This window comes from Xiphophorus maculatus, chromosome 15 (genome assembly GCF_002775205.1).
Source record: "Xiphophorus maculatus strain JP 163 A chromosome 15, X_maculatus-5.0-male, whole genome shotgun sequence".
Classification (NCBI taxonomy): Eukaryota; Metazoa; Chordata; class Actinopteri; order Cyprinodontiformes; family Poeciliidae; genus Xiphophorus; species Xiphophorus maculatus.
In genome coordinates, this window is record NC_036457.1 from 15220829 (window position 1) to 15365007 (window position 144179).

Sequence of the window (144179 nt, forward strand, 5' to 3'; positions counted from 1 at the left end):
TTGTAGCTTGTCATGGGACTGTAGATGCAAGTTAGCTTTGATTATGATCTGGTATAGAGCATCAAAAGGTGACAACTCATGTTTCAGTTGTTCATTATCTTTTTTAATAAAATTCATTATCATAAAAGATGCAGGAAACACTGTAATTTGAGAAAATTAAACTGTCATTAACATGACAGGTCTTCATGTTACAGAAAATGAACTTCATGTTTTCATACTTAGACCTACGCTTTTAAATACACTACTATGCATGACATAGAAAAAGCCAATGTGACAGTTTTTTCTGTTTGATAATTGTGTAGAAGATTTGACCTCAAATTACTTTTCATCTTTTAGTCCCAGTATGTGTTTCACAGAGGAAGGTCATTACCTACTTTTAGTAAGAGGAATTTGATTGTTGGTAAAAATAACTACCACATTTATGCTTATTGACCGTTTTAAAATGAACTAACTAGCATCCAGTTAAACTGCAGTGATGTTTTTGGCATTACGGCAGTAGAAGTCTGCTTTGGTCTCCGCTCATGTGGTTATAGCCATGAGCATTAGCCTCCGAGACCAACTCATCTTGGTTTCCTTTAAAGGAATTTGCTAAGATGGTTAAATACTGCAAAGACGACACATATCATCTATAAAAAAGAAAGTCACTCCATAGCTTGTGGTCTATCCTATTCTGTAAGGTTACTGCTGCATAAAGTTGCAATATTTCTCAGCTACAACGAGGAGTGAGGAGCTTCTAGCTCAGCAGTCTTACATTTCTTGCTCTAGGACATTTTTCCCGTGGGAGAGTATGTGTACAATGTGCTCCCATAATTTGTAAGTTTCTTTCTTTTAATAGACTTTGTCACTGTTTTCGGTGTTTCTGGGCTACTGCATACGTGTCTGTGTACGATAGGTGTGTGATGAATTGCTCGGCTCACCTTGTCCTAAAATGATGATGAAATAAGCCTCATTCATAAGCAAGCAGGAGCTTCTAAGTAAAGCGAATGAGTTTTTGCCACTTGAGAAAAAAACAGCATCAATGAAAAGGTCTGTAATCCGCCAGATATATAATTTGTCTTTTCATTTCTTGTCATTAAAACTGGAAGGAAAATATCTGAGAATGCATGAAGGAATTGTTTGATAGCTTTATCTCTATAGAAAGTTCTGCATTATCATGATAATGCTAACTGCCTCTAAAGTAAATGAAGCCATGCAATCCATTTAATAAATTTGTTCCAGTCTTTTGGTTTGTGTATGCGGCATTGCCAGCAATTTCTTCAAAGCATAGGCTTACAAACGCTGAGTGTTCTTTTTTTTTTTTTTTCCAATGATTTATTTACTTGAAATTCTACAAAAAGAATGAGTTGTTTTGTTGCCTCTTATATCAGATGAATTTGATGCAGGGAGGGGAATTCTCAGAGCAAGTTAGCAACTTATCTGTGTTGCATTTACATTTTGAGAAGCATTGCTTAGGACGAGAACGAGGAAGAAAATGAAATGAGACAGAGGAAAGAGCCGTGGGAGAACAGTCATTCATTAAAAATGATTTGTACGTTTAGATTTCTGCCCCTGCAGAACATAACTTAGTTAAAAAGCAGACACCCGTGGGAAGATTGTGTGGACGTCCTTTTTAATAGAAGCATAAATGGACAAACAGAAAGGCAGAGAATCATCAGCCATACATAATCACATTTAATATACAGACCGAGAAAATTAAAACGTATATTTGAGATTTTAACATGTTCACCCCTGGGAACTGCACAAGCATATACTTATCAAGAAAGACCATGTATTCCTTTATTGTTTTCCCAGACTCTCCTCATTTAGTGTCTGTTTTGTTTGTGTTATTATCTTAATGATCCTGGTAAGCACCTGCAGTTTTATAGTGCAGAAAATGATATTTGGTCACCTAGTCCAAGTGCTGTTATCACCCAGCAATGCTGCTGCCATCTTTATGCGAATATTAATTACACTGATTAGTTTCCTGCATTAAGTGCAAGTTGGCTGGTACAAAAAAATAACTCAGCATGTTGCTATAGAGACCAGCTGCTCATGCCCAATAAAATCAATGACTCATATAAACAAATTTTAAATTCGATTGATATTATTTTAATTTATGTGTCCAACCTGTATCAATAAAATATGATAGTGTATGGATTTATCCTTTGGTTTTTAAACATTTAAAGTTATATGGTCTTTGTATGGTCTCTGTAAGTTTCCTTGCATGAGTTTAAGCTACATTTTGAAAATAATTTTATTAGTCAGTCAAACTGTTTATGTCTGTACAACATTGCCATAAGAAAAACCTTGCATATTTTTGTGTTCTTTATTCCAAACCCTTTATAATGCTCTTCTGCTCTGGCCTCCCTGCTACAACATGTGTGCATGTCAAATCAAGCGCACAACAGAAGCTGACATTTTCCTTTGCTCGAAATTTATCTCTCTGCACAGAAATACTGGAACACCAGAGGCTCCCATCATATCTGCAGAAGTCTGTCATTTCTCACAACAGGCCCCTAGTGACTCAACTGAAATGCCACTGGCACTGGGTACTTCAGAAACACTTCCCTTATTCTAAGAATGCATTTGTTAGGTTAAAAGACTGGTAATGGCAAATAAAAAAGCACTGGGTTATGACTCCAAACATTCAAAGAATGTGGCCCAGTTTGTTGGGTTGCATGAGAAACTAGGAGGGGCCCTGACATCCTTCACACAATGCCATTTATAACTACATGATCAGACTTTTATGAGGTAAGCATTAGCATAAACTTAGAGATTTAAGTTGCAAGCCACTATTTTTTGGTTCTTTGCCTGTTTTAATGACAAAGTTGAAATGATGGGGGGGAAAAAGTCAAAAAGCATATCGATGTAAAAACGTTAAGGATAAAGTTGCTATGTTGGTTAAAGACCTGGTCAATAACCAAAACCAACACTAGCACAAAGTCCTATGACAGCCATGCCTTTTTTGAAAGCAAAGCTTTGTGCAAAAAGAGAATTAACTTTACACTTTATAGCAGGATTTATTGACAGGAAAAGTATTTATTTTTTAGAATATGAACATGCACAGCTCCAAAGAGACCCACATGTGCAGAAGAAGAACATAGACATCACACAACAGCTCTTTGTCAATATTATTCACTTTTGTGTTTTTAGACAGTTGTTGGATGGTTTTAATCATCATGCTGAAGTTTTAATCCAGAAAAAAATGTATTAAACCAAAGCAGTGTTGTTTTAAATTCAACAGGTTTTTAGAGTGCTACACGTAAATATGCCTAGCGAAGTTTAAGAGTAAATATGTACCGACATTATTTCTCCTCTTCTAATCTCCAGTATAAGGACTGAATTTCTGAAAAGTGCTGAGAGTAAACAGAACATCTGTTTAGTAGGAAATTAGAAGCTGTAATTAAAATGAATAGTGTTTCCTACGAGATGACAGATTATACACACTCCACAACAAATTCCAGTCTCTTGACGGCTGCAGTAAAGTCTGTGATACAACAGACGTGTTATTGTAGCAATTATCTTTGATTTATTGTTGAAATAAGACGGGTTTTTTTAATCATTCCTCAACTGTTTGGGATTCAGCTAAACACTGCTTGCATTCAAACACATATTTAGTGTTTCTTTATTCCTTTAAGCTAATATTATTTGAAATTATGGATCGTATCATTTGCCAACCAGCCTTGCAACAGAAGAATGAGCAGTGTAAACAGAGTAAAACAAGCTAATTATTGTGAACACATAAGCAGGAACAGAAAAGGTGTGCTATCAGGTGAAGGAGTATTCAAACAGCTTGCATCAGTAGTAATCCCTCAGAGAAATGTCTGCTGTGGAAAAGCTTTCTAGTATATAAAAAAAAGGCTGGCTCTGCCAGGACCCAAAGCCCCAAATGTCAAGAAGACACAAAACAAAACAAATCAAACTGTGAAGCAAAAAAAAAAGTGTCATTCAAGCAGATCCTGTCAGTCTCCACCTGTCACTCAGAAATCCCAACATTTATGTGCTCACTTAAACACATCATTTGAGCTGAAAGTAACATCTTCTCATATGCCTGTGGCACTCAAAGCCTACACAGGCGTTAGTGAAATACAGAGAAAAAGAGGAAAAACAAGACGATTTAAACAGTCAATTTGCTCCACAGTGTACTGCTGTTTTAAAAATAGCCAGTCCCGTAAAGCTTTTTAAATGGCTTGGCTTGTTCTGGGCTTGTTCATTTAGCCTGTTCAGCCTCCTGCTGCATAATGAGACGAAAATTGTCTTTTTCTCTCTCTCTCTGCTCAGTGATGAGGTTTTTTTTTTTTTTTTTTTTTGGAAAGCACAGTGGTGATGTGGTGGCGGCGGCATTGCTTAGTAGAAGCACTGCACTGGTTTTTGCAAAGCAATATTTGCTTCTCATGATGTTTAACAAATATGAAAAAATATGGCTTGAGATCCAGTATTACTAAAGACTGCAGTAATTTTATATTTTTTTTCAAAGCTTTAACAGAGAAAAATCAACTTAAAAGGACTCAAACAAAAAGGTCAACACTTTCTGTTTTTTTATTTATAAAACATTTTGAAAAACATATTTCCCTTTTGTCACATAAAATCCAAAGGTTATAGCCACACAAAATGTGAAAAAAGGAACAATAGCAGTTCTGCTGCAAGGCACAGTATCCGTTCATCTGTCCACTTTGGTCTTACAACAAATACTGCGTAACCAAAGTACAGATTAGATTAACATCGCGGTGAGCCACACGGCCTTATTAACAGTGACATGGATCTGGCATCTGGTGATTTTTATCTTCCTCGTGAAGGGATGGCATCATTATGCTGTTGGTGACTAATGTGCTGTCTCACATTTCCTGAAAGGAGAGGAAGAATTATTCTAACTAGTCAACTGAACAACTTAATAAACTGAACAAGTTTCTAATTGGCAATTGAATGACAGTTTTTATTTGAAAAACAAAAAAAAAAGTCAAAAATAATGAATATTTTTGACATTTTCATTATTGTTTCTGGGATGGTTGAGATTAAAAAAACGGGAAGGAAGATCAATCTTCAAAGACAGGAATGCTGCAAAGAGATTTTTCATTTGTAAGATATTTTGGGAAGTTATGCCTTCCTTTTAAAACTTTATGAAAATATGCTTCGCTATTCCACAGAAAGCTTCTGACTGCTGTTTTCCTTTTCCTGAGGCTATTTCCACCACCAGCGCTACTCCTTCCATGGCTTTTGGGGAGAGCAGGGAGTGTTGCAAGACAGGAAATGTGCTGCAGAGAAAGAGGGTGTCAGCTGTCTTGCCAAGGAAGGATGCTGAAGATAAGTCTTGTAAAATGAGACGTGTAGTTTCAAGGGCTTGCAGCAAATTGGGTGCTGGATTTCTGTTGATTCTGGAGGAGTCCGCAGCAGAGGTTCCGAAGCATTTTAAGCTTCCAGCATTTTAAGCTCTGTGACTTCTCTTCCGTGGAAGAGAAGTCACAGACACTAGATTACCATATTTCAAAGCCAGACCGGTTCAAAGAGAACAAACATTGATACGGAGCAAAGTGTACAATACCAACAAAAAACACTGTAATCATTATTAATTTAAAACCACTGACTGGTTCTTTATCATTTTTAACCAAAGCTACTAAGAACCATTCTGGAAGGTCCATAGAGCCATTTGCAGCTCCATCGTTGCAGCTCTGGTCTAAACTGATATTTTTATTTTTCTGGCACACGTGTCACTTACTTTGTAAAATGTGATGCTATAGAAACAGAATAACGTTTGACATATTTTATGTTCTGTTTTTCTAATACTTAATGGTCACCTGATCTTATTGGAGTGGCAGCTCTGAGGCAGCGAGGTCTAAGTCAGGTATCTAATGATCCATAAACCAATCATGTTGAAGGACTACTTACGTATAACTTCTCATATTTACAGAGTACTACAACACATAATTGTGTGATTGTGTCAGTAAGCCTCATTGGTGTTATATTTTTCTCCTTTTTTTCATGAGCAAATAAGGTAAATGAAGTAGCCACTCATCTCCACTGAGCGCTAAGGCACGGTCCGTGTGGTAATCTATTTTATAGTCTGGCTTATTCAGAAAAGAGAACCAGATAAATTCTCTCTGGGCAGGCAGGCTTAGACCCAAATGCCTAACATGCCATCATGCCACTGTAACAACAAAAGTGATGTACTAGCTGATAATGCTAGTTGCATGTAGCGACTTCTTTTGGCCCCCAGTCAATGGATTGTGTTGTGCTGTGTGACGCTAACTGTACGGCAAGGGCGTAGGTTTGGTCTAAGTTTTGGTGGGACCTTACAACTTACTGACCAACCCCCCCCCGCACCGACCATTTTTGACCAGTGGGGGGGGGCACCACATTGGCTTAATAACCCCCTGAAGCTCCAGCCACCTCTCCATCATTCTGCTCTGCCCCTTGCTCTGCTGTCTGAGCATCCTATGTGAAAAAGTATTACATAATTAACAGACCTATTCTACCTCACATTCAGTGCTGACCTTACTAAACACCGGACTTTACAACAAATGCGTTGCGTGATAGATATCTAACTTATGGGCCCACTCACTGTACTTACAGCCGAGGTAGCGAAATAACTTCTAATGTCTGTCGTCCTTTTCTTTTTTGGTGGCGACATGGTCTCGGAGACTCATAATAAATGTCAAACTCAGAAGGAGACACGTTCACTTTCAGCACCATGGACCAAGCTTCCGTTCCGCGTGTGGCCAGCTGGCCGCCGCCTGTTGCAGCTAATCAAAGAACGTAGATCCACGTTCTTTGAGCCAATAGCGGCATGGGTCGTCATAGTTCATAACAGCGAATTTTAAAATGAATGCTACCACCGCGTAGTACATTGAAATATTAACTAATCAATGTAGATTTTCGTTTATTTATTTTGTTTTTGTTAAAAAATACATATGTTCTTTTAATTAATGTGGCAAAAATTGGTCGGGACTATTTTATATCCCTTGAATATTGGTCGTGACATGTCACGACCGTCCATACCCAAACCTACGCCCATGCCGTACGGTATCCATGATCCTATAGACATACAACTGAAGGGTGTCCAGGAATGCCGTAGTACGTGTTGGAAGTAGTTGAGCAGTACAGCATGGTACACAACCATGCTGTACTGCTCAGTTGCAGTATGTGAGAAACAAGCAGCTTAAATGGTTGACTTCACAAATCATAAAGTTCAGAGTGAGGAAAAAGCACCATAAATTGTCCATTTTGTTGTTCATATACTGTGGGTCAGGATATATAACACTGTCAAAAACCTTTAGGCCTGTGGGGAAACAATATTTTTATATAATTTTGGTGATATACAAATAAATAATAACTGATTTGACTTTTTTTATTTTAAACTTGAATTGATGTGATTAAATGTCAAACAAATGTCACCCTATAGAAATATTTAAAACATGTGTGTAAGCAGGTAAAACAGAAGAAACCTACGAGGTTCCAAATACTTTTTATGGGATTGAATCTCAGGTGTGTTTCTAGGTTGAAATCTCTATTAGTGTTTTGTATGCATTGAACACTTGATGCCCATTTCAGATTATTTTAAAGCTCACCTCAACTCTCATCCTTGCTCATGTAAATTGTAGAATTATGTGTTAGCCACCTATTTTTTTTTTTAACGGTCTCCTAACAGGATTGCCAACATCTTTTTATTCTCGGACAAAACATACTGCTACATTAAGAAAAATAATCCACTAACTCTGAAAAGTAACATAGCTTCCAGCTTGTTGTTGTGTTTTCCTCTACATTCCATTCTCTCCAACTAAAAAAAGAAAAGGAAAATCAGCTCACTGTACGCCGTGTGAGACACAACATCAGCACCACTGAGCTCCACAACATTTCTGTGACTATCAACAACATACCAGGGGCGAAGTGTTGCTGAAATGCTGATAACCTCGGATTGTTATCGAATACAAATGGAGCGGCATAGATGAATAATCCTCCCTCATGACAGAAATAATAGGATTGGCTGCTGAATTAATCAATTTTCATCTGTAAAAAATGGCATACATTCAAAATATTCTCACTGCCTCTCAATGCCTTGCCTCTGCGATGCGCAAAAAAGTCAAAACTCTGGAAAAACTGATTTACTTTGCATGAATAATGTTTTATATTTTATATTTAGTTGTTATGGCCCTTGAAAATTTGATCTCATTAATAGTTCTGTTTCAGAAGAACAAACTAGAAATACCACTCTTATGAAGAAACATTACTCACAAGAATATTGTCTGTGTTAAAAGCAATGTTTAGACATCTTTGTCTTTTGACTGAATTCTCTCAAAGATAACTTTAATTCAGAAACAAATCTGGAATTTCACTTAAATCCTCCATGGCAAAGACACATCTTATCAACATTTTCAAATTTTATCTTCTTGCATAGAATAATATTCCACAATCCATTCATGTTTTATACCCTCTTATCCTTACAGGGACCTGGTGCCCACCTCCAGCAGTCACCAGGTAAGATATGGGGCATACTCTGGACAGATATGCTAAATTGTAAAAGGTAAGACCTTTGTGCCATATCCAGCCATGTGGCACACATTGTATTAACCTTTTTTTCCTCAATATTAGGCAGTCTACTTGACTACCTAATATTGTCAAACAGTTTTAGTGAGCTAAAACATTTTTAGCTCATTAAAGCTAAAATGTGAGATAAAGAAGCTAAATTCTAAATGTTGGTGAATTTAGAATGTTGGTTCTAAATTCACCAACATGAATTTAGAAACTCCAAATTCATGTTGGTGTTCTAAAAATTTTAAGTGACACATTTTATTGAGAAGTATCAAAAATAGTATTCACCATTGAGCTGACACTTTCTATCCTGCAGCATCATTATGGAACCACAGAAAAATATTCAAATGTTATACCGTGCTGAAAGGAAACAGATACTACATTCAAAAGATAAATGTGCAAAAGATGCTGTCTGAAGCCGGTGAGAGTGGGTGATGATCCACAATAAAATAAGTCCTACCAGGATGCACCAAAAGGCTAATTGGAAGGAAGAAACCAATACTCCAAAAGCAACATAAAAAAGACTGAATAAAGAGACTAGCGCACATTACAAAAGAAATGTTCCTTTCCTGGGGCAAAAAAGAGAAAACATTATGTGGAATTACTGAAGCATCATCTCAAATCATTAGCAAGGAAATTAAAGCTTGGGTGCAAATGGTTCTTAAAAATGGAAATGACTCTAATCATATCCTTAAATTAATTTTTATTAGTAGTAATGTGGCTTAAGGACAACAAAGTCAGTGTTTCAAAGTGACTGTCAAAAAACTCTCTTCAATTTTATTGAAAATTTGTGGGCAGAGCTGAAAATGTGTGTGAACAAGGCGGCCTGCAAACCTGACTCATTTTCAGCAGTTCTGTCAGGAGCAATGAGCAATAAGTCCTGCAGCTGTTATGAGTTGCTTGTTAAAGGCTACTCAAAAGATTTAAAGCAAGTAAAACACTTTAAAACGAAGTACTTATAGTCTTATAGTGTTTGGTTTGTGTCAAAATGCTTTTCATCACCTTTTTGCCAAGACTCTGATGTTTCTGTGGACACCATTACTGAACCAAGGGAAGGTTCAGTAATGAATGCAAGGGGGAAAAATTAGAATGTAAATTGAAGCCAGTACAGGTATTTCTTCACCACGAATCAAATATAAATGAACAAGAACAAGTTAAGCACATCAAAAATACTTTTAAAATAAAATTTTGACCTACATTCTTAACCATGTAGAAAATGGGATTGAAGCACGACAAAGTTTATGGGAATAGTGAAGAATGGTGTAATAATGTGGTCTCCTGGTGCCAACGGGAAACATCTACTTTCTGTAAGACCAGTTTTATCTTAAAGTTCCCGCCAAAAAATAAATTTCAGCAGCCATGATAAGGACACACTTGCAAATCTACACAGTTTGTCACGTTACCATCAAAACGAACATTAAGTACGAAGGAACGTTAGCAGTGTTGTGGTTCTACATGATAAAAAAAAGAAAGAAAATTACAAAAAATAAAATAACATACTAATATAGGTTGCCTGAAGAAAGCAGTTTGGCCTGCTGCTCAGTCAGCTCAATCCTCCTGGTTTTGTGGTACATAGATCCCCTCATGTTTTGAGGGAACAGGATTAACATCCTTGTAATCGCTCCTGTCTCTCTCTGAAAAAACCCCAATCCTTTCAGCATCCTGGCCGTCTTTAGTGCTTACTTTTTGGTAGAGAGCCTTTATTCTGCCATATTTACACCTGAGCTCTTGTCCTCCCACCCCTATTGGTGACCTTAGATGAGTGTTAAGATACTTCCATTTTCCTGTCAAATATACTGCATATATATATATATTTTTTTTTTAACCAGTCCAGTATGTGTCTAACTTGTATTAAAATCTTATTTTTAGGCCAGAAATGTGCATTGAATTGAACAATGTGTGTAGGGTTTGGATAAGGCCTGTGAGATAACAACGTGTTAATCCAAAAAAGAGGATAAACCAAAAAGGATTTGGGGAAGAGAAGCAGCAAAGAATGATCCTGACTCATCAGAGTTATTTTTCTTTTTTTCTTTTCCTGCTCTCTCCAGGTGTGTGTGCTTGCCTCTTTTAGAACTTATTTTTGGCTGGTGATTAGACTCCCTTGTTTCCTTTAGCACTCAGCTGTGAATATGCCTCCTGCAGCCCCTCATTGTAAATTCTGACTCATACACAATTTCCTCAGATGTCCGTCCACAATCAAGGTGACTTCAAGAACTGTCTGCAAAAGTCGCACAGACTTGTGTAAGGGAAAATCTTTCACTTATCAGGTAAAAAAAAAACACAAGGAATGTAGATTTTTGCTCAGGTTTGCTACTGAGTCATTAAAACCATTAAAAATAATACGTTTAGTTTCAATGTGTTTTTCTCCCTGCTTAATTAGAGGTTGATATTTTAAGCAACTGTTTGAAACTGAAATTTCACCCAATAGGAGCAACAAGTAATCCTTCTGCACTTTAAGATAAAAAACTAGAGAAGTGACTAGTGAGTGATAAATGCTGGATGTAACTGCATTGCCTTGCAAAAGAAATCATAAACATACATTTTTTAAATAGAATTTTATATAATACATAATACAATATAAAGTTGGTTAATACTTGATCCAGTGACTTCAAGAAAGGTCAATAAGAGATTGAATTGAACGATTGCTCAAGAGTCTTTGTAACTGATTGTTCAAAGAAAGACGGTTCATTAAATAAAAAACACAATACAATTTGTATTAGTAATACATAAATACAACATTAGAGTGTCTTCAGTCAGAAGATGTTCAGATCTCCTGGGATGCAGACAACTAAAGGAGGTCATTCAACCCCCAACCAACACCACATTAAAGCACTGGAGAAATATAATTAGCAAGAAATACTACAACATTAAGCTTTAATTTGGGATTAACTGAATCAAATTAAACTGAAATGAACTAAGTTGAAATTAACTGAATTGATCTGAATTGAACTGACTTGTTTTCATGTGAATAAATGCAGGATGAACCAACATTTAACATTATAAAAGTACTAGATAGAGTTGTTAGCTATTGACATTCAAACAAATAGATTTTTGCTGAAAAAAAAGAAATTAAAAATATTCTATCTCTTAACAGAGGTTACCAGTACTGCATGACTGCACTGTAGTTTTCCAAGAAGCATGCCCAGTGTATTAAATCGAGTCCTTTCATCACCTGCAGTCTCTTTGTTTTTCAGCCCCTGCTCATCATAGTTGTGTGTCACATCAGGAGAAGTGAAAACATGAGGTCAGCGAGGTCGCTGAAGCGTAATAAATATTGACAAGGCATCGGTCCGTGCAACCCGTGCCCTGACAGTGTGCATTCAAGTATGTTTAACTACTCACGTAGGGATGATGACATCACCCCAGAGGAAAGAAAATATATATATATCTGAAAACTGAATTGATTATGCATATTTTCCACAGGGAGCTGCATGAAATATGAAGTGTGCCCTTTGACTGGCATTTGGACATGCTGCTTGTACTGATTAGCCGGGGTAGTCAGGACAGTATTATCTGCTAACAGGGTACAACTGACACGCTGTTAATTAGACCTGGTAATCAAAGGTATGGAGGGCCTCATTAAACAGTTGCCAATCATTCATCCTATCCAGGATCTTCAAAACATACACAGACCCAGCAGGTTGGCTGGGCAATAAAGAACAGCAACATCCAGTTTGCCGTTATTAAAGATTCACGTCTAATGATCATGGCCAAACCACAAAATACACACATAAATGCAAAGAGAAGCAGGCTCCCCTGTTACAGAAAGTTTATATAATCATCATAGTTTATAATGAAAAAGGTAAAAAAATACCTTATACTAATAATTAGAGGTCAAAGTAAGGATGCCTTCCATTAAGCAATTTAATAACTGAATAAATTAGCAAGGAAGGGAAAATACTGTCTGAGCAGCTGGAGCAGGTTGTGTTTGTAATGCACCTGTTTCACTTGTTCAGTCAGGCATGGTGTGTCAAGTATGTTTTGTAAATAATTTCTCTAACATAAAATTAAATTTTTATTATAATTTTTTTTACATAAATAATATGTAAAAAACCCCAACATATTAGATATTATTTATGTAATATGTTTACATAAATAAACATATTATATATGTTTATTTATGTAAACTTATTTTGTTTTACATGTTAATGTTTTGGTTTGAGCACAAAATCAAAAGAAGTGTAGTGTGGTAAGAACAGATGAAAGTGCGTTTCCTCTATGTCACATTTATGTCACCTTTTCCTTGGCGTAAGTTTACCTTTCGGTTTCACACATGGGGAATTGTACAGAATTTATTAATTTAATATATTGCCACATATGTAGACACATGAAACCTTACACACCAACCAGACCCACTAGAGAAATCTTCAGGCTTTACGGCTTCGCCAGCCTTGACCTACTTTTTGTCTGCATTTATATCATTAAAGGTTTCTCTGTCATTCACATCCTAGATGGCACATTTATCCTCTAGGTATATAACAGCTACAGTTTTAAATCAGGACCTTTACAGCACAGTGATCCAGACATAAAGGAAGGCAATATGCTCTCAGACATTGAATAAGTCTCACTTATATCATCTTACATAGGATGGTTGAATACCACAAATCCTGATTGAAGCATCAAGATTATGATCTGCACAAAATAATGCTTTTTCTTCTCGTGCTTTAAATCTACACAGAATTAAAGTATATTTTGACATTTTAATAGAAGACAACAGTATATTAGTGTTTTAACAGTGCAAAAGTCTTGCCTCAAACTTTATGTCTTTATTTTTTGATTCCATGTTGCCAGGTTTACTGTTTTTGCAATCTTTTAAATACTCTTATGCCAGCTGGCCAGTCAAGGGTATCACATACAGATATAGCACACAAGATTCTGGCAACTTTAAGTTAGTTTTTGTCACAAAGATTCTCAGAATGAAATTCAGGCCAATAAAAGTTGATTCTGTGTTGCAGAGAATCAACAGAATCATCTTTCCCCCCCTTTTTCTAGGAGGAAAAAGAGAGGTATGGTTCCCAAATCTCTATCTCCAATGATGACAAACTCTTGAGAGGTGGTGTTTTTTTTTCTTCCTTTGGTTTTTGTGATCCTAGTGGGTTTTATTAATTAGTAACTTGACAGTAACAAGGGTTAAGAGATAAGGGGAAGACATGCAGCAAACAACCCAAGGTCAGGAATAAAACAAGGGACCACAGCCTCTGCATATGGTGCACCTGCTCTACCATGGACCCATCTGGCTCCAAGACATCACCTTTAATGTCCAGCAGCTTCATGATGTGTTAATTTACATTTCTTCTCCAATGTAAATTGCATAGTCTGCAACGTGGCAAAAAAAAAAAAGAAAAAATCTGGCCATATTTTGAGAACAATTCCAGGTTTACATGTAAATTGGCAATAAAACACAAAAGTCAGTTGCTCTTAAGAAGGACTAGGACTGACAGGACAAGCCAGATTTAATCTTCAAATTTGTTTAAACAAGACCTCTCAAACAACCACATCATCTGCCATGACTGCCAAGATTGATTGGCAAGTAGAGAGGCTGATGATGGGTCCAATCTAAATGGTTTTAGGGCAAACTGAACCAGCACACTCCAGTTCTCCAAACATCACAAAATTAAGCGCTCCTTTTTTTTGTTTGTGCACGTTGTACAGTGCTTAATGTATACGACAAAGAATTTGCACATCAGCTGCATGACTGATGTGCTGGCATGTCATGTAAGCAACAGCAGCAAAATTTGAGTGTCGAACGAGTGTGGAAATTGATCGAATGAAAAACATCAAACAGAATGTAGAATGATTCAAACCATTTTAAGTTTGTTTCAGCCTCTGCATTCATGTTACCATCCAACATGACCTTTGGATGATCAGAGCCAGTTTTTGGTTTACACATACGAGGTTGAAGTGCTTGCAGCTGCAACGTTTCCTCTGTCGGCGTTGTACTCCACAGGAGGAAAAAAGTCAGTTAGGCTGGATGAAAATATTTCAGAAATCATTTTGCAGTGTCCAAAATCACTCAATGGGCTTTACTTTACATTTACAAGCTTTTACTAAAGCCTTGACACAAACTTGAAATTTATTTTTTGTGTCAGACGTTGTTGTTAACAATTGTTTTTACTGACCACTGTCAGTTCTGCCAGGAGATCTAAATTTTCGTTTATGTTGTACTTTGAGTTTATTCTGCTATTTCTTTTTCAGATTTTTGTAAATTAAATTTAGATTTTTGCACCAGAAAAGCACCTTTATCTGGTTTGTAGCATCTAGTAATATTGTGTTTTTTCATTGCAACAAAAAATTGGTTTTGTTTCAAGAGAAACTGTGTAAAATACTTTTTTGAAAAAACAAAATTATTCTTCTCATGAATGAAAGTAAATTTGATTGATTCCCAGAGAAGGCTGTTGCTAAATGCTATAAACTTCAATGTCGCTGGTACTTACAGGTATTAAATATTAAATCGTTTCCTATGAATTGAGAAAGAAAGCCCATTTAAAAAATCCCCTCTACATCAAATTGTGGCCACAGATGCATTGAAAATAGCTGCATGGAGTGATGTGTTCGTAGACACCATCTGGTTTGACAACCTCAGCGCTTTTCTTCCATAATCTGCAATAACTGCCTTCTTCTTATTCAAACAAGAAGAAAATTGATGAAAGACCTTCAAAGTTCTTTCAGACGGATGCACGCTTAACGTAGAGCACGGTTCATCTTCTATAGCTTCATTATTTCCAGGTCTCTTTTTTTTTATTACTGTTTTGGTTCTGTGTTTTATGTAAGGGGAGGATCACAAAGGTTCATTTAAAAACTGTTGTGATCCACTCCACCGCTAATTGTGAAATCCCATTAAAAGCACGCAGAGAAAAAGTAACCCGAGAAACGAATTGGATTTTGTTTGAGCGGGAGAGAAAAGACAACAGGCTAAACAGCAGAGATGTCAAAGGATAAATTCAGTAATTAAAAATACAACATAGGACTTTCAGATGCTCTCTTCTGAGCGGGGAGTTCAGAGGAACAGCTCTTATGAGCAGTTGAACATGCATGCTCTGCTTACTGCATGGATTCTCTTAAAAGAACAGAATTTGATTTCTGCTACTCAAAGGAAACAACGACAGGACACTTGTCTTTCAATTACTGGATGTCTTCAACAAAGCTTCTAATTTTATTCATATTTTTATACTAATGATATAACCAAACGTTAAAATAACAATTTCCTTGTTGATTTGTATTGTAATGCATACAATATTATATTGTACAACATCATATTGTACCAACATTTGGTACAATATGCCTGGTGTACAGTCATGCAGTAATAAAATCAACTGAATTTAAACAGCCAGATTCGATAAACTAGAATATACTTTCTGATGAGTTTGTCAGATTAAAAGTAACTTTTAAAAATAACAGCCCTTGTATGCGTATTAAACATATATTTTTAATATATTTAATATATTTTAATAAGCCCACATTGAAAATGTTTTTTATAGGTCTGACATGAAACTCCAGTGTAAAATGCTGTTTTCATTAACTGTAAACATCATGAAAAACTTTAAAACATCAGTTTCTGTGTAATTATTCCATACATGTTTCACTTAGTGAATTGAGTTTTCAATATTACAATTTATTAAATATTAATACATCTTAGAAAAATCTGTGAAAAGGCTATTTTGTTTATGAATACTCAATAATATATGATACAATGAAATAAATACACATGATATGACTCTTCACATAACACACGTAAACTAAAATGCATCACAATATGATACAGTACAATATAATTTGATATATATTGTGATTTTGAATAACATGAAAGCATTTTCAATGTGACAGGTAAGTGTTTAATCCCAGCAGCCACTGGTAATAAGTTCACATATTTTTATCCAACACATAACACAATGTGATTCTTCGTCCTAAAAGAAAATAGAGTCTGCTTTTACAAAGACAGTTTTGGAGATAATATGTGATATTACTTATTGAAATTGTTTTTAGTTTTTACTGTGAAGAGAGAGAAACAAGCAGAGACTGCCAGACCTCCTTGTTCTAAACTATTTCAACTGACTTATCCGGCTCCTGGGGAGCAGCATCATTACTCTAAACCCCTATCAAATCTCTAAGCCTTCCCAAAGGTTGAGCCAAGCCACTTTTCACAAAATGATTGCATTTGCAGAATTTTTTTTATATTTATTTTGGCTTTTGGTCACTCCCAAGAGCTTATCACAGTAGTTCAGATCAGGTCTTACTTCATAGTGATAAACCCAGTTACATGGATCCAGATGTTTTTTTGTTTACATGTCGCTGATAATCACTGATCGGTGCAAGTCAAAGTTAGTCCAATCAGAACTAACATTATGGATGTTTTTTTAACATATATTATTTACATTCTCCCTATTTTCAAATTTCATCTAAGCATAAGCCAAAAATGAGAACAGATTATTTGCTTTTGCACTGAGATCTTTTGCCAGGAATCTTTTTAAAGAAAACAATACAGCAATTGTGGTAGGAATTGCGGTGCCGTCTTCCTACACCTCCTGGAGCTCCTCACTCTTGAGTCACGAATTCTCATCTGCATTAGAAAGAGTAACTTCTCTTGCAACGCTAGCGTGGAAAGAATCTTTTACTTGACATATTATAACAACTAGTTTGACTACTTTGCAAGGTAAGAGTTATGCAACGTACGTATGCTGCTGTGGAGGTTGAGAATATTCATAATAGACACCAATAATGCAATTTCAACATGTTTTAATGAAACTGAAAAGGAAGGTAATAGTAGAGAGTTGTACATAATCACTTATGTGAATGTACTGAAGCATTTGCAACTTGTTCAAAGCAATAAGAAACAACTTTTCTAAAGTGTCTAAGTGATAAAATGATTTAAAGATCCAACAGGTAGTTTTGAGAATTTCAATACTGATCTGAAGGCTATGCCAAAGCGACTGAGAAAGTCTGTATTATAAACAACTTGTCCATAAAGTTGTTTACATTAACTTTTTTTCACTTTTAGTGGTAAGCTCTTCAGGCTACAGGCTCTTACATGGGAACAGCAAGAGCAAAATTGGATCCGAAGACCACTCAAGGTAATTGATAGATTTTGATGGTTGGCACATGAGTTTTCGGTTTGCGTTATGTTTAAGATAAGGGGAGAAGATCTACAGCAGGTTTCAGGAGCTGTATGTTGTAAATTACAGTCTTAGCCATGACAGAGACCAAAGGCATGCACAAAAAGTCAAACCCACACGTGAACGAGATGTCATGTCCCGTGTTCTTTAAACGACTATGCAGCATTTCAACAATGTTTTATTTTGTGTTCCCTTTTATCCTCAAAGGGTTTATCAGATTACTCGAGGAGAGAGCAATTTCCAACTTGGGACAAAATCTTGATTGTTTTTTTGCTGCAAGTCACTGAAGTGAAACATGGAGCAGCTACAGTCTATTTTCCAGAGTGCATCATCAGTGAGGAAGCTTAATGTGTTGCAGAAACATCTACCAACATTTTTTTTAATTGGAAAACTAAGTGTGGCCATTTTTTTCAATTAACTAAGCCCTAGCAGCACTCTAGCTACAAATTTATCCACATTTCTATTATGACATTGAAAAGTTAATAGGTGTTGCATATACATGAGATTTAAATATGTATTATTGTGAGGCAGGCATTCAATAATTAGCACCAGATTCACTAACGTTTTGTTGGCCTTGCTTTGTCTCTTCAAACACTCCTGCTCATTTGTATTCTTTTCTGTTTCTCCCTGTGAGTGTCGACTGAGAGTGACAGAGAGGTAGAGGTTGGGATCGAGCTCGGTGCCGTCGATGAGCCCTCTGCCTTCTAGACTCATTTGTGAAAAGGTCTGTAAAGGTGACAAATGACACCGTAAGAGGAGAGCCAGAAAATGGTTGGAGGCGAGAGCGAGGTTTTTATACGCCCAGTGTAGCTCCGTTCTTAAGGAATTCTCTCCACGCTGTTGCCATTATGCCGGAATGCCATCCTCCTGCCTCCAAACAGACCTGTGAGCCACTGAGCTCAGGGATATTCATTTGCAGCCCTAATGTTCTGTGGCAAAAGGAATTGGAGTCATCTCAAAACAAACAAATTGGATCTTACAGCTCTGCTGCATCGCGAGACATGCCTGTAGCTGTGAGAGCGACAAGCACCCCTGAAAAGCAGGGAAGGATAGGGCAGAACTTCACAATATGACAGCCTTCTGCTGATCAAACTGTAAGTGTAAAAAGAGAGGAGTGAAGCTAAGGAAGAAAAGTTATCAATGATTGATGGGCTTCTGATGAGGCCAAGAGTGCAACCGACCAGTGGACCTGAATCTGTTTGTCAGGAATGATTGCTGTTCCACTGAGTTTGAACAAAAAAATACAGATAGGAAAAAAAAAATACTCCTGGGAGGCCTGTCTTAAGAACAGTAGGTGGTTTGAGGAAACGTTGAAATGGCGTTATGATCAATGTTTCAGAACGTTCAAGCTATTACACGGCCTGTCAGAGCCACCTCCCATTGTGCTTGCCCTCTTTTTTTCCATCCCTATTGTCCATCCCTTGGTCAAACTCTGTGATGATCCAAACTATTTTGATCCACACTCTCCTGGGGTATTTCTTGACCTTTTCCCCACTTTTTTCTTACGCTCTTCTTTACTCTAAAGTGGGCAGGTCTAAATGTCAAATGCATAAAAGAGGCTAGTATACATCAAAGAAAAGAAATGTCTATACAAAGAATCTTAGAGATTTTACACTTACGGGTCAAAAATAATTAAGAGTAAGAAGTCCGGATGTAGATTACGGTGCATATTTACTCTGAGGTGCATTTACTTTTATTAAGTTCTCATTTTCTTTTAGAATGTAAAAGAGACAAGCATTAAATGATTGATATGTTGTTGATGTAACAGTAACAAGAAAATTCCTACAAGAGGATGATTCATATATCTGTGACCCAGCTGCACATTTATAGAATGCTCTATTTTTTAGATTAGAATCCAGATTTAGTGCATACTAATTTGCCGCCTGGCATAATATAACATATGGGTGCAATTGCTCTTTGTGTTAATGTGTTAATTAGTTAAGGTGTTAAATCTTACACTGAGATTTTTTTTTCCTGCACAATTCTGTGATATAGCTTCATTTTTCCTAGCAACCCACATGATGTTTTAGAATACAAATACAAAGACACACAATGCTGTCTGATTAGGACAGTGCCAGTGTTACTGGCTGTGCCTGCAGCTTTAATGAAGTCCATGGATCCATCTTCTACACCTGCTTAATCCTTACAGGATTCCAAGGGGGTCAAAAGGTGAGAGATGGAATAAACCCATGGACCAGACGGCAGTCTATCACAGAGCAACAAAGACACCCACAGGACAAAAGACACCAAACAGCAAGTTAGAGAGACTAATCCACCTACAATAACAGGCATATTTTTATGCCTGAAACCCAAAGGTTTCTGGCTGCCCAAGAAACCGTTTGGCAGCCAGGATCTCCAAAATCTCTTGTATTTGCTCTTTGCTTGTTGTTTCATCCAGTTAACACTGTATGCGCTCTTCAGTCACAATAGATGAAAAGGTTTGGACCTCAAAGTTCGACCATGAGATTATTTATTTGCAGCTTGTAAAATCTGTGACAAAACTGTAGTTTTGTCACAGATTGAAAATCTTTTTGAGAAGTTGCTATTGACATAAATCAATGGGCCAAACAATGAATGCAGCCTGCTGCCATATAATTCACTACTGTAGTTGGCAATAGCAGGCTATATCCAGCTTGTACCACCCCTGATGTGGTACCAGAAAACAGGGAAAAACTGCACAGTATCTGGAAATGGAGATAAATCTACATGGGGCTGGCTGGGGGGACAAAAACAGGTAAAGCCACGTCCATGGAGAAGAAGCTTAAGGGAACGCACCTGAAAAGGCTCCAGCCAAGATTCACATCTATAACCTTTTTGCTGCAAGGAAAAACCTCAGACTTGACTTAACTTCAAGAGTATCCAAAGACATTCCCAGGATATAGAATCTATCTAGCAAGTTCTGGGTCGGCACTGGCTGGAGTATCCTCACAATGGGACACCTGGAAAACCTTTGAAGGGACGAGAGGTGGAAGCATTTTGACCAGATCTCAGAATCACCTCAGCTGATTACTTTCAACTCAAAGCAGCAGTGATGTGATGATACTATGAGCCAACCTTCAAGATGGCCGACCTTTGTGTTTATCTGGAGTTCAAACTGAGCATTAAACGGCATTGCTGACCATGTACACCGTTTTTTGACCACTAACAGGAAAAACCATGTCGCAATCCTAAAATCATCTTAAACTGGCAACTTGCACATGACAGAGTACAAGTAATCAAAATAATTTGACTTGCAGCAGATAAATCCGCATCAACTGTGTGAACCTGTCATGTCAATAATGGCGAAACTTTGGAAGAGATGTTTTTGACACCTTGTTGAACCTATGCGATAAAGAATTAGGGCTTTATGCTTCTGGCAAAAAAAAGGGGTCCAACCCAGCAAAGCGTTCCCAAGAAACAGAAATTAAACATATTTAATAAGAAATTATTTTCAGGGTCTTTCACCAAGTAGATTTATTGTCTAATTCTATAATAATAATAATAATAATAATAATAATAATAATAATAATGTGATTGAAGTCATTGGATTCACACATTTAAACTAATAAAATCACGGGTCACAGAAAAAACACAGAGCTGCCTCCTCACGTCCATCCATTCTCAATATAATTGCCTGTTTAAAAGGTGCCCGCTGTCTGCCCTGAAGCCCTTCCAAGGAGAGATGACAGTCCAGTCCAATCACGACTCTGATCACCTGTCACTTTAATGAACTTAGATTTGCTTGGACTTTTCTACCTTATTTCATCCCAGTCTGCTTCCTTTCCCGCAGCGAGCGGTGGATTGCCTTGATTTCGAGCAGTCAGGGTTTTAACAGATCTTCAGATTGCAGACGGCTTGCTGATGACCAATAGGTAATAGTAAATTCGGTTATAGTAATTTCTGGCTGTCTGGGGTGGACGTGTTGTGTTGCCTACTCGCCTTGCGCGCACTTCCACTCCTCATCTCTCTATCCGCGTCTCTAAACCTTTACGCACCATCAATCGTGTCTCCCTCTTTATGTTCCGAGGGTTGTTCTAAGTTTCAGAAGAGACAGATATCCAGTGAGAGGTCGGGTTTATTGTGGGGAGAGAACCTCATCTTTGGTGGAGGAGCTCTTTCTTCCTCCCCCCTTGAAGTCGGAAGAGCGGCTTCGCCCGGAGTGATGGGCTATTTCTTTAAATGAGAAAGTCTGAGAAATGTCTCTTTCTGTGGAGGACAACGCCAGCTCCGCTGCCATAATGCACGGGCAAAAACAAGCGAATGTTTCCATCCTCATGACATCTGGAGCCGCCAGGACCCAAAGGTAGGGATTTTATTCTCCCATCACAGTTTTCAATCTCTTTCGCAATAAACGCGTGTAGAGGCACGCTTTTATTTGATCGCGAGTGTCTTTATGTGAAGAAAGCGCGCTGCTTTTACGCACAGTTTTGCCTTCTCATGTTCATCCTCAAGTAATTAATTTCATTACGGGGCCATATCTGTCGCATTGCACTGGGTCCCTTGCGATGGAGGAGGATGTTGATAAAGAACTCACACAGTCCCCACTTGCGACTGCTGAAGCTAAAATCCTACTCTGTTGTTTTTTCAGCGACTCAACTTCCGTCCTGTATTATCGGGATGTGTCTTTATAAGATCGGGCAGGTATTGGAGTAAAAACACTTGCTTGGACAAACAGTTTTAAAGGATTTATTTTTTCCTTAATTATTGAAGAAATCAAAGGGTGAAAAAGAAACAAAGAACGCTGTGGGGGTTTTTTGCGTGAACGAGTACGTTATCTCCTTAAAGTATTTGCATTTTATATGTTTTATACTTATTTATACTTATTAATACATATATACTATTTTGTGGATCCATAAAGTGATATAATTCAAACGTTTATGTTTTAAGCTATTTTAATCATTAGTTTTTTCAGCTACTAAACACACAAAATTATGTTTCTGAGTTTATTAGAATATATAAAAAATATTTTGTTGGAAAGGCTTTATGTTCATATCTACAGTCTTTGATACTGTCCTCAAAGAGGGTACCTAAAATCAATGCTTGGAAAAGCTGGCTGTTCCCAGATTGCTGCGTCAAAGCATATTTGTGGAAAGCTTAGTGGAAGGAAAAAGTATGAAATGTGTGCAGAGGTGCTGTTTCAATAGCAACAGGTTTGAATTGGTCAATAATTGGCCAATACGTGCTGACGTGAAGCCAACAGATAAATTGAAGAGGGAGCTGAAGATTAGGGTTATTACAGAGAAAGGTGTCAATTATTTTTAAAAATGCAATTTTTTGCATAAAAAAAATAAAATAATAAATGCAGAAAAAATATGTCTTTTTTAAGACCGATTCCTCGTTTTACTGTATTATCTTTTGAGAGATGCCTGTTTCATTTTCTACAAGAAGCAAACTTTTTGTCTGAATGAAAGCAATTCTAAATCTACATCTAACAGATGGTGTGAATAATTTTGGTTTTATGTGAGCACATTAAATGAAAGTTGAGTGGAAGGGAAACATTGCACAAGTAAGAAGGATGACAACAGACTTGAGAGGATTCTAGTTAGTTCGAGAAACTGACACTGTTGGCATGCACTCTGCACTACACAGGACTAGTTCTCACTATTAATATTTAATGACTGACATTGATGAGATTTATCATTTTTGTCTCCAAATCAGAAACCTGTCCCCTGAGCACCTGCAGTGATTTCTGTCCCCCGAATCTGAGTTTCATGAGTAAACAAGACAATAAGCCCTCAATCTACACCCATTCGTCCATCCAACACTGAAAATAACCTGGTCTAAACGCTGCTCTCATGTCATCTGCCCCAAAAGACTGCGATCAATAGGCAATGAAGACAACTCAGACACATTCTGCCTCACCGACAGCAAACAACAGAGAACAAACTATGCAGAAGTGCGACACCTTTCTCGCTGAATTATTCAAGCACCCATGACAGAGACGGCGGATTTACACATCAAGGAACACCTTGTGTCCTCTCACAGGAGTGTGAACATCATAAAGCACGGTGGCAAGAGTGCAACCGGGCACAAGGACTCCAGAGAGGGCTCTGGCTGTTCTGTGAAATGTATGAATAGTTTTATGTTCATGAGCTCAGCACACAGTCATGACCTCATCTGTGGCTGTTCGTGCAGAAATAGACATCCGATTAATTTGAAGTGGATTATTTTGTACACAGTCTCCTTTGATGGTAATAGATCGTAAAAGGATCAGTCAGCACGAGTGAAGCCCATTACTCATATAATCATTTTTGTTTGTCCCCAGATCAATCTGTGGGTTTTCCTCTGCTGAGGGAGCACTGATAATGTGCTAATGCTGATGTTTCAGCATTTCAACCTTGTGCATCATTCCAATTTGTGGCCATAAACAAGTGTGTGTCATCTCCCTTCTTCAATGCCATGTACTGCTTCTAAAATGAAATTACATAGCGATGGAGCTGTTGTTGTGGTTCCCAGCAAGCGGCTCTCCACATGTGGCAGCGAAACTGTGGATGCGACGTACTAGTAAACACATTAGACAGATAAGGCGCATTGGTATTCTGCCGCCTCTCGCTGATGCTTGCCTCAAGGCCTTGTTGATAATACCCGCTTTCCGTTTCTCCAGGGTCAGAGGTTAGAGCTTGATTGGCAGCAGGCTGCGAAAGGGAAGCAGGCTATGCTGACTGCAGTCTAATTGTGCTGCGGCACTCAGATGTTGGCGCTGCCACGGTCTTAATCTTACCCTATTCACACCTTGTTGCTTACAGGCTGTTAGCTAATCTTTGGACCCCATTGCTGGACCCCTCTGGGTGCCTCTCTCTCATGCAGTTGCACTGCAGCACCCAGGCCCTGTGCTAAGGCCATCTTAGTCATACCGAATTGTTTTCCTTGCAACAACGGCTTCTCTGCCTCATTCGCTTTCAGCCGCGCCTCCCAGCTTTTTATTCCTCGCCGCCTCTGCTGTCTGCCAATATGCCCAAATGCACTGAACCAGAGAATCACATATAATTGTGATCTCCCTCTCGATTCCCCTCCACCCTCTCCCTGCATCTATTTGTTACTCTTTCTTTGCCCAAAAAAAAAAAAATGCACCCAGCCTCACATACAGATGTATAGTCACTTACAGCCACATGTCAAACAAAACATGGCTGCATATATACATTTGAATTCTTTAGCTCTATGACTTTCATGCTGTCTGATTCTAAGGTGTCCTACATTTTTCAGCCTGCACTAAAATAGCTTATTTACTCTTTAATTCCCATTTGGAGGAAAAGAAAACGCGCCCACCTTGAACCACCAACACAGCCTCAACAAATTAAGTAGCATGGCAAAACCATAAATATTCCTGTGTGTGTCCCAAAGTAATGACATGAAAGTAGTCTGCTGTCAGCTTAAAGCATTTATTTGGAGTATTAGTCTTACAGATATTATAGCAGCAAAGTATTAAGCAGAACACTTTTCCTGTTACTTACATGACAACCGCATCATCTTGCTCTCAAAACCAAGTCAGAGTGGCTTGGCTTATTTGCTTTTAAAGTTTAAGCAGACCCACTAAATCAGGATTGTTTGTTGTCCACTAAGCATGGACTGTTCTGATATTTTGCAGAGAACCCTGATGAAATACTAGGATTTAATGGGATCACATATAAATATTAAATCAAAAGCTTATATTACACAGTTCATTTGGACAATAACACAGATTCTTCATAGTGCTGCTGAAAGGGCACAGCATATTAATTATTGCAGTTGTAATTTTGTGTATGGCATTTATGCAATGTTTTGAGTTATATACATAGACTAATGCAAAAATCTAGCATATGTACACATTAAATTTACTAGTAATTTTAAAAGAACAGTGCTTATTGTGCATTGTGGGTGTCTGGGTATTTACTGGCTGGTTAATTATTTGGACAGTCTGCTCAGGTAGCCAACCTGCAGTTGGCTGCTTACCAGACTTGCTGCTTAAAGCTAGTGAAGTGTCTTAATACAGTAAATATGAGAACAATAGTAAATATGATGGTGAAGCTCCTTTGGTTCTCACATTATGATGAAATGGATTTTTCGAGACCGGATATTATGGCATGCAAGGCAAACGTCTTTTGCCAAGTTGCCTGGCAGTGGCAACTTGAAGCCTTGTTTACCAAAACTGAAGCTTTAAATACATTATATAATCACTGGAAACATTCTGATGATTTCTTCTGCAAGAGAATAAATTAACTGGGAATAGTCCAGGCAAACACTTTTGACAATCAATTTCACTGTCTATGTCAGAGTAAAGAAAAAAATGCAATGTTTTTTTTAAACACTGTTCTTAAGAGTATTATATTTACACCAAACCTTCCCGACCTGGCCGACCACTCACCAAATGCTTCTGAAACATTATGCCTATTTCAGTAACACTTTATTTGACGGGTTGTGAATATCAAAGTTGACATTATTCGTTATGACAACTTGACATTAATCAAGAAATCGTGATCTGACATAAATTTGTTATAAAAGTATTACTGATTAAACTTTAAAAATTATGTAGCTTTATGTTATTAAAGCTAAAGTTGCTCTATTCTAATAGGGATGTGATTTACAGCTGCTAAAATGCACTTTAACTGAAGTATCTAGCAAACACAAGGTAAAAATAATGCAATATTAACAAAAAAAACTAAATCTGTCAGCAGTGGCCTACAGTGTCAATAATTTATATGTCAGGATCCATACGCCACAACATGGTCTATGTCTAGGCCAAGAAGACCTGTTTACATACATAAATATAGCATCAAGAACAGAAAGTAATGTAAACACCTGCTCATCTGCTGCACAATGTGCTATTAATCTCATTCTTAAAATTTCAAATTCACTTGCACATATGAGCCCTGGGGCCATGCATGGTCTAATCAAAATCATATTCTCAGCACATTGAGGCACAGCAAGACCAGCAGGGAGGAACACTGAAAACATTGTTAGCTGTCCAGTGCTTCTAGAGTTTTAGGATGTCTGGGAGTCTGGGGATGTTGATTTATTAATGTGTTTTCAGAAAAGAGAAAAAGGGGGTAGGGGGAATCCACCTTGGAAGAAAAGTGGGGAAGCAAGGAGAGGAATTTGTAGCATATAACAAGTCATTAAAGCAAAGAATGCAAGGAGGTCACAAACCTCAATGTTTTTAATTGGAACTTAATGTGATAGATCGACACAATGCATTGTGTAATTGCTATAAAATGAATAGGATAGAAAGTTGTTTTATTCTACAAATGATTATCTAAAACATGGAGTGTGCATTTGTACTGAAACCCCATGAGTCAACACCTTTAGAACTGTATCTGCATGGCTGTCTGTCCAGGGTGTATTCTGTCTTCTGCCCAATGATCAGTGGAGATAAGAACGAGCCACCCTGTGACCCTGCATGGATAAGTGGGTGTAGACAATGGATGGATGTTACGGCTCAAGAAAAATAATAGATAGAGTAAATAATTTTGGTGAGATGTGAAGCATCCAGTGTGTGGCTGGCAGTGAAGAGGTATAGGACACACTCTTTATGTGCCAGAGGTCCAAACTATAAGTGTGGACCTCTGTGTAATGCTATAAGAACAACTTGGTGGTCCAATAACTACCAGTGTCTCTGTCCCAATATTTATAATATGTGTATGTTTTCTATTTAAGGCTTAGGATTATTGGGTGGGTATTTTTATGTGTGATGTGTTTAAGTATATTTTTTTTCTATGATGAATGACAGAGAAAGTGGTAATGTGCATGAATTGCAAAATGTATATACATATTGAACTTGAATGCAGCAGACATAATTAATTGATTAGAAAACTTCATCAAAGAACAGTTCATACGAACAGAGTTTCAATATCAGTTCGAAGTTGTGCAGAGATGGGACACATTTACATAATCGTTTTTGCAATTCATGTATGGAAAACATATTGAAATGCAGTGGCAGAGATGAAAGATTTGGTGCTGATTTAAAGAGACTATGAAAAATAGAAAAAAAATATGCGCATGTGAATCTGCTGCTTTTTTATTTACTATAAATAACCTACAAATCAACAATCATGCTTAAGATAATAAGTACACAAGGTGTTAATCACTGAGCCCTCCATTGTATTTATCCCATCAACTGAAGGCCATTTCCTGTTGTTCCTAATCTTGTTCTTTTCTGCATTACCTTAAAGCATTTGGTATATGACCATATATGACTGTGATCAGGAATCAAGGTAAATAATCTATGTCTGGAAATATCATGCAACCTAGAAATTATTCAGAGGAAGGTCAAGGGGTGAGAAGAAAACCTGGGATGGTGGGAAAACAAGTAGGGTGAGCAAAAATATACATTTGAGCCTGGATGCTTTTTGGATGCAGGTGCATAGTGCTACAGATGGAAGATGGCTAGTGAGCACTTCTGCACTAATCCAGCACATTCTTTTTTCTTTCCTGTGCTCTGAAAAACATGTTGACTGGCATAAGGCTTACACTTTCGCATGACATTAAAAGTTTATTTTTAGGGTTGTTCACATATACTGTATATTCAAGGGGAACCGCTGCAATATTTTCTCCAAATAGCTATCGCAATTATATTTTGATAACATTGTCACTGAGAAATATATTAAAAAGCTGTATTAAATTTTAAATTGAGTGCCAGATATTTAATGACAAAATTAATAAACAATGAAAATGAGTACTTTTGCCAATCTCTAACTTATTAAAGACCAATTATAAACTTCAGTTCTAAAGATGTCATACTTGTTTAAGCAGAACTATCAGACACTGATTAGTAGGAATGGGAACAATAGCTTCCCTGTGAGCAAAAGATATGTAGGAGGCATCCACTGACACATCAGACGGTGATACTGATTACACTTTTGACAATAATCTGATGTGCTCACAAAACCTACATACACAGTGGAAAATAGCGATATAAAAACCCTTTCTCAATTATTTGAGATTCTTCCCTTTTCTTTGATACACTTACATAAAATTGAGCTTGCCTTAAGAAGACACCTAGTGTGTTATTAGAGCACACCTTTGTGTATTTCAACCTCAGTATAAAAACAATTGTTCTAAGAACAAACATCATGAAGGCTAAGGAATAGCCAGCTATTTACCAGACAAGTCCGGTTAATAGTTGTGGAGAAGTTTAAAGCTCTCCAAAGCACACATTTCCCTGTGGCAACATCATGATGCCCTTCTTTGCATCATAGTTCATAGAAAGATAAGTAGAGATGAAATACAAAGCAGTCCTAAAAGAAAACTGTTAGTGGAGGTAAAGGCCTTGAGATCAACCTTCAAGCAGAATGGCAACCATAAACAGCCAGAGCCACAATAAAATGTGTTTTTTTTTTTTTTGTTTTTGTTTTTTTTTTTAGATCAAAGCATGGTCATGTGTTACACCGACCCAGGCAAAGCTAGAGCTAAATCCAATTTTGTCTTGTAGCAAGATCTGAAAATTGATGTTCTCAGACGTGTCATTCTGTCTGGCTGTGCCTGAGCCATTTCGGCAAAAGTGTTAGTTTCTTAATGTGCAAAGCTTGCAGAGAAACACCCCAAAAGACTAGTAGATGTACGAAGGCACTTGATGGCAGTGGATTATATTTATGCTCATTAAAGCAAAAGGAGGTAAGTACAACATATAGACCACATCTTTAGGCTTTCATTTGTAAAAGAAAACAAAACAGAAACAATCATTTTCACTTTCAACTACGCCTATCACATTAAATCCAAATGAAACACACCAACATTTGTGGCTGTAATGGAATAAAATATGGAAATGCTCACTGGATATGAAGACCTTTACAATTCGCCGCATATTACTGCAGTTTCTGCTCTTTTGTATGTGAATGTTTTCTAATGTGACTTGAGCGAGGATGCAAATTAGGCCTAATGGATTCATCTGCACCATCCAGTTCTCGACAAGCAGAAGGCTGTAAAAGTTGCTGCTGCTGAGAGAGCCCCGGCTCTTAACTTTGATCTGATGTGAGCATGTGTTGGAGTAAATGTTACCTGCCAGCAGATGTCAAATAAAATTCTGCTGAAGGTAAAAGCTCTCATCTCTGTCTGTGTTTGTTGCCTCTACAGATCTCAGAGTGCTTAATGCCATTAATGTCTATTGGCATTAACACCCACCACTAAGGAGCCTGTTCCTCTCACAACTCTTCCGTCTCTTCCGGCTGCTGAGAAGGTTCGTTGTCTCGCATTTTGATCCCAGTTCCAATGGAGAACCTCAGTGAACTACAGAACCCGTTGCTGGACAAAAACAGTAAGCACATGGTCAATGGTTACGGAGGAGAATTCCCCAATAACCAATACCAAGAAAACATTATTAACTACTTTGCTGGAGGAGGAGGAGGAGGTCCAGGTGGAGGTGAGGGCGGTGAAGGAGGAGGAAAGGTAAATAATGGGAATGTAGTCAGTGGAGGAAGTTACAGCACCAATGGGAAGGTGAAGTCGCAGCAGTTTCTGGACGCCACCTCTCTGCATCTGGCGGTGGAGGCTTTCTACAGGCCTAACTTCATCCTGTACAAGGAGGACAGCGGAAGCATCAAGGCTAAGGAATACAAAAGTGAGTGCTGTGAGACCACCTTTACTGAGAAGAAGGCAAAGGAGGTGTCCAACACAGCGGGAGGGGACACGCCCGGCGCAGAGGACCCTCAGTCCAAACTGCTTGAAGATGGTGAACATGTCAAGATTCAAACCGTTTCTTACGAGGTGGAGGAGGAGGAATATGTGGAGTATGAGGTAAGAGCAGATCGAAGATGGCATGATTTCATCAAATATAATCAAACGCACACCTAGAATTGCTGTAATGGGTCCGCTTATCCGCATCTAAAAGAAGCTATGCATGTAAAGCAATGAATTCATTTTGTTCCTTGCTCCTGTCCCATCATATCCAACGTTTCCATATATGCTGCTGATTTGAGAAATGCATTTTACTGGGGTCTAAATGTGAAGAACTGAAGGAAAGTTTGAGGAAAATCCTGCAAGTTGATATTTGGATCTGCTGAATCTGACCTACTCTGACGTACTTTTTGATTAATTCATCTAATCAATATTTTACCTCTTGGGGGCACATATAGGTTATGTTCACACTTAAACCAAAAGTGGCTCAAATCCAACTATTTTGCTCAAGTGATCTATTGCTTATCCTGAACCGTACAATCAGATTTATTTTTCAAATTAGACCACTGGCCACTATGATGAGTGGTTGTGAACTGCAGATGGTTCTGATGTGTTCTGAAGCTCACTCAGTCTAGATGTTCACATTTTACATCACTGAAATATGACGCTACATGAAATGCAGACAAGGATAGAATAAGAGTGGCAGACTAGGTGATAGTCATTGTTTTGTTGGTTCAGATCAGATTTATCTTATGTTTGATACACACACACCAGTTTATGTTGCATCCATATTTATTTCCGAATAATCCAACATGCTGTGTGTGATGAAACATATCCATAAACTGTTCATATCTAAGGAGCATTGACTTTGCTGAATTGCTTCAAAGTCATCCTCAGTGATATTTTTACAGAGCGTTGCGTTTAAAGTTGTTTTTTTTTTTTTATCGGTGAGTATCGTTTCTATCCATTTTTGGGTCCAATCATTTTCAGGTCAAGATCATTTTCAGTTAAATCTAATCTTATTTGTTAAGCCACTGAACTTTGACCCACGAATTCAAGCCACACACCCATAAACGGACTCCTAAGTGTCCTTAAACTTGTGTTGTTTTTGTATATAACAACTTAGCAAAACACCAGTTTTAAACAGGATCTATGGTCACTTTCTTTTGCCGAATCAAAGTTTGTTTCAGTCTCTTGTTGACTCCTTGAAAATATCGTAGACAATAAAGATACTCACTCACTGAAATGGCATTTTAGCTTTTTCTAATAAATTGTTAGCTAAAAGCTTGACATAAAGCAGATCAACAGAAGCGTGTTACATCTTTCAGACTTTGAGTGGCAGTCTTTTTATTTTGTCCTGCACTTACAGAGTCCTTTTTAAGCATTCACCACGCAGCATCCAGCCATGGTCAGGTACATGTCAGGACAGAAAATTAGAGAAAACGCTTGTATTTCTGTGGCACACATACTTTTATATTCAGGTCTTTTGTAAGACTGACATTTTACCGAGAATAAATCTCTTTTGATGCACTGACCTTGCAGTCAGTTCCCTATATTGGTAACTCAATCGCTAGATATTATGAAATCACAGGTCTTCCTAGAACAGAAATATTGGGTACTTGCCACAAAATTAGCTGCAGCATTTTCACTCTCAGCCAGCACAACCAATTGCAAAAAGTGCTCAAATGGATTTAACAAACCAGACAAGCAGAATAGGGAGCTAGAAGCTAATCGGTGTCCTGTACTGGGCTCTGCACACAGGTGGCTACTGGAATCCACCTGGATAATTGTGGCAAACATCAGACATATTTACCACAAAATAGCCACTGGGGAAAGAAAGTACTCTTCAACTGCTTTGATGTATAGACGCAAAAGAGGAAATAATTTCTTGATTTTGGAATTTCCTCCATTTCTCCATTTTCTTTGAAACTTGTGGATTTAGATGCAAACATTATCCCATAAGACATGTTTGATCTGTGGGATCTCATTGACATTTAGCTGCTAAAAACCAACATCGTTTTATTGCTGTTATTCTTTTCACACACATTGTCTTTGAGGCACATCAGCAAATCACTTTGAGATGTAAAGAGTAAAGTAAACATTGGGAGTCATTATGTAGAGGCCCAGTAGGAAACAAATGACACTTCCAAGGTGTTTCTAACTCTCCTACTCACAGTCTGACAACATCAAAGATCTGAGACTAGAAAGGCTGTCTGCGGAGGTGCATTGTGGTTGAGATTTAGCACTCGGGGACAAAAATACTTTCACTATGAATCTATATTCTCAACGTCATATTTGCAGACAGTTTGCTCCCAGGAATTCATTTGCCATTTCATTATTTCCCTTGATTATTATTATTTTTTTATTATTTAGTTCTTTGCTGATTTTTCTGAGGGCATTGTGCAAGAAACCTTGTTCTTCCTGGTGAATGGCCATGTTATCAGTTTGATTAAATCAGCATTGTAGACATTTTGTCTTCCCCTAATGGCAATTGGAGTAAATTTAATGTTTGTCCTTGTAGAGAAAGGCTTTTTTTTAGGGTATTAATATAGGTGAATGAACACCTTTCTCTTTTTGCCTGGTGTCTCAGGAAATGTTTTGTTGTAACGAAGAGCTCTATGTTTTAAATATTTTTGCTTTACTCATCATGTAAATGATGTGAGTGTGTCTGAGATACTTAATGGGCCTAACATTGAAATTATTGGCCTATCATTACACATAATTGTAATGATATGAACTACATGCAGTTGAAACCTGATATATACATACACTAAATAAAAAAAAATTTAGATATAGAAAGATTGTGCACACGGCTTTAAGGGTGCATGACTCTGTTGTTTAGCTATGCAGAGAGCCATGTGCATTATGGCTAAACTGAAAATGGGTCATCAACAGGTCAATGGTTTCAAACACAACAGCTATTACTGGAAAAACAAAAGGCATTCACACAAAGTCAAACTTCAGACTTCAACATTATTGAAATTCTGTGCAGTGACCTGTGCAGAATCAAATGCCTGCAAACTCAATTAATCATGAGCTATGCTTGGTCATTGACACACAGCTTTTTCATTTTGTCCATAAGCACAATACACAAAACCCTAGAACTGAAAGAGGGTGCTGTTAAGAGTTGCACTATAAACTAACATTGGGGACACACCACTTTAAAACTAGAAATCTGGCTTGAAGTGCTGCAGGGCTGTCTTGTTTTGTTTTATCTGTAACTAACAGCTGTTATTTTCAGTTTATCACGGAAAAATAAATAGCTAAAAGAATTAACGGGACAAAGGCTGTAATGGAATTAAGTCTTCTTCAGTTTTACTATCAAGAGACTAAAGTAAACGAAATCAAAGTGCCTAAGTAAATTATGTAAAGGCCCGAGGGAGAATCAGTAAAGGGGAAAATGAATATTGTTTTAATATTATATCATGATAAACTTCTGTTGATGTGTTGAAATTCACTATTTCCAAGCTTCACAATACATTTCTATTCAAACATTTCATCATGACCTCTTGCTGAGATAGTAAAAGAAGTCTGAACTGCAGGAAATAATGTACAAAAGTTTATAAATGATTAATAAATTAAAAATATATACAAATATGCTATGCATTTGTATTTGTACTGAAACTAGCATGTTAATGTTTAAGCCTTAAGATGTCAAACTTTTGTAAAAAATTTGAAAATCTTATTTTATTTATTGGCTTTTTGAAGAATATAACTCAGTTTTGTTTATAGGTGAATTTTCTGTCTCCAGATTTTGTTTGGATGTTTTTCTAATTTCAATTTTTTTCATTTAATGGGAATACTTGTCAACTAATCTTTACAGATTTATTTATTTTAATAGCCCTATGATTCGGTTGAATACTTGATAACAGGAATGCTTGGAGACATTTCTGAAATTCTTCAGAGCAAAACATTTTTAAGATGTATGGTCTCCTTGAAGAGCATTACCAGTACAATTTTTTTTTCTTCAGAATTCAGCAAACCTTAGGCTGCAAGGTCTCCATGCCAGACTACCAAGGTAATATTACCTGCTGCTTTTCATCAGCCTGTACTTTAACACATGTACAATAAGCACAGGAGGTCAGCCAAATGAACCACCATCTGTCTCCATCACGCTGTAGCCTCAGTGTGCATTGGCAGGTGAGAGCATGAGGACATTTGGCCAACTATGGATGAAAAACACACACAAAAAAACGCTTCTCTGAAGCAAGGAGGTGGCATTTACTTGGTTAGATTCCTTATAGGATTGTTATTTCTGTGGGTCAATGAAAGGAGATCACACACAGGATGTGTACTGCCAGAACATGCTGCAGTGAATTGTGAAATGTTGTCAATGTTGCAGTGCCATTGTTGCACAGTGGGTAAATAACTGCTTTAGTACATTAGCCATGTTAGAGCATGCTGAGAAATACGCTGGATGCAGCACCTTAAAAAGCATGCTGAAATACATAAAGCAGTAACTAACCTTTTAATAGCACAGGGATACTTTTTATATTTAGTATATGTATAAGTTCTTTAAATATACAGTTATGGATAAGCAACATGAACAACATTTGTCTTTTCATAGAAAAATCCCTCTACAATCAATTAATATACTGTAGTTATTTTTGTCTTTAGAGTGAATGAAACATCCCACAAGAATATTTTTGCCAAGTGCTCGCTTAAATAAAGATTTTGCTAAAAATATATAGTTGTTTTTAGGACTGTGTAATGTTTCTGCTTAATTGCAGACCAACAAAAATCAGCTGAAGAAACAAAAACCAATGGACCAAGAATAAGGTTCTGGGGACAAGTACCTATATTTATATATTTAGGGAACGCAGCTCGCACTGTGTCTCCCCATTCCATATAAAAACAACTGTTGTGCACATTGCTTTCCTGAAAAAATGCACTTTGCATCATGAATCTTATATTAGAAATGGATAACAGGCAGGTTAATGGATGCTGTTTACCTGGCAAGTACTTAGCACAACAATAGTGTGGGCAAGAAGGAGAGCATGCAGGTACGAGTTGTGTTGTGTATTCATTTGTGCAAAGTTCTAACAGGAATGAGCTGCTTTTTATGCGGATGATGTGCTGAAAAGTACTAAATATTGTACTTTGAGTAAATCACCTTCATGGAAACGGCATTCCCTTGCTCGCGGTGGAATATTATGAATGTGCAAAGAAGCCAAAATGGTTCAAGAACATGCAAACAGCCGGAGTTTGAGTTTTACAGTGATAAAAAGATATGTGTGTGTTCATGCGTGTTTGTGTGTATGTTTCCATTAAGTTGTGCCCGGTTGTGAAAGCTGCTAGATCTAGATTCGAAGTGTTTTGCATATTGCCGGCTCTACTATTCCCATGACTTGGGAAGCCATGTTAGTGGAAAAGCTGTGCACAGATCTGCAACAAAAGCTGTTTCTTCATTGAAACAGTTTTTGTTGTGCGATTGGGTGCATTTTTCCTTGAAAAGTCGGCGATAAACTTTGTTTTCAAGTCTCATCTGGTGAAATGCGCAGCCTTTTGTCCACAGTTGGGGAAAAAAAAATATAAGAGAGCAGCAGATGGTGTTGGTGTCCACACTAAGACATCTGCTGGCTATATAAAGAGCGCAGTCTAGCCATCATCCCATCATTCCTGTCCTTATTTGCCTCAGCTCAAGAAGCAAAGTGGTGTGAAAAAGGTCTCAGTTCCAGGTCAGTCAACCAGGTTCTGTCCCAAAGCCACTTTCACGTCACTAACTGACAATATATCATGAATACATCAGCCGGCCATTTCACTTAAGCATGTAATTGAAAAAAGTTTGATATTTTGCAAGTAATATTAATGTCAGATAAAAGGAAGAGTGAAAACATTATACTTGCTCATAGTTTATTGTTGTAACATGATTAAGCCATGATCATATTTGTTTTTGGTGTCTGCAGTTGTGAATAATGATAGATTCAAGTAATATCGGCTTCTATTAATGTAGTTTTCAAATTACATCATAAACAAGTTTAAACAAGTTTATACTGTTTTCTTTTTTTTACTGAGTGAGTTTTGTTGTTTCAGATCAGTTTGGTTGTATTTCAGTTTGTGAAATTCTTTTGGCTTCTGAAAATGCTGAGACAGTGTAAGAAAGGCAAGACAAATCTCCAGATGACAGTTTTATTGACCGCTATAGCTTAAGGGTGGGTACATGAAGGTCTAGTCTGTCAGAAATTTGAGTGAGAAAAGCGAATGAAAGGTGACTTGGGCAGTTTGTCTGAAGATTGCTTTAGTGGAAGAAATAGTCTTAGAAATGTGCATCTTTCCAGAAAAGTGGCCTAAAGCTCTTAAGTTTTGTATCTTATATTAGATAAGGACTGTTGTAGCAATACTGCATATGTACTAATACCAGTAAAAACCAAGCAAACAAAACACAATTTCATATTCAGGAAAGGTTTTAGCCTGAAAGTAAGAGGGAAGTAAGGTTCTCCTACGATATGAAATTTGTCTTTAAAAATCTTTCAGCAAAAATCCAGATTAATATTCCCAGAAGCTGAGGTTAGTAGCTAATCTGTTGGGTCTCTAAGACCAAATCAGACTTCTGCACAATGAAACAACTCAGTTCTCAAGTAAATTATGACTGTTTACGCAAACACCAATTAATGAACCATAATTAGTTCTCATGTCTTTTTTGGCTTTTACTTCTGCAAAAGTTGTTGGTTATGTACACAGAAAATTAAGGTAGTAGATGATTCATGTATAACTACAGGTCCTGAGAATATTTCATATCAGGTCAGACTAACTACCTGATATAATAGTGAACTGGTATAAAAACCAAAAGTACCGTATTTTCCGCACTATAAGTCGCACCACATTATAAGGTGCACCTTCAATGAATGGCCTGTTTTAAAACTTTTTTCATATATAAGGCGCACCGCATTATAATGCGCATAGAATAGACGCTACAGTAGAGGCTGGGGTTACGTTATGCATTTATTAGATGGAACTGCGCTAAAGGGAATGTCAACAAAATAGTCAGATAGGTCCGTCAAACTTTATTAATAGATTACAAGCCAGCGTTTTGAAAACTCCGTTCGTTCCCAAAATGAACAAACAGCTGTTTTATTATTTTCCCCGAGGTAAAGTAAGTGACGTGGTATTTTCGTGACACAGTTTATCTTTTAACAACAGCAAAGTATAACATATAGTGGAGGGGAACTTTTCCTCGATTCAATAAACACGTAAAAAACAGTCTGATACTGTTACGGTAAATCAACCGTTAGTGCAATCACAATATACAGTATATCCACTTCCGCACCATTGATTCGTTCATGTTAAATTCTCACCCTGCTGCTCTGTTCCCGTGTTCTACTGCGTGACTGATCGCCTTGAGCTTTAACTCTGCGTCGTAAGCGTGTCTCTTAATAGGAGTCATTTTGGGGTCTTTACACAAAACCCAGCGTGCACCGCGCGCTTCTTCTTCTATGGGGGAAATAGAAGTTGGTGGCTGCTTACCGTAGTTACGAGACCTGTTGTGGCTCAATATTGGTCCATATATTAGGCGCACCGGATTATAAGGCGCACTGTCGGCTTTTGAGAATTTTGAAGGTTTTTAGGTGTGCCTTATAGTGCGGAAAATACGGTAATAGCCCTTTTTATTGACAGAAACCCATTTTTGATTTTTGTGTAATTTTTTCATTATTTTCAATCTCAATCTGTTAGCTGAAATTGAGTCACACGTTGTTTGTGGTGCCAAACACGAATAGACGTAGTCTTGGCGGCTAACCACATCTCATCATATCTCCCATGTAAAACATGAACTAAGAATAGGAACAGACTGATATTATTGTGATATTAGTGAATACATATCAAGCTGTGTTCACACTGCAGCCTGAAGTGACTCAATTCTGATTTTTTTTTTTTTTTACGTAATTCGACCTGTTTTTGATCTTTTCATGACAGTCTGAACACTGAGCACTTCTTCTTTTTATGGCGGTTGAGATAACACTGAGACAGCTGACGCTACTGCGCCCTCTACTGCGCATGTGGGACACTTTTAGGTCGTTTGCCTGTTCAGACTGCAGAACACGATTTCAGGAGTCACAGAGGCTGAAAACTTCTGACGTCAGGAGTCACAGAGGCTGAAAACTTCTGACGTCAGGAGTCACAGAGGCTAAAAACATCCGAAGTCAGGAGTCACAGAGGCTGAAAACTTCCGACATCAGGAGTCACAGAGGCTGAAAACGTCTGAAACTCCTGATGTCACAGAGGCTGAAAACTTCTGTGACTCCTGACGTCACAGAGACTGAAAGCTTCTGTGACTCCTGAAGTCACAGAGGCTGAAAACTTCCGACGTCAGAAGTCACAGAGGCTGAAAACTTCTGACATCAGGAGTCAAAGAGGCTAAAAAATTCTGTAACTCCTGACGTCACAGAGACTGAAAACTTCTGTGACTCCTGAAGTCAGAGAGGCTGAAAGCTTCTGTGACGTCAGGAGTCACAGAGGCTGAAAACTTCCAACGTCAGGAGTCACAGAGGCTGAAAATTTCCAACGTCAGGAGTCACAGAGGCTGAAAACGTCCGACATCAGGAGTCACTGAGGCTGAAAACTTCTGTAACTCCTGACGTCACAGAGGCTGAAAACTTCTGTGACTCCTGAAGTCACAGAGGCTGAAAACTTCTGTAACTCCTGACGTCACAGAGGCTGAAAACTTCTGTGACTCCTGAAGTCACAGAGGCTGAAAACTTCTGACATCAGGAGTCACAGAGACTGAAAACTTCTGTAACTGCTGATGTCACAGAGGCTGAAAACTTCTATAACTCCTGACGTCACAGAGGCTGAAAACGTCTGTGACTCCTGACGTCACAGAGGCTGAAAACTTCCTACCTCAGGAGTCACAGAGGCTGAAAACTTCCGACATCAGGAGTCACAGAGGCTGAAAACTTCTGTGACTCCTGAAGTCACAGAGGCTGAAAACTTCTGTGACTCCTGATGTCACAGAGGCTGAAAACTTCTGTAACTCCTGACTTCACAGACGCTGAAAACTTCTGTGACTCCTGACGTCACAGAGGCTGGAAACGTCCGACGTCAGGAGTCACAGAGGCTGAAAACTTCTGTAACTCCTGATGTCACAGAGGTTGAAAACCTCTGTAACTCCTGACTTCACAGAGGCTGAAAACGTCTGTGACTCCTGACGTCACAGAGGCTGAAAACTTCCGACGTCAGGAGTCACAGAGGCTGAAAACTTCTGTGACTCCTGATGTCACAGAGGCTGAAAACTTCTGTAACTCCTGACTTCACAGACGCTGAAAACTTCTGTGACTCCTGACGTCACAGAGGCTGGAAACGTCCGACGTCAGGAGTCACAGAGGCTGAAAACTTCTGTAACTCCTGATGTCACAGAGGCTGAAAACTTCCGACGTCAGGAGTCACAGAGGCTGAAAACTTCTGCAACTCCTGACGTCACAGAGGCTGAAAACTTCCGACGTCAGGAGTCACAGAGGCTGAAAACTTCTGCAACTCCTGACGTCACAGAGACTGAAAACGTCTGTGACTCCTGATGTCACAGAGGCTGAAAACTTCTGTAACTCCTGACTTCACAGACGCTGAAAACTTCTGTGACTCCTGACGTCACAGAGGCTGGAAACGTCCGACGTCAGGAGTCACAGAGGCTGAAAACTTCTGTAACTCCTGATGTCACAGAGGTTGAAAACCTCTGTAACTCCTGACTTCACAGAGGCTGAAAACGTCTGTGACTCCTGACGTCACAGAGGCTGAAAACTTCCGACGTCAGGAGTCACAGAGGCTGAAAACTTCTGCAACTCCTGACGTCACAGAGACTGAAAACGTCTGTGACTCCTGACGTCACAGAGGCTGAAAACTTCCGACGTCAGGAGTCACAGAGGCTGAAAACTTCTGCAACTCCTGACGTCACAGAGACTGAAAACTTCTGTGACTCCTGAACTTAAACTTTCATGTTCAACTCAAGGTTATTTTAGTTATAATTGTAATTACTATCCTAAAAAATATGTTTTTTATTCAAGACTTTTTTATGCAATCAGAAATACACTGAAATATACAAATAAGGAATTAATTTAAATCCTTTTTAAATAAGAAAATATTAATCTTATTTCCTAAATAGCATGCTTGATCAGCGTTAGCAAAGGATGTATTTGCAGCTGAAAATGATCTCTAACATCAACATTTGGAAAGCTGTGTCCTTTGTGCTTGACTTAACGTTAATGTGCTGTAGAGTTGAAAATGTGTTTTAGTGTGAGATTATTTTTTGAACTGAATTTGAACCAGGTGAAGCTAAAACTGCCACTTGATGAGTTTTGGGCAGAATGTATTTACAGACAGTTTTTCTTATCTCAAATGCAAAATGTATATATTTTTGTACATTTTGCCTTGAGTACTGTTCTGAGGATGTTGTTCTTTTATCAAATAACTTTTGTGAGTTTGTATACTCCAGTTAATGATTAATCAGTTGCTAAATTAGTTGACAATCACTTCAATAATTGATTAATCACAATTAACCCCATTAAGTATTTCAGCTCCTAATATTTGCGACTGTTTATTGTTAGCATTTAATTTATAAAAAGTTTTAGTTTTGTCTTCTGATTTATAGCACGAAATCAGAAACTCAATCCGATTGTTAGCTTTTATTTATATTAACAGTACCGTATTTTCCGCACTATAAGTCGCACCACATTATAAGGTGCACCTTCAATGAATGGCTTATTTTAAAACTTTTTTTCATATATAAGGCGCACCGCATTATAAGGCGCATAGAATAGACGCTACAGTAGAGGCTGGGGTTACGTTATGCATTTATTAGATGGAACTGCGCTAAAGGGAATGTCAACAAAATAGTCAGATAGGTCAGTCAAACTTTATTAATAGATTACAAACCAGCGTTCTGAAAACTCCGTTCGTTCCCAAAATGAACAAACAGCTGTTTTATTATTTTCCCCGAGGTAAAGTAAGTGACGTGGTATTTTCGTGACACAGTTTATCCTTCAACAACAGCAAGGTATAACATATAGTGGAGGGAAACTTTTCCTCGATTCAATAAACACGTAAAACACAGTCTGATACTGTTACGGTAAATCAAACGTTAGTGCAATCACAATATATATCCACTTCTGCACCATTGATTCGTTCATGTTAAATTCTCTGGCTGCTGCTCTGTTCCCGTGTTCTACTGCGTGACTGATCGCCTTGAGCTTAAACTCTGCGTCGTAAGCTTGTCTCTTACTAGGAGCCATTTTGGGGTCTTTACACAAAACCCAGCGTGCACCGCGTGCTTCTTCTTCTACGGGGGAAAATGAAGTCGGCGGCTGCTTACCGTAGTTGCGAGACCTGTTGTGGCTCAATATTGGTCCATATATAAGGCGCACCGGATTATATGGCGCACTGTCGGCGTTTGAGAATTTTGAAGGTTTTTAGGTGCGCCTTATAGTGCGGAAAATACGGTAATTTTATCCTATCTTACTTTTCTGTGAGAATTCAGTTCTCAGTTTGTGTTTCCGCAGGAAGATGATTGGCTGCACACAGCCTCCAACATTCATTTCCTGTGCAAATCAAATCCTATTTCTCTTGAGCTAATTGTCCATTGCAAATGTGAAGATGGCTTAAAAGTGGCGTTCAGCTAAACTGCTTCAAAGTTTTTCAGGCTGGTGTGTTGTGGGACAGTATAAATTAGTGTTGGCACTTCTTGGAATTGATGCTACATTCAATCTGAATGTGAATTAGTAAAAAATGAAAATGCAAAGAGCGTTATCTACTCTATCTGCAGATGTGATATTAACTCCATCTAACCATTTCACAGAAACTCATTTTAAAACTTATCAGTTTAAGCAGAACTGTTTCCCAGTCAGAATTTGTCTTTTTAAAATTGTAACCAGCATGCGAAGAGAATACTTCAGCCAACCCCATTTGTTTGTCACCCATCTGTTGCATCAGTTCAATGCATAGCATTTGCTTTCATCAGTACTTTTTACATCCCAGACATCCCAGAGGCTTTTTACATCCTTCGAGGATGTCTCCAGCTGGCACTCACTGAGCGCGTCTGTAATCAGAACTGTGACTATAGTAATAATAATAATAATAATAATAATAATAATAATAATAATAATAATAATAATAATAATAATGGAGGAAGTGGGTTGCGGTCTACGAGAGAAATTTCAGCAGGTGATGCATTGGCGGAACATAAAAATCAACTTCCACTCAGCCTTACTGTTTTTTCACACTGCACCATGAGCACTAAAATGTTAAAATCATTGCCTTGTGTGTCGGATTAATAGAGGGTTTGGCTTTTTAATGCAGATATCAGTGACATCCTGCTACCCTCTGCAGAATGTTAGATAGAGGCCGAGTCGATTACAAGCATTAACCGTTTAATCTATATGTGAGAGAAAGTGGCTGCCTATGCTTACATTAAATTTAAAATGCTGTCATTCTCTAGTTCGCTGCACGCCAGTTGTTCACTCTTCAAAAGGCTCACACAGTGTGAGCTACTGCCTCACTTTCCGGCAAAATCTTTTAACAGTCTCAGATTTTTCTTATAGAGCTCGACAAAGTCAGGGGGGGTCACATGAGCTCTGAAATTGATTTTCAGACCTGAAAACTAAAGAGTTTTATGCCTTTTAGAGAAGTGTTTCAGTTAAACAAATGATAGAAATGTTTCAAAATATGTAAAAGCTCTGTAAATCCGAAGTTTTATGCATCTTGTAAAAACAAAACACCAAGGAGATTTTAAGTTACTGCTTAATGAATAATAATTTTCTACAAAGTGTAAAATACTGCACACAATCACAGATTTGAGATGTTCCACTGGCTTCTGAATGAAAGTCATTTTGGGCCATGAACGTACTTTCTATCTACAGTATATGCTTGCACATATATCCTGATTATCTCTTAATCTTTCATTTTCATCGAGTAATTCTATATGACAATTAATATTAATCAGCATCTCTATGTCATAATAAAATGCTCCCTTCCTGCCAATGTATCTCACCTATCTCACAGTTTTCATGAAGATGAAATGATTAAGACTTTTCACTTTATCTAGCAGTAGTCTTAATGTGGCTTCTGACTGGTTTGTATCAAATACAGGGCCACTTAATGTAGCTGGAAGTCGGTTCATAATTAACCACACTCAGACGTACACAGGTCTGTGTTAAATAAGAAGTAGCTTGTCTGTTGTATGATTTAGTTTATTGTTGTTGTATTGTTTTATTTATCTGTTTCTATAGACAAGCTAGCATTAGAAATGAAATATCAAAATAACATGTGGGGTGATTTTGTTCTTTTCTTTTTTCTGTTCCGGCCATTAGGCAGAAAATTACTGCAGTGAGTGTATCTTTGGTTTTGCTGAGTATGATATTATCGACTGATAGTAGCAACCATGATAAATGTTCCTTTTAACCTAAGGCAGAAGCATAGATCATTTGTATGACTTTGTTTGCAGCTATTGCCTTGAGAAATTCTTTGTATGCAATGTTGGACTGTTAGAGTTGTGTGTTCAACTTTGATAGAGGATGTCTGGAAGAGTTTGACAAAAGGACAAACTGTGACAGACCCCTGCAGTGAGCTTGGTTTTAACACAGATGTCTGTACTTTAATCTTGGACCACAGCTGGAAATGATTCTAACCAGAAAACATTTTGTTCCTTGAAAAATCAAAAATGCCTGCATAGCATACCATAGGTCTCATAGGAAATTTAATAATGACACCATCCTGTTATCATAAGCATTAATGAGACATCAAGAAATAAAATATCCTTCATAGTGCCACTTTGAAGTACCAAATGCCATATTTAATCCTCACCTGACTAGCAGTTCAGAGTATTAAAAAGTGAATAGAGTGAAAACTGTGTTTAACGTTGTGAGGATTTTTTTTTTCTATTATCGTCAGCCCTAGAAGGGATGATTGTACATAGAGAATACAAACAATGTGTTAAAAGGAGCTCTGTTGGATTTAGATGGATTTAGTTGTTTCCCCTTCTCCAGGAAATAAACAAAATAATTCAGGCTCACTCACATGTGCAAAACTGACAAGCACTAACAGTATAATGTGAATTTCCTTCTGATGTTCACTGAAAGAGGTACTTAAATCCCACTATGTGTTTGTATTTCACTTTTTAAATCAGCTGCGATTTTAATTAGCGTAACAGCACAGTTGTCACTTTAAATAAAAGTAACATCTTTACAGCAAACTTGGAATTGATTTTGTGCAGCCACTTTTACAGTCACACATAATTTGTTGTACCCTGTTGACGTGAAGTCATATAAGTTTAAAAGTTGGAGCAGTGAGTAATTGTACTCAAGCAAGATTTGTGTTATTTCAAAAATAATGGTACTCGAGTTGAAGAACACATGAAAAGACATTACTAAGTAAATGTAACTGAGTAAATGTAACTATTCACATCCCACCTCTGCTTACTTCCTCTACAAACCCAACATTTGCTTTTGCATTTTAAAACATTCAAGTAACGCAACATGAATGCTAACCATGTACCGGTTCCTGCTGATGTCTCATTACCCGATCCCAAATTGCACACCTGTCAAAGACAGGCCACAAGGTAGTGAAAAGAAGAAAAAAACAATCTTTTTTCATTAGTCATCGTGGGTAGCAGGTCTCCAATGACTGTTCTGCATGTTTGGGGAGACAGCAGCACTACGTCGCAGACAGAGATGCTATTATCGTGAGCCCACGCACTCTGTGCACTCTGAGAGAAACACCTGAGGATGGTGGACATTTTATCAGGTTTATGCTTGTGCACTTGTAGTGCATGATACATATACATGTCACATTTTTAATATAAAACATGATGTGTGTATCATGTTGTAACATGATAATGTAGCTTGGCCTTAAAGTGTGGATCTCAGCAGTGATTGCTCCTCTGCTGTGTCGTTCTGATGCGGTGGGTGTGGATTGATGTTGTTTTTCCAAGTGTGGCGTCGCTGTAGTTGCTGGGCTGGATGCGCCAATGATTGTTTTTATTCTGAGTGACCACGGGCCATCTATTGCAGAAATAAAGTAATAGAATAAGGAAGAGACTATTAAGAACAGACACTAATAGATGCTGTTTCTGTAAATAGCTTATTAATAGATGTAGGCATAGCAAGTGCCAGACACCATAGGGAAACACTGAATAATATGCATAATTTGTGTAATTTCGCATGATTCATCCCATGTTTTATGCCTGCAAATATGCCTAAAATGTGACTTTGCATCCAAATTTTTCTCATTAACTTTGCTTATGCATTCATCCAATTAATTGAATCGCTTTTGGCTATAGAGGTTTCTTTCTGCCTCCAGCCCCTCCTGCACTCTATATCTCAGTACTGCCGTACAGTATAACAATTAATAATTGTATAATCTCAAACATTGCATAATAACCTGCATAATAAGAAGGTTGAAAAGGCAATGCTGGTTTAAATAGCTTCTCTTTACTTTTCTATTATGTTAATGTTAATGTATGGGATTTTATGTGACGGACCAAAACAAAGTAATGTTTAGTAATGAACGAAAAGTGATGGAGGTCAGGTTTTCCCCCAGAAAACTTGCTAAGTTTGCTTGCGGTGAGCGGTGCTCAGGGCGCTGCAGCAGTCATCCAGACACCCACCGTGTTTTTGAGTTAAAGAAATGTTTAAACCTGACAGGAAATTTGAAAATATCATTGTATAGTTATGCATTTTTGGAAGACTGGAAGAAATCTTATCTTATTGATACCTAAACACCAACTATAATCAGTGTCTGGCAGAAAACCAGTACCATCCCCACCACAAAATATGCTGTGAGGAAGATTTTCTTCCAGCAAGGACAGGAGAGTAGACTTTATCGGAAGATGGAAAGAACTAAAAATATGACAACTTAGAAAGAAAATCTGAAAATGACTTGTAACTACAATTACAATGAAAGGAGTTCCTATAAAATATTGATGCAGGGCGACTAAATACTAATGCTTGCCACACTTTGCTTATTCTTGCAATTTTTGTTGATCAACCTCATAAAATCCACAAGAATTTATGTGGTTGAATCAGCAAAGTGAAACTGAAAACAATGATGATACAGCAGATTGATTCTTTTAACGGTGAACTTAGGTTATTGTAGACTTGCTGAATACAAAGGGCCACCGTATTTTAATTTTAAAGTTAAGCTCTCGTAAGATGAATCTACATTTGGCATAAAGTAGAGTCATTTTGCTTGTTTATATCTGGCCACATTTCGAAAACGTTGGGGTTATTAGTGCACATCTTTCCTGATATTTAAATTAATCAAACCCTTCAGTGGCTTATGCTAAGTGATGAAGCTATCAATTATCTATTTGCAACTTGTTGGCAACATTTCATATTTTTACCACGCAGTTTGGAAAAAATGTCTGAATTCATACTCATTAGGACACTCTGGTAGAGGTGACCGATTGGCAGCAGCACGCAGATGCTCATTAAAAGTTATACGGGAAATGTGTAAACAGCTCTGCTTTGCTGTAAACCCAGAGGAGGTTCATGACCCGTAACACTACAGTATGTTTGTAGAGACTGATTTGAAATCATGTGTCACATTCATTTGAGTGAAAATGAAAGATAATTGCTTTGTTCCCGGAAGATAATTGGTTCATAAAATTTCTCGTGAGCTGTCTGAAAAGTTTGAATTATAGTTATCTTGTAGCCAAATCTGGTTCTTCACTTACTTTACTAACTTCCTGTGCTAGTTGAACTTCTCTTCCTCGGCAAATATTTACTAATGGTATTCTTGAAGGCTGTTTGTTTTTTTCTCCAAACAGCCACAAGGCTGTGCATATAATGTTAGCAAAAATCTGAACACACATTATGCAAGCTGGTCTGGCTCTGCAGCGATTGCACCATGGCATCTGCTTTAGGCCGTTATTGCAGAGTGACATTATGCACAATGTGAGCTGCATTATGCTCATCCGACCTTCTTAGCCTCCGCATTTCCTTTTAAAAAAGAATTAAAATATATTGACTACCACAACAGGAGTCTGTTTTCACAGCTTTTAACATATTTGTGAGCACAGCTTGACAGCAGAGTCGGATATTGTCTGCGGGCAAAGGACAATATGAAGGCTTTTGCTGGCTCAATCATGTTTGCCGTCAAATATTGCTTGTTTTTGTTTTGCATTTGTGTTTGAAGCTTAATCCAAAATGTACCCCTACCATGAGAGAGCAGAGCCAGGGTAGGGTCTCAACCACCCACCGTCTAATCCTCCATCATCAGTCACGCAACATGGCCGTGGGTATGCGCTGCTAAATTAATTGAAACTAGTTTTACGGCTACAAGCAAATGTGTTCTCAATACAATCCTTCATTTGCAACCTTTTAACATTAATTGCAATGGAAATATTACAACTATGTGCTGCTACTAATATAAAGAGATTCAACTGAAAGAACATTAATTTGTCTGCAATGTGTCGTCGTCATCTATATAATGATAACTGTGATAATAATGATAATGATCAAATTCAGGGCATTCACAAGCTTTTTTCAGTCCCTTTCTGATCATTTCATTATTATTTCCAATTTCTGACCTTTTCCAGTTATGTGTCGGCTGTTCAAAAACGTGTCTGTTGATCAAAAAGATCAATTTGTTCAATTTCATGACTATATTTATAGTCACCATATATTTTCTGAAGTCTTAATCCCCTCCAAATAAACTCCCCACTCAAATGTTTAGCATCCATCCACGCAAAGGTTTTTTTAAATTTATTTTTTATTTTTTTGCAGACATGGTAAACATCTTTAATGGTGACTTTAACTCAGCCATTCTCTCTCCTCTCATTTTGTGGACTGGAGAGCGATTTTAGTTGGAAAGCCTTTGAATTTTGATTGGGCCTCGTGATGTCGTTCCAGGTTCCCATTTTATCAGCACAACAGCTTGGTAGCAAAGCAGGCAGACTGGTTTGTCTTTGACCTAAGTGCATAAAAACCCATTTCCACTCTGAATAAAAGTGGTAGATTTTCAGCTTCTTCTGAACACCATCTGCCAGCTTAAGCAGCCATGCGGTTGGCAGATTCCAGTTTTGGCTAAATGACGATCTCTGTAGCTGCGCTTGCAAGACAGTAACATGACCCAAACTGAACATCACAAGACCTTCAAGCATCATGAACAAATGTGGAAACAGTAGAGTGATTCAGTAAACTGATTGGCTGAATGAAAAAAGAAAATGTAATGACCTAATGTTTGCTGGACAGACTGGCGACCTGTCCAGGGTGTACCCCAGAACGTTAGCTGGAGATAAGCACCAGCACACCTCCCGACCCCACTAAGTACAAGGGTGTTAGAAAATGGATGGATGGATGGACCTAACGTTTGATAGCTTTGCAATCTTCTTCTATTGGCACAGAGATTGACTAGTCGATTGTGATCGACTGCATAAGGAACATTATTTTAAATGCCCAAGGGACATGGCCATCCCTCCTACTCTGACCAACTTGACAAAGAGAGCATTATTCAGTGAGGCAAACAGGAAGCCCCTAGTGATTCTGGAGGAGCTGCAGAGATCCACAGCTCAGGTGGGGGAATCTGTTAACAGGACAGATGGGACAAATAGAGCCAGTAATGGTTGTAGAAACTTTAGGTATGAATTTCTTTAGCAGCTACAGGAAAACTATTCAGAGATGATTACATAAATCCAATGAAGGATCTGTTTATAATTACTAACACTATTCAGTCTGACTGAGTTTGACACACTCTGAAAGACCTGCAGCTATAATTGCAATGAAATATGACAGAATTCAAATCACACCAGACCTTTTTTTTGTCTTTTACTGTACAAACATTTGAAAACTAAGTATGATATTCCTTCTACTTCTTAATTATGTGCTGGTTTGGGTTAGTCTGTCACATAAAATCCCAATATAACATATTTCAAAATGTGGAAGAATATGAAAAAAGTTACTAAGGACTGTATTACTAGAGAAAATTGGAACACAATCATGATGCAAGACATTTTTACATCATACATTCAGGTTGTACCCTAATAAAAATTTAATAAATAAATAAAAAGTCAAACTTCCTTGGCCAAACAACATTTCCACAATAAAAGGATCAATAAGATATAGACTCCATCACTTAGACTGTATATGCTGCTTGCTTTTATCCACCTTCCCCAACCTTTTCTCTTACGTATCCAACCTATCTGATTAAACTATCAAATGCTATTTTACACTACTTTGTCTCAATAGCCTTGATTGTTAGTTTTTTTTTGGTCATTTATTTTCAATCTTCCATCCTCCTGCTGCATCATCCTTCAAACAGGATCATGGGAAGAATGCAGCTCAAAGACTCTTATAGAAACGGTGACCTCAATCTGCAATTTCCTTTCAATAGCACAACCACCGAAAATAAATCTCTGGTTTTTGTTTCGTCTTTGTTGATATGCGAGTACATTAGAAGATGTCACGGTCAAAATATGTGGATCGGTAGATGGTGACACACACTGATAATTTTTGTTCTGGATAAGGACTCAGAATCTGCAACCTCCCAAAGAGAGTAATAATCTTTTTTTTTTTTTTTGCTGAAAGCGTTGCAGTTCCATGTGAGGAATATTGTGTGGAGCGTGAAATAGTTTCATAAAGCTTTAGGGTTGGAGGTGTGTTTGATTTATAAGTTTTTCACATCTGAAATGGAGGATACTTTCAAGCGTATCCTTTTTTGATACCATCTGTTGTTTAGAAGCCAAAATGTGGGCTTCTGCATATATCAGAACTAATGGAAACCTAATGGGCCATCACGAAAACGCCATGAATATGAGCTGTGACATTTGGTGGAAGCAAACAATCCCGCATTCAGTGACATGTTTTGTTTCTCATTACACAAATGACTTTTCTTTTCAAAGGATGGAGATTCTTCCCTCACTCAGATTGAAAATTACCTCTACCTATTCACACTTTATTGTAATGAGAGAGGCTACCATCTGCCATCTGTCACTTTTTTACAGTAAAATCTATTTTTTTCCCCTCTGTAGACCTAACAAGATATCAGCCATAAATATCCAAACTGCATTTATCTGTTGATGTGGTGTGCAACAATGTAGCAAAAATTGAAAGCAAGCAAATTTGAGATATGGGCCTGCATATCACTATGTGTTGCTTATTGTTCAGCAGTGAGGAGTGTGTGTCTGTTTTTTTCTAGTTAGTCACTTCAGTTAATAAAGTGTCTTGAATATATATTTTCGCATTTTTTACTACTACAATCTTCAGTATAGTGCATGGACAATTTAGAGATCTCATATAATTTGTGGTGTGAGGAGTGTGTAGATGAGCTTGATTGACAGCGCTAAGACCCTCCTCCTCACTCTGATTGGTGTATTTCTACAAATGACAGTAGAACCAGAGGGAGGAGGCTCATGCTATGCTGTCAGGACATAGTGACAGTTTCAAACAAATATGTTAAAAATATATTTTTTATAATATTAACTTTAAAGAGTAACACTGTAGGTATGACAATTTGACACAAGCTCACCATTAAATAGTCAAGAAGCTGCCTAACTTTAGTCTGGCAGCTTCTGGTAGAAGGTCAAACAAAGATTTGGGATGGGAAAGTGGATTACAGTGGAAAATTGAGTCATGTTGCACAGAAGAAAATCCATGAATCAGTAAATTCATGAATACTGAACCCTGAATAGGCTGTGGTCCACTGTGGCACCATGAATATAAAAAATTTTCATTTACAAATTATCATAGTGGTTATAAACTCAGAAACCTAGTATGCATTTTCCAAAAGGAACAAGTATTTCAATGGTATTTTCAGGATATTAAGTGTAAATAACAAGCTTCCACAAAAATAACTATGTAACAATGGTGGGTGAGTTTAAAGGTTTATATTTTTGTGTTTGTATACTGTTTCTATGTTCTTTTGATGTTCCTATTGAAATGCTCCAACTTGAGGGTTTTTTCTACATTTTTAGTACCAGAACAGAATGAATAATGCAAGATGTCTTTGTTAGCTTGACACACCTCTTTGTTTATTGCCATGCCACCATTTGTGAGCTGTAAAATATGTCTGTGGTTGATGCCTGTTATGGAAGTATGCTATGACCTTGTTCTCTATGCAGACGGACTGCTCCAGTGACAGTGAGAGCGAAGATAACTTCATAGTTGTCCCACCACGAGACCACCTTGGCCTGGCTATTTTCTCCATGCTCTGCTGTTTCTGGCCTTTGGGGATAGCAGCCTTTTACTTCTCACAGGGGGTGAGTCCACACACATACACACACGATTACACACACGCCTTCAAAGCTCCGGTCCGTTACACATGAATGATGCAGCATCTGTTTGTCAAGGTCTAACATTTTGTGCTTTCAAACACACAGAAATGCACATTTTCATAGATTCATCAGTGTGCACACACTCACATGCACGTTCCCGTTTTTTGGTGGTGTGCGAGTCATTACCACAAGATTAAGAACCATCACTACCAGTAAAAACCTTGCAACTGACAGTCCTAATGCAAGGCCAATTTTTATTAAGCAAGCCATCAATAACTCAAGGCCAATCTGTAAGCCTGATGCTCTGTAAACACGATGAGAGCCTCCTTTAGTGGGAGTTCATAAATCACTTTTAAGGCTCTATCTCTGAACGCCAAGAAAGGAGGCTTTCAAAATCCTTAGGTGAGAAGGACCCTTTGAACTATTGCCGTTTTCAAGAGGATTAAAGATGAACCCAATTAAAGGTGTGCCTCGGTGTTTAAAAATGATGAGCTCTCGGAAACACTAAACAGGCCTGTTTCAGCTGCTTTGCAGGAGGTTAGAGAACTAAATAGTTGGAAAAGGTCCATGAATACATGAACAATTGTCCACGTTTTATTTCTTTTATCCACATTTACGTTGCATTTTTAACTCTTTAACGTAGACATTATGATGGCCTCACTAGACATTCACCGTGAAAAAAATGAAATTAATTTTTTTAAATAAAGAGTTTTCACATTTTCACTTTGATAGACAACATGCATTTAGACTTTTAAGTCATTGACAAATAAATACATTATTCCTATTGGGTGAAAACTATATACTGTTATCAAAATAATGTTACAAACTATGTTACTTTCAGTATTTGTTTCTTCTGCAATCTCTACATGCTGCTTACGCTTTACACTCGATAAAACCCTCACTACCAACTACCCGCCCTACTTTACCCAGTTGACTTGTGTATGTTACCAATAAAAATTTCTATTTTCGTCCTTAAGCTCTCCCAGCTGGCAAATGCTTAGCCTCTTCAGCATTTTAAACTGCCTCACCATCCTCATCTAAAACTTTCCTACAACTAGTGTCACCATATTCTTTCTTTTCTGAGATACACTCTTTGGCTTCTATCTTTTTTTTGTTTGTGAGCAAACAAACAAAAAAAATCACTACATTTACAGATTTTTACATCTCTGTTAGTACTTTGTTAGTTGATGATACAATAACATAATTTTTACTTGTAAGGATCTTGAATGAAAAGGATTGACAATATACCAGAGGTGCTAACCATTTCTGGTTGCTTTCCAGTCATGTAAACACCTCTCCACTAGTCAGAATGTCAGAATTAGCTTAAACACTAGGTTATGTAAACAAAAGCTTTTTGCTAACACTAAAAGCTAATATTAACTGGCTGAAAATCAACTAGGCTATTGGCTTCGTTAGCTAGTTAAACTCTGCTAATCGAATATATTGCAGTAAACTTTAGACATCCCAACTTACCTTCAAAAAAGTGTTGCCTTAAGGATGGCATTGATCACTTTCTAGACCATGACGTTGTAGGGAAATGACTACATTTCTTATTAAAACAAGTGATAAGAGTGACTGCGATGCAAGATGCAAAGGAGTTGGAAAATCTTTGATCCAACCTTTGCTCACTCTAGAAGGGTCTCAGGAAATAAACCATAACATTAGCATGGTACTTAAAAAAATGTAAAGTTTCAAAGCCTTTGTAAAAATGGCACCAAACTTTGAGACCAACAACTAGCCCCAATTTCATCCAGTGATATGGCTAATTAAAGCAGCAACCACAGACATTCAGGAAAATGGCTTCTAAATATGAAATTACAATAAATTATTTAATTAGTTAATGTATATTTGACCCACATTCTTATATTGAAATTCACTGTTGAGCTATAAAAGCTCACATCTGCCGTATTACACATCCGTGACCCCGGTGCATTTGAGTTTTAACCAGTAACAAAAGCAAGACTCCTCTAATAGATGTCTCTGTCGGCTTCCATCCAGACTTCCTCCCTCTCCCCCGGTTTGCAGGAAACAGCTTGAAAGATGCCGTGTTGCATAAAGAAGACAAAGACCAGTCCTGTCTTGCCGCTAACCGATTCTTTCCCGTGCATCATCAGCAGGACAAAGAGATAACATATTTAAGGGATATCATTAGCACACCCACGTGCTCACAAAAGCTCATTTAAAACCAGGCACTGTACCCGTGCATTTGCTGTGGATCGACAGCCATTTCACTAAATTGCCTTAGATGATAAAGCTTGAACATTTAACCATCTTATCTTTGGAGGCAAGGAGTTCAAGTCAGTCAGTGAATTATCTTGTCAGGAGCTAATTTGATTCTTCCTAAGCAATTATGAGAACATTGTGGCAGTGTTTAGGTACAGGCGTTTTTTTCTGCCAGTCTCCCTGCTTTAGAAGTTGCATCAAGTAGAGCTGTCACGAAAAAACATAGAGGGAGTTTTAAATTACTTTATTTCATAGCTGAGTAACTCCCTGCTGTATCTTAATTTCATTTTTTTTTTCTTAGGAAGAACAGCCAATGAAAAAATTATTTAAGCATATTTGACTGTGTTGAATGTTTTTAACTGAATACAGACAAAAAGTCAGAGAAAAATTCCCTGGACCATTGCCTATGTTCCTTTTAAAATGTGGCCTAATGTTTAAATTATAAACATTAGTTTCAAATGATCAAATAAACATTCCATGTCGGTTTTGCGAATAAGCTGGAAAAATGTGAACATTTCATGTTTTTTTTGTGATGGTGAAATAATAAATTGAGTCACTATATCATCCTTCTGATCAGGATCAGTCTGAGATTATTGGCTAGTTTCTTATAAAAATAAAAAAAAATTACATTAAATTTTGTATGGGTATATGAACTGGAAAATAATAGAAATACACCTCTACATAACCCATCAAAAAGCACTGGGATCAGAACTCAAAAAACTAAAGTAACATTTCAGATGTTTCATGTAATATTTGGGAGACAACGAATCCTCCGAATGGTTAAGAACCACCTGCGAGCATTTGTTTCTTTCTCCAAACATTGTTTGAAGAAATGATTGCCTTTTTGTCGATGAATGACGAGAGCAGCAGAGAAAGCTGAGGAATTTCAAAGATTTCAATGGTTGCACATCAGCCTCACCATTTAGATGAGGACATCAACAAACAAACTTGTTATTGACTGTAAATGTCTGCATATGGTCGATCGATAGTCATGCTACAATACTTGAAGGTCGTGTTTAGTCAAATAGAGAGCTTCTGGGGAGAAGTTGAGTCAGGGCACCAGGATATATATACAAGCACAAACACCGACATTGTTTGTCTGTATCTGTTCCCTCAAACAGACCCCAAACAGCTAAATTGGTATTTGCTGAAGAAAACATTTTAAATCCCTTGTAATGCTTTTATGAATTCAGGATTTGTACTAATAAGCCTCAAACACTCACAACAGATAATGACTTAAGTACCCTGGTTACCTGAAGAAATTTTGTTTTGACTTTAGATTGTAAACTAGCAATGAGTCCTAATTAATCTGACAGTAATTGAGTGCGGGTTGTGTTTGGTGCAGATAGATTTCATTCTCATCTCTGACACAGCCGTGGACCAACGTGTGGAGCTGAGGGGGCAACAATGATTCCGCTCTTGATTATGCAAATATAACTCCACCGAAGGTAGATTATGGCATACAAGTCATCATAATGAATGAAAATGAATGAGTTAATTATTGTTGAGCAGTTAAATTGTCTGTATGTCTGTGTTAAGGGCAGTCAGGACAGTGAGCGTCAGAGATGGAGACTTTCCGCTTTGCACATCATTTGGTAACGAAAAAAAATCTGTTAACGCTCCTGAATTGACTTCTGACAGCGCAAAGCAGAGTGAGCCTCCATGCAGCCAAGACTGAGATGTTATCTTTTTTTTTTCCTATGACACCCCATTTCAGTAATTTTGTCAAGGTTGTGCAGATAAAGCCCAGAAGCTTTCTAACCGTTTTGCTCTCAAGGGTATCCTGACATTCACATTGACATGCACTATTAGTCTCTCACAGTTCTAATCTTATAAAGCCATATGAGAGCATTTCTTCATTTAGCTATAATCTTTGCATATGCAGAGTGCACCAACATGTCTGATCTTCTGTCAACACATAAACCTTTTAGATTTCATTAATTAGATAAAAAAGAGGAACGTCTGCTTCAACTCTACACTGATGGAGAGAACTATTTGCTGTTTTGGTAGTATTCAGGATTTATCTTTACCAGACAGCAACAAAAAAATCCTGAAAAAGATTTTTTAAAAATTGTTCTGTCTTTTTCAGTTGCATGTCTGTATTTCCTTAAAAAATTTGCTTTTCAGCCATGATCTGCATTGTATTGCATTATTAAGTCTTCCGTGAAAATATTCCTTGACCTTGACACTGAACCAGTTGGTGTACTGTGGAAGAACACACAGTCCACTACTAAATGTGGCAAAGTGCCTACTGAGTTCTTTATTTTTTTTATGACAATTTGTGCCAGCAGCAAAGTGTTCTTGTTTTAGTGTGAAAGCATTCTAAATTGGTTTGCTGTTTACTGAAAACATGGTTGTGCATAATAGAAAAGCTCTCAGTGGAAAACAGTGAGAGCTCATTTCACTTTTAATACATAAGTAGCTAATTTGAATATGCTGGGAGTGGAGACAACTATAATCATATTCTATTAAATGTTATTTTGTGTTCTTTTAACATTGCAAGCAGCTCATTCTGGGTTTGGGCTACAAACTTACCGCCTACAGGTTAAACTTTAAATACACCAAAACTGAAACGTGAGAAGGAGATCCAAGAATTTCCCACCTGCATTGTTATTTTTATTTACTTATTTTAATTATTTGTAGTCTTCACAATACATTTTACGGCTCACTGCTGAGATAGTAATATTCTAGTAGTCATATATTTTGCATTTTACTGGGATTTTATAATACAATACCACTTTCATTATTAAAAATTGCCATATATTGTATCAAATAGTATAAAAAAACAGATTTTATTAAGAACAAAACAGTGATTGGATCAAATTGTGGTTGTTGTTTTTAAAGTATCAGAAAGGTAGCAGCACATTAAGACATGCATGACTCTGTCGCTGTCATGATCCTGGTTTTTGTTCTGAGTTTTCTCCTTAATTCCCTCCACCTTTGGTGCTGACTGATGCAGCCGTTTTTGGTTTCTTGATTGTTCTCCCTGTGTGTATTTAGGTTCACCTGTGTTTCTTGGTGTTTTGTTGGCTCCTCTGTTTAGCTTGGTTTAGCTTAAGTCAGTACTGTTATGTACGATCGCACATGTGTGTGCAGAAGTGTTCCTGCTGAGAATAGAAGTAACAAGATTTGCTGCTTACCTGGTTCTGCTCGCTGTTCCTCATTAAACTTTGGCTAAACACGACAGTCGCATGTCTTACCAATTGAATGGATTGTGTGATAAAGTACCATATAACATTTTTTTCAGTTAATCAAAACAATAAGATGAAGAGAATTATAGTTGTCTTTAATGTATCAAATAATTAGCAGTGTATCAAGATACATTGTACTGTAGCATATTTTATGTTATTGTTTTGCTCTTTATTATATGTATCAAATAATATTGTATGGTATCGTAATCAAAACAATGATTACGAGTGAATTTTGTTTGTGGTCCTTAATATAGCACTATATCAAGATACATACATCAGCCACAAAGTGGAGGCGCCCAGCTTCTCGGCAGATTCAGCATAAAGTAGTTAGCAGACGCACTCCTTGTCCATCTTAAAATAAGGAAATACAAAAGATCAGACCTGATTATGACTCAGAGCGTCTGACCCTGAGGCTGATCTCATCATACGCGGGCACATCACACATTGTTGTTGAAATGAAGTCTGGAATAATGAAGGTCATTCCCCACGCTGACATCCTGGACTTGGAGGCTCTGCTTCCACACTGCAGTCTGACCCATGTGTTAATATACAGACACGTTGAATTACGGTTTCTTTAACGACAATCTGCACTCTTCACCCTGCTGCAGCTGAGGACAACAAATGCATAAATGTGTCAGCAGTACTGTAATTAAGCCAAACAGAATTAATGTAGCGAAGGACAGTGTCGTTGGAAAACACAAAAACAATTTGAATCGAGAATGAAAACACAATGGAATAATTCCTCCTTCCTACATTCTGTCAATTCCTCATAACACTCCAGTACTCTGACAATGAACCCATCATAACACATTAAGTGACTAAATTATGGACATTTGAGGACAATCTAACAAAAGTTTTGTTTAAATTGAAAGATTTCATCTAACCAGATTGGAACAGCTTCAAAAACAGGATCTATCCTGGAATAACAAAATTACCTGCTACCTTAACTGCTTCAAATAAAAGTAGTAGCAAAAAAAGAGAAAAATGAACATTGCACTTCGTTGCCAAAATCAGTTTTTTCCCTTAAGGGCAATAAAACGAACACTGACTGCACTTGATTGAAGTCACATTTGTGGAAAATCATCTTTTTTGTACCCTTAATTTTCCAATTTTTAAAAAAATCATCCGTTTCACATCAGATCTCAGAAAACACAAAGTTACTACTGAATTACCGTCAACAGTGTTGGGAAGAAGGTCCAACAAAGACTCTACTTCCGGGCTGATCTTTCCTCCATCCAGAACTTTTACAGGCCTAGGGTCAGGAAGACAGCAGTTGACATCTTTGCAGACCCCAAAGATTCTGGACACAAACTGTTTAGACTTTTATCTTCAGGTCAGCACTATAGGGCAATATTTTCAATAATCATACGTCATTGAGACATTTTCTTCCCCAGGGTGGCTCTCTGATAAAGATTGCATATTTACACTATTTCAACCTTGTCTTCCTCTTCTGCATACATATTTACAATAAAAACATTTATTTTAATTTCCCTTCATCTATATTTATATTTAAAATGTCTCCCTTGTGAGTCAAAGTCCTTGTTGGCGCGCACAGCTTTGGTGAATAAACCCGATTCTCAATCTGCTTTCCTTCATTTTCTCTTTTCCAGACCACCAAGGCGGTGAACAAAGGAGACTTCCCACTGGCCAACATCGCCTCCCGGAGGGCTTTGTTCCTCGCTGCCCTAGCCATCACTATAGGCACCGGTGTTTATGTAGGAGTGGTGGTAGCTCTCATTGCCTACCTCTCTAAACCAGGACACATATAGCAGAAGCACCCTGTTTTCCATCACCTCCTGGGAGCCTGGGAAAAGAACAAACCCCCTCTGGGGAGACAGAATTGCACCTGCAGACTTTGAGGAAACTTTTATGTGGATGTACAGTTTTTTTTTTCTGTCTTTTTTTTTCCATCCACCTTTCTCTCTTTTCTGCCTTCTCCTGCAAAAGACCCTCTGGTGTACAGGACAAGCCACAGTGACTAGAGACAGGTCAAGCTTCAGGGGAATGATGGGGGCACAGGGGAAAAAAGGGAACTTTGACTTATTTGGCTGTTTTTAACTCCACGGATGTGATGACAAAATTTCCCGTGAGCTTTGTTTGCATTCAGTTGACTTGATCCTTGTTTGCTTTGACTGGATTTTATCTTCCCAGTTACCTAAACTGAGCTCCAAAGGAGAAAATAGAGAATATCGTTCAGAAATCAAGTAACTGACTATCATCATTAAAGACGGTTAAGAAATAATGTGCTCATTTAAACCAACTCTGTATTTATTACAGCTAATGTTATATCTCAAGCTTCTTTGGGCAGACTTGTCTTGCAGGTATGCCAGCTATGAATGCACCCTTGTCTTTGACTCATCAACTTAAACTATTGGTATTTGTACTGAACTGACTTCCTCACAAACTAGGAATAAGATTAAGCATAAATGCATAATGTTGAGATAATGTTGAGAAAGATCCTTTAATTTTTTTCTCCTTTTGTCATGTCCCAACACAAACTTCATTGTAATTTGGTGTTGTTTTATGTGTAGACCAACACAAAGAAGTGTATTTTGTATCAACTGAACTGTTTTATGCAATAACCTTTTGAATTTAGGACTGACTGCATGGTTGGGGTAATTGTACTGCTGAAGGTGGACATCTACCCCAGTCTCAAGAGTTTTGGTGTATTTAGCTTTTCCCCAGAGTACAATGCTACCACCACTACTCAAGGTGGGGATGGCATGTCCAGAGTGTTTTGCAATGCTAGTTTTCTGCCAACATGATTAAATATGCTCTCCTCTGGCCAGAGGACCTTCTAATACATGTCTGCTGTTATCCCACGTAGATTTTGGCAAACTGCTAATGGGAAAATACATTACATTTTAGCAATGGTTTTCTTCTTGTCTCTTTTACAAAATGAATGGATTTCTAAAGTGGGGTGCACAATTAATATTTGTCTTCTTGACAGAAACCAACACCTGGCCTATGGACCTCTGTAGCTTCTGCATAGGGCTCTTGGAGGACAGCAATGGCTATTTAGTTGTGCTATACTCTACATTTTTGGATGAGTTTAAAAAAATATATCGTGTCCAATGTTGAAAACTTGGGACTTTGTCTGAAAAGCTACCCCTACTTTTGTCTCTAGATCCTGCTAATTTTCTAGAGTTCTAGATCAGTTGTAGGCAAAAGGTTGTACTACTTTTTATTTATGTATATCACAGGAAACGGTACTGACCGCAAAGATACTAGACCACTTACAGAATTTTATTTATAAGAAAAAAGCATGCATCATTTCCTTTTTACTTTATTCTTATGTGCTAATTTACGTTGGTCATACAAAATCCCAATGAAATACAATGATGTTTGTGTTTTGTGAAATGACAAAATGTAAAAAAGCTAGATGGTTACTCCTTCAAGAGGCTTTGCAGTAGAAGATGTTGATAGAGGCTTTCTTCTCTTTAAAGTGTTAAATTGATATATGTCACAAAAATACATATCGGTGCCTCAGTCCTGTATGTTTCCACAGAGAAAGTGTCCAAACACCACATACACACCTGATGGAAGACCAAATCTTGGTGTCTCCTGTGGTTATGAAGGAGTCCTTACTAATCTCACTTTAAAGAACGTAAGTAGCACAGATTTGAGTTATTTAGATGGTCTGAGATTTACTCCCAATAGTCTCTAGGGACCAAAATAAAATATTTAAAATTACCCATGCACAGCTGACAGGAAGGTTATAAATCATGTAGATAATCTCATTTAAAAGAATGCCTTACATATTTTTCATGAATAAATGGAAAAATGCCATCTGACAGCGTTGAATTTTGCTCTAATCTGTTATTCCGTGCATGAGTCCTGCTATACCGGCAGTATACTGCAATGCATGATTGGTTGGACAGTATAACTTGTTTTTCTATGTGAAATAAAAGTTTTAACGGCTGTAGAACAGACCACACTTGCACAACTCTTGAATCTAAATTCCACTCTTCAGCTAGTAACAAAAGAAAATCTGAAAACATAGTTTTAGGCCATTAATGAGTGAGATCTGATTGAGGCTTCATCATTTTTCTGTCAGTCCTTCAATAACTCTCATGGATACTCAAAAAAAAAAAAAAAAAAATCTGGAAACGCAAAGAAATCTTAGCTGACTTGAATTGTTATTCTCTGGCATTTCAACTGACTCTTGTGCATTGAAGCTTAGAAACCAGGCATACTGTTTGAGCGGTGAAGTCTCAGGAAGCTAGATGTTACATTTTCTGCACAGGTACTGCATTGTTTGCAGTACCTGTGCTGCTAACAAGGTACTGCAATTAGGCTATAAAACAAGCTTTGTGGTGTAGTCCCCAGAGAACAACCCTGAAATAACACAGCCACATTAATTTCACTAATAAGCTACTTTTGGTTTTGCTTGTTGCTACAAAAACCTTTTTTAAAGGTAAAGAGTCGTTTTCTTTAAATGAAAGCCAGTTTTGAGTTGCCTTTTTATGAAAGCCAGATACAGATTTACAGCGTAACGCAGACTGATTGTAACATTTTATTTGTCAAAGCTTGTCTGAGTTTTGCTGATCTGAATAGGCTGTCTTCATCGGCTCCAATTGGACCACAGGTCACCACAGAAACTCTGGATCTACAGGTTTCAGTGAACACATGTGTCATCCTCATCAGTGAAGTTATTGCTAAAGACATTTCCCTTCTTTCTGCAGATACCCATTTACATGCATTCACTCATCGAGAGTGTCTTTCAAACCTGCTTTGTTTTCTTACCTGGGACTGTATAGTATGTCAAGACGGTATGTGAACTTTTATGCTGCTGCTTTTATTTATTTCCTTTCTGGCGAAGACCTGAGTCCACGCATCAAAACAATCGTTCTCAATGCAGTTCTTAATGCCGGGGTGATAGTCGTATGTTTGTGTTGAGCTTATATGTCACATTTATGTTTTTGAGTTCTTCCTTTCTATTTTTGTGTGACTGCATCGTGTAAATAGTGTCAACAAGATGCAAAAGCATTCTCAAATGTATTGGAAAATAAACCTGAACAGAAGGGTGTCTTCGTAAAAGCACAAATGTTTATTCATTTATTTATTTATTTGCTTGTCTTTTATTTGTCTTTGGGAGTTGGAATAACTTGAAGATACATAATTATCTGAAACTATCCCCACAGCCTGAGAGAATTGAGTTCATGAAGCAAAAAGCAAAGCCAGACTGAGTCACAGAGTGTAGGCTGTATTGCTAGGAAGAGACAGAAACTTGGATCTGAACCAATATCGTTGATTTATGCAAGAAGTAAAGCTCCCTTTGTGTTCTTGGTGTTGCTGATGTGTAAATATAATACCAGCATCAAATCTAGGACAAAAGCAGAGTTTATTTTATTTATAGCAAACATGTTTAATCAGTTTTATACATTATTTACACTCTGAGTTCAATGCCCAGGTCCAAAGTGTTTATAACCAGTCATGTATGCTACATGTCAGTCTTATTTAACATTCTGTTAGTCTTAGAAAGCAAAAACCAGTTGATGTAGTTTTTGAATTTCAGACCCAACTGGTTGCAATCACCGCATTATCATGCTCAACATAACCTTTCTCTAAATGACTGTGTGTATTACTGCACGTTCAGTTTTAACATTGCTTGTTACTTTTATAGTTGTTGTACACAAATGCATCCACATATTTATTGGCTTTTAAAACTTAAGAGTTGCTTTTTCAGTTTCATTACGAGAGAATTGACTACATTCTGTTTTTATCACTGTTACAAAGCATATGTCCTTATTTGGGAATATTTTAACTGAATTTGTCCAAATGACCAAAAAAACACAGGCCATCAAAAATACTTATAGAAACATGCAAAAAGCTGCTCAGGAATTATAAGAAAGTGTTACAGGTCCCAAGTGTCAGAACCTCTGTAACAGCGATGACACAATCTGGAGAACAAATTGACAGGAGTCATCAATGGAACGTAGCACTGCCTTTAGCATCCAGATTGCTTTTTTATTTGTTATTATTTGTTAACACACAAAACCTTTATATTATACAAGAGTAATGCTTTACATTGCCACTAAGCTTTGCTGCAATTTTACTGTATTTAAAGAAACCAATTTAAAAGCTTGAAATTAAAAATTCAAATTTATTTTAAGTCATATTTGACATAAGAGCAGCAATTCTATAACTACTGAAGGTAGCATAATGGCTAGATTGTGCTATAAGATGTCACCATGTCTCTGGAAAAAAGCATAATTCTGCCCCTTTAATTATTTTCCTAAAGAATCATCTTTCTTCAGAAGATTACTCAGTTGTTTGTGCTTGAATGGATTTTGTAGAATCTGGATAAAATCTCCTTCTCTTGAGCAGTCTGAATACTTCTTATTGCTAGTCCTCCACCAGTGGCTCGCACCTAATTACACTCAGCTTGGTACAGATTGAAGGGGCCTTCTCAGAAAATCAATGAACATTGCTCTGCTCTTAGACACATTTATTAGGAGGACGGACTCCACTTAACACCACTTAACGAATGCATTTATGGCTGGGCCATGATCTTGCTCCACGCCCTGCAGATTCTTTAGCGCATTAAGGGGCAGGCAAGACGGTTTTTTGATGAATATGTAAAAAATGTAAAAAAGCTTGAAGCGCAAAGTCTTGAGAGGACATAATGGAAAATGGGATCCTCTGGGACAGGTTAATGATCAGCCACCTTGCAGTTTAATGTCCTTTCAGATAGAATCACTGATCTGCAGCTATGAATTGCAAATGACTAGGCATCTGATGCAAGAAATAAACCCGTGAAGACTTAATTATTCTTTGTGGGTCATGCTGTGTCACAGTACGTGCACACTGCAAGAAACTTGAGTTTGGTTCCAGCTGTGGAGAAGATTTCTTCGCAAGAGAGGAAAACATCTCGGGTTGCTGTCACTAAACAAGCTGCAGAAGAACAGAGATGCTTTCGAAGTCACCGGGAGTGAGCAATACTCATAAACAAACAACATAAAAGGGTGTTTTTTTGTTTGTACCAGCATAAACAACCAATGCTGAACAGCAGACACAAGTGGGCTGAATTAATAAGCACATATGGATCAAAGGAAACTGGTTATGTTTTACAGAGTTCAAGAAGCTCAGCTGAAAAAAAAATAAAGACGATGTGTTTTTAAAATAATGTGATCTTGTGTGTCCAATATGTGCATTTTGATGGACTATTTCATTTACATCTTTATGCTCGCACATACCATGAAAATTATTGCAAAAATGATTAAACATGGGCGGGATATTCCTGATTAAGACACAAAAACAGCCTCTTTGATCCAGATGTTGCTTGGTTTTCTCCTCTCTAAATGACTCAGGTGTCATGAAACCAATAAATGAAATTCATACATGTTAATATTAAAGTGCCACTGCTTATATGCTAAAAAATAACTTCCTAAAAAATAAATAATGTCAGATTAGCTTGTTTCTTATGTTCTGACAAGTTTATTTCTCAGGCATGGTATTCCACCCAAGGATGGAGCAGCACCCAGAAGCCCTATTTTACATGGGCTGATGATCACCCACCCACATGACATGGAAAATCATCACAACACAGCTCAAATAAATATTGCTGTAAACCGTTTTGTTCACAAGCGGATTAGGAAACAAAAAGACATGCAGAGCAGCTTCCAAAACAAGGCATTTGTGTTTTGATTTCAATGTGTCTGTGCAAAATGTCCCTCAGCAAATTTCATTTGGAAGCTGACTCCATTTTTTAGTTCTTACCATACAAAATCCAAATTATATCCAACTTCCCTCAAAGGATTTCTGAGGTTTGTTTTGGGAAAATAAATTGTGCTTCTCATAACAGACAAGCGAGAAACTTTCTACTCGTCACATCATCGAATCCCTACAGCTGTAAAAACTAAAAATTCAAATCACCATATTGGGCCTAAACATCACTTTAAGCTGATAGAACAGTGAGCAGGTGTTGGTTCTGTGTATTGCGTTGTGAATATGAAGTGGAATATCATTTCACCATGTTCTCAGATGAGGGGGAGATTCTTTTTCTACAGGGTTGAGTGAATCTTTCAAATAACTGAATCACATACAGCTGTGTCAGGTTTTGACCAAAACACAGCCATGAACTTAGAACTGGAGAGAAACTTACAGGGCTTGAATGGAGAAAACAGAATGTAGAGCACGAGCAGAGCAGCAAAGAGAAAGTCCGTGAGCCTATTTATTAGGTTGAAAGTAGAGAATGACATTGAATGCTGGTGAGTCAATTAAGGGATTAGGAACAGCTGTGAAAGAGAACAAACAGGCAAACTGAAGAAAGGTGAATAAATTACACAAAGGAAGTTGAACCAGCCCTCCTTTTATGTTCGTTTCTGAGGTACAGCAAAAATGTTCGTGGGTCAATTTGACCCAGGTAGTGTTTAATCATGCAGTAGTGTCAGAAACCAAAGAATTCCTCTAAAACATTTTTCTATCTGATTATTAACTCCAATACTAACCATTTCAATCAATATTTGTGCAATGATGTTTTATTATTTCTCAGAAATTAAGGATCGATGATGACAACCTACTCATTTACTCATTTGGACATTAAAAAAGGAATTTACATTTTTTATGGCCATTGAAAATATATATATATATATAGATTTTATTACAGACTCAGAGTCCAGATTACATACAAAAGAAAGCAAAGACAATAAATGAAAAATAAAAAAGTACAATAAAAATAAAAAACGACTCCTAGCTATTCAGAAGGGAGTCATACCAGTGACAAAAAAACCTAGACACAAAAAAATAATAATTTCCTTGAAATTGATCTTTGGTAAAAAAATTTATATTACTTTTTTTTTTCCAATGGGTGATCTTTATAATTGAACTTGAGACACATCAAGACAAATGAGTCATGCAGAGAATATTTATGTTTCCCCCACTTCTGCTGAGTGTCCTATTAAGCGTGTACCTATTAAGACAAATAGAAAAAGTTTTATGCAAAAAAATACTTCCAACTATTAAAAAAAAAATGTACATTTTAAAACGGGTCAATTTGACCCGCAACATAACATGAGGGCTAGATACAACAAAACTATCAAAAATGACTGAAACTGATAAAAGAGAAATTAATCAAGAGGCATAAAGAGCAAACTAGAAAGGAAACACAAAGGAATCCACAAGCGTAACACGTTTCTACCAATAATGAACACAAAAACATGAACTGAATACAGCAAGACCTTTTAAGAAATAATAGAAAACTCAGAAGAAATCAAATGAAAAACAAAGCACACATGAATCATGATAAGTTCATTCCTGGTACGACTAAGGGAAGTCCAGGTACCACCACTGGCACTTGCACCACTGTTTCAGAACCACAGCCTTAAAGGTTAGATATAACATTGGTCATAATTATAATGTGCTGTATCTCTATACATGCTGCATGTTTCCCTGTAAGTACGAATATGGATCTATGACTTACACTCAACAGACTGTGTTAATGTTTTACACAGAAAACACTATCATATTTGATAACTGCTAGCAATGCTAGCAAAATTATCAATTTTCCCCATTTTGAATAATGAAATTTTACACAACAGTTGCTGTACAGTAGCCCACTGTGTGCGACATATTTAATATAATATAGACCCTCAAAAGTACACAAAAAGTGGTTTGAAGCCAGCATTATGTTTTGTTTGCAACGCAGCCTTGCGATGGACCTCTGACCTGTCCAGGGCGTACTCCACCTCTCGCCCAATGACTGCTGGCGAAAGGCACCTGCCCCCCTCCAGATCCGTCAAGGATAAGCAGCTCTTGGAGAAAATGGCAGCAATTTCGAAAGATGTTGTCAATCTTTTTTCCCCTGGCTTTAATGTAATAATCCAGTGTTTCATCTGAATGCTTATCAGTCTGACCTTGAGAAGAGTTAACTGGACAACCAACCATCTATATGAAGTGACCATCTGTCACTTCAGAATACATTTTCCCATAATAGAATGATTCAGGTATTATTTTCAGTTTGCTTTAAAATTCTGTTGTATCCCTACCTAAATTATTAAAACTTCTAAGACAATAAATTGGGAGAATTTCTGCTTTCAAGACATAATTACATTAAATTAAAGCATGTTCACCTTTTAAATTGCTTGCTCTAAATCTAATTGAAAATTGATGGTCAAACTTGAAAATTGCAAGTTCTCCATCCAATATGTTTGACATTGAGATGTTTCACGAAGTAGAACATGAAATAAATTTAGTAAATTAACAAAGCTGGTAGAGACATTTCCCTTAAGTCTTGCAGCACTGACTGCAATTAAAGGTGCTTCTGCAAAGTACTGTGGGGGCTGAATACAAATGCATGAAATACATTTTAAATTTCTCTATATAAAGGAAATGAAAAGGTATTTTTTTTATTCAGCTTTGTATTTATGCACTACACTTTGTGGTGAACTAATACACACAATTTCAACATACATTGAAGTTTGTGTCTCTCTATTAAGGAAATTAGAACAATGGTGAGTTTGGTGAAAGATAATTTAATCAATAAAATCAAATATTCTCTCAGTCTAGTTAGCATTAGCTTTTCACCCGCTTTATTCATCACTGTTTAAATTCATATATTAATATGTCTCGTTTCAAAGATGTTGACCTATTGCTTCTGCCTGACTAGGTTTCATCCATGAGTCTGTGGATCTTTACATGGATGTTTCCTGGAAACCCTTTTCAAACGCAATGAAAGCAAGGGATTCCATGTTTTCTCATAGTTCTGACTTTTATCTGGCTGCTGCACTAGTCGGTTTGTCTGCAAGCAGAGAGGGGAAAAAGGGGCTTGAGATGAAACTAATTTTATGGGTTTTGAAACCCACTGGGAGACCAAGATACCCTGTAAAGATTTATTTATCAGCTAGAAAGCAACCAAAGGAAAGTGGATTCAGAAAAAGGGAAATCTTTATGAGATTGCACAGAGGAATCTGTGAATATACGGCTTTTAAAAGTTGCTCTGAGGCAGCAGCTGCTGAGGCAGAAATACTCTTTTGGAAGATAAGGTAAAAAGCACATCAGCTATCATTGTGAATAGCAGATGTAAACTGGAAAATTTCTTCAGAAATTAAACGGGGCCTGCCAAAGAGTGCCCGCCAGTTGGAACCAAGCGTTCTGATGCTAAAAATTGGTTTCAATGCTAAAGTAAGCTACAATGTCCTCAATAGCATGTGGAGAGTCACAAGCACGTTGAGTAACATGGACTTACTCCATTAGGTATGTTAAAATTTGTGTATAAACTAAAATAAGCCAAAATGCAAATGATAGCCTAAATGCCCTCAGTAGGATGTGGGGCATCACTAGCATGTTGTCTTACAATGACTTCCTCCATTCAGTGTCCTAAACATGGCTAATAAAAAAAAGTAAATAGCTTAAAAGCTTATTTTAGGGAAAAGGATTCTGCGAATGTTTGACAGCAGCTCACTGCCCCCAACCATCGGAGGGCAGTGCACTGCTAATGTTTGTGCTAATGTTAGTGCACTGCCTTCTGATTTTTACTTTGCAAAAGTAATCAGATGTTTGCTTCGTGGCACTTGGTTACCAGAAAACATGCTCATCTCTTAGCAAGAGACTGACAACAAATATTTTTTATTGTTCAAAAAACGTAAGATGTCTTCTGCTCTTTTGAAATACTAATCGTATACTACTTAAGAACTGTGCAGTGAGTAAATTTTTCAAAACAGTGAAAATGTTTCTTTTTATCTTCTTATTGATTTTCTCTTAATTTATGTAAAAAATTGGATCCATTTATTATGATTTGAAGAGGAAACAGTCAATAGGTTAATCGAAAAATAACAAAATCAGTTTGTTTGAAATCCATCCATCTGTCTGTCCGTCTGTCTGTCCATCGGGTCACAGACCAACCAGAGAGGCCCAGACTTCCTTCTCCTGATGAAATAATAAAAAGATAATGGAACATTGTATCAAACTAAAAAATGCACTAATTAAACAGTGTAGATAACATCGTTATAGCTTTCATATTGCCAAGAATACACTGTTGAAATGAAAGTAATATTCTTGCCTAGACAGAAAACCTTTAATGCCAAAGGAAACAGCAGCCATGTTGTTATTTGCATTTGGAGTTTATTTGCGTTTGCATTTGTTACAATGTGGCAACATTTATGAGGCAGAAGCAATTTGTTTCAATGTGTTACAAGTTGTTGCACTGTATGAAATTGTAACATTTGTTACAATGTGGCAACAAATATTACAATGTGGTAACAAATTTTAAAATGTGGCAACAAAAGTTACAAATGTGGTAACAAAAGTTACAAATGTTACCACATTGTAACAGCGTAACCACCTCACCTTCAGATGAGGTGATATTCATCTGAATTTAACACATGGTAATGAACTGACTTTTTCTTATTATGTTCTGATATATAAAGCTTTCAAACTGAAAGCGGGAATGTCTACATTTTATTATGACTGTAAACCATGCACCCTCGCTTTGTTCGGGTGACAGTAAGCCTGGACGTGCTACAAGGGATACATGCAGACATTAACATTGTAATGTGATTCATATTTAAAATAAAACTGATTCACATTCTAACAACCAAGAAACAAATATTAACATAGTCTTTTAAAGTCACTGCCTCAAGCTTCCATTCCTGTGTAAGCAGCCTCTGCTTCTGTTGTTGTGTTTAGTGTTTTCTGCTCCGAGCACAGGCATCGCTGTCTATGAATTTCTGTTTTGTCTTAAGGACAAGGAGACAGAAGTTGTGGATAATATGAATAAAATAGATGGTTATGGATGTCTTATGACACATTGTAGTCTTTGAGAACTTCGCTCAAGGACCAGCTTTTGTCCACTCATAAACAAAAAAAAGACTAAATAGAGTTGGTTTTGGGCATAATTAAAGCTTTTAATAATAGATTCTAAAAACCTTTTTTGTTTCCAAAACATTTTTAAAAAAGGTGCTCATTGAAGGTAAATGGGTTTGTTAATATTACAGGTGCATAGTCAGAGCAAAATAGTGGTTCACTAGCAGTGCGCCTAAGGCAATGCTATGTAATGCTGAGGGGGAAGAATAGCATTCATTGCTTTTAAGACTAAATGGAGGCAATTTACACAGTTTATTTAGCGTTTTGACATCTAAAAGGCAAATATGCAGAATTTTCTATGGCCTATGCAAAAAGATGATGCAAAAATGAAGGGATTATGTAACATTTGGCGACTGCTAATGCTTGTCTTGATACTTAAATTTATGAAATTAGCACCTTTAGCACCAGGTGACTCTGAACCAATCCAATCACTGAATAAATGCTTAGAACAGATAAATGTGTGGATGTGCCAAAACTTTCTCCAGGAGAAACAGAAACAAAACTGAAGTTATTATCTTTGGATCTTAAAAGGAACCATCTAGAGTCAATGCCCAGCTTCAGTTATTACAGCTAAAACCCAGCGATCAGGCCCAAAAACTGGGAGTAATGATGGACTCTGACCTGAACATTCAGAGCCACATTAAGATAATTACAAAGTCGGCCTTCTATCACCTGAAGAACATTTCCCGGACAAAGGAGCTGCAGCAGCAAGAATAGTTTCCATTTCCGTGTGACTGTAATGATTAAAAGTGACATTACAGTTTGTTGGATTCATTAACAAACTGTTAATGATTCTTTAGATCAGCAGATTCATTAGATCAGCAAAACAACTGTACACAGCCTTATGTTGCAGAAGCTTCATACATGCTAATAGGAACTGACCTTTAAAATGTGTAGTGTAAATTGTGGCTACATGTTTCATCTAGGATACGGTTGGCTACAGCAGAGCTGCAAGTTTTGTGTGAATATCCAGGGGTTTTGCTGGGCTAAGTATTAAAATAAAGGGATGTTACTTATTGTACCAATTTATTTTTTTGGAAAAAACAGAAAATATTTTTGTTAACAATACTTTGTCATGAAAACAACTGAATAACATGGATTGTCAATGTTGCGTGGTCTACTTTAACACTAATTCCATTTCTAAGGTGTAGTTTTTATTTATTTGCTCTCTATCACTGGAAGTCAATCATCTGTAAAGTGATCTGAACAGTCCAAATCCCACTGAGTATGGATTGACCCGCTACAAAAAGTGAGTGAAAATGTTTTTCCTATGGTAAGTAAGATTGATCTGGGCAGCTTGAGAAAAACAGAAAAAGCCTGAGCGTCACTCCTAAAGAGAGAGTTGATAACTCTACTCAAGTAATAGCGTTTGAATTTAGAAATTTGTGCATCCATATAAGTATATGGAAAAAAAAGCTACAAAATACCTGCCACATTGTAGTTGCAATTTTCTCATGAGAGTGGATTTTGTCAATAAGTGCAAGCTTGAATCAAAGAACAAAATGGAGAACATTTTTCTTGATTTTTTTGGATAACCATAAAATGCACCTAAATGTTAAGCGTAATGATATGCAACGTTTCGGTGCAATAAATCTGTCTACCAATTTTAGCTCCAGCCAGATAGCTGTCACATTAACGACTCAGCATTTGAGATAGATGGCATTTGAACCGCCCTGTCTTCAGGGTGGTCCTGCTTGGCTGAGGTAATACCACCTTTTATTGCGGCTTCTGTCAGCAGGCTGGATACGTACGCCAGAGTGTGGTGCAGACAACATTAAATAGAAGCAGTGACTCTTTGAACAATGCCAGTGCCTCCTACACACTTGCTACTGCCATTATCTTTAACAGTACACCTGTCTCATCCCCTGCAGCTGTCATTCAAAACTTCTCCGGTTCATAGTTTCTTGCTTCCAACTTTAGTCATTCCACAGTGCTGGTAACTTTTACAAGTTCACTGTCTCAGCCTCTGCTCTTCGGCACTCATATTTACTTTTGTTTTAATATGGAAGTGCATGACTACACCTATAATCCCCCCTGATTATGTTTCTCAACAAACAGGAGTTTGTTTGCAGGAGGCTCAACCTTGCATCCACCTCTATTATCTGGAATCCACAGTCAAATTAAGAGTCCACCAACCTGCCTGCTTGCTTGGCCCTATGATTCACATCTTTGATCATTCACTAAACACTTCAGGTCCCAAATTACACACGAGATTAAGCACTTTACTGCACTGTTTGAAAAAGCTCAAACCTGGCTGGAGAGGCTCTCTGCTGCAGGTTTGTTTGAATAGTTTGTTGCAGATGAAACAGAAAAGTGGCACATTTAACTTGTTCTGCAAATAGCAGACCTCAATACCGGAGAGCGTCGTCCAGGAGAGGTGATGTTTGAGTTTTCTTCTCTGAGCTTTTATCACAGATAAGTTGAAAATAATGTAATTGATGTGTCTATTTACAAGTTTTCGCACAGATTCACAGTTAAATTTATGTGTTAACTTTGACTAACATATTCTAACACATGGATATGCTTTTTATCTAAGCCTATCAAAGAAAGTTTAAGAAAATAAATAAAACATGCTTTTTTCCAATAATCACATGGTCAGTTGCTCTGGTTGAATGACTGTAATGTAAATTGCTTTGGAGTTCTCAGACTTGATAAAGCCATTTGTATTTTAGCTATGGTTGCAAATGTTTTATTCTTATTTTCATGTCACTGTGACGTGTTACTTGGTGCTGTTATATTATATAAAGTCAATATAAACAAATGGAAAAGTGTTAAAGTTCAATGGGTATAAATAGCTGAACTGAAAAGAGTACTTTACGAGGAACCTGAGACGTTTTCACCTCTGAGGGAAATAAATATCTGAGTGAAAGAACTCCCCTTCTCTCTGGTGAATACTTTTCACATCAAAACCATTTAGTCGATTGCTTAGACCAAGCTGGAGCAGTCGTTTTGCAAATATGTCTTTTAGAGAGGAAGCAAGATAAAGTCATCGGCACGGTAAATAATATCACAGCGAGTGGCACCAGGCAGCATGAGAGACAGCCTGAAGAGCAGGATATTTAGGAGTGAATCATGTCTGGGAGAGAAACAGAGACACAGAGAAAGGAGAATAAAGACAAGACCAGAACAGCCGAAGCCGTTTGACAGACAGGCAGTGATTTACTGCTTTCCCGCTGACTCCTATGTTGTTGTCTCTGTCGCTAATTGACAGTCAATTATCTCTTGATGTCAGCACCATCCAGTGGCGAGTCAGTCTGCGTGAAGACTTTGTTGACATCCCCTGGGAACGGACAAGTTTACAAGACTCTGGTGACGAAACAATCACGCTTGTTGACAACCTTCCTTTCTCCTCTGAGAACCTGGGGGGGGGGAAGCCTATTGTGCAAGGGAACTCAACCTCATTCTGCGAGGAGGAAGAAATGGATCTCAATAATGAGTGAAAGAGGAACAGCAAAGTAAGGGATTTGACTTGATTAGCATTTTAAAAGAGAATGAATAATCAGCCTGACATGGAGGAAAAGAACAGATCCAGGCTAAAAAAAATTATCTCTTCCTAAAGCAGACGGCAAACCCTGCAGCCAGTTCAAGTTACAAAGAGTTCTTTATTCATCTAAAACTAGAATCTGCATCACACAACCAACCTGACTGTGTTCAATGTGTCAATAGGAAAACAATTAGGACTCATTGTTTATCTGCCTTATTGGAGAGGCCATCTATTTTGCACACGTTTTAGCTAAAACGCTACAGAAAGTTTATTTTTGTTTTCAGGGAAATAATACCGTTCTAAATGTTGATTATTCCTGCAAAAAGGTGCATGAATTCCACGTTGACGTTTTATAAGAATCCAAAATCATCTGATTATATAGAAAAGGGATTTTGAGTTTAAAATGTTGATTATTTTGTTGATGATAGTTTTCCAATAAAATGTGATCAATTTCGATTAATGAATTAAATGTCATGCACTTAACTTTATTTAACCTTTCTGTAAAAAAAAATAAAACTACTAGCAGTTTAGGAGCAATGGAAGTATTTTAGAGCATGGGGTTTTGTGCAAAAGACAAAACACACATCTAACTGTCTGGTCAAGGTTGCCAATCCTGCAGTTTTTTTTTTTGTTTGTTTGTTTTTTTCTCTCTTTATACGATGCAGACCCATTGACTGCTAATCAATTATTAATTATGTTTTGGGCAAAGGAATCCACCTGCAAGGCTTTACTGTAGAAAAACTCTTGTTGCAGGTCAAAAGGTGGCTTTGGCTGGAGGCAGCGAAATCAATGTATTGTCATTACTGGAGTGGCAACAGCATCACAGCACTGTGAAGCACAAACAAAAAAGACTTTGAAGCGTTGAAACATATTGAAAGCTTGCGTGTTGGGGGAGTGCTGCTCCCCTCTCTGCACGTGTTTTTTCAGGTCCCCAAGGGTTCGCTCATCCACAGCTGTTGTTGTAGATGGCTCCTTTTTATGCGAGGTCTCATTTCCCATGCTTGACGGATGCAGAGAGATAAGGGTGTTTACTTGGCTCAGTAATGATACGATGTGCTGCCAGGCGAAGCGGCTGGTTGCGATCACCCGGCAACACCTGTCCAATCAGCCCTCAAGACGCCTTAAATGTTTTCAATCAGCGCCACTGGTGTTTAGATGCTCTGAGCTCACAGGGAAGCATTGGTAATTGGCTTCTGTTTGTCCTGCTCTTATCGGTGTGTTGCTCTCGTGGATAACTTGGAACTAATTAATCGGCGTATGAAGGGATGGGTGGGATTTGCCTTTTCTGTTTCGCTCCGTTTCATTTTCTTTAAAACAACAATGTTTCAAGCGGTGTTCAGTGATCCCTTTTGTAACAGTGTGAATACTGATATGAACCTTAGAAAGTTTTGGGAGATAATTGCCTTTTTCTTCTATTTAAGAGGCTTTGTGTACACTTTCCTTAATCTCTATTTCGCGCTCTCTCTCGCTGCCGCTTCAGTTTTGCTTTAATGTTTACAACATGTTTCTGCCAGCAGCCCCGCAGCATCATGCACTTACATAAATGGGAAATAACGAGATTTCGTTCTTAAGAAATCATGCTGTTTTCAAATAATTGCTTTGATATTATCCAAGCATTTCATCTATTAAAGCCCCAGGAAGTTCTTTAATGGGAGTCTTATTGAACAATTCTGCTGGATATTCGCTCTCAGAATCACTTTATTACACATAATAAAGGAACCACAGTGGAACATCAATATGCATGGCCTTTCCTTAAAAGACTCGTGATGCTGCTTTTTTTTAATTACACTCAAGTCTAAGAAAGCAGCATCACTCTTGTTTCCTCAAAGTTATCTGTACATTTTTAAACAGACTTTCAGGAAAATGTCCTAAGTTCTTTTTAGTTCTTCTTGTGACTATGTTTCTTCTTTTTTCTTCTATCTTTTATTTGTGCCTCCTATTAGAGTGTGTGTGCCAATAAATATTAATGATCCACAAAAGAGAATTTTAATTTAACCACAAATCAATGTCTTCAGTCCTGGGAGAGCCGTTAAATAACAATGAATGTTTTAAAGGGCAAGAAAAAAGCAACAACAGGGGGTTACTGCTACTAAAAGCAAATGAAAAGTTTTCCATACTCTCTGCAGGATGAGATTGTTTAACACAGTCCCCCCATGTGGCTCTATGAAGTCTTCACATAGCCAACTGTTGTTTCTATAGTTTGTTGCCAAGTCACCCTGAGACACTGGTTTAATGTGGTTTGCACAGAAGATGTGTAGTTTTAACTACAGCCTGAGTCAAAATGGTGAATTAGAAGGATCTTAACGTACCACATATATGAATTAATCAGATGGCAATCAATCATAATGGCAAAGTGTGCTGTTCTTTATTAAATATTGTTTTATCATTCTTCAGATATTCATGTCAACAGCTTCAGACAGCAAAATTGTTCCATTTAGATTGCACATCTTTAACAATGCACAGCTATGCTCAAGATTCAAGCTGGACCAAATTAATTTGATAGGCAAGCAATAAGTTTATACTGCGTTATATATCGAGTAGGGATTTTGCTCTGCGAATTTCAACCATTTATCGGTAATAGTCTTAGACATTATGAGGTTGTCATTATTACTGTTTTCATTTTATAATTTTCAACGCACTTGGGTTAGAAAAATTAAAGCTGTTACAATTTATGACAAGAATCTCAACCAGACATGGAGTTTGGAGTTTCAGTCTTTGTCTGCCCTTGCAAACTGCATGGTGAACACTTCATCTCTTGTCTATCAATTCTATAAGATGCAGTTGAGACCAAATGTTTGTTTATACTGTAGAAAAAGTAACATAACCCTCTATTTACTTTCTAACATTAATTAGACTAAACATTTCCTGTTTTATGTCAGTCAGAGTCACTTGAATTTGTCATGATTGGTTAGTTTGTTCATGGACTGACATGCGGAAAGGAGCTGGGAGCATGGATCATGTTTAATGTTTAATTTAATGAAAAAGAAAAACTTGCAACAAAAAGAACACAGGGAGCCAGGGCAGAACAAAAAATAACAGGAATGAGGAACAACAGGGGGGTAACATGATTAAACAGGAAGAACTAGAAAGGAGAAAGCTTTAAACCTTGCAAGGGTGAAACTGATAACCCAACCCTTTGTTGATAAATCAACTACATCTTGGTTGGGTTGAGTGAACACAACAATCCATATAGGATGCTTCTTAATCCAGCAGTCTTTAGTAAGCAGTAATCAACAAATTAAGATGGTCGTCACCTAATATAACAAATAATCTGACAAATAATTCATGAATTGTCGTATGTCGGAAACAAAATGTTATGTCTGTTAATCTGGAACAATTAGCTCTTCACAAAAAGTTGGATGTGAGCTTCCCAGCACATTTTATTTTTAGCTGCTGGTATATTCGCTTTTATAGTGGAGCAAGGAAATTAAACTGTTTATCTGCTTTCTTGTTTGTTTGTTTTGTTTTGCTTAGCTATAAGTTAAAACTAAAATAAAATTTCTGGTACATCACAGATATAACCAAAAGCATATCCAGGTTGATGGTTTTTCTAACTACAAGCCTGTATACATAACACAACAATCTAATCTGTGAGTTGAAGGGTCCTGGTTTAGTTTTACTGATCAGGAGAGGAAGTGGGAAATGAGCGGCAGTGAAGAGGGCGTGGGCTGATAATATCCTGAGAATTTCAAGAGGTTTATGCTCATTTTCGAACTTCAATTATACAGATGCTTCTACATCTACTTTAGACGAAGTAGGGAGCAATTTGACAATCTATTGGTAAGTCACACTCTAACTACTAAAAGTAAAAAAAAAAAAGAAAGCCAAAACAAAACAAAAAAAACACAATTAGGATGCCAGTCACAGAGTCTCGGAGTGATTGGTTCTCAGTGATCTGTGTACACTTCAGTTTCTTGTGCCTGTTTGCAATTTCCTGTGATTGGATGCTTTGAGGTCTTGTCACAGACTGCTGCACTCCAGTTAAAATCCACTTGGCACAGCAGAGATCTGTTCTGTTGTTTGGGATTGAAGCGCTGGTCACACAGGTTCCCATGTAAGAACAGCTTTGCAGATGCATTGTGTCTCTAAATTCAAAATCCCCATTTTGTCTTGAGTTCATGCAAATAACCAATGTTCAATGAGAGTAATAATCATATTAGGATGACACATTTGATGGATGTTTCCCCAACCCTGAGAGAGGCTACGGCGCAGAAGTTTAGGAGTTGTAGATGTAATTCCAAAATGCATGAAAACCACCGAGACTGTTGTCGTTCAGGAACATCCCATGCTACCCTGTCGTAATAAAATCTTTGTCTTGGTTTATTAGTTGTTTTGTCCTACGTCTCACTTAGTCACATGTACAGGCCCTTTATGATTTGGAGGTAAGTTTTGAATTTATTCCTGCTTAATCCAACCTTTTGCGAATTCAATACTTTGCAAAGAAAGACATTTGACAGAAGAGAGGACAAAACTATCCTGCAAGTTGAAGAAAGCTGAAACTCCAGCAGAACCTGGCTCAAGACCAGCAGCCATCTGCCACCACCAACTGGGGATTTGAAAAGGCAGAGCAGACAGACAAAAAAGAAACAGAAGGACTGATGTAGAAATATTTTCTAATATTTTGTAACTACAGAGATAGTTAAAAGAGGTAGAATCAGGGAGAAATTTCTTTTTGGACTGCAGAACTCATTTTGGTTCAACTGAAGGCTTTAAACTGCATTTTATGGACTTCGTAATGGAAAACAATTACAGTAGTCCAGCCTTGAAATAACAAACGCATGCTGAAGTCTCATTCCTGGTCCTCAGAGATCTGCTCATTCCTTCCCTTGTCGAGTTGGCTTCTTCCTCCTGTGAAACTCTCCTTGAACCACCTTGCTGCTTCTCTGACAGCCTTCCTGGAAGACACAATCCAAAGCCCTCACCAGCTCATTATACCATTCACTCACATGCCTGTGCAACCTCCAATACCTTCTTCACCGTAGCAACAGTCGAACTTGGCGATGGTAGTGTGACGGTCTGGGCTTCCTTTCTGAAACTGATTGAACCATAAATTCTACAAAATCATGAAGGAAGACATCAATCCATCAGGACTTTATGCACAAACACACACGGATCATGCAAAATGACAAAGATCCAAAACTCATCAGCAATTCCACCTCTGAATAGCGGAAGACTTTGAAGTGGCCTTGTCAAAGTCCAGAGTAAAATCCAATTGAGATGCTGTGGCAGGTCTTTTAGGCTCAAACCCACCAGGAGGGCAGAACTGAAAAGAATTATGTACATAAAAATGGGAAAATATTGTAAAAGCGTTTGCCAGTTACTACCAATCCTTTACTCCAATGGGTGGCACAATGGAGGGGCAGTCACTTCTTCACATAAAACAGCCGTCTTCGTAACACATGCAATATTTAGTATTCATTTATTTTGTTTTGACTTTTTAAAGAGGTGAGTTATTGCAAACAAATTCTTATTTACTATAATGGCTTAGTGGGAACGGAGGACAGATTTAGAGTCATCATTAGACAGTCAACACAACGAATGGTTGAACAAGCATTTAAATGTGTTACTGATTTGACTTGACAAAAAATAATAATAACAATCTGTCAGGAGAAAAAAAACCCTGAGATTATTCTTATTGGATGTCTTCTATACGAGACCTTCTAGAATAAGTAGGATTTAAAACATTTGTTCACAACACTGAACAGACTAATGCCTTTTAGATGGATAGCTTATTAGACATCATCATGTTGCTCATGACTGTGTATCGGATCTTATTTCCATGCACCTGGGTTTGATTATTTATCAAAGCTCAAACATTAAGACCGAGTGTAAACCTTACTACTGTCATTAAGTGAACAGCAAGAGAATCTATCTGGGGATATAAAACACTTTGGTACATCTCTTTGGTGTGAAATATATCCTCGTGCTTGTGCCTAGAATGAAGCACTCGCAGCACTCTCACTACAAATCTATCATTTCAGCAGCAGCCCATGGGAAATCCATCTTGTCATTTTTTTCCCCCCCTTCTCGCCTCAGCCTGAGAGTGTGGGAGGAGTGCAGAGGAACCTTGCATTAATGCCTCTTGCTTTTCAAACGGGAGCCCATCGACTGGGGATATGTGTTCATTTCATTTGCTTTATATCTAACTCAGAAGGAGGATATGGGGAGTGCAGGGATTAGCAGACAGACACACGCTGTAAGGATGTCTGTCTGACTCTGTTGACTCTGTGGGATCCCAGTAGACTCTATGCACACTTGTACGAGGGCAGAAAGGGGAGAAATGAGACAGCGGAAGATTTTTTTTTTAAAAACATACACATAGCCTCATTCTCACCTGGATATATGTTAAACATACTTGTACCTATAGTAATGCCTGCACACTTTTGCTCCAGACAGAATAAATCCACATAATTTAAGAGGAAGCACAATGTGATAGTTTTCTTAGCTGCCTTAATATCAAAGGGATTATAAAGAAGGCTTCAGAAAATTAGATGAAATCCCACCAAAATGCTGAGTAAAAAAAAAAACAAAATAAAAACTTCCAGGTGTGTGAAGTTGTGTGAAGCTGGAAATTCAGTCATAAGGCAAAGAGAAATATATAAAAACATTACAGCGAGATATTTTTAGGTCAGCATGTTGGATTCAGTTCTCTGCTTCTGATCATTTTTGTGTTTTACTTGCTCGCAAATGCGCTTTGCATGACGGCGGTACAGATGTTTTCCATGCATAATTCAGTACATAAACACTAGTTTCAGGTAATCAGCACAGCAAAACAACAAAAACAAAAAATTATGTATGCAGAAAGGAAGACATTATGCAAAAATATGCAAAAAAAAATAGGCTTCACCAAGATACGTTTTCAAGCCCTTTTTAGAGCCCAACGTACCCACGTTGTGCATCATGGCATGTTTCTATTAAAGGGTAAGTGCAGGATTTTTTTAAGTGAGACTTTGCAGAGCAGAAACATGTAATTTCTCACTTTTGGTATAACTGTCTTTACATCTTCATTTAGCATAAATCTAGATTAGCTGGTTCTGTAAGTGAAAGCCATCAACTAGTCTAAGCAGAGCCAAGACCAAAGCGTTCTTGCATTTTCTTAAAAAATTTCCAATCTCAAAAACACAACAGTTTGAATATGATTTACAGATTGTCCTGAACCTATCACAAAGACCAATTAAGTATATACTGAGTAGACTGAAGTGTCTTACTGGAGATTAAATGTGTTCATATTTTTATACACCTGACTTTGTTTCACGTGTGTAAATCTTGAATTTGAATGACTGAGGAGCACAGCTGTTCTGTTAGAGTGTGGGTGCAGGTGGCAGATATGGCCAGATTTTCCTCTGATATCCATGCGGATGAGCTCAGCTGTGATGCAGCAATACACTCAGCGATGGGTTCAGCTCGGCCTATTCATACATCACTCTCACAGTTGGACGATCCTGTCATTTGTAAGGATGCGCTCCGGTAACTAGCTCGTCTCCAGAGCCACTCCAGTGCCGGGTACGCCACTCGGCACAACAACATCAATATGACGCCGGCGGGACTCTTTGGAGTCAAAAGTGTGACAGTCTTCAGCAGCACCTTTTCATGTATTTTTATCTCTGTAATTGGGTTTTATTTGCGCATTCATCTTTCTTTTGAGCATGTGCGCGCATGTTGTGTTCGGGTGTGATCATGCGAGGGAGTGTCTGTGCAGTCCGCGATTGTGTGGGTGGGCTTTCGGGGCTGAGATTAAAAGCTTTGGGATGAGAAGTACAAGTCCTCCTTTTTTATTTTTTTTTTCTCTCAGAGATTTAGGTGCAATCTTCTGCTGGGGCTCAGCAGAACCTGGAAACGGAAGCCGGTAATCTCAACTATTGATTTGGTGCCTGAATCGAAAGGTCAACCACCTCTCTCCCAACATCTGATGAAGACCCCGAACCACCATTTTCTTTTAGGAAAGAGCCAGAGCATCTGGATATTGACAAGTGAGCTCTGATATTTTACTGCATCGCCAAATGCAGTAAAATATAATGTAATCAAATGTTCTCATTAATTTACAAGCAAACTTTCTTGCAGCACTTATTATACACAAGTGAAAAGGGAGCAGGGAGGGAAGAAATAAAATAAAAATAGAAAATAAAATAAAATTTATTTTGTAATTATTACTATTATACAAACCTGCCTTTTTTTCTCAATATTTACAGAATAAGTTTTCAGGATTAACTATACATTAACTATAAACCGTTCTCCTCATTACCAACTCCAGAGTTAATAAGACTTTTCTTTCGTAAAGTGTTTTGAATTGATTTACAGTAGAGCATTTTATTTTCCAACTCCTAATTCAAACTTCCATAATTTCAGTTAATGCACCAAAAAGCACATTCGTTTTAAAGTATTACGCACAGTTTTACTTTTGAAATTGTTCTTCCTTCTGTTGTTTCTGTCACTTGAGGTTAGTACAACTTTTTAAAATTTGTTGGCAATGCTCTCTTTATGGCTTTAAACATAACTAATAACTTTTTAACCAACCAAATTTCTTACTTTCAAGATATTTGACTGAATAAACAGTTTATTAGTATGTTCTCTAGCATTCACTTTATATAAAATTCTCATAGCTTTATTTTGTGTCACAAACAAAGGTTTAGTGTTGGATTTTTGAGACAACAAACGAATGGCATAATATCTGCGGTGCAGAAGTCCAACACTTTTTGCACGGTGTTTATTGAAAGCAGCAGCTTTAATACAGCTATCTTTCACAAAGCAGCTCCTTTTCAGGGAGTCAACTTTGGGTGTGCAGCTGCTCTGTACTGGACCCACCACAAAACTCCACATACATAAAACATTCTCCTTCAATATAGGCGGTCTGGTGAAGCTGCAAAATTCCTCCCCCGCTCTGCTTATCTATGCTGCCACTGCTGCTACCTGCTCTGCATACTGCCCACTACTCCTCATCCACCCCAGAATCCACCCCTTAGGCTTCAAGGCCAGGATTTCGCAGCACTTCTTGCAAACTTGGAAAACATTTCAGCAGGAGTGAAGGGATAATACTTTTAAACACCCTAATAATGATTCCGATTTAATGGTATAAGCAGAAAAAACCAACAAGCTCAGGATAAAGTACAACCTGAAGACACTGTCAGTCTTTGATGAGGTGAACTGATGCTGAAGCCAACACATCAGCGACTTAATCCTCATTATTGTCCACCGTGGTTGTTGTTTTTCATCCCACTTCTATCTGGACTCAGAACTGAACTGGAGAGCTCCTTCGGTGACAGACTGCTGCATCACACAAACGATTTTGCAGATTGTTCTTCCCAGCAGCTGTTAGACTCTATAACCATCACAGGTCGGAGCAGTATTTGCACAGTTTTTCTCATTTCAAGTAACATTTCTGCTGGTATTTGCAAAGCTCTGGAGTTTGCACAGTTTTTTTATTACTATTTCACATTTTGCACATTTCTGAAATTATCCTACTCAGCTGCACATTCCTTTGTGTTTCATATTGTTATTTTTTCCTTACTCTACAGTATACTGTTCTTAACAGTATATAGTCTTTTCTAGTATACCTGATATTTATCTTTCTGCTTTGATTGCCTGACACTTTGCTGCTGTTACACCTAAATTTTCCCCCTGAGGGACAATAAAGGCTATTTCTATTCTTCTATTCTATTTATGTTCCATAAGCTCCAAAATACTTGAGATTGGGAGACAATTTCACCATCCAGCAGGTTGGTGGTACAAAAAGGTCTTGAATGTGTGCTGGTTTTGATCATATTGTCCTGGATAAGTCCTGACCAAACTCCAATTCAGAATCTGTGGCAAGACTTCAAAATTGCTTTTCACTGATGCTTTCCATGCAGCATGACTTATATAATAGCCTGAGCTATTTTGCAATAAAGAATGGGTATACAGCTGAATCCAAATGCATCCCGCTCCATTCATACTCGTGTGGTTTTGGTTTTTAAGTTTTAAACCAGTAATACTATTCATTCCACTCCACAATTTGGCCCTACTTTGTCTTGGTCTATCACATAAAATCTAATTAAAAGAAAGAAGCCAAAGCCAGACAGAGTTATGTGAGTCTTGTAAACATCCAAACCATTTTTAAAATGCCCATTTTACCTTAATAACCCATTCAAGTCCTTTCTTGTTTAGGTTCCTTTAAAATGTCCATTGATCCTCCTCAGACATATGGAGCAATTGCATTTTTTTTTCTCAAACGGAAAAGTTTCATTTTGTGTTTAACTGCATTCAATTTGACTCAAACGTATTTAGTAATCCCAAAGGAAAAGTAAATGCTTCTTTAAGTAGTAATATTCAAGTATTCAAGTATTCAAGTAATTCAAATATTCAAGACATATTGTAGATCATGATGGCAGTGAGCGGTAAGGATCTCTTCTGTTGTATGACGGAGAATCCCAGCCTTTTTTATCAGCAAAGCTCTGATATTGCTACCCAAACAGATGATGGAAGAAAAGATTGGATTTTCCACAACCGATTAATAGACGATGTAGATAACAGATATTTATAAGCATTTTGCTGCAAACATTGAAGGACCTGAGCTTCTTACAGTACGGCAGTAGTAACATGCTGAGGGTTTGCTTTTCTTTGCAGAAAAGGAAATACGGTAAGAGTTGGTAGGAGTATAGATGGGACTAAAGACAACACAAAAGTCTGGAGCATAGGCAAGTCTATGTTTGACAATAGCTTAGTCAAAGTCCAGAGCTAAATCCAATTGAGAATCTGTGAGAAAACTTGAAAATTGATGTCAACAAATACTCTTCATTGAATCTGGCTGAAATTCAGCTACTCTGAAACAAGGAATCGGAGGAAATGCCTTTTTTTCTGAGCTGAGTTGCTGTATTTTGCTGATTCATTCTCTCAGCCTTCACACAATAATAAACTCACGGGCAGTGCATCGGCGCAGACGTAAAATCGCTTGAAGGCATTTAGGTTTTCTGCTTTACGGTTTATTTAGTACTTTTCCTGTCACTGAAGCACAAGTGGCAGTCTCTTTCTTTTTTAAGTCTCCAGTTGTATATTTTTAGCTCTCATCTACAGTTGTCCCGCTGAGAATGAAGAGCTTAAAATACATTCTTTGAAAAGATGATTTATCCAAGTGTGAGGCAGTTCTGTTTTTTGGGGGGGGGGGGAGTTCACATCGAACTCTCACTTTGCTGTGAGTTTTAGGCAGTTTTGTGAAAGCTTGGTTTTAACATCAGATTTGCAGGGTTAGTGGTGGATCTTTAGTGCACATACAGTTCTTTTTCCAGTCCTCCTGGACATGCCATGCTGGGCAGTGACCCTATCTTCAATGATCACCATTGGAAAATGTAAACCATCGCTATTTCACAAAAAGTGCCTTTGTTGGACGCACGGCATTGAAATTTTTCTCTTCCCTGAGCCATCCACATCATTAATATCCCCAGGGACAAGGCCTGTTTACAAGAAGACCCAGTGTTGTTATCCACATCCATAAGCCACACTCTATAAATGTCTCATTACTGCAGGTTTTCAACGCTTTTCTTGAGAACAGATGATTTTATCTTCCTGACCTCAATTATGCACAACTTCAAGACCTTTTTGCAGCAGTGTTTTGACAGCAATTTCTTTAATTATTTCTTTAAAAAATATTTAATCACAGATGCAGGAATTTGTAGTTATCTGGACAGCAGCCATAAGAAAGTGGAAAAACACGTGGTGGCGAGGTGTAAAGAGGGTGTGGATTATGTGCTAAAACTTCATGCCGCCGCCTCTTACTTGCCTTATTGACCCTGATAAAAACACACTGTACACCTTGGAATGGATGGCAGCTCCCAATGTAGCCATTTAGCGATGAAAAGTATTTGCTTTATTCCATTCTCGTACAGATTTCTTTTCCTCTTTGCTTTTACTCACACAAAAAAGAAGCAATGTCCAACACGTCAATATATCAGTGACAGTCTTTTCGCAGTTCCGTTTGTTTTGTGATTATTATTTTAACTCAAAATTCAAGCCGTACTGTGTAATAAAAATTTCAGATGGGAGTTTAACTGAACACTAACTTCTTACCCTTGCAGTCTAAACTATGTCGTACTTGCTAAAAGCCTGGCAACAGCTGCCTTTGGGGACAAAACTGATGATTGCATGATTCTGCTCCCCCCCCCGCCCCCCTTTTAACAGTGAAGAGTTCAGCATCACCTTCATCAGCTGTCCAAGCAATAAATACAAAATCACCAGGTACAAGGCAGTAATTTATCTGTCTGTAAAACCATAAAATTCTGCTTTGGCCAAGAGAAAATGTATAAGCCAATGTTTTTATTCACTTTGTTAACACTCGACTGCTTGTTTTGAGATAGAATGAGTTGTTTTGTCTTTCAATAGATGTGGAGAAAGATAATAAGAGAAATTTACTTGATGCAAGGGTAGAACTATATGTTTTACTCAACAAAATCCATTAAAAGGTCCATTTCTAGCAGAGGCATTGACAAAAGTATTATTTTTCTGATTCCGGACGGACAGAAATTACAATAATCATTTTTACCTGTCTTCCCTCATAGTGTAGTCCCAAACAAACAACATGTGATTGAAATAGGAATAGATTCAGCATAGGTTCAAAATAGATAAAAAAAAAAAAGAAAACAGCCTAAGAAAATATGTGGCCTTGAGGATATAACGCTCCAGTGTTGCCTTTGTTGTGAAAAACACTTTTGGTCCCTGTTGCTCAACAATTTAAAGATAGATCCATTATTACTTCTTTGAACAGTGATGTGAACATTCTTCTCTTGTGCACAGGGGTCACTTCGAGGTTGTAAAAAAAACAATCTGAATTGGGACTTATACTTTTCAATAACCTTTTCACTGATTTTCTTTTTTAAAGATTTTCTTTGGTCTTTACTATGTAATGGTAGCCAGGAATACTTATTACCAAATTACCAATACTTTAAACTACAATCACTGGAGATACCCTCACTGCACTCACATAATTTCCATTCCAAATCATGTGAGCGTGAGACAAACAGGACCAATTGGCTGGACCTCGGATGAATTAGACCGGTCATTTTATAGTGGGTGAATATCTATGCAATCACTTATTTTCTTATTTGTCATTGTTTTTGTAGAAATCAGTTTTTTGATTTTGGTTTTCATTCTAAAAGCAATGAGAGGGTCAAACATCTAAGAGGGTAAACACTTTTAACAGCCACTGTGGTGATGATGAATGTTTGTGTGCTTCATGAAATAGAAATACTGTAACTGAATTTGACCAGACAGAAGAACGTGATATTAGTCATTCTTTTGCAGTGTTGAGTGATGACTAATAGAAATAAATGATGGAACCAGAGTCATTCCTTCCTGCCATATCACACAAGATGAAATGCCACAATCATTGTCAAAAACATATTTTCCAAAAGGCCTCAGTCATTCCAGGAAGTTACCTGCCTGTGTGGAAGAATAACAAGGCAAATGGAAAAGTAAACAGCCGAAGGTGTCGAGAGCTTTAGGGGAGATTATACAGGTAGCTGGTCCCATATGCATCAATACCTGTCTGGCTTCAGTGCAGAAGCGGCGTGCTTCTCCTAAGTCCTCCTTCTGGGGTTCCCTACTCCGTTCCAAATGTGCTGAGCTCCTATCTTGCACCTTTTAAACATGAGTGGGTGAGATATGTGCACACTTGTGAGAGTTTATATAAAACTTTATTATATATTCCTAAAGGAAAATACACATCAGCTGATTAGGGAAGGCTTGAAAAACATGTGGTTGGAATTTGTGTTAATCAAACGTTTGGCAGCTTTCAATCGTTTGTCATTCCATGCGTGAAATGTGAAAATGCCACATGGTAATCTTGATATGCACAGAACACAAGAGTGTATCTGAAAATGGGATGGCACAACAGGCCTGGTGCTCTTTGGTGAATTTTAATAACCCTCCGCTATTGCACAGTGGAGTTATTGACTGGTTCCATCAAAACTCACACAGCAGGAAAAAAAGACAATATTTTTCATAGTCTTCTGCGTGTGTAAATTGATTGCCAATTAGGAAAGCACCCAGCCGTCTCTTGGTCCAGGCTTAGAGACCCACATTGATGCCTCGGGCCTTTGTGCAAAGTTGTTTTGTTTTGTTTGTTTTCTTTGCTTTTTTTTTATAGAGGTGTGTTTGTGGTAATTTGTAGGCAAAGAAATGAAACATTCTGTTATTTGTACTCTTGTGTTCCCTCACAGTGAGCTGCTTTGTGAATGTTAAGCAGTACTGCTGTATCCAGGATGGATAGACACCCCTGAGCAACAGAGGACTTTTCCATCAAATCTGGGATCAATTTACCTCTGCTCTCCTCCCAACATTTCACCATCTGAAATTGAAAATAGCAGACATAAATTCAGTTGAGGATTTAGATTGTGGGCAACACTTGAGGAGCAAGTTGGAATCTATCTATCTATCTATCTATCTATCTATCTATCTATCTATCTATCTATCTATCTATCTATCTATCTATCTATCTATCTATCTATCTATCTATCTATCTATCTATCTATCTATCTATCTATCTATCTATCTATCTATCTATCTATCTATCTATCTATGTTTTCTTATGGGCTAAATGCCATAATAATAAAAGAATATCAGAGGTTTACTTATTAATATCTTCAAAAACAGACGTTTGCATACAACATTGCTACCTCTTTAAAAAACAACAAGGAAATCCCGAGATGATAATGTTGACCGGCACGTCCGGGTTATTTGGAGGCATACCTATGAATGTGTTTTACAAACCCTTTAAACACAATGTTGTCTTCTTTGACACATGGGAAAGTGAACAGAAATCAGCAAATATCTCAGCAAAAGAGTTGGAGAGGTCAAATCTGAACAATTTTTAGATGCTTGAAAGTCCCGGGTTCATCCTTTCAAACAGTTATGCACAGGTACAGATATTCCACTCCAAAAGAAAATGGGTTTTGACCCAAAATGTGCAGATTGACCCTAAAGAAAAGCCTTGCGAAGATGCTGCCTAAAGCTGGAAAGACGGAGTCATGAACCAGAAGGAAATGTGTTCTGCAGCAACGTGGACTGAAAGGTCGCTCTGTGAGGAAGAAGTTATTACCCCAAAAGAAGCATGAAAAAGTTAGATTGAAATGTGAAGATGCAGTTGTAAAGACCTTCATCATTTCATTGTGGAGATGGCAGACCAAGATAGAGAGATCACATACAATTATAAATGAGACTCTCTAAAAACTTTATAGTAAACCCTAATTGTTTTTTTATCTTTGTTGTTGTTTTTTTGTCTAGTTGATTGTGTAGCCTGTAAATTCACCAAACAATAAATGATGTTCAGCAAACAAAGTCAATCTGAGTCTTTTTATGTACAAATGACAACATCTGCAAGTAGACCGAGGAGCATCTTTGTTTCTGTCCTTTGCAGTTCCATGCCAAGGCTGGATGAATAAAGCTTTCTTCAGTCCTGGGATAAGATTTTGCCTCAAGCAGAGCGATTTTTTATTTTTTGGTTCTGGAGATGGATTGATGGATCTGGGCTTCATCTGCAGTAATATAGATATTGTGAGCTTCTTTCATAAGGTGATGAGACTGGCAGCAGAGCCACAGTGGTGGTTCTTACCATGCCTTGTGGACATCTTCCTTTCTATAATGGTTCAGATCTGGAGTATGAAAAGACTGAATGTAAATAAAAACCAAAACAGATTCTGATTTTAGGGCTTGTGTGGCATTGAGCCTAATTATGTTTTCCTGCTTCATTGCTCATAAACAGATCATGATTTCTCTGTTGGTACAAAGGCGTCTGACAGGCATCTGAAATGGAAAACAAGCAGGATGAAAGGAAACTTTACCCTGTTTTTATTTTGAAATTCCTAAGAGCGCTTCATGGCATTTTTCCCAGACTCACTTTGATTGTCTGTGTGGTTCAGCAGGTGAAAGACGAGACAAGTCGAGATGAATGTTCACCGATTCCTGCTGGGAAATCAGGTTGTAGATACAGACAGCAGACGCATTCGATTTTGGCTCGTTTTTATTGGCTGAACAAATGCAATTTAGCAAATACTTTTCATATGCAATGAAAAAGTAACAGAACAGAACTCTTAGAAAATAGAGTATTTCTGCAGTTAGTGTAATGATTTCCGTAGCAAATAAACAAAAAAAATATTAGGAGATATGAGGAAAAAAAACATATTTTGTAATGTTTTTTCATTGTCTTCAATATAGAATCGATGACATGCATTAAGACATAACAATTTTCATGAAATGGGAGCTTAAATAAGTTGAACGTGTATCCAGATGCTATAATCCTGCAGAATATTTAGAGGGTAGCAATAAAAAGGAGAAATTTTAAATCTCTTAACTGCTTTTGATCCAGCCAGTTTTTTCAATTCCTCGCTTTGTATTTATCACCAGTATTGATACAAAAAAGAAGTTTTCTTCAGGAAAGTCATTAACTGAGTCACACTCAGAATTGAGGTAAGAACCAGAATCAAAACCGTTGATAGTTTTGCACAAAATTAGACAAATAATACACAAGGTGTGACGCAAACAAAACGGCATATTGCAACCTTATCTCAAGTAGGTGATGAGTTCTGGCTATGATCCATTTTGACCAGGTTTCCCGATGGATTCCCTGCTTCTGTTTGACTCCAAAGACAGAAAAGCTTTTCTGCTGCAAAACTTCCAAATAAAGGAAAAGTCACAAGAGACCGATGATCAGTCAATCAGAGGTAGATCTTGGTTCTATGTCATGCTACGCAAGCAAAAAGAAACTTCTAAAAAATAATCTTTGCAGGTCAAAGGTCAGATCTGATGATTATGTGCACTACATAGGGATATTTTGACTCAATCAGGCTGATATTATTTTATTTATCTATTAATTGCCATATGATAAACCCAAACAACCTGAAGGGTTACAGAATGGTAAATTAAAAAGCTATAAAGTTACACAGTGACAGATATTGAGGCAGGTGGGAAACGCATGATAAAAGAAAATAAAGCATCATCTGCTACTGAAGGGTCTCTTTTTTTTCTTTTTACCCACTCTTCCTCTTAGAAAACCATCTCACTTATTGTGTGTTTACCAGCACAGGGACGTGTTGCTTACTTTGAGTAATGCAGTCAATATTTTCTAGACAGATAAGGCTTGTTCAGATTGTGCAAGTGGTGAGCCAGCACAGCTGAACCCGTTCGTTTCAGATGAAGGATCGGACTCCGGGGATCCGTTGGTCATCTGTTTCGCTCCTCCCCGAGTTTGTTTCCCTGGGCTAATAAATCAAGACAGATTGAAGCTCCAATCCGCTGGGAAAATGCCATTTAATTTAGAGCAAATGAAAATAAAGAGACTATTTTTCCTCCTCAACATTCTCTCCTCTTCACTTGGAGGTAAATTTCTTTTGGGGTCGTCTTCGGTCATAACACTGAGTGTTAGTATTTTAATGAAAAGATAAATGGAACAATCTGCAACAATTATGTAATATCAGAGATGAACAAAAAGTGCATCTTTGTTCATCTGCCCAATAGAAAACTGACCCACTTAGCTCATTGTGTATAAAGGTATATGCTTCATTGAAGAGTTTAGAAAAGGTTTATTAGCTACACAAAACATGTGCATTAAATTTGTTTTGCACAAAGTCATTGTTAGATATCATTACTTAAAATCTAATTATCATAATGGGATTTTAGTTTAGTTTTCTGCCTTTTTTTTAGCTCTTTTCAGGAGTTTTGGAGCATCTTGTCACTTTAAATCCAACTAAGCTGCTGCTTGCCACGCCCCTGAACTCAACGTTTACAGTGAAAACGGACGCAAAGAAATATGCAAATATACAACCATACACTCAGCAAGAATGCAAAAACTGAATTCTGGATGGTAAGTCAACAATAAAGCACTTGTCGTTTCCAGTAGCCATTGTACACCTCATACAGTAGTAAAACCAGCTGAGTAAACGTGACCTGGTGGATTATAAGGTACCCTTAATATGGGCTTTTAGGTACAGCGCATCACATGCATTCGGTTCTAATTTACTTTCTTTGTATCACATTATACATGATAAATACACAATTGATCGGCGTCTGTATTAACAAGAACCTAATATGTTCAGTCAGCCAAGACTGACTGAAAAATATATTTTAGTTTTACCTACTTGCTCAAACATCTCCATTCAAATAAGATTTTTTTCTGTGTCATAATATACCAATTTCTACCTTTTCTATACATAAAAAAAGCTTGAACAGTTTTTTTTTCTCCCCTTTGATATGAAGAAAGATTGAGGCTCTGCTTTTGGGAGGAAGGCAAGTGAACAAATGATCTCAGATGAAGGGATTTAGAAATGTTATGTCTTTTTGTGAAATATTACACACTTGATTAAAAGTGACAAAGCTATCATTCAGCATGACAAGAAGACCCATTCCTATTCATGCACACACACAGGGACCATATGTGCATTTGGATCGTGGCGCTAATTTTCTCCCCATTTTATACAGTAAATCTTTACACGGGCATGACTAACAGAATTAAATCAGCCGTAAGTGGACTGCCTGTTGGGAAGATAATCAGGACTAATACGCTATCCAAAAATTTTCTTCAAACCACAGTTAATAAGTTTGCAGGTTTTAAATCACGGTAGATTAATTAGATAGTTGGGAATGTTTTTAATGTGGATTTCATGACCTGCAAACCGGTGCTATGAAATGACAATAAATGTACAATAAACTACAGTGTACAGCTTACCTGCAAACATATTTGAATATTCTGTATTTTTCCACCAGAGCATTTTAAGAAGAACTTAAGTTAAAGCTAATCTTTTGTTATTATTATTATTAACATGCAATAGGCTAATGAAGGTTCGCATATTTTTTGCTCATACTGCTGACCAGGCTTTACATCTCATAGTTACAAATCAAACAGTTTGTTTAAATGGTCAGTAAATACCTAAACATGTAATTATAATTTAATATCTTATTAAATAGATATTATACCTATATTTTGTATTTATAAATCATAACCAAATATGTGTGAAATCTATAAAAGAAATCTTTGAATTTCACCAGCTTGAGTTTTCCTTTTCAAGGTCTGATCCTCTCACAGGAACGGACTTAAAGGCTCAGCATTTTGGGTGAAATGTGTTTCCTTTAGCATACATCTAAGATCTTAGCATTGGAAATTTCTTTAATTATTACACTCTTAACCTCAAAGCAGTCTGGGTAAAACTTGAGAAGCAAAACTAGGCCTCTACCAAAGGAGCAGAAATAATTCAAGCAAAAGCGTTAAACTGACGCAGGGGATTACATGATTCCCACAGCTGCCGCAGGACTTGGAAAGAATTCACATTTATTACAGTGTCGTTTTTTTTTACTTTATTGCATCCTTGGAACCGGGGTTGGTATCGTTTGCCTGGAAAGATGTTTCTTTTTTTTGTGAGATTAAAAATCTTCACATGGATCATGAAAATATGCAAGGCATATGTGGAGATTATGGGTCATTCTGAGAAAAACGCAATCTAATTTTGACTAAAATGAACAAAATATTGGTGCAAAAACACACTTATGAGCCAAATGAAGGATAGATTGCACGGCAGGTTTTTTATTTTAACTTCCCTTACGACCGCAACACGTGTAGCGTTGGCTTGCAGTCATTTGTGAGAGCCAAGCTACACATTGTCACATCCTTACTCTTCTGAAACCTTTGGGTGCTTGGTCTCAGTTCATTTCATCTACTGTACAATTATCCAAGGATAATGGGGGTAACTATCACAATTTGCAACCTAAAACATTTTTGAAATGGAAAAATTTCTGGAGAGGAAATTATATTTCCCATCTGATAAGGCCACTTTATTGTAAATTGTTGGAGTGCGAGTTGTTCGGGTCAATTGCAGTGCCAGCAAAATGTAATTTTTAAGTTGAAACATTATTTTTCCCTTTCCCTAAATTTTTTAATAAAACATAATTATATTTTCATTCACAAGTACGGCTACGTGTGCCATTAAAATAGAAACTGTGTCATTACAAAAGCAAAAGGTCTCATTTCAGGTATTTGTTCTGAGTTACTGATGATGACACCCAGTTATTAACTGCTGCCTTAATTTCTTGTCTCCACTCCAAAGTTACTCCCCTGGACGCCAGTCGCCTTTTCTTGCACTGAAACAAAAATCTGGCAATTAGCTCTTATCGCCTTCTTCTGCAGACAATAGCTGGCATGAAAATGAGTTCATGGTTCACGGCTGCACGGCTTTTAATCACAACCCTGAACGTTAGCCATTAGGAGGAAAAAGGGGGGAAGGGACCAGCAGCTGTGCTTAAACTCACCCAGTTCATAATAGTGCCCACATGGTCATTATATGACGACCATCTTGTGGGGCTGTGGTTGCTAACAAAGCGCTCTTATTAACAACAGGGATCAAAAGAGAGCATTAGCAGTGGACAGCTTTCTCATCATGTTGATGAGCGGGGTTATCAAGCCTTCAAGGCTGCATCAAGGCAGATGCTCAAACACTGAATCCTGCGGGACATTAAATGAACGTATGCGTCACATGTTCTTAGTGATACACTGATAACAGTGACATAATTATCTCTTCAGTTCGCCTACTGATTTGGCGTGTTTTTTCCCCCACCAATGCTGTTATCTGTTTTGGGTCACTACAAGAAGTGATCTCCTTCATGTCATTTGTCACAGTTCAAGCCTACAGGAAGAAGGGGGAACTATAATTAGCAACACAGACAGCTGCAGCTTCCTCGTTGAAATCTGCTTGTTTCCAAATGTGTTCATATAGAAACAGTCCCCTGCTAAGAGATTGCACTGTATTCTTTTTATTTTGTGAGGATCAGTGGGTAACATATGTTTGCAACAGTGTTGTTGTTGGTTTTTTTAAGTGATTTTGTGCTTGGCAATAACAAACTGACTGAACATTTAACAACCTGTCAAAAATTCAGGTACGTAGGTTTCATGTCTCATTTAACAATTACAAATGTTCCTTTAATTCAACTCAGTTCAACTTAATCCATCCTCCAGGGGCAATTACAAAGGTGCAGAGAATGGCAGTGGTACGTATAAAACTAGATGTATAACCAAATAAGAACGTCTTTAAAAAATACAGAAGCAGCTTGAACAGCTTGAACCTTGAGGAAACTTGGGGTTCCTCAAGGCTCCATTGTAGGGCCACAATTCAATATCTGAATATTTTAGAATTAACTCTTACAGGATTAACAGACTAATGATTAAGTGTGTCTTAGAACTATTAGCTTTGGTCATGGGGTGACCCTGAACTAATGATGTGTGCTTATGGGTAGTGAGACTAAGTCCCTCTGTAGCAAAAAACATTGCTTTACTTAGATTCCTACTCTTCAAAGAAATGCTTCTTTTTTACAGTGACAGAATTGAAACAAATCCTATTTTAACATTATACTGTTTTGCCAATCACTGTTTTTTTAATAAAGCTACAGTAAGTTTTCTCATTTCTCATCTGTACTTGCAGTTCCTCTGTAAAAGAAAAAAGAGGTTATATTTCAACAGAAGTATTGACAATGCCAAACTCAAACAGGAAAGCAAATAAAGAGCGTTCAACCTGCTTTCCCTCCTTATTCCCAGAACTTTAAACCTGCAGATGGTTCTGACATGGATGGCTGAACGCGCATGAAGCAGATAAATCCTTTCCTGCAACTATATCTCTTTGGAACCTACTTAACTGAACGTGGCAATTCAGACGTTACATCGACCCATCAGCTTATGTTGAAATGTTAAAACTGTATAAGTGTTAGAAGACCACAGGCCAAACATAAAGGATTATTTGACCACCAAACAATTATTATCTGCCATCATGTGGGCTGGTGTAACACCAGAAACTGTGATTAAAGTTCCAGCACCTGCAGCTGACAGTTCTTCACAACAGCACTGTGCCCTCTTGGCTGTTCAACATTTACAAAAGCATCACAGAACAAGTGATTCCTTGCAAAGAGTGAAATAGCTGAAGGAGGACCTAGCTTTTAGAAATCTATTCTCTGCAGCTGAAGTATATTCCTTAAGAAATAGAACAGGAGGTGGCAAATGCACCAACAGCTCTGAAGTGCATCACAATAATAATTGTGAAGGAAATAATTATACCCGTCACACGCGGCAGCACTAAATAAATAATATTCTGACTGAATTAACTAATGTTTTCCTTCCCCTGTTCGCATTAGCAAAATCTTGCACGCCGTGCCCTCAGGAAGTGAACGTGCTCTGGAACAACATTACTGCATAATTAAGCATGAAAACACACATTACTCATGGAAAATTTACAAAAGAGGTCCTTGTCTCTCTAACTGAGTCCTAAATTTCACAAACACCTTCGCAGAAATGAATTCACTCAGGTTTATTTTTGAATTGTTAGTAAGACTTTATGGGTCTAATTAAACTGTGTGGCTTTCTCTAATATTAATCTGCTAAATATGGTTTGTTATATTCAGCTAAATCGCATTAAAGGATATACAGTTTATCAGAAGTTGTATACACTAAATACAAGCATGAATGTTATGCTAATATTAAGCTATTAATGATTCATTAGAGCCTTTTACATTGTGGAATGATTTTACAGCAGTGCTGAATTTTACAGCATTCAGGATCAATGCTTTTTAAAAACAACAGTTTAAAGTTATTGAGGAGTCATTCATCTAATACTTACAGAAAGTTAAACATACAGGTTTCGGTGGATACACCTCACATTGTTTGGTCAAATGTCCTTTAGCAAACAGCACCTTTTTTTTTTATAAAACAATCATAAAGCTTCTGTCTGAATATTTGACCAGTCTCAACCAGAACTGATAGTCTTAAATATAGTTTAATTGGATTTAAGTTCAAGCTTCCCTGCTTCATTAAAACATGCTTTCCCAACATCTAAGCTGGTTTGCATGTGTGTATGGGATCATTCTACTGATTTGGTTGGAAGTGAATTTGAAGAAATTGGAAATAGTTCTCCATATTGACGATTCCATCCCCATTGTGCAATGCACTGGTTCCACCTGCAGCAAAACAGACTCCCAGTGTCTTCAAGGTAATGATAGACTTGAGTTGTAGCAGTTCCCTAGCAATTTATTTTCCACTGAAGAGGGTCACAGTGTTTAAGCTATGTTCTTACTCCTATTGAATTTGTATTTTGTAAATCACCCTGGAAGAAAATGTCCAAACGTATCTTTAAAAACCTAATAGCTGTGTTGTTCATGCCAGATCATGGGGTGCACCTCTAATCGGAAGTATAACATTTTTGATCTTTTTTTTTTTTTTTTACAAAATTGTGAATTTTGATCAATGTTTTCTATTAAAAGTGCAGATTTCATGCCCCGTCTCTTTTCATGAGAATTTGAAGTTGCAGTTTCTCCACTTCATCCATATGGAACCATGCTTGGCGAAGGAGCCGAATCCCCATAAATTCCCCCAGGTGCGCCAACGCTGGCTTGAATATGTGAATGAGTTCCTTGCAACTCAACTATAAGCTGTTGAAAATAGTAAACAAGACTCACAGGTAGTAAATCTATTGGGACTTACTACCTGTGTCTATTGTTTTACCTTCTGCTATTGCGAACAGAAAAAATAAGATGCATGTCATTTTTAAAAGTGTTTGAATCCTCAAATTTCAGATCTTCCACAAATTGAGAGTATCTAGAAAGATTTATGCAAATACATCATATATTTGATGTTGCTGATTGGATGCTGCCTAGCAATGAGTAGCTCAAGTAAGCATTAATCTAAGAATAGTCAGATTGGTTTCCCAAACTCAGAGTCATCTCCCTGTAACTGAAAAGAAGAGGATCTGTACAAAGAATAAAATGTACTGACCTAATAGGGGAATCTAAAAAAGATTGAGAGAGTTTTTGTGTTTTCTTCCGTTTGTTACAGCTAAAATATTTTACCCATTAAACATTTTGCTGCTACATATTTGTAGCATGCACAAATATTTTGCATCTTTGTGAGAAGTAAGGCTTTTACCACTGCGATTATATTGCATCATACCTGTGTAACAAAACCTGGAGGGATTTAGGGCAATTATCATTCGATTTTATGGCATGTTTCAAAATTAAATGTGTAATAAAGAAAGATTGTGAATGAATTCCTGTCTCCACCCACTGCTGTTCTTATTGCTTTTTGTTCTTTGTTGTGTCCCAGTCACGATCTGTCTTTTGTATTATCTGACAGCGGTGTTCAATTAGTTTTTATTAATAAAGTTATCACAAAAATAACCAGCATGACACACCATGAGCTCTGCAGCAACCGGATCATTTAAGATTTGTGAACACAGAAGGGAGGAAAACAAAACAGGATGAGAACCATTTGAGGAAAACCACTGCCACCCAGTGGATAACTTGCTGAAATGCGTGTTTTTGCAGCCGTTCCGCGCCTCCTCATTGTACAAAATTTAAAATTGAAGGCAATGATTGACATATTTTATTAGCCTTGTTTGAGTTATTTTGTCGGCACCCGACTTTTTGGACGGCATTTTCAAGCTTCAGAATGAATCCATCTTCCTCTCATTCTGTGTCATCCATGACTACATTTAGACTGTTCCCAGCTCCTTTCCTCCTGTCAGAGGTTAATTGGCAGCTAACTGAACGCCCTACGAGTTGCTCAGGTGTGTTTGGCTTAGTGAGGAAATCTGGCAACCATTAGATGCCTTCCTCCCTTTATCGCTCTGACTTCTTGAAGGCAATATGCTAATCCATAAGCACTTCAGCTTCCACCTGCCAACCCTCATTATTTTCATGCTATTTTAGTAATGAAAAGCGTAAGGCAGCTCACTGCCAATGTAATGCTTTTTATGTATATATATATATATATATATATATATATATATATATATATATATATATATATATATATATATACATATATATATATATATATATATATATATATATATATATATATATATATATATATATCACAATTACAGAGATGAACTCGACCGGTTCAAATCCAGTCCAAGTAATCACACAAGGACTTTTGGATTTTCTTGTTTCAATGTTGGTTTCCCCAAAGATAAATGATGATGAAACTGCTGTTTCATGGCACAGCAAAATTCTGATTGTAGCGTTATTATGTAAAAGGTTTCTGTGAATTTGATCCAAAAGTGAATATGCTTTCTGTTTATTAATGGGAAATGAGCAAAAGAGTACAACAAAGCACCCACACTGCACCTACAGTTGCATCTCATTAATTTAAAATATATTTGAAGAGATTATATATACATAATACAAAAAAGTGAAACTGGTATGTAGCTCGATCACACTCTGGGGGATAAATTTGAATTAATTTTGATAGGTCACAAATTTTGATAGGTTATAGGTCACAGCTAGTAGAAAAAAAAAACTTCAATCCAGTTTTAGAATATTACAAAAGATCTATTAAAAGGAGATTTACTGTAGAAATTTTAGTCTGTTAAACAACATGTCCATGCGCTGCACAGCACATGCACTAAATCCTTGTTTGTGGCTCCTTTAGCATGAATTACTGCATCATTGCAGCATGGCATGGAGGAGATCAGCCTCAGGCTCTGCACAGGTTGCTTTAGTAGCAACTGCATTGTTAGCTCATGCATTTCTCATCCTCTTGTTGACTACATTTCATTTCTTCTCTCTGGGTTTTACTGTCGGTCTGGTCAGATCGCTGTTGAGGGAAGTTTTGGTACTTTTGCCCATTTGGGCAGGTGCCAACCCCTGCTGGGAAATGAAGCTGGCATCTCACTAACGCTTGTTAGCAGAAAAAGGCATAGACTGCTCTTAGCATTTCCTGGCAAATCGATGTACTGACATTAGAGCTTACAAAACACAGTGGACTAACACCAGCAGATGACATGACTCTCCTTCTCTGACAGTAGAAACTTAACACTGGACTGATACTCTTCCTCCAGACTCTGGGATCTTGATTTCAAAACGAAATGCAAATTTGCTTGCATATGGAAAGAGCAAACTTGAGCACTGAGCAACATTCCATTCTTTTGTCCAACACCTCAGCTGCTGGTGCTTCAGAGGAGTGGTCTAATGGAAGGAATGCCAAATTGCAGCCGATCTTTATCTCATTAATGTCCCCGAAACTCTAAATGGGTTTTGCTTCAAATTCCTTTCAAGTTTGCAGTTATCCCGGCTGCTTGTGAATTTCCATCTACACCTTTTCCTTCCACTCAATTTTCCATTAACTTTCTTCATCTGCCAGCTTCTTCAGTTAAACCTATATTCAATTATAGCACTATGTGTAGTGAACTTATTAAATATGAATTTGTCATTTTCAATGACTGTAATAATTTTTTTTTTCCATTTTCATTTACATCTGAGCCTGTTGAGGGTCGCAACACGTCAACCTGTGTCACAAGTCAGTTCTGACAAGGTCCACATCAGGGATGCCAAACTCATTTTCATTTTGAGACAAATCAAGATCATGAATGTCCTCAAAGGTGACAATGTCATGTGGCAGTATCCAGATAAAAACTTCTTTGATTCGATTCATAACTATTATTATTATTATTATTTAAGCACAGAACTATTATCTTGTGTCCCTTCACAGTCTAGAGGGCCACATAACAAGCCATGGGGGGCCGGATTTGGCCCCCGGGCCTTGAGTTTGACACATGTGGTCTACAAATTCCAAATTGCCCTCAGCAGACCCAATCAAACCTTTGAATGAGAAATCTCACCAGTCATACCTGTCATACCGGAATGACAGGTATGACTGAAACTGGTGTGCATGAGAGATCGAAGTTCATTTCAGTCTCGCTGAATTATTTGGGAACTGTTAGTTCTATGCAATACCTTCCGCTAAATTACCCCCGTACTTCTAACAGAGTCAAGACAAAAAGACCCACAGCCCCAGCCCCCTTTTCTGCTCTATATACCTCAAGTCTCCTCCCTCCCTCCTTCCTTCCACCTCCAAAACTCTTGGATGTTCTTGGCCTTATCTCACTTCTAACTCCATGCATACATACAATTAGCCCCTCCTCCCTTTTCCCTACAGCTCCTGGCCATTAACATAATCACAATAGTGTAACAGAGAGGAGACGGTGAGAAAAACACAAAAGCCCACACAGCTATTATGTTGCCAGTGGCTTCATTTGACCTGCTTTGGCTGAGGTTATCACGGGATTTTTGCTCTTTTTCAGTTATGCTTCACATTTTGTTTTCCAGTTATGATTTTACTGGGGTTTTGTTGTGTGTGTGTTTTTTTTTCTTTTTGCACCGCTCTTCTTTGTCAAAATAAATCAGCTTCAATACTCAAACATATGTTACGGCTTCTTGCATAAAGAAGTAAATAAAAAAACCAAATAATAAAAATTCAGTTATGTTAATGCATGCTGACTGTTTATTGACAAACAGCTGAAGATTACATACCACTCATCCGGCCATCAAAAATTAATGACATGCAATGAGCAGAAAAAATAAATCAATGCATTATAACAAAATGAAATAATTCAGGTTTAATTCACTGGCTCGTTTTTCAAACAGAAAACATCCATCTGTGGAAAGGCCAGCACACAAATTTAGCTTATACAGACACATTTTTCACCCTTCATGTGAAATAGGTAGTTTTAAAATGCTACAAAGTAGAAAAAAAAAATAAAACATCTACTACAGTCAGATTCAAGTTTCTTCCCCTCAAAAAACAGATTGAAACCACTTAACAAGCTTGCGCATAATGGTTAATATTATACATTCAGTATTGTGATGGGTATCACTTCAGTGCAAATCTAGTGTGACAAAACCAAGCGAGGATTTCCTGAAAAACAGGCATTCAGACACCAAAAACTTAAGCAAAAGGCGTTAAGCTTTCGCACACAATGTGAATGTTTGCATTCTGCATCTTAAAGATAAAAATGGGGCTCGGACATTTGAACAAAGAGAAGTAATCTGCACAAACAAATACCTGCTACTTTTTAGCTGTGAAGAAACAAACAATTTTCAAACTGCAACTGATGCCGTCAGTCCAGAGATTACATGCAAACACAACAATAAAAAGCTACTTTTAAAAAAATCCAAAGTACAAAAGTCACATTCTAGAGAATCAAAGAAAAACAGCTTTATATATAAAAAAATAAAAAGAAAGAAAAAACGACTAAACAACGGGCCTGGACTGCCTTTTGCCTTCAGTGGCAAAATGTGGAGTTTTAACAGACCAGCAACTTGGTTTCTTTTCACACGTGCAAATGTCCAGGAGGTAGAAATGATTCAAGGCAAGGCTAAGCCAGTTTACTTAACATGGATTTAACACTACAGGTAGTTTAGATTACTTCAAGCTTACACTGATTTACCCATGGACCAGTGACACGCCATGATACAAAGCTCGCTTCCACATGTAGTATGTGGAGCGTGCGGTGAATGGGAAGTAGGATCGAAATTCTTTGAATGTGGGGAAGGACTTCTCCTCGAAACGCCGCTGTAGGAACAGCTTGGCTTTGGCCTTGAAGTTGGCGAGAGCTACGACATCCACTGAAAACATCTGCTCCTCCGTGGGCACCCTGCTGGGGAAGGGATGCTTTAGCTGCGGGGCGTCAAAAGAAGGCACGGCGGAACATTGCAGGTACTGGGGGATCTGGACAAATGGGAGTCCATCCTGCTTCTCTGTTGTCTTGTTGGCGTTACTTTCTGTGCTCTCTGGGACATTGACCTCTGCACCCTGGGTGGTCGTCACCTTCTTTGTCTTGTGGTTTTGGCAGCCACGCCACAGCCAATAGAAGCACGAGGAGATGGAGGGGAACTTGAGCTTGAATTTTGTCAAGGACCAGTTAGACTTCTGAACATACAACTTTGCAGCTTCTCTTAACTGTTTGTTACTCAGATAAGCCAGCCGGAATCTTCTGTGTATCTGTCCCCAGACCCTCATCTTCGGCACGGTGGGTTGAGTAAAGCCAGGCAGCATCAGCAACTGACCTTTTGGGCTCTCGCTCTTGTCAGCATCTGAGCTCTCTTCACTGCTGCCGACGGTGCCTTTGTACCCCCGACTGAATAGCAGGGCTTCTCTTCTCCAGTTGTAGTAGGTTGATCGTGAAATTCCTGGGAAGTTTCTCTTGAATATCCTGAAGGGGAAGGAAGTGTTCATAGCAATGCAGTTCTGCAGGCAGCGTTTAGCTTCCTGCATGTGTGCTACATTCTGAGCCCTCTCCGCATCCAGCTTGCCCAGATTAAGGCCGAACATTCTGGCCACGCTGTCGTGGTGGTCTGGCTCGTCTTGCTTGGTTTCGGGTGAGGACCACACCTCCTGCTCCGTGCTCTCTCCAGGACTAATCTCTCCAGTCGAGGAGGATGTGGAGAAATGTCCTCCAGTTTTCAGGAGCTCATGCTTCCAGTTGTAGTACGAGGACCTTGAGATCTCGGGGAAAAATTCTTTAAACTGGTGCAGAGGAATGAGCTTGCCTTCCAAGAAGCAGGCCTGGAGGAAGTATTTTGCCTCATACCTCGCTGCGGACTTTTTGCAGTTTTCCTGCGTCTGCCTCTTCCAGCGGTAGAAGGTCCTCTTGGTGATGTTGTACTTATCCTTCAGACTTGGGTAGGAAAACTGCGACTTCTGCTTCAGCTGGTCCTCGCTCCTGTGCGGAGACACCATCTCCTCACTTTCAGGGCTTCTACACATGAGAAAATTTGCCTGAACCAGGGAGACAAAGTATTTAGGCCTGAACAAGCACTCAGACTGCATGTCCCCAGACCACATTATGTGAATGGTTTGTGCCTCCGAGTCTTCAGGCCAGGTTCTTGGGCGTATCAGTCGATTGAAATAGGGTCTGATCTTGAGGTTGAACATGGGGTAGATGGAATAGATGTTGAACCGGAGGACAGATGACAGGGCGTAAACATGCCACATGTTGGCATAGGAGCCAGGGAAGCAGGACGCTTTCACATCTGCATCAAAGATGGCCTCCAGGACGGCTACAGGCAGGTTCAGCATGTCTTCAGACTCTTCTGCACTAAGACTGAATCGAACAGCTTGGAGCATCATCTTAGAATCAATCATCCCTGATAAGTAGTATCTTTTCCACAGCACCATTTCCACCACAGTCCTTACCTGGGAGGGGGAATATCATTAAATATTTTCTTATAAAGCTACAAAAACTCAACACAGCAGGTTATATCATATGTATGTAGTTCTGCCCACTAACCTGCAGCTCCAAGCTGAGTCCGGTGTTGCCCACAAGCAGTGTACTTACAGCATCAAACAGCAAGTTGCCTTCTCCATTACAGCTAAGAGGCAGGAGTCCCCCAGGTGCATCAGCAGGGTACAAAGCATGGGCTGCTTTGTCCACATGCACCCACTCTGCAAAATCCTGACAGGGGGCCGTAGGGGGCTGAAAAGGAGTGAGGGCCCGCTCTACATCCACAGCCACTCTGGTCACAGCATCCAGGCCGGCGCTCTCTGTGGCCTCCTGGAGCTCTCGCAGGACGGACAGCACAACCTCATTCCTTTGGATCATACCTGCAGGTTTGAGGAGAGCTGCAAGGAGAAAGGAGACCGAATTTCGTTGTCGACATAACAATTTAAGCGCCAACTGCAGCACTTTTTATCACTTATCAATGGATTTGAGACAGTCAATTACATAGACTGAAGGATTCTTTTTCCTTACCATTTTTGTGTCTCTCACAACTAATATTGGAGGCATTGTCTGAAATAAGAAGGTGCAGTTGACCACCACATTTTACTAAATAAACTCATGTGAGAATGTGGCTGTTCTTATTTTTCTTTTTTTTTTTTGCCAGTTTGTTGATTCTTGTGTTGTGTGTGAATTGTGAGACAGTTATTTTTTGTTTTTGGGCATGTGCACCGACTGATGGCACCCTTTGAATTTCGTTGTCCTTGTGACAATGACAATAAAAATGTCTCTTATCTTATCTTATCTATCATATTCAACATCTGATTGAACAATTTCTATAAACATGAAAAGCACACTCAAAACATTGCAAGAAAAATATGCTTTGATCAAATCCTAACTTTATGACATATAAACAATGCTGCTGTTATAGATGGCGTAAATTTTTAAAGCTGTGACAATGACACCCAGCTATATCTCCACAGGACCCACAGCTGGCAGAGGATTTTATTCGGCTTTATTTAACTTTAGTTTTATCAGGTTAAGGTTAACAGGTTATGGTTAAGGTTAACATGTTAACTAATGTTAAGGTTAGCCAAAGTTTTAATAATTAGTAATGACCTTCATAGATGAAAAACTTAATCTAATCCAGAACTCTTCGTGTCAAATTGAAAACCTGGGTTTTATAATAAATAAAGTTTAGCTTTCCTATCACATCTAAAACGTGTAACTAAAAACACATTTTATTAGCAGGAGAGCAAATCCAGAGTTTCTCTTTCATTACAGACTTTAATGAATGTGTCTAACCTGAACATATATTGTGCTGTATAGCTTTGTTTTCTTGTCTTTCCAAAAAAAAAATAGGTCATAGTCCTGTATATTCAACAGATCAACAATTAATTTAAAAACCACCCAGATCCCTAATGATTTGACTGAGTTATTTAAGTCCTTTAATTTTCATTTACATGCTTGGCCTTTAACTCTTTTTTTTGTTTGTTTGTTTGCCTGGTTGAATTTCTTTTCTTCATTTCCTGTTTTATTTCGATATAAAGCCGTCTGTCTTGCCCCTTGTATATTAAAAGTGCTGTGTAGATAAAGACTTATTGATACTTTACGTGGGATAATTATGTTTATCCAATTCTATAGCAAGGCAATCATCGTCGTTTTCATTGCAAGAGCTGCTTACATTTCGGTTGTTCAATTTGAATCAGTCGACGTAATTTAACAGGTTAAAACTTTAGAAAAGGAATTTCATTTCTTACCTGGGCGTCCTGAGACCAACATGAGTCTCAAACAAAGTCACGCTCAATCACGGCGAAAGGTTACACCGTTCAAGTCGTGGTGATCTGACACTGTGAGCTAGTCCATCGCCTGCACCTAACTCCGGGGAATCCTGTCCCAGGTGGACAGGCGGGCTGATAGGCGGAACCTCACATCAGGAAATTGTCAATCCCCGAATCGCATTTTCTATCCCACTTTTTTCCAGCCCTTTCTCTCTCTACCTCTGTATGTGAAACACCTCCCTCCGCCCTCTTCCTCGTCCTTCTCCTTCCCGTCTCTTCACGTTGAACCAGGGTCAATTTCAATGTGAAGTGTTAACAAAAGCCAATGTGTTAGGGGCCACAGGAACAAGAGGAGGGGGCGCAGGGGGGGCCGAGGTTGTTGGGTATCGGTGGTTTTAGGATTATATCAACTCACTTTTGTTTTTGTTCTGTTTCAGAGCTGTCAGCAGGTCACTTCCAAGGTTGTTTGACAGAGCACTCAGCAACAGAGTTCACTCACTGCTCACTTGTGTTCAGTGGCAATTCGAGCCCTGGACGCCATATGAGGTTGAATTTTCGCTTTCATCAACAAAACAGCAAAGTAGTAATTTAAAAAAAAAAATTACATAAGGAAATTAACTTAAAGGAACTGTGGTACCTGTAACTTTACTAAACTCTAGGTCTGACCTGTATAAATATACAGTTTTGAAGCTTATCTCAATGTACGGCGGTTTATAAAGCTTCTAATTAGCACCCCAAAAAAAAAATGCAATTTTATGTGTTTCTGCAAATGTTTATAAATGTCATATTCGATGGTGCTTTCAGAACGTTTTTAAAAGCATGGGCCACTTAAAATCTTGAGAGTAGGGGACCAAAACCAAGAGTCACAATAGAGTTTTAGGAGTGTTATTATGCTGTTAAAATAGCAAGGTAGCCTGCAGTATAATAGAGGTGACCACTGACAAATCTGTCAGGTTGTTTTCTTCTAAATTGTGCCCCCAGGGTTTTAAGCCATTTCTCTCATTTTAAAAACAGACTCTGCTCCTGTTAGAAACATAAACCCTTATTATGACTATTAAAGTTAACATTACCGCAAATATTAATAAAATAAATAATCTTAAAATTGCTGTAATGTTAGTATTTCTTTTAAACACAGCCTCTAGTTTGTTCTCAGTAGGCTGCATGAAAGCCGGTTTGTTGATTAGAAGAATGAATGTGCAGACGGGGTGTGGGCACGAGCTTCATGAGAGCAAGAGGAAGGCACCTGAGCTCCAGCTCAGAGGGTTTCTCTACTGTATCACTTTTGACACCTCCTCTCCTCCCTTTTGCAGGATTTCACTAATCAACGCCTTTTGTTCCACACACGCACAACAATCCCAGCGACTCTCTCCCCAGCCCCCCACCGTAGACCCTCTCACGCACACATTTACACTCAAAGGGACAGCAGCATTTGGCCCCCACTGATCGGCCCTCTCCGAGGCCTTGGCAGACAAACCGGTGCCTGATTAGGGTTCAAGGCTTTGCTGCATCACCCTTGTCTGATTTTGCTTGGGGTTAATAAAAAACTTTGAATTGCCTGTAAACGCTGGATGAAGCTTTTGTCTTTTGAGATAATGATGATGTCGTTTTTTTCTTATCTTCCCTAAGGAAGATAAGTTTGTGAGATTTGATTGAACACAGTTCCTACTCAAACTTGAAAAGATCACAATTATTTTCTACTCCTTATCTTGCAAAGGCATTCATTTTACATTCTATATGTTTTATAATTAGCATAAACACATAGCTAGCATGTTTGATAGTTAGCTTGTAGAACCATGTCTTACACCCATAACAACTTTACGTGTTTTAAAGCATATCTAGAAGCTGACATTTTTGCCTGTTTTTCTTTGCAAAATATTTAGTCAAGGAACATCAATTTTCAACCCTGCCACAGTTTCTTAATTGTGTTTAGGTTCTAACTTTGACTGGGCCATTTTAATATGCTTCAATCCAAACCATTATTGATGCTATATAATTTGAGCTGTTGACATGTATACTCGAAGGTGGACGTCAGCCTCAGGCTCAAGTCCTTTGCAGCTTCCAGCATGTGTTCTTTTCTAATTACTCTGTATTTAGTTCCATCCAAATTCCCATTTGGAACCAGCTGCTGAACAAAAGCCTTTCCACATCATGACACTGTCACCACCTTGCTTCGCCATGAGGATGGTGCTTTCAGAATGATGTGGAGTGTTGGTATTCTGAGGCACACAGCATATGCATGTAGGCCAAAAAGTTCAATTATGGTCATATCTGATCTGAGAATCTTCTTTAATATGATTGCCCCTTGTATGTGGGGTTGCAAATGAAATGTCATCAGACTTTCTTTCAACAATGGCTGTCTTCTTGACAGTCTTATATGAACATACAGGGTTGCGGGGTGTCCAACTAATAGTCATCGTGTCGACAGGATTCTCCCACGTGAATCTTGGATCTCTGCAGCTCCTCCAGAGTTGCCACGGGACCCTTAGCTGCTTCTGAGATGACTCCCTCTTTGAATACTGCCTGATCTCGGCAGATTTGCAGTTGTGTCACATTCTTGCTGTTTTATATCATGGATTGAACAGAGCTCTGTGTTTAAAGGTATGCTCTTTTATAACCTAACCTTGCTTCAAACTTCTCCATCGTGTTCTCACTAAAACCAGGAAGATAGAGCACATAACACCAGTTTTAAAGTCCCTCCACTGGCTCCCTGTAGCTCAAAGAATAGACTTTAAAATACTGTTGTTAGTTTATAAATCACTGAACAGCTTAGCACCACAATACATTAAAGATCTGCTGTTGTTGTATCAACCTTCCAGACCCCTCAGGTCTTCTGGTTCTGGTTCTGCAGAGCAGAACCAGAACCGAACGAGGAGAATCAGCTTTCAGTTTCTATGCACCACAAATTTGGAACAAACTTCCAGAAAACTGTAAAACAGCTGAAACACTGACTTCTTTTAAATCTCAACTAAAAACCCACCTGTTTAGAATTGTATTTGAAATGTAATCAATTACAAATTTATTGATGGAACTTGACTTAATGCTGTGTTTTGATTCTTGATTCTATATTGCTTTGTGTTTCTGTGTTTGTAATGATGTAAAGCACTTTGAAATGCCTTGCTGCTGAAATGTGCTATACAAATACAATTTGATTGATTGATTGATTGATCACCTTATTTCTGACAAGCTTAAGAGCAAGTGTTCTTTATCGTGCCTATTCCCTAATGTTTCCTAACAAACCTATAGATGAGACCTTCACGTATTAAATCATGGATTTATTTTTTTTTTTTTTTTTATTTTAACTTGAAAGGGCAACTGCTTTATTTCAGGGTATCAAAATATTGAGGGCTGAATGCACCGCCAGATCAGATTCTTGTTTGTAAAACCTTTTGAAAACCATGAATCTTTCATTCTCCACTTCCCTTCACAATTATGCATCAATTTGTGTCAGATGATCAGTGCAGTTTGAGGTGGCAAGCTTAAATGTAAATAGGTTTAAATGATACAAATGCTTTATCAAGGCTAAGAAAGTTACATAATTGGAGTATATTCATATGGAAAAGCTCCTTGTCTTCACATCATTGATAATCTTAAAAGACTTTTCTGCTGTTCTGAACACTAGCTGCTTGGTGTGTTCTGTTAAACAACAAGCTCAGTCTGCGTTGATTCTTCCCTGGCTATTTTCCAAAAAGTTTATGTTCCAGATATTAATCGAAAGCACCAGAATCTGCTTCCTCATATACTCATCCAGGCATATATCTTCTGTACTGTTCATCCCATGTTTCTATCCAAGTCAGCTCCATCGCCTCAACCCCCCCAGACTCCTATCTATAGCCAATCACACACCTTAGGTGTGTGATTGGCTGTGCTGCGCTGCAATGTGAACACAGTAGTGGGCTTGCTGGAAGCATTTAAAATGCAAATAGGGCAACACTGGGACCGGCTCCGGCAGTCTCTTACCTGCTGTGGCTGTGTGTGGCTCCGTGCTTCCGTGTGCGCAGGTGTGTGTGTGTGTGTGTGTGTGTGTGTGTGTGTGTGTGTGTGTGTGTGTGTGTGTGTGTGTGCAGGGGGGAGAGCAAACAGATGTGAGGACGGGAGCCAGGAGTGTACTTCATGTTTAAAGTTAGTCCGGCATATTTGCTAAAGTGGTTTGTGTTTACCATCGAAAGAAACTTCAGCCAAACAGATTGGCAAACAAATGTCTTACTCCTGATTCCTGGCAGCACATACAACAGTAATAGTGAAAACTGTGATTAAAGACCCAACTCTCAGCAGAGCTCTCTGTGAAATCACTCCAGTGCTTTTCAGTTTGTCTGGTTTCACAACAATGCCGCAATCTTTAACCCCCTCCACCCGCTTTGTAAATGCTTGAACAACAGATTGCTGTCGGACCAGACTGATCAAATACTCAAATTTGTTCAGCCTCAAGTGGCCTGAATGCACTGGCAGCAGGCGAAACCTGATATCAACCTGATATCATTAGTTTATTGCGTTTCTTTTTTGCCCCCATGCTCTATGATGGAGTGGTTCAGGATTACAACATGATCTCTGTGTTTTAGACCAGGCAACATTCTGTTACCTCTAATGCTTGCAAATCAGACACTGAGTAAGTAAGGTGCATTCTGTTGGCTTTTATAGATACTGTTAGATAAAATATGTACTCATCAATATTTTTGCCTTAATAAAATAGTTTTAAATATTTTTATTGGAAAAAAAAAATCACAACAGGTGTTGGTAACAAGCCAAATAATCCACCCTTACAAATACATCAAAGCAGATTATTCCAGAAATTAAATTAAATTAGATTAATGAAGTGAATAAATATTGAACACACACACACACAAAAACAATGTTCAAAAAGCATCGTCACTAAAGCAGCAGAAATCTGTTTGTGTTTAGAAAGAGTTTCTGCTGCTGTGTAAATCAGCATCAGCTGCTTTAATACCAAGTCATGGCCTATGAAAAAGTTCTTCATTATCAAGGCATTGCACAGAATGGTAAAACTGATGAAAGCAAAGAGATCTTTTTAATTTTGCAAAACATATTAATGTCAATGGTAAAACAATTGTGTTTCTAATCGTCTGTAATGTTCCAGCGAGCTTGTTTTGAGCGACAGTGATTGGACTTTGAGCCATTCTTGGTGTTTCCATGTGCACAGTTATGTCTTTTTTATGTGCTACAATAAAATAATCAATACACAAGCCTAACCCTTACTGATGGTGAAGCTTCTGGTTTTTTTATATTTTTAAATACATTCAGGCAGTTAGAGGTCAATTTACTAGAGAGGTCGTCATTCGGACCAATTGACTCGTGAAATATATTAAAGGTGTGACCTCTGATTTAAAAAAATGTAAAAGATGGTGTTTGGAGTAATCTGACTACATTTCATTGCAATCAGCTGTAGACAATAGTTTGTAGACACTTTAAATCATCAGTGAGTAAAGAGAGTAAAAAACATCTGTGTGACACAACCAAAACTGGAGATGATAAACAATCTGTAATTTTTTACTCTTCTGACAAAATAAGTCCTATAATAAATGCCTATTGGTGTCCATTTAAAGTAATAATATTCTTTGAGCATGTTCACATCTTATCAGAGTTTGATGTGAGACAAGTGGAAAGGAGGGAATACGTGTTTTCCACTTGTTTTAACTCTGAAAACAAACAAAATCATGACGTCCAAGGTACACAGGAAAAGTGCAATCTGTAAAATGCAATTAATATCTTAGATTATATGAGTTTTCTTCAATTTGCAAACCATCAAAAGTGTATTTAGTTGACGGTACAACAACAAAGATTTTAAAAAGAATCATTTCAATTTCCCTGAATACTCTCTTATCTATCTTTTTCTAAGAATTTTCAAACAATATTTACAGAACCATGTTTTGTATTCACAAATAAGTAAATGTTCTCCGATCCACACTCTGAACAACCTTCAACTGGGCTGATCAGCATTCAGCTGCTCTCTCAGGATGACAGCCAAATGCTTTCAAAAAGATGTTTATATCTAAGAGGGCTTCTTCTTTATTCTGTCTTGAGAGACTGACCTTCGGATACAAAACAGGATGATATGGAGGCTTACATAACCCGAGAGAGGACTCTGGGGGAGCGTTTCCTGCAATCAAAAGATGTTTTGCTGGTGATGCTGTGGCTGTACAAAAAGATACATCTGATGAGTTTTTAATTGAACTTTGTTTTTTATTAATAGGCACTGTGTGCAAGGATTTTGGTCCCAGAAAACATCTCTTTCAACACACAGAAATAAAGAGCAATAGATATGAATCAGTTAAAAATGTGCAACTTAAGAACCTTGAAGAAAATTGTAAAAGTACATTTTTGGGTGAAAATCCCTTTTAAAAGGTCCCAGACAAGATTTTCAGAATTAATTTCATATATATATATATATATATATATATATATATAAGAAATATAAGTTAAAACTTCAATTGACTTTTAGATTTAATACAAATCAAAATAACCAAATGTAAAAATTATTAAATAAATATTTAAACTGTACACTTGTAAAGTTACCTTTGCCTACATTTACAATGCAAATAGCATCAAATTTTTGATTTATTTAGTATTTGAAAGTGTTTTTTCATTTCCCATCTTTTATCAGTAGAGGGCGTTCAAGATTCACATATTGTATTAAAAAACCTTTGTATGAAAATCTGTTCTTTAAAGTTCCACTTTATGTAATGAGATTTTTTTTTGTTTTAAGATTTGTTTGCATTTAGCTGTAAAAAAAAAATCAAGCCGCTGTTCACTTTTTCACAGTTTAATTTACTCAGCTTTTGCAATGAACTTGCTTCAAAGCAAAATTTGTTTAAAAACAATGGACTAAACTAAAAGTCATAATAAAGAGTCTATTGAATGTAATCAATAACTTATAATTTTGCCAAATACATTCTCTATATAAAAACACAATTTACAGCGATATTATTCCAGCCTTCCTACACATTTTCATGTAAAAAAAAATATTTTATGCAGATTCCTAGTCATTCCCAGTTGTTTGTATTCAACTTAAAATATAAAATTCTAAAATTAACAAATAAATTTACCTATATTTGCACTTATTGTGCAAATATTTGCACAATAGGTGGGCATTAAATGTGTAATCTGCAAAAACAAAGGACATTACGGAAGGAAGGCAATGGGAAACAAGAATGCAAGGCAAGACATAAAGAAAGGACGGAGACAGCAAAGGAAATGAGTTAGGCACTGAAAAAAGTTTGATTCAAGGAAGAAAAGAACAAGTGACATAAGGACTGATAGGACAAACACAAAGAGCAGAAAAGAAAGAAAGGCACACGGAAATATTTAAGGAATGAAGGAAGAAATGGTACCAAAAAAAGATGGTGGGAGCACAAGACAATAAATCATTTAAATACACATTTGTCCATTTTTTTTTAACATGTCCTGGCAGCTGTGTGACATTGTTGTCGGAGGGTCAAACTGAGGCCCAGCAGATTTACTTTCACAAGTGGAACATTACGGTTTTTGCCGTGATGTCCCACTTGAGAATACAAATTAAGACCCTAAAGTCTGCTTCTACGCCTGCAGAAAGAGAGAAAAAAAGGAACCATAGCAACATTTGTATACATAATTACATCACTGAGTAGTACACAGTAAACGCTAATACAAGATGTATGTAGTAGTTACTTCAACCCAACATAGTGTGTCTGAAAAACACCTGACTCTATAAACATTTTCCATTTTGTGTATGAACTCTGTTGTTCAGAGCACAATGAAGACAATATGTTCTGCTAATTAGTGCTGGTAAATAGATTTTTTTGTATGAAATGAATGTTGAAATAAAAGGCACAAAAAGCTGGTTAATTGTTTTTATTCTCTTTCAGAGACAAACAGGTTCTGCATGACAAAAATATGTCATCAGTGTCTAATAAAACATCTACAAGAGGAAGCTCAAACTGACCAAAATCATTCATGGAAAATTATATGCCGTACTTGAAAATAAGTCTCATATTTCACTATTTAACCCTGTACATATTGCTTCTTTCACATTGGCTGGATTGGCTCTGTGTCATTACTGTGACAATACTTACATGGCATTGTCACACAGGTGGAAATAAGAAGAAACTGCTTTCTTCATTGTCCTTTAACACAGTGAGCTGGGATTAAAAATCAAGCATTTCAGCAGCATTTAAGAAAATTAAACAGTAAAATTGTTACTTGGAGGTCAGAAATTCCCATAATAATGAACAAATATTCACATCACCCTCCAGGACCAGCTGTGTGTGAATACAGGTCACTTACATTCAACATCCTTGAGGTTTTAGTGCAACTGGGACTTTCTCATCTCCAAACAGGAATGTTTCATACACAAGTGCCAGCAGTGCTTTTACATGTCATAAACTGTACAACTCCAAACAACCTTTTCAGCAAGCAGATTGTCCATCAATCTGACAGAGTCACATTGGCCTGCCTTTTGAAAGGAAAAATTGCTCATTTTAAATACAAACAATAATTTATGCAATAACAGGCACACAAAGAAAGACGTCAGTTGCCATCCTTCAGTGAAACTTTCAAGTGCTTTTTACAGATCAAAAACTGCAATGTGATTTAATCTCTGACGCAGATAAAGTGCAGCAGTTTTGTATAGCTGAAAATTCAAACTTCAAGTATTTTTATTCTTTTGAGTTGGCATTCCCTGCCTTTGCAGATTATGTCATGACCCAAAACAGAACTATATTTGAGCCAACAGGAATGACTTTTAAGAGCCATTAAACTAAGAAACCTCCCAAAATTAGGCGTTACTGCAAACATTTGCATGTCTTATTTCTTGTTTGTCTCTTAGAATCAAACTCTGACAACATTCTCTCTTTTGGCTTGCATGCAAAATGCGATGCATAGCAGGAAATTACCACTGTGCATCACCTTGAACACACCACGCCCATTGAAACATGGTAGCAGCAGCAGCCTGCTGTGGGGACAAAACAGGGAACGGAAGCCTGTCAAAACTGATACGGATATACAGCAGAAAATAAAAATGCAACACTTTCCAAATTTAAAAAGGTAAGAGATCTTAAAATTAGTTAATTTATTATTTGCTCTGATGACGAGGTGTGGAAATCCTTAAAATAAAGAGACATCTCCAACGGCACCCAAACAATCCTCTTAAGATGAATGATTTACAATGAGTAATTGTGACTTCCTGTTTCTCCGGAGTATAAATATGAGATACAGAGGGAAAGACCGAATAACATGCAACTCAAGTAACATGCATGCGTGTTGATCTGCAAACAGGAAAAGCGTGCAAGAATAAAAAATAAATAAAAGAATAAAATTAAATAATTAATTAAAAAAAAAACAACAACTGGAAATGTGATAATCAAAACTGAGCCTCCATAATATCCATTTTCTTTAAGGCTTCCCTGCACATCTTTACCACGGTTACCAACAACAAATAAATACATAAATATGTGTGCAACTTTTAAACTGTAAACTTACTGAACAAAATGAAAAAAGAAAAAATAGATAAGGACAGTGCATTGTTCCACATTTCACATCTGGACCTTCGATACAGCAGCTGAATTACAGTAAGAAATCTTCACATTTTCTGGTAGAACAAAACATAAAAGGTAACAAACACCAAACATCTACAGAAATCAAAACAAACCCTGAAGGGTCGTTCATACCAGGTGGGATATTGTCTACAGTGGATAGTTGTAGAGTCAACAGAGACACAGGGATGATGATGATACTACAGCTGTTATGTTGTTCTGATTAGATAAAAGTAGTTCCACACATTTATTATTTGCTACAGTTTCTCAAAGCTCATGTAAAGCTCGAGCGACATCTTGGGCCAGATAAAAACATTCAATAAGGCAGGAAAGTGTTTCCAAAAATAGAAAACAAAAAACAAATAGTAAAATTATTGGTATATAGACACATTGCAAAAGATATGCTAAATATATAAGGGACTTCAAACTGTAAAAACGACCCAGAAACACCATCAATATTGCGTTTTTTTTTTGTTTTTAAGAATATAAGCTACACCTCTGTTGCATATATATCTCTAATCTCATTAGAGGTGATGGCATTGTTTGTTTCTTAATTTCTGGAGTTACAAACAGGAACATAAGTTAACAAAAATAAAATACATCTCACTGTCCCTTCTTCAAAAGAGTGCTTATTTATATGAGATATTCCAAGTCTCACAGCTGGGAATGGCTGATCTACAGTAACGGAGTCATAGAGCATTAATGGGGTCTTCACTTGTCATTTCATGCGTTTTTAAAGTGCCAAAATCAACGGTCAGAATTTTACAATTAGAGGCGAGAGGTCCTCACCGCGGGCGTACATCAGTACCAGGGTGACGGTGGCGAAGGTGGCTGCGTTCACAGGGAAGGCTCGTAGCACCGTGGAGGTGAGGCCTCGCGTGAACACCATATAACCCTCCTTCCTCACGCTCTGTCGTACGCAATCTGCGATGCTGCTATACTGGTTGACTCTGCCCACCCCGTCCGCCTGCAGCCGAGATTTAATCACATCTGCGGGATAGGTGACGAGCCACGAAGCGATGCCAGCCATGCCGCCGGAAAACAGCAGTTTGGGGATCATGTAGCTGTCGCTGGGCTCACACCCCAGGCTCTGTGACAGCACAGCGTAGGTCCAGAAATACATGCCGAAGCCAGGCATTTCACGGACGAGCGTGGTGACCATTCCTCTGTAGATGCCGGGCAGACCCTCTCGTCTGTAGATGTGCAACAAACAATCCAGGGAGTTCTTGTACAGTTTCTTAGAAGACGACTTCTTCTGCCCGGTGCCCTGCATTTGCATACGGGTTTTAGCTAGCTCCATGGGGCAGCAGATGATGCACTGTAAGGTTCCTGCAGCGGCACCGGCCAGAAATTGGTGTGTGGGAGTGTCCTCTCCAAGCAGACGCATGGTGTTGCCCTGAACACCAAAAACTATGGCATTGATGAATGTCAGGCCCATCATGGGAGATCCAATGCCTTTATATAAACCAAACGCCTGCAGAAAACATCAGCAGTGACATCAGAAGCTAATCTTGGATCGTATTTTTATCCATATACTGTTCCTTGAACTTAAAGAACCAAATAATTAAATTTGTGAACACTCCCTGTCCTGAACCAGTGAATTCAACTAATTTGAAAACGTTGGTAACATGGACATAAAACCTCTGAAACACATGTGGTTCTTATCATAGCCATGATTGCTTTTCAGTATTTTTCATGAGAACCTGAGAAATAAAGTGAACTGAATTGACTTACCGACTCTTGTCTTACGATGGACTGGAAACAGTGGAAAGTTCCACGATAAAGCGGCTTGTCGACGCTCTGGATCTGCAGCCTGACCTGGATGAGAAGATTTTTACTTTTAAGATAACAAAAGTACAAAATGTGATTCAAGAGCATGGCGAAACCATTTTACTTGTGATATCTAGATATTATTATGGATTTATTTTAAATATAAAGAAATTAGATTTATTGAGATGTACATGTTTTGGGGTTTTTTTTCTGAAATATATATAAAGAAAATGCTGCACTTCTTACCTTTACTGTGTCAAACGGGTGTCCAACCAAGACTCCAGCAACACCTGAGGACAACATATCAAGCAATTAAACGATTTGGAGCGTTTGATTCTAAAGCCATTTCTGTCAGGAGGAAATCCTATAAGAGAGAAAAACACTAAAAAAAAATTTCACTTCGCATTACTTTATATCCAAATAAACTCTTTAGATGTTCATACAGTGAAACAATATGAAGAAGTTTAAACAGGTATGAATACTTTTACAAACCATTGTTTATGTAGAGATAATAAGATTTATTTCTGGCCACCGATGGTCCTGACTTCACTCTCAAAGTTGATCTTTTGTTATATTTTTGCCCAGCTACTCGTAATCTTTACAAACTCTCTTTAGCCTATTCAAGCAAACTGTAAAAGGCAAAACATTTACTGTGGTTTTATTGACACTAGTATCGCCATGTCCTCATGGGAACAGCAAATTGCACCCACTGCCAACTCACTGGCCTTCAACACTTTGTACGGGTCTTTTGCATGGCTTCTAATATTACTTAACACACACCTGTGCACCATATGAGGATGATGCAACACAAGTTTGTTTTTTTTTGGTTATATGTTTTTCAGTTTCAATTTTCACATATATAAAACAAAAAGTTAATTACTTCCCCCTTTAAAAATACTTTTAAGGCAAAATGAAAGGCTTGAAGCTACAGAAAACTGTACTTTTATACAGTACTATTAGTGACAAATTGTATCAAACGTCAATGAATATGAAACAAGAAGAAGTGCCTCTTTATATATCAACATAATGCCTCAAATTATTAAAATCAAATATTAAATACTCCAGTACACAATCCAAACTATGGTCTCCTAATTGTCATTTTTTGTGTATTATTTTCTGTTTATATGCACCACAACTCTTTGGCAGACTCACTCATGACTCGCACTGTAAATAAACACCAGTTAATCCTACATTATCACCTGTTTTGTCACATGACACATTTGTAGAGGAAAGCCTGTCAGAGTTGGGTCTCTTCAGTAAACTAGGAACAGGACACACAAGTTTCTTTCATTTGGATACACTGATGAATGGACATTGACCTGAACTTGATGAAGAGGAGGATGGTGCTTTAAGAAAAATGTCCACCAAGTGCATTTATCCAAGAGTTTAATTTCATCTTTGACCATTAAAACAGCAAATAATTATCAATCCATGGACATAAAGCACTTCCTGACACAGATAGCAGTCATATAAAACAAAATTTACTCGACCCCGTAACTTTACTGTTAACTTAATGAATATAATCAGTGGTTTCAACCCGTTTTTCCATCAGGAGCAGCTGACAGCCCACAGGATGGATCCCAGCTGTAGTAACTTACCTCCTACGCATCCAGCCACGAAGTCCATCATCTTTCTGCAGCTTGTTGAGGACGTTATTGTCAGTTATTGCTAATGGCATAAACTACCAAAAAACCTTTAAATATAATGCTTTAATCAAACACTGACAACTATTCTGTTAAACTTACTGTACTGACATCTGGATGTTTATTAAATCTAATGAACCAACGTTAGCTGACACCGCCAGTTAGCCAACAGAACCGGCGTGCTGGTTAAGGAGTCACTTTAATGGGTTACGGACGCAAAAATAGCTACGTTTTCTGATCTCTTGTCCTCTGTTTTCTCAAATAAAGCCCACTAGATGACCTGCACGGCCTCTAAAAACAGCTGTGCCGCTGGTAGCCAACGCGAATCGTTTCAGTTACAGAGATTTTGTTACAGGAAGCGGTAACTCCAGAGGGGCGGATCTTATTACACGGGCTAAAGTTTCTGTCCAATCAGAGCGAAGAGAAAACGCCGACACCTCGCTCGAGGCGTATTACTTGTCATCTATTGGCTCGCACGTCTAATCTAAAGGATGTGGTCAAGTGATGCCCAATTTGGTTTGAGGTGACTAATAAATTTGGAACACTTTATTTATTTTACAAATCTCTTGCTCGAATGACAAAGATTGTGCAACATTTATATGGAGAGAAAAATAAGTTTCGCAATCCTCATGGTGCTGTATCGTAGTAAGTTCTAATGCGAAAACATGTTTCCGCACCGGTTGCTGTCACACTATTGCGCTTCTACACGGTGTTTTATGGAAAAGTGCCACCGTAAAGTACCTTGTAGAATACTAGATGGTGCATTCACATATGGAAGTATTATGAAATACTTCTAAGATTTTCTATTTCATAGACAGACAGACAGACTTAACCGAGACACTTATTATTTCTGGAAATTTCAACAAATGTTGCAATCATTTATGAGAGAAATATATCAGGTTAATCAAAGTGTAATTTATATTAAATCCCGTTAAGACTGCATCTGGTCAATTACTATTCAGTAGCAACACAAACAAACTGAATTCAAAATGCCTACATCCATATTTTTAGGGATGTGTTGAAATTTGTGGGCCTGGTCAGGTTGAATCATTTAAGAAAAACTATTTACATTTTGAAATGATCGGTTATATCAATTTAAATAGCAGTTTATTCGATTTTGGGGGTTAATTCAATTTGGATATAAAATGTACGAGCTAACATGAATGCACCATCAAAGCGTAACCGCAACATACCATTGAGAAGCGCAAATGATTTAGAAACATCTTGACTCACAGGTAGTCAGAACACCTTCTGTTAAGTAACAGCAGATCAGTCAAGGTTACTGATGGAGGTTCAGTGTACACGTGACTCGATCACTAGACAAGATGCACATCGTGCATCTCTTGTGTCGGTTCCATGAAATGGATAAACGTAATCTCGCCACATTGGTTTGTTAACATTTGATTTGTAGTAGTTGTTGTTTAATAGCTAACCACTGTATGATGTGGTAAATACTCAACTACACGTCAGATTAATTATGTTCTTAATTACTTCAGATAATTACTTCTGAAGATGTAACTTCAGACAGTGAGAAAACAATGTTTGTCTTTTTATTTGGTTTATCTAAATATGTGGTTTTAACTGCAATTACATTGCCTTCAAGTTCAGCTTTAGTCTTTACGATGAGGCCTCTTCCCTTTCCAGTAGATCCTGCAACAAAAAAAGAGTTGTGGGATAATTTCGAAAGGTTCGAGTTCTATTATTGTGTCCGTGGAGTTAAATTAGTAGACAATGGGTTTTCCAAAGGACTGACTGTCCCAGCAGATTCCATTCAAGATCAAAATGAGAAACAATGCTAAATCAAACCAAATCTTTCTCAAATTACGTTTGTCACTTTACTCTTATTTACGATAACAAAACCAAATCTACAGCCAATTAGAGAATAGAAAATGTTATCTTGCAAACTGTCCGAAGATACTTTAAAAACACAACCTGATTTGTCTGTATTTATTTTGATTAATGATAAATAATAATACTCTGAATACTCTCATCAATCTTTTAAGGATTTCAAACAATATCTACAGAACCATGTTTTGTATTCACAAATAAGTAAATGCTCTCTGAGCCACACTCTGAACAACCTTCAACTGTGCTGGTCAGCATTCAGCTGCTCTCTCAGGATGACGGCCAACTGCTCTCAAAAAGTTGTTTATATCTAAGAGGGCTCCTTCTTTATTCTGTCTTGAGAGGCTGACCTTCAGACACAAAACAGGATGATATGGAGGCTTACATAACCTGAGAGAGGACTCTGGGGGAGTGTTTCCTGCAAAGCAGCTAATCGAATGCTGTTAATGATAAGGTGGCCGTGCAAAAATCTATATCTGGTAACAGTTTTCCACTGAACTTTGTGTTTTTATTAATGGACAAGATATTGTTCCCTTTGCTGTGGCCCACTGCAGCTGCTGTAATTTTTAAACCTTTAAAAACTGGACTAATTGGCTTGTTTGTTTGAATATACATTACAGACCAAAAGTTTGGACACACCTCCTAATTCAATGGGTTTTCTTTATTTTCATGACTATTTATAAGGCAAGAAATCCCACTTATTAACCTGACAGGGCAACACCTATGAAGTGAAAACCATTTCAGGTGACTACCTCTTGAAGCTCATCAAGAAAATGCAGAGTGTGTGCAAAGCAGTAATCACAGCAAAAGGTTGCTACTTTGAAGAAACTAGAATATAAGGGGTATTTTCAGTTGTTTTACACTGTTTTGTTTAGTGCATATTTCCACATGTGTTATTCATAGTTTTGATGCCTTCAGTGTGAATCTACAATGTCAATAGTCATGAAAATAAAGGAAACTCATTGAATTAAAAGGTGTGTCCAAACTTTTGGTTCTGTACTGTATATTCATAACAATCATCAAATAGGATGTAATATTTCATAAAGTGTATGAGTCATGGTTTGTTACATTTTGACAAGCTAATTTTAACAACGGTAATTATGTGATATAAAATTATTGATCTATATTAAACAGCAATTTGCTTAGTCCTCACTTGCATCTTGACAGAAACAAAACTGTTTATAAATTTATATCAAGGCGGAAAGCATATTTTACATTTCAAAACATCAGCAATTTTCTCAGCATTTTATGAAGAAGGAAGTTGAGCTGATCTTCTTCAGAGGTTTTGTGTCGATTCCTTCAGTAGATCGTGGTGCAGCACCACCACAGGCGATGGGGGGATGAGGTTTTCCAGATAGTTTGGATCATTTGACACCGTGCAGTGTGAATGCGAACCACAGCAGCTGAAAATGCAACAAATGTTGCAGTTTTGGTCCCCAGTCAAACCTATCAGGTGTGGAAAAACCCAGTGATCCGTTGGTAAAAAGATTGGTAAAGGGTTGATAGAGGAGCAATGTTGTAATGACTTTCTGAAGGCAGAGTTACAGAAAGAGAGACAGGCCAAATTTTAAGGCATCGAGTTGCAAAGTCAAATTTCTTTTGAGTCATATTTGATACAGAGAGTATTTTTATAACAACTTCTGCCATTTTATTGCATAACGGCTCAATGGGGCCATTGTGATATACAATGGCAGTACGTGGCAGGAAAATACATGATGCTAACCCTTTAAGGTGCCCTGGCTGAAGGTTTGACCTCTGCAGTTACACCCCGGAATAGTGCGTGTGTTGGTCGGGATGAGCCGGCTCAGTCTTCAGGGCCCTCCTCCTCACCGCAGGCGTACATCAGCACCAGACTGACGGTGGCGAAGGTGGCCGCGTTCATAGGGAAGGCTCGTAGCACCGTGGAGGTGAGGCCTCGCGTGAACACCATATAACCCTCCTTCCTCACGCTCTGTCGTACGCAATCTGCGATGCTGCTATACTGGTTGACTCTGCCCACCCCGTCCGCCTGCAGCCGAGATTTGATCACATCTACTGGATAGATGACGATCCAAGAGGCGATGCCAGCCATGCCGCCGGAAAACAGCAGTTTGGGGATCATGTAGCTGTCGCTGGGCTCACAGCCCAGGCTCTGTGTCAGCACAGCGTAGGTCCAGAAATACACGCCGAAGCCAGGCGCTTCACGGACGAGCGTGGTGACCATTCCTCTGTAGATGCCCGGCAGACCCTCTCGTCTGTAGATGTGCAACAAACAATCCAGGGAGTTCTTGTACAGATTCTTAGAAGACGACTTCTTCTGCCCGGTGCCCTGCATTTGCATACGGGTTTTAGCTAGCTCCATGGGGCAGCAGATGACGGACTGCATGGTTCCTGCAGCAGCACCAGTGATAAATTGGTGTGTAGGGGTGTCCTCTCCAAGCAGACGCATGGCGTTGCCCTGGACACCAAACACGATTCCACTGATGAATGTCAGGCCTATCATGGGAGATCCAATGCCTTTACATAAACCAAACGCCTGCAGAAAACATCAGCAGTGACATCAGAAGCTAATCTTGGAACTTATTTTTATCCACATACTGTTAATTGAACTTAAGGAGCCAGTGTAGTCAAGTTTCTTTGTATAGCACATCTCAGCAGCCAGGCAGTTCAAGGTGCTTGACATAATAAAAACTGAAAGTTACCAAGTTATAAAGAAGACACCATCAACAATTGAACAGACATTATATTTTTATGTCTATGGCAAATGCTGCTTCTCCATGTTTGGTTCTGGTCCTGGTGATGCAGAGCAGACCAGAACCAGAAGACCTGAGAGGTGTGGAAGGTTGATACAACAGCAAAGCGAAGCCATTCAGTGATTTATAAACTGTCTATAAAAGTCTATTCTCTGAGCCACTGGGAGCCAGTGTAGGAACTGTAGAACTGGTGTGATGTGTTCGGTCTTCCTGGTTTTAGTGAGAACACGAGCAGCAGCGTTCTGGATCAGCTGCAGCTGGAGGACTGATTTTTTAGACAGACCTGTGAAGATACTGTTGCAATAATCAGTGACTGAAGATAAACGCATGGATGAGTTTCTCTAGATCTCCCTGAGACATTAGTCCTCTAATCTGTTCTTCAGGTGATAGAAGGCCGACTTTGTGTTTATGTGATTCTGGCCAATGAATTCAGCTAATTTTGAGACTTTGATAACATGGATTTAAAAACTCTGAAACGCTTGCATAAAAATGCAATCATAGCTGTGATTAATTGTCAGTAATTATTTTTTTTTGAGACGCTAAAGAACTTGACAAGTAACATGACCTGAATTGACTTACCGACTCCTGTCTGACAATAGACTTGAAACAGTGGAACGTTCCACGATAAAGCGGATTATCGAACTTCTGGACCTGCAGCCTGATCTGGATGAGAAGATTTTTACTTTTATCTAGCTGATCAAAATAAACATAAGTTAACAAAAGTACAAAATCTGATTAAGGAGCATGTCATAACCATTTTACTTTTAGTATCTCGATATTACAATGGATTTATTTTAAATGTGAAAAATAAATCCATTAACAAAACATATACCTGTTTTTTTTTTAAATGCATGTAAAGAATATGATGCACTTCTTACTTTTACTGTGTCAAACGGGTGTCCAACCAAGACTCCAGCAGCACCTGAGGACAACATATCAAGCAATTAAAGGATTGGGAGTGTCTGATTCTAAAGCCATTTCTGTCACATCTTTTTATTTCCACTTTCAATTATGCATTACTTTATCTGCATATGTCAAATAATATAAAAACAAACTAGTCGTTCCCAGAGTGACAAAATATGACTCTATGCAAACCATTGTTCATGTATAGATCACTCTCAGAGCTCATATTTTCTTATATTTTTGTCCGTCTACTCATAAGCTTCTTACAAGCTGTCTTTGGCTCATTCACGCGCAAGTTTCTTTCATTAGATACACTGACGAATGAACATTGACCTCAACTTGGGGAGAGAGCAAGAGGAGGATGGTGCTTTTTACATTGCGTTAACAAAAATGTCCACGAAGTGCACAAATACAAGATTTTAATTTCATTTTTGACCAAAGGAATTTAAGGTAGCAAAGTTGCAACAACACAGACGTTAGGTCTCATAGCATTTGAAATATGATTCATGGTGCCAGGTACCGTAAATAAGGAAAGAATAGGACTGTCCTCAGGTGAGGGTGTGTACTGGTTTTACGTCTTTGTCATGTAAGAGGAAATGCCAAACATCCGAGCCAACCTACACATTATGTTTTGAGTTGGACTGGTATATACAGTACAGACCAAAAGTTTGGGCACACCTTTTAATTCAATGAGTTTCCTTTATTTTTATGACTATTGACATTGTAGATTCACATTGAAGGCATCAAAACTATGAATAACACATGTGGAAATATGCACTAAACAAAACAGTGTAAAACAACTGAAAATACCCCTTATATTCTAGTTTCTTCATAGTAGCAACCTTTTGCTGTGATTACTGCTTTGCACACACTCTGCATTTTCTTGATGAGCTTCAAGAGGTCGTCACCTGAAATGGTTTTCACTTCATAGATGTGCCCTGTCAGGTTAATAAGTGGGATTTCTTGCCTTATAAATAGTCATGAAAATAAAGAAAACCCATTAAATTAGAAGGTGTGTCCAAACATTTGGTCTGTACTGTACATGGTTTCATTCTCATCGGTCCAAGTAAAAGATGAAAAAGAGGACGGTTAGATTTATATTTATTTACGCTTTTAAGCTCCCAAAAATGTGATATGTACAGTATGTAGTTTCATTTTAAGGAATAGTTAGAACTGTGTGTAATTGTGATTTGTTTTGTGTTGTAGACTGAGTGACTCTGTGTGGCTATGCCTAAGATAAGCCTGCCCTCATTTTCCACCATAAATTAATTTCCCTGTGGAGACAGATAGTTTATCTACCTATAAAGGTATTTTTGGTGCAAAAGTATTTGTGGCTTGTGACTGAGAAGTTGAAGTTGCAGAAAAAATCATTCGGGAGTTTTGTAATTTGTCCATTTTTTTCAGTCTTTCACAAATACAACGTATGGTTAGAGTGAGACAACTTAATTTCACCCTACATTTACCATTTATAATCTGTTAGTTTAAAATTTAAAAAACTGGACTCATCGAATCTGGACTATGTTGTTCTACACTGTAAAAGATTTCTGAAATCACAAAACACCTGCAGAGTGCCATGCAGTACGCCTTGTCAAACAGGATTTGTGGCTCGCACTGACTTGTGCTTGTGTTAAGAAACAAACATATATAAAAAAAATGTATCTGTGTGGCCACAACATCACTCTATCCCCTTCTGTCTGCTTACTTGCTAATCTAGAAGAACTGAACATGAACTCCAGACAAACCCAAACCCAACTGCTTGTGGCCCTGACAATTGCCAAGAAAACAATTCTGCTTTGTTTTCTTGCTTTTTCTATTTTCCCAAAGCTGGAAAAGTAGAAAAAAAAGTTGTACTTCACAATGGCTAGATCTTCTTACACGATAGATACCAATGGAGCAACAATCAGAAATATATACAAATCAATATGAACGTTTCAATAAAATATGCTCCATTGTTCTAGATGCCATTTTATTGCCGGTGAAATAATAAGTAATAAGAAGTTCACAAAGTGTTTTTCTTTCTTCTTTTTTTTTAGTTATCCTTTATTTATTTATTCTTTGTTCTGGCATACTCGTATTTATTTTTCTATTTGTTTGCGTTCTTTTTCTCCCTCTTTTTTCCACTTCCTCACAAAAATATTGGTGACTCTTAGGTCCATCAAGTAGAGAAATGAAAAATAACTCAAATTAGAAAATAACTGATGTTTTTAATAAAAAAAAACAGTATATCCTCATCCACATGTAAATTAAATTTTTGTTGTGATACCAATTGATTATGTTCTGTCTTTCGTTTTTGTTTTGAATGTATTCATCTTAATGTATGCTTGCTTGTATTTTTGTTTGGTTGGTTATTTGATCATTTTTATTGCTGTTACTCGCTCTATTATCTGATTAACTATTTTGTAGATCGATATCCCTTCTTGAGTTTTGTCAGTTTGTAATGTTTGTTACATACACATACAATTGGTGAATTAAAAATATAAAATGTAAAATGTATAATAGGTTTTGCTTCAAATGTACAGGGCCGAGTGGAGCCAAAAATACTAGAGGAGGACTTTTATATTTTGGTGTAAATCGGTGAACCGTACTGAATAATCTGTGACGTGTAACAGTTTTGCGTCTGTGACCGAAATATTCACACGTTATTTTTTTCTGAAACAGTTACGCAGATTTGTTTTGCTGCACTTGGGGCAAAAATGCAAGTATAAGATTTTTTTTTAAAGTGTGACTCAAGACATACAATTTGTGCCATGCATATAAGAATTTGAAATAAGTGTTTTGAACTTGCCTATCCATCAGGAGCAGCTGACAGCCCATAAGATGGATCCCAGCCGCAGTAACTTACCTCCTATGCATCCAGCCACAAAGTCCATCATCTTTCTGCAGCTTGTTGGAGCTGTTGTTGTGATTGCTAATGGCAGAGACTACAAAAACCCTTTAAATATAATACTTTACCAAACACTGACAATTATGCTGTTAACCTCTGTCCTGCTGGTAGTCTATGCGAATCACTTCACGTTTTGTTACAGGAACTGGTAACTCCAGAGGGGCGGATCTGTTTGCAAGTTTCTCTCCAGTAAGAGCAAAAAGAGAACGCCAACACCTCAACCGGGGCGTTTCACTTGTCATTTGTTGGCTCACATGCATAAACTAAGGAATGTGGTTATAGAAATTAATCAGAATTAGTTTCTGTATACACGTAAGAAATGAAACATTCTACACATGTTCTCATTTGTTTATATGAGAACCTTTCACTCGTCTTTGTGCAAGGTTTTAGTATAATATAGTTTCATGTGTATATGGAACCTAATTCAGATTAATGTCCATGGTGGCACCCTGTAGCTCCCCATATGGTGCAGTGAAGAATGGAGGTATTTTGAAATAACTCTAAGATTTGATTGTGATCAGATTGTGATCTTTATTTGTACTACAGCACATTTGAAAGTTGTATTTTTAATTTCACCCTAGCCTCCTGAGACCCTGCGTCCTCATATGAGGACATTACATTTTTGTAAACACAGATGTAAATAATAACATTGATTGCATGGTCTTATCGTCACACAGATAGACCCAATGTCCTCGTCTGAGGACATTGGGTTTTGAGATAACCACATATGGTAGAAAGCTAAAATTTCATTTTTAGGCTAATTGGGTCCTTATGATCCCAAATGACAAGGAGAAAATGTATATGCAAAAACAGACCCATTGTCCTCATATGAGGGCATTGGTTTTGACACAGTTCAAGAGCACATAGAAAGCTAAAATTTAATTTCAACTAAAATGAGGTCATACTAATCCCAAATAGTAAGGAGACATAAAAAATGCACATCAAACAAAAGCCCGGGTCTCAGGAGGCTAGAAACACCATTGAACTTTCAGTTTGCAAATTATTTTGTGCTCTGTTCAGAAGTGAAGACGATTTAAAAATATATTTTACGTTTTTTCCACAATTTGATATATGGTCATGTTATCCCCCAGTATGTTGACTTCCATATATCTCTCTCATCCACGCTTTCACTTTGGTTGAAAGCATCCCAGATGTGAAGGGCGGGACAATCGAAAACAAAACACAGCCCTGGTACACATTTTGAACATTTTTCCAATACCTCTTACACTTCCTGAATGGACCGGTTATTTGTGTCAAAGTGGCTGGCTCAGAAAGATCCAATTCTTTATGAGAGTTGACAGATCGTCATTAATTACCATAGCAACAGAAACTGACTTGGATAGAGTTCATCACAATGAACTCTATCCAAGTCTTTCCAGCTTGGCAGGAAAACACTGCCAAAAGGCAAGGTGGCAGGAGACCAAAGGAGGAAGGTTCCATGTGAGACTTGGACAGTCTAAACTGACAACTGGATTTTCAAAATAAGACCTACACATACGCTACAAAATAAAGGGCATAGGACATAGGCTCCCATGCTTGAGATAGCACACGTTCTAGTGGTAGCACCAACATGAAAAGGTCAACATGCTAGTGATAACACACAGACTAATGGTAGCATTTAAGCTGATGTTGGCATTCTAGCTAATTTTTTAAATATAAATGTTAAGCTTTACATACTAAATGAAGTAACTCAATATTAGTCGATGCGCCTGTGATAAGCCACATCCTAGTAGCAGCATTTTAGCTCATTTTAGCTTACATGCTAATGTTTGCATACTGCGTGGAGTAAGTCACTGGTAGAATCAGAATCCCTTTATTGTCTTTTTTTTTTTTCTCCAAAGCACTGCAAATAAATTTTTTAAAATAAATGTAAAATATAGTGGAAACAAACCAACACAACCTCCTGGAGAGTAAGAGTTGGAAGAGGTGGTGACCAAGTGTGAGGGGTCCCTGATTATGCTGTTGGCTTTCTGGAGGCAGCAGGTCTCTAAGAACTTCCTCCAGAGATGGAGGAGGGCAGCCAGTCAGTCTCTTTACTGTGTTGATGACCCTCTGGAGCTGCTTCCTCTCTGCCGCAGTGCCGCTTTAGAGCCACAGTGAGAAGCCATGGCTGAACACTGACTCCATGGAGCAGCGATTCAGTACACCAAGAGCTCAGTACTCAAATTGTTCTTCCTGAGAATCACCAGGAAGTACTGTCTCTACTGTGTCCTCTGCAGGATGGAAGTCGTCAGAATACTTGATATGAACATGTAAAGTCTACACAATGCTATTTACTCCTTCTGACCATCTAATGAGATTTTTTTTGCCATGTTTAGTAGGAAATATATCAAGTTAATAACAATGTCATTTTTTTATTCAATTCAGTTGTTAAAATTTTTTGCATCTGGTCAATTACTATTCAGCAGCAACAAAACAAACTGAATTCAAAATGCCTGAACAACTGTATCCACATTTCTAGAGATGTTTTGAAATTTACTGACCTAAAAATTAAATATTTACAATTTGAAATGGTCAGTGATATAAATTCAATAGTAGTTTATTTGATCTGGGGGTTGTTTTTGATGTCAAGTCCGGAGATTGGATTTTAAAATGTAACTTGAATGCACCGTGGCGTTAAAAAGTAACCGTAAAATACCGCGAAGAAGCGCAAATGATTTTGGAAACATCTCGACGCTTGATGCGACACAACACCGGCTGTCACGTAACGGCAAAACAGTCAAGGTTACCGGTCGAGTTTCAGTGTACACATGGCTTGATCACTCGACAAGATGCATATCGTGGACTTCGTGTCCGGATCTGTTGCAGGTAATGGATGAAACTAATCTCGCCACGCTGGCTTGTTAGCGTTTAGTGCAGTTGCTAAAATGGCTAGCCGCTGTCAGTGTGTGATAAACACGAAACGGCATATGCAAAGATCAGATTAGTTATGACTCGACGTCTTTTAAAAAAAAAAATTACTTTCTTCCTGTTTAAGCTAGTTTTAAACCTGTGCAGGTTTGGCTTTGCTACCTAAAGGCAGACATAACAATGCAGACATCTGTCAGTCAGCATTTCGTACTGTTTCTGTTAAGCTGAATTAATAACAGCTTGATTCCAAATGGAAAACCTTTGTTGCTTCTGCCATTGTGAGTACACGTTCCTTTGCATCTGTTTCGTATGATTGCGATGTTTGGAAAACAATATCTGTGTGCTGTCCTTGGTCCGAACCAACAGGGGCGTGTGGGGTCACCGTGGGCTTCCCTCTGGACACTGTGAAGGTACAGTAAGGCTCAGATACTGATGGCACAATAATGACTTCTAGATTACAGCTTTTACATTTTTATGTTATTCTTAACCTTTGTAGGTCAGAATCCAAACTCAGAAAGAGTTCACGGGAGTGTATCAGTGTGTATTGGAGACCATATCAAAAGAAGGGGTAAGTATATTATTTCCAGGACATTTACAGATAAAGTGATTAGATTAGAGTAAATCTAATTAGACCTGATAGTGACACGGATTTGAAGGTTCTCTGTAGGCCGTTGTGAGAATTTCTCTTTGAGTACGAAATATTGTTATTTTACTGTATAGCAATATTTACACAAAAATCCTAAATACAGGATGGGCCATAAGTTTCCATACATAGAAAAAATAAACATTCTATATTGGACAACCGTTTTTATTTTTGTGGGATTCTGTGTAATCGCTGCGTGGTGGATCTGCAACATTTCAAGTTTTCTGCAACTTGCAAATAAGTTTTGCCACAGTGTCGTGTGTGTGACGCTCGTTCCATGTTTTCTGTTGAAGTTTTGTGCAGCCACGCGACTGCTTCCCGATCCAGCCTTCAGTATAATTTCAATTCTTTGCTCTTTTGTCAAACGCATCTTCTTGGGTATCTGAAATATAAACGAAATATACATTTTACATTCTCCTTTGTATGGAAACTTATGGCCCACTCTGTAGATTCATTAGCAGTACAAATTATTTATTTAAAACCGACAAGCAATAATTGTTGCTTAAGAAAAGAAGCAACAACTATTTTCTTAGTTGTAGATATTGATTAATTACAACTACAGTACATTTGCAGTTACACCTTAAGATCTTGGACTTAAACCTAAAACTGCAAATTTGGTAAATTGAAAAAAATTTAAATGAGATTGAGGTGTTTTAATTGAACTACTTACACAATAACCTGCATATGTAAGTAACACTAACAACTAAAATAATTACAAGGATTTTTTTTTTCAAGTTCAACACTAAATCCTGGAGACCCAGTTATTTTGTAAATCCTTTTTGAAAGCACACATTTGCACATCACGTGTGCTTGAAGTAGGACACCTTGTGGATTCTGTTTTATAAAGTGTTTGGCTGTACTTCCTCTGCCCTGAAAACATCGAGCGTATGAAGAGGAAAATGGATTAAATCAAGTATCAAGAGATCCTGAGAGCGAAAACGGGATACCGATTGTAAAGAAGATGAAGCTGGGTTCTTCCAAACGGGCTGCAAACGTTACTCTACACCAGTTTTGTCATTAAGAGTGGGCCATCTTTTTAGAAAATTTATAGTGAAACAGTTGCAAAAACGATTCGACCAAAGTCGTGTAACTTAAAATGCATTTCTACCAAAATACCGAAGAAGTGTATGTGAACCTCTGAGTTTGAATCGTAAGCGGAGTAAATCGCTGTAACCCCAATTAAGCAAAATTGCAAAGCAGCGCAATTGTCGGAACAAACAAAATGAAGTAAAAGATTTTTGTCTTTCTTTTCCGTCCGTCGTTCGATCAGGTGCACGGCTTCTTCAAAGGCATGTCGTTTCCCCTGACCACAGTCTCGCTGACGTCCTCAGTGGTGTTTGGCACCTACAGGAACTGCCTGCAGTGCATGAAGCAGGCAAGGGGAGCTGACTGGAGTCCAAACACCAAACTGGAAATCTTCTTGGCTGGGATGGTTGGCGGCGTAGCTCAGGTTAAAAAAAAACAAAAAAAAACAGGTTCACAACCTACCTTGCATCTTATTAATCTTACTAGTAAACATATCCTTACACAAACTGAACAAATGTATCTGCATTTGGGTGTTTTAAGCTTGTGCCTCCGATCTGTTTCCTACAGATATCAGTCATGTCTCCAGGTGATATAGTCAAAGTACGTCTACAGTGTCAGACAGAGTCGGCGCGGGAAGGAGCCAACAAGCTCCGACCAAAATACCGCGGCCCGGTTCACTGCCTGCTGAGCATCGTCAAAGAAGAGGGGCTCAAGGGGCTCTACAGAGGAGCTCTGCCGCTCATGCTGAGAGACGCCCCGTCGTATGCCACCTACTTTTTGACCTATGCGACCGTCTCCGAGTGGATGTCAGGCGGCAGCAATAAGAAATTACGTGAGTAAAAGGCAGCTTCTTCCAACCTTGTTAGGCATTTCAAATCCGAGAATCCCATCAAAATGTAGGAACGCTTAAAAAAAAAAGGATGTAATGATATTATTTTGTTTCCCTTAGACTGGACTGGTGTAATGCTGGCTGGAGGAGTGGCAGGAATGGCAGGATGGTTTGTCGGAACGCCCATGGATGTGATTAAAGCTCGTCTGCAGATGGACGGAGTGCGAGGGCCGAAGCAGTACAAGGGCTTTTTCCACTGCGTCGTGGAGACGGCAAGAGCCGAGGGAGCCGCGGTTTTCTTCAAGAGCTTGGGCATCAACTGCCTGCGTGCATTCCCAGTGAACATGGTGGTGTTTTCCACGTACGAGGTTCTCACTGGTTTTCTTCGGACTGGACCGGAAAGCGTTGACTCGCCTCCTGTCAGGCTGGAATAGGAAAACCTCCGTTTGACCCAGTGCTAAATATTTAGTTTTCCAGGAGTGACTGTCTCCACAATGATCACTAAAACTGTTACATATCATGCTTTCAAAAATAAAAATACATCAGTTAGTGTGTTTTTGAGAAAGTCCATCAGTGAAGTGTTGCTGTTAGCAGATTGTATGTGTCTCCGTCTGGCCACTAGATGGCATCCTCGACCTGATTGTTACGACATATTACTTTGCTGTTTGCCTGCAGAGCAGAGCATCACATGTCCTCAATCTTCCACAACTTGAGACATGTTTAACTTCATTCACAACCATTAAGTGACTTGAATCAGCTGTCCTTGTTTGGACAGTATTAGACGTCCGTCCCTAAACAGGCCATATGCTTTACTTCCACTGCTTTTTCGCAAGCAAAATGTTACAAGTGACTCAGACATATTCAAAATGGCTGTAATAAGTTGAACTACATTAAAACTAGGGGCGTAGATTCTGCTTTAACAGCAAGTGTTTCCTCTTTTTTAAGCCTAATAAGGAAATCTGCTGTCTAATCAATGGATTAAACTCGTATTAATATTTTCATTTTACTACTGGAGTAATATATTATTTGGTGTAAGGGAATGTTACAAAGGCAGGGGCAAGCCAGGGTTCTTTAAATGTTGGAAATGCGTAACTTGTTATTTATTTTTTATTACTACAATGAATGTGTATTATGTCTTGTGCAATAAAGCTTGACAATACTATGTGAATCTCTTTATTAATGCATCGGAAGAATGCACTGAAGTTTTACACTACATTCAAGATGTCAACAAGCAGAAATTGAAATATTTAGCAGGGAAACACTTAGTCTGTCTTTGGAGGTTCTGCAGTCATGAATATCAAATGTGTTGCAGTCAGAAGATAAAAGGAGAAGCAGCTGAGCCATGCCAACACACACCATGATGGAAAGAAAAGCGACTGAAATGCATTTTTCCAGAGTGCATGCTTTCATTTTCTTTCTACAGCATAGTTAGTACAATGATGAAGGATTTTTACTTTGTTAATTGCATATCAAACTAGTGATCTCTCTTCTTACGCCACATGTCTTGCCTGAAGACAACATTTAATATGTCTGTTAGTTGTAACAAGCCTGCCTCTGAGCTTCAGATATGGATGAACTTGTTCTGGCTTTTTGAATAAAATAGCTTACTAAAAATAGCACTATAACAGTTGTCTACTATTATATTTTTTTAATTAATAATATAACAATTTTTTCACAGGTATTAACTACAATTATCCTTGGAAAAGACAATGGCTTTCTCACCTGTCAGGGCCGGCAGGGGTTTTTGTCTGCCTCAGAAAAGTTGCACTTTTCTGTAGAGCGCTGGTTTTCTACAGTGAGTGGTTGTTTGAGCTACTGTCATTTCAAACCAGTCAGCCTAATAAATAAATACTTGTTTTACATGTATTTCCATGTCTATTAGGTTTATATTAGGTTTATGTTAAATATTTATATTTGCAGCCGCAGGTCTTGTGGAGTATATCTCTCAAACTGAACAGAGACAGGATGTCAACATGACGTCTTGCCACAAATTTCCAGTTTGATTTTGGTCTAGACTTTGAATACACAATGTAAACTGTTTTATTGTATCTCTTGGTCATTGTCCTGATGGAAGGAGACCCTACACCCCAGTCTACAGTCTTTGGCAACATCTAACACATTATCTCAAATAATCTCCTTTTGTTTAGGTCCATCCATTCCACCGTCAACTCGAACCTTTTTCCCTGCACCTGCTGAAGAAAAGCTTCCCTGTAACAAGATGCTGCCACCACCATGGTGTGTTCATGGGCCTCCTAGCTGCTGTTTTGAATAAAGCTCTCCTTGCCTGTTCTCCCGGTTTAGGTGGACACCCACATCTTGCCGAGTTTGCATCTTTGCCATTTACTCACGATGAGTTGAACAGTCCTCTGTGAGATGTTGCGAACTCGACATCTCACATTGTCTTATAACTGTGAATTAAATTCCTGTGAGCTTTGTAACTTTAGTCTTTCTGATGTTGGTTTGCGTTTCCTATCCACAAGCTTCTCACAATAGTTTGTTGGAGTTCTGGTCCATTCCTCCCGACAGAACTGGTATAACTCAGACGGTTTCATAGGCCGCCTTGCTTATTCGTGCCAAATTCTCTGTAGGATTGCGATCGGAGGTTCATGATGGACACACCTAAACACAGCTTTTGTTGTCCTTCTCCACTTTACAACAACTCTGCCCGTGTGCTTAGGCTTATTATCCAATTGGAAGACCTTTTGCAGCCAGGATTCAACTTGACCCGGCTGTTGACCACTTGAGATAAGCACCAGCTCCCCTGAATTTTCTTCTGGGGTCAATTTACACATTTTGGACCAAAACACATTTATCTCTGAGACACAGAACTGGTTGGACGTTCCCATTATGTCTATCCTTAGGTACAATTGTTTAAACAGATGAATGAATCACCTTCAGCCATCTGGATGTTGCTCCCATCCAGACTCCACTCTCTTTCTGATACTGTGACTGATTGCTTTTGATTTTCTCATCATGCCAATCAAGAACGTTTCCAAAGTCATGCCACCATTATCTGGGCTTTCCCTCATTGTTTAAAGAGATAGCAGCCATTATGTATGTAAACTTTCGATCATGATGTTGTTAATACATAAATCTTATTATTGTGGCATTCAGTAAACAGAAATAATTTTGGTGGTCCCTGTTGACATAAAACAAGAAAGATTTGGACTGATTTAACTTCAGAAAATGAGGGGGGAAAAGTTCAATGTGTTCCTTTTTTAATGTAATATAAGTAACTTCTGGTTCCAACTGTAAAATTCTATGGTTATTTTGTGAGAAAATGTAGCCAAATACATTTGCAAGGAATTTTTAATCAGATCAGGAAAAGCTTGCAAAGATACACCTATATCTGCATTCAGACCAGGCTTCTCCAGTCACAAAAAAAAAAACAGGTCTGAAACGACTGAACAAGGCTGGACATGGAGCCATGATAATTTTGCACAGTGAGGATGATGAAATTATGAGATAATGCTGCTGCAACAGGATGGGAATCTACTTTAAGGCTCCCTTACATCCTAACCAGGAGAACAATACATGTGGGGGGATGTCGAGCTGAGGTTTCAAGTTATCTTAGGACTTCACAGTTGAAAAATATCACATCAGTTCCAGCTTTCCTAAAACCATCCATCATCTTATTCAAGTTTCTCCCAAACTGAGACAGAGAGACAAACAACCCTGTTATTTACTGAACTCAAACACACTGTAGCAACATCAAGGGGAATCCTGGAAACATTTTTAAGAGCTGATTTAATGAAACCGCCATCACTCTGAGCGGCCCACAAACATTATTACTGCAACAAAAACTTTGTCTGTCTTTTTATTTTATTTTATTTTTTCTCAGAGAACCCGTGAGAACAGACGTCTCCTGAAATATGTGTTAAAGTGAGGATTTCATCTGTTTTACATCTGTAATTGGCTCATGGTTTATCCCACCCTGGGAGCACTAAAGATCTATTGTAAAGAAGTCAACTGTAATGATTTAATTGAACGACAGATTTACCAAATGGATGAGGTAGGGTCATGTCAGGAGAGAGCCCAGGAGTTCTGGCTGTGGGGCATCTTTTTATGGATTAAATGCTGTAACATAGTGTCTTTCATGGTTTGATACTTTGCATATTCAAATTCATTTTTGCACATGTAAAATTCATTAGCCTGACTGTAAACACAACTTCAAGACATAGCTCACAACTAAGAAAGATAATGGTTGCCATCAGTTAATTAGAAGTGACCTAAAAGAGTAATTATAGGAGGTTATGTGTAGTTCACAGGCTTTCATGTGCAAGGGTTAATAGTTTGGCCATACATAAAGCGGAACAGGGTCTGCTGAGCTGTGCGTCTTTATTGCAGTTCCAAATCAGTGTTGGGATCCACAAACCAGGCTTCTCCACAATGGGAGACTTGCTGAGATTCTAGGAACAGCACTGCATACAGTGAAACGGGAAAAACTCTTCAATGTTGTCTTTGTTATCTGCTTTTAATTAAACCCTCCGTGTTTTTTCTCAGGATCCAAAACAGCCCACAATTATACAAGCATCCAGAGATCTCATTCAATAAAGCTTCAGGCTCACAGCTTGTGAAATGACCAGAACTGAGAGACACCTCATTGCTGTTGTTTTTAATAGATTTCTGGTTGCCTTCGATTCCAGGGAATCTAGGAATAAAAAATAAAAAAAAGCAGTGATTCTAGACAGGCGACGCTCATGTGTTTAGATTTTATGGCCGTAATCTTTCCGATTACTGCCGTGATATTACCAGAATATTGCCAGGATGCGACATTTTAAATAGGACTGTCTCCTGCTTGGGAAAGAAAAATGTAATAAAAAAAAGTACATTTGGTCGGTATGAAATGACAAATATGCAATAACGTTTGGACAATTTTTATTGTGAGTATTTCTGGTTTCTCTTTGGGTTTAAAGAAGGGATTCACGACCCAACATTGAGTAACTGTAAGTTTTTAGGGGAAGAGGTATAGGAGAAACAATGAAGGATTCAAAGGAGGAATACCTTTGTGTGCAAAATGTCATCTTCTAAAAAACAAACAGGATCAGGCATAGTTAAAGGGGCAGATATTGAGAAACACCTAAACAAGCAGTTTTTGATTTTTAAAAACCTTCTTATCTTGAGGGTTTCCTAACATCGTCTGCAAGAGAAGAAGTTAATCTGAAGTAATGATGAGAGTTTTCTAAAAAAAAAAAAAAAAACTACAGTGTAGGTACCTTCACAACTCTAAAAGCTTAGATCTGAGGAGTTGAAACTATTTATGGGATGGTTCACTGACAGAAACAGAATTGCTCCTCCACCTTTTAATGCTGAAAGCAGTCGTGTCAGTCATTCTTGCAGGATTTGTTTACATTTTTTTAGGGAATAGCACATTTTCTTTTTGTACATACCTCTGTTTTTGTTACTTGTGTAATTATCTGATATTTTGAGCTGCATCCTACTTTTGTGGCGTGAAATGTGCTCAGGTTTATCCCAGATGACCATTTTACTCGATCCTAATTGCCATAAGGCATATACGTATTATTAGGTCAAGGAAAACAATTTCATTTGCTCACGGTCCCAGTAATTGAACAATCTGAGCATGTTGTAACTCTTAAAAAAAAAGAAAAATGTAAAGGCAACACATCTTTATCAAAATGTTGCTTTTAAATAAAGTCTTAAATATTTCTTGCGGCTGCCTCCAGTGTGGTTGAAACATACAATGAATGAATCAATCAGCCCACCTGTGTGGCTGAACCATTGAACTAGTCTTGACAAATTCCTGGAAGGCTTCACTTTAGTATCAAAACTGGTCCTCGGTAACTACCACTTGGACCCTGTTTTCCCAATTGCTGTTGTGGGCTATTTCGGGAGCTCTACGCTCCCCTTTCAGTGACGTGTGCTGCTGGGTAAATCTGCAGCTTCGATAGCCTGGGCCTGCAACCTCAGATGGCATCAACATGGGGGGAGAAGGAGGAGGAGGAAAAGGAGGAGATGGAGGGAAGTGAAAGAAGAATAACAGCGAACATGATGGATGGAGAGGAACATACATATAATCAAACTTTAATGTAATTAATAACAAGTTCATTCCTGTGTAAAATATGCATAATGCTGTATGAAAATATGTTCAGAGTGATGTTAGAGCAGAACAGTATAATGCCATTTATTTCACAGATTTTATTGGTAGATAATAAGGAAAAGCTTCTTTTTCACTGGAAAGAAGCTTTATATTTTCTAACTAATAAAAAAAATATAATAATAATAATAATAAATTAATTCAAAATAAATACGCAGCTATATAATGATTAATACAATTCTACAGCAGGATTTCACAATATCCAAAGTTTTTAAAAGCTCACTGAGGAAACAATTAAATCAGTTTTGTTTACTTAGGTTGATGTCATCACAAGAGACCCAGCAATTAAGCTAATCAGCTGGTATTTGTAAACTATGTGGTGGTTGAGTGACTTCTGACAAATTTTGACATAGATTGTGAAACTTTCAAGTTGCTGTGAGGCCGGGGCTACACCTAAGAAATGAACCGTAACAAATCTGATTTGGCCCTGGCCATATTCCCATCACACACAAAAACAAAAGGCTACATTCTACTCATATTTAAATAGTTGTAAGTTACCAGTACTGTAGCATCGTGTGCAATCGCATCGTCTCAACTCCAAAAAGCCTTTATCTAACCATGATAACTTCCCTCTTTTCACCTGAATGCTGTTAATGGTATGGGCTGCAGGTGATTTATATGGAATATAAATAAATACTTTTGAAACAGATATTTGGTTAAAATATATTAGGAAAAAATGGACATATTGAACAAGAACTCTGTTATGTGACCAGGCCATGTTCAGGTGGAGTTTGTTTTTTTAGGACGACAGAGTTCACCTTAATTGGTAAAATCATGCTTTACCATAAATGAGCATGACGAATAGAAAAAGTGACTGTGACTGTGTTGTGCTATAACTAAAGAAACGACATCTAAGTTAAGTTGGGCTTATTTCACAGAAAAGTATGGGTCCTTCGCTTTGATTATAAACAGAGTCGGGATGTTAAGGTCACTAATAATGAAAGGTAACCACAATAACCCAGAATGTGACTGATGCATAATTTGGACCAGATCTTATGAAGTTGTTAAGTCGACCACCACGACAATATTTCTTAAAGAACAAAATGTCTTTAGTGATTGATTCAAATAGTTTAGTCACTTAAAATCAGAGCTGCACCGCCTTTCTTCGTCCTTTGGATAAATACAGTATGGCCACAGAAAGAGGCATCCTGAACACGTCATCCATTATCATCCAAGTTTGTTTTTTTTAGCAGATAAATGTTCCCAAAGACGTCAAAACACATAATGAGAATTTATTATATATCAGATGTTAATTTCATTTGCATTACATTACACGACAGCAGGGTAAACCAAAAGGTAATGTAATTATCTCAGTTCTATCGGTATGTTGGAACTTAATTACAAGTGATGCTCCAATCTGCCTGACGATAAACTAACCCGACACACTAATGTAAAAAAAAAAAACACATTGTACTACGAATAATTTGTATTCGAGCTCATTTGCTGTGCTTTTTATTTCATTAATAACAAATTAATTTATTAACATTATGAATTGTTGTAAGAGATCGGCAGGAGTAGTGGTGAACGATTTTGACTTTTGATTTTGATATTAGTGTTTCAAATCAACAACACATCGATTACCAAAGCCTTGTTCAGTACCTCCTCACAGCAAGAAGATCACTACATTTCAGTGGCTCTGTCTTGGAATGTGTGTTCATTTGGGTTTTTCCAGGTACCGCTGAATTCTCACTCAGATATGAATATCAGTGAACGGTCCACCAAAGTACCTTTTTTGTGCGTGTCTCTGTGTTTGGTTTATGTTACACTGACAGTCTGTCCAAAGTTTACTCCGTCCTCTAACTCGCTGACCTTTGTAATGGCCTGAACCACCTAAACGACCCTGAACTGAGTGAAAGTGCTACAGAAAATGAGTGAGTGGCTGAATTTGGAGTCTAACCATAAAGCAAAAAAAACATAAAAAATACATCTACAACTTTTCATTTATTTATCTTCTATATTCATCAAAAAAACATTACTGAGTTCTGGTGTTTGAGTTTAGCAACTGAATCTGTGAATATGAAGTTTAAAAGATCTCACAACAACCAGTGCCAATTAATTAATAGTGTATTTAAGGAAAACACAAACGCAACTTCATTTACATTTCACTGGTGCCAACAAGTCCTTTTCAAAATATTCTTTATGGACCTGTTAATTAATCAATCTGATAATTGTTTTAGTGACATTAAATGACTAAAAGAAGTGCTTCCTAAATGCCAGTACATATCAGATAACATTTATCCAAATGAAATATTTTTTATTCAGTGAAAACAATTACAAGTTAGAAACTTGCTGAATATGAAAGCATAAAATAATACTTTGTCCACAAGGGTAGTTTGTACGTCTATGTTCTCTCAGAGTTTAAGGAATGTGGCAAACAAATAATAGCCACCATTTTTCTTCTTGACTTGGTAAGTCTCGTTTCTCTGAAGTCCACTTCTGATTGGCTGATCGGCACCTTGTGACACCAGGTTCCCCAGAGGAGATTCAGGCAGAAGAAGAAGACTGAGACACTCCATTCTGTTTGTTTTTCTTCTTTTATTTTTTATGTTGAGGCGGTTTTCCAAATTGAAATGTGCAGGTGGTTTGACATTTTGAATTGCCTTCCTGTGTTTTTGCCTCTCCCAAACTCTCCGCCCCTGAGGTATTACAGTAGACCTCAAGATTTCTGAGCGGTCAAAACCTTTTCCATAACTCCTGAGAAAGTAGAAAACTTTTGATAATGTTAAGCTTTAATCAGCTTAGATAATAGTTTGAAAAAGAATTTCTAAAAAAAATAATAAAAATCTTCATCATTACACTTGTAGAATTTGAGTTAGCCTCTGTTTGATCGGGTTTGCTTGTGTATTTTTACATTACATCATGAGTGTGATTAATCATAAATATGATAATTGATTAACAAAAAAATAATTTGATTAATCAGTTATGTATCCATATATATTGATGCCATAATGTGACAAATGCAGGACTTTGACTGGACAAACTATGTTGCAGAATTTAAGTCCTCCTGTCACGACAAGATAATTTCAGAATAGCTTTACTGTTTTATGGGAAACTTTATGACAAGTTGCACATGAGTCTAAGTTCACATGCTCAATCATTAGTTTTATTCAAGCCAAAACAATGTATTACGCTAATCAGGATAAAATAGGGTGATGGAGTTCCCTCGCCAAGCTGCTTAAATTAGGTTTTACAAAGATTCCGAACCCAAAAACCAGACCAACCAAAGAACATCGTGCAAGCAGTTCAGGTAAACCACACTTGCACTTATTTACCCTCGACGTTTTAACCTGGAATTTGTATTTTTGCCACCCAGAGCATATTTTTATAAGACAAAACGTGTAAAAAATAACCAGCTGACATTCTGACGAGGAGCGAACACCGACGTCATGCTGTTCACAGTGCTCTGTGTGTTTGGGAGAGTGGAGGAAAATGTGGTCCTGCAACAGAAGAGAGCCTGGCAACAAGTTTTATAACAGCATCTGTAATCGCCTACTCGCTCTGACAGTCTGGTGCAATAGGCGAGGGTTCAGACCGGGTCAGCCACCCACAAACACATGACCGAGTTTCTGATTCTAGCGCCGTCTTATCAGGAAAAACCCAACGAGATGGAAACACAAGACGCTTAAATGAAATATTCAACAGAGGAAAAGTTCTGCCCTCTTCCTCATCAGCTAGAAATCATAGATGATAAAATTGTTGCACGTTCTGTGCAGGAGGAGAGCCCAAGGTTAGCTTTAAAGAGATGGTGCAAGACTTTTGAAGTGGGGTTTTGTTGAAAGTTTATAAGCAGTTAACATCTTACCAGCAGGTGATACCTCTCTTGCTGTAATCATTTAGGATTAGTTGGTCCTGGAGGGTGAAGTTTACAAGAAATTTAATATGAGCCAAACTTAAAGCAGCGGTTTTTGCCATGCTCGAAAACATCAAAGCAGTTTCAGGAACCGACATAATCTGAACCTTTAAACCAGGGCTGGCCAATATGTAGTCGATATTTCAGAAATGCCACAAATTTTACCCGCCAGCAAAGGCTGAGATGGATATTTCAGGATTTGAAAATCATGAATATAAAAAATACAGAAAACATTGCATAAATCCTCAGCTTCTCAGGAAGTGCACCGGTATCTCCAATCTTTATTTTCCGTGTAAGTCACCCTGCGCTTTAGTGTAAATCATCTTAAAAGGATGTTGAATATTAATATTTAAGACATTTTGACATTGGAGTTGCTTTATGGCTCTCAAACCAGCCTTTCACTTCAGGATCCAGGTCAAGATAATCTGGATTCACACTTTGTCTTCAAATAGCCAGTAGGTTCAAAATTTCTAAAATTATTTATTTCCTTATTTCACCGTCTCCGACTAAATTGTGCATCTATTTGCTCATAATATCACCGAGAGCAAATGTGCGAAAAACGCTTTTTAGATTTCAGCTTTTCATTAAAAAACAAATAATAATCCAAACACTGACTGCGTGGTAGACTTCTCCCAATTTAACCCCGAGTTTAGAGTCAAGCTGAAAAAAAACAACAAAAAAAACAGAAAAAGTATGCAGTTAATAAGCCAAAGGATTAGCAAACAGACTGACCACAAGCAGTCAAAGCAGAAAAAGAATGTGGCAAGGGTTGTTAAACATTGCGTACAGCACAGCCTCTACACAACACAGTTATTAATCAAATGGTATTTAGGCAGAGACCTCTTTAACTCCCTTACAACAAAGACGGGAACAAAAGGTCATGTTCCAAAACATATTTGGAGTATTTAGAAATGTCAAATGCCTGGAGACTGTGGAGGGGTGGATTGTTCAAGCAAACAAGTACAATCCACATTTATATTTCTTTGTGGTAGGGACATGTGCCATCCATAATTAGACCGACAAGAATAACACTCCTCAACCTTAAGACTAAGGGAACGTGGGGGAAATAAATCTGTGCATATCATTAGGAAAACACACGATCCAGTTCAGTGTGTAATGCTCTAAATCACAAATTAGTATTTGCTAAATTTGGAAGTTTTGATTTTCGTAGAAACAGGCAGAGCAAAATAGAAAAAAGAAAAAAAAGACAAGAATACATGTGGCTATATTTTTCTCTTTTTAGAAAATACATGTGAGCAAAAGCAGGAATCAAAGGAGTTTATAATTAGACGGCGAGAGCCAGGAATCAAAACCAAACACTTGTTTTGTAATGCAACCGGTTGCCAAAGGCAGAACGCTATGAAGGTCTTGATAGAGCGAAGAGTCTGGTTAGTGTTTGAAATACAAAAAGGTGCAGATGAACATTTCAATCAATCACTGTCAGCATATTAATCAAGCAAACAATTGCGTACGCGACTCACCAAACAGCATCTGCTCTGTGTTAAAAGCGCATATGCTGTTATGCTTTGATACAAAACAGCTGGATATACCCTTGTAAGCTGTGATGCACCGACACAAACAGCTCTGGGATTTTTATGGCTGTAATAACAGTAAAAGCTTTTGGAATAATAGAGCTTTTCTCACTCTGTATTTGTATTTAACACCCCATCAACTTTTCAGTAACATTAAAGGCTGCACCTGCTCATTTGCAATCATCCAGCTTTTTTTTTGTCTTTTTGATTCCAGGTACTAATCAGACTCATTAAGGTTAGCATTTGCTTATGTTGAGTCTAATCCAATGATACATTTATGGTGATGAAGTCTGAGCAGTATGTGCTCGAACCAGAGTTGTGCTGTTCAAAACAAAGCTGATCTGGGTTAAGGAAGATGCTAAGAGGCCGTATTATGTATTTTGCAGGCACATAGTGTCTTTTTGTAACACAATCGAGTAACTATGTTACCTTTAATTATATGCTGTATATATCAAACATCACTTAGAAGAAATTGGACTGAGTTTGGAGATTGCAGCTCCAAGGAGGAGGTTTGGTGACGCTTGGTGAGAGTACACCTTAAGGCAACTCTAAACGGTTGCCATGGGAAATTAAAGGATTTTTCATACATGGATAAAAGAGTGAAAAAACACACCAGGTATTTTTTTTATTTATTTTTTTTGATAAGGGAATGGCATTATAACATGATGTAAAGATCAAAAAAGTCAATTTTACATAATGTTTTAAACATGCACAGTTTTAAAGTAAATAGATTTTTTGAGTTTTGTTTTGTGTTATTTTTTGTGTATTGTTCCCTCATCAAAAACATACCTGGTGTGTGATTTTGATTATTTTCTGCTGTTTTGAGAAATCTTTCACCATGCAAACTCCTTTTCAGTCCAATGCTTGTGAGAACGGCTATAATCGGCATCCTGGATAAACTTTGTTGCAACGACATGCTACAGAAGGTGTAGGAGCTTCTTAAAGAGACAGAGGCCAATTTTAAGTCATCAAACCGCAAAGTCAAATTTATTTTAAGTTGCGTTTGATATACGTATACAGAGTTTTTATAACAGCTGAATATAACAGAGTTACTTGATTGTCTTATAAAATGACACCCTGGAAAATATATAATACTCCCTAAACCCTCTTTAAGGTCAATTAAAAGTAAGAAAATGTTGATTTTTTATTATGCTTTTAAATTGAATAAAAACATGTCTTGCTGTTTGAAACTGAGTGGCCAATATG

At 37.8% G+C, this 144179-nt stretch overlaps 5 protein-coding genes across 8 annotated transcripts; 2 read left to right on the forward strand and 3 right to left on the reverse strand.

Annotated features, from left to right (window-relative positions):
* Window positions 1-16294: 16294 nt before the first annotated feature.
* Window positions 16295-61820, forward strand: LOC102233797 (synapse differentiation-inducing gene protein 1-like). 3 transcript variants are annotated; one of them, XM_023347178.1, is made up of 5 exons: window positions 16295-17570; window positions 18247-18336; window positions 29637-30296; window positions 51211-51348; window positions 58388-61820. In XM_023347178.1, the coding sequence occupies exons 3-5, from the start codon at window positions 29772-29774 to the stop codon at window positions 58544-58546; spliced, it is 822 nt and encodes a 273-aa protein (XP_023202946.1). In that variant the 5' UTR covers window positions 16295-17570; window positions 18247-18336; window positions 29637-29771; the 3' UTR covers window positions 58547-61820. The 3 variants fall into 3 exon arrangements, with proteins under 3 accessions (XP_023202946.1, XP_005812663.1, XP_023202947.1); XM_005812606.2 differs by lacking the exons at window positions 16295-17570; window positions 18247-18336 and adding an exon at window positions 21300-21894; XM_023347179.1 differs by lacking the exons at window positions 16295-17570; window positions 18247-18336 and adding an exon at window positions 21300-21463.
* A 39336-nt stretch (window positions 61821-101156) lies between these two features.
* Window positions 101157-103448, reverse strand: vrtn (vertebrae development associated). The gene is made up of 2 exons (XM_023348124.1): window positions 103122-103448; window positions 101157-103027 (listed from the first exon to the last, which is right to left on the reverse strand). Exons 1-2 carry the CDS (start codon window positions 103431-103433, stop codon window positions 101276-101278), a joined length of 2064 nt encoding a protein of 687 aa, XP_023203892.1. The 5' UTR covers window positions 103434-103448; the 3' UTR covers window positions 101157-101275.
* A 9218-nt stretch (window positions 103449-112666) lies between these two features.
* LOC102234566 (mitochondrial basic amino acids transporter-like) lies at window positions 112667-117802 on the reverse strand. 2 transcript variants are annotated; one of them, XM_023348265.1, is made up of 4 exons: window positions 117720-117802; window positions 116368-116411; window positions 116086-116169; window positions 112667-115825 (listed from the first exon to the last, which is right to left on the reverse strand). In XM_023348265.1, exons 1-4 carry the CDS (start codon window positions 117748-117750, stop codon window positions 115106-115108), a joined length of 879 nt encoding a protein of 292 aa, XP_023204033.1. In that variant the 5' UTR covers window positions 117751-117802; the 3' UTR covers window positions 112667-115105. The 2 variants fall into 2 exon arrangements, with proteins under 2 accessions (XP_023204033.1, XP_023204034.1); XM_023348266.1 differs by lacking the exon at window positions 117720-117802 and adding an exon at window positions 117321-117339.
* Window positions 117803-120762: 2960 nt separating this feature from the next.
* Window positions 120763-126243, reverse strand: LOC102234825 (mitochondrial basic amino acids transporter-like). Its single transcript, XM_023348267.1, has 4 exons — window positions 126087-126243; window positions 123220-123263; window positions 122921-123004; window positions 120763-122124 (listed from the first exon to the last, which is right to left on the reverse strand). The coding sequence occupies exons 1-4, from the start codon at window positions 126115-126117 to the stop codon at window positions 121414-121416; spliced, it is 870 nt and encodes a 289-aa protein (XP_023204035.1). The 5' UTR covers window positions 126118-126243; the 3' UTR covers window positions 120763-121413.
* Window positions 126244-128772: 2529 nt separating this feature from the next.
* slc25a47 (solute carrier family 25 member 47) lies at window positions 128773-132638 on the forward strand. Its single transcript, XM_005812608.2, has 6 exons — window positions 128773-128936; window positions 129345-129388; window positions 129475-129546; window positions 130892-131071; window positions 131215-131479; window positions 131597-132638. Exons 1-6 carry the CDS (start codon window positions 128900-128902, stop codon window positions 131908-131910), a joined length of 912 nt encoding a protein of 303 aa, XP_005812665.1. The 5' UTR covers window positions 128773-128899; the 3' UTR covers window positions 131911-132638.
* Window positions 132639-144179: the final 11541 nt, after the last annotated feature.

Bases quoted from the DNA above. Each gene is read 5' to 3' on its own strand.
- LOC102233797 (XM_023347178.1), top strand. From the start codon at position 29,772: ATGGAGAACCTCAGTGAACTACAGAACCCGTTGCTGGACAAAAACAGT. The intron at 30,297-51,210 runs GTAAGAGCAGAT...TTCTCTATGCAG, and splicing joins AGGAATATGTGGAGTATGAG to ACGGACTGCTCCAGTGACAG. The intron at 51,349-58,387 runs GTGAGTCCACAC...TCTCTTTTCCAG, and splicing joins CCTTTTACTTCTCACAGGGG to ACCACCAAGGCGGTGAACAA.
- vrtn (XM_023348124.1), bottom strand. From the start codon at position 103,433: ATGATCCAAAGGAATGAGGTTGTGCTGTCCGTCCTGCGAGAGCTCCAG. The intron at 103,028-103,121 runs GTTAGTGGGCAG...TCCCCCTCCCAG, and splicing joins GACTCAGCTTGGAGCTGCAG to GTAAGGACTGTGGTGGAAAT.
- LOC102234566 (XM_023348265.1), bottom strand. From the start codon at position 117,750: ATGATGGACTTCGTGGCTGGATGCGTAGGAG. The intron at 116,170-116,367 runs GTAAGAAGTGCA...CTTCTCATCCAG, and splicing joins ACCCGTTTGACACAGTAAAG to GTCAGGCTGCAGATCCAGAG. The intron at 115,826-116,085 runs GTAAGTCAATTC...TGTTTTCTGCAG, and splicing joins CCATCGTAAGACAAGAGTCG to GCGTTTGGTTTATATAAAGG.
- LOC102234825 (XM_023348267.1), bottom strand. From the start codon at position 126,117: ATGATGGACTTTGTGGCTGGATGCATAGGAG. The intron at 123,264-126,086 runs GTAAGTTACTGC...TGTTGTCCTCAG, and splicing joins TGTGGCTGGATGCATAGGAG to GTGCTGCTGGAGTCTTGGTT. The intron at 123,005-123,219 runs GTAAGAAGTGCA...CTTCTCATCCAG, and splicing joins ACCCGTTTGACACAGTAAAA to ATCAGGCTGCAGGTCCAGAA.
- slc25a47 (XM_005812608.2), top strand. From the start codon at position 128,900: ATGCATATCGTGGACTTCGTGTCCGGATCTGTTGCAG. The intron at 129,389-129,474 runs GTACAGTAAGGC...TAACCTTTGTAG, and splicing joins TCCCTCTGGACACTGTGAAG to GTCAGAATCCAAACTCAGAA. The intron at 131,072-131,214 runs GTTAAAAAAAAA...TGTTTCCTACAG, and splicing joins TGGTTGGCGGCGTAGCTCAG to ATATCAGTCATGTCTCCAGG.